At 49.1% G+C, this 141,040-nt stretch overlaps 5 protein-coding genes across 10 annotated transcripts in view; 3 read left to right on the top strand and 2 right to left on the bottom strand.

Annotated features, from left to right (window-relative positions):
- Nucleotides 1-2,785: 2,785 nt before the first annotated feature.
- Nucleotides 2,786-10,209, top strand: TMEM102 (transmembrane protein 102). Of its 6 annotated transcripts, XM_083706844.1 has the most exons (4): nucleotides 2,809-2,813; nucleotides 3,693-3,783; nucleotides 4,760-4,959; nucleotides 6,922-10,209. In XM_083706844.1, exons 2-4 carry the CDS (start codon nucleotides 3,719-3,721, stop codon nucleotides 7,938-7,940), a joined length of 1,284 nt encoding a protein of 427 aa, XP_083562970.1. In that variant the 5' UTR covers nucleotides 2,809-2,813; nucleotides 3,693-3,718; the 3' UTR covers nucleotides 7,941-10,209. The 6 variants fall into 6 exon arrangements, with proteins under 6 accessions (XP_083562971.1, XP_083562974.1, XP_083562970.1 ...); XM_083706845.1 differs by lacking the exon at nucleotides 3,693-3,783 and having other exon boundaries at nucleotides 2,786-2,813; nucleotides 4,692-4,959; XM_083706848.1 differs by lacking the exon at nucleotides 3,693-3,783 and having other exon boundaries at nucleotides 2,801-2,824; nucleotides 4,692-4,959.
- A 20,442-nt stretch (nucleotides 10,210-30,651) lies between these two features.
- Nucleotides 30,652-78,245, top strand: FGF11 (fibroblast growth factor 11). The gene is made up of 5 exons (XM_083707156.1): nucleotides 30,652-31,103; nucleotides 65,729-65,839; nucleotides 67,770-67,873; nucleotides 75,870-76,068; nucleotides 77,338-78,245. The coding sequence occupies exons 1-5, from the start codon at nucleotides 30,911-30,913 to the stop codon at nucleotides 77,457-77,459; spliced, it is 729 nt and encodes a 242-aa protein (XP_083563282.1). The 5' UTR covers nucleotides 30,652-30,910; the 3' UTR covers nucleotides 77,460-78,245.
- Nucleotides 78,246-83,999: 5,754 nt separating this feature from the next.
- CHRNB1 (cholinergic receptor nicotinic beta 1 subunit) lies at nucleotides 84,000-115,317 on the top strand. Its single transcript, XM_083706828.1, has 11 exons — nucleotides 84,000-84,125; nucleotides 86,475-86,614; nucleotides 94,253-94,297; nucleotides 96,076-96,185; nucleotides 97,761-97,869; nucleotides 101,298-101,445; nucleotides 103,156-103,347; nucleotides 105,230-105,453; nucleotides 109,517-109,692; nucleotides 112,448-112,595; nucleotides 114,206-115,317. Exons 1-11 carry the CDS (start codon nucleotides 84,074-84,076, stop codon nucleotides 114,344-114,346), a joined length of 1,485 nt encoding a protein of 494 aa, XP_083562954.1. The 5' UTR covers nucleotides 84,000-84,073; the 3' UTR covers nucleotides 114,347-115,317.
- Nucleotides 115,318-124,065: 8,748 nt separating this feature from the next.
- LOC310829047 (thialysine N-epsilon-acetyltransferase-like) lies at nucleotides 124,066-131,545 on the bottom strand. The gene is made up of 6 exons (XM_083707208.1): nucleotides 131,264-131,545; nucleotides 128,783-128,837; nucleotides 127,045-127,128; nucleotides 126,800-126,901; nucleotides 125,955-125,995; nucleotides 124,066-124,624 (listed from the first exon to the last, which is right to left on the bottom strand). Exons 1-6 carry the CDS (start codon nucleotides 131,324-131,326, stop codon nucleotides 124,448-124,450), a joined length of 522 nt encoding a protein of 173 aa, XP_083563334.1. The 5' UTR covers nucleotides 131,327-131,545; the 3' UTR covers nucleotides 124,066-124,447.
- A 7,494-nt stretch (nucleotides 131,546-139,039) lies between these two features.
- LOC310829048 (thialysine N-epsilon-acetyltransferase-like) overlaps nucleotides 139,040-141,040 on the bottom strand; it is an 8,604-nt gene continuing 6,603 nt past the window's right edge. The window contains exons 5-6 of the mRNA XM_083707209.1: nucleotides 140,687-140,727; nucleotides 139,040-139,267 (exon numbers count right to left, since the gene is read on the bottom strand). Coding sequence (XP_083563335.1) covers nucleotides 139,091-139,267; nucleotides 140,687-140,727 — 218 coding nt within the window. The 3' untranslated portion in view covers nucleotides 139,040-139,090. The remainder of the gene's footprint in view (nucleotides 139,268-140,686; nucleotides 140,728-141,040) is intronic.

The raw sequence follows: 141,040 nt of genomic DNA, 5'->3' as shown, positions 1-141,040 counted from the left end.
CAGAGAATATTGAGAAGCAAAGCAGCTAGTAAGCCTGATCTTTATTAATGCTGTTGCAACAGGGTGCTCCCCTTACACGCAGGAAAGGGGGAGGAACCCAGAACAAAGGTGTGCCTGCCTGTATATAGACATTTTAAATTGCCCACCCTGGAGCTCAAGACCACCCCTCCATACATCACAGAAGGGGTGTAACCCAAGACCAGCCCCACAAACATCATACCTACATCACAGAAAAGACGGTCTACAACAGAAATCCGAGTGCCTTGTTTTTACCCTGTCTGCCAGGTTATCTGATAATGCCTTACCTGACTGCCTTTCCTGCTAGTCTGGCCATTCCTTTGAGATGGTGATTACCCAATTCTTGAGACAATGGGAAGGTTTCCTCACCCCCCTCCCTCCTTGCAGAGAAAACATTTGGTCAGTTTGGGAGTCAAAATGGTTTCAGGGCGCTCTTCCTCTGCTGCTCCAGACATGTGGTCCACATATATATATATATATATAAGACCTTAAATTTTTTATTACAATATATTTATGTATGTGTGTTTTCCTTGTGCAATGATCGACATTTGTTCGATTTTTGAGACCTTAAGATTCCTATAACACGGGAGAGGGTATATATCTCAGTACAGTGGTACCTCGGGTTACATATGCTTCAGGTTACAGACTCCGCTAACCCAGAAATAGTACCTCGAGTTAAGAACTTTGCTTTAGGATGAGAGCAGAAATCGCGTGGCGGCAGCAGCAGGAGGCCCCATTAGCTAAAGTGGTGCTTCAGGTTAAGAACAGTTTCAGGTTAAGAACGGACCTCCGGAATGGATCAAGTACTTAACCCGAGGTACCACTGTATGTGGGTTTTGAGTGGGGAAAGGTTTAAAGTACAGTGATATCGTATTTTTCGCTCTATAACACACACCCAACCATAACACGCACATAGTTTTTAGAGGAGGAAAACAAGAAAAAAATATTCTAAACAAAATAGTGGATGTATGATTTTTGTGGTTCATGCTGCGGCCACAGACATGTGATCTGACAGTGAGTTTGGAGTAGCCCAATGCAAAAATCCTGAGGATCCACGTGGATCCATGCTTTGTAACCACGTTTTTGCACCACTGCAACCCCAGGCAACAGTGGGTGCGTGATTTTTTTGGTGCAAGATGTAGCCATGGACATGCTATGTGATCTGACGGTGAATTTGGGGTGACCCAGTGCAAAATTCCTGAGGATCCATGTGGATCCGTGCTTTGTAACCACGTTTTAAGTGGGGAGGGAAGGAAAAGCACTCAAGGGATAAGGAGCACACGTGGGGTGTGTGGAGAAGGATGCTGCTAATAATGAAGAAGAGGGGTTTAAGGGGAGAAGGCTCCTCTCCTCTCCCACTTTGCTCCTTTAAAGCAAGCAGGCTCTCTGTCCCTCTCTCCTCCCCACTCAGCGGCTCTTCTCCTGCTTTGCTGCTTCTAAGCGAGCCACGGAGGAGGGAAGGAAGGGGATCCATGGATCCTCACGACTGCAGCAGATCCCCCCGCCATCCGTAGGCATTCGCTCCATAACACGCACAGACATTTCCCCTTACTTTCTAGGAGGAAAAAAGTGAGCGTTATGGTGCAAAAAATACGGTACATTGGTTTTTGAAAGTCTTTGTTGACAAACGTTTCGGTTTTCAAACACCGTATACCTGGAAGTAAATATTTCCAGTTTTGAACGTGCCTCGGAAATCGAACGGTTTCCGCTGAGCGTATATGTTATTTTTCTCAATTTTCTCCATTAAATATGCAGACCGCTGTTTACGCCTTGGTTTCTGAACGTTTCGGAACTCAAACGGTCTTCTGGAACAGATTATGTTTGAAAACCAAGGTACTACTGTAGTACTGCTGTAGTTACAAGGCAGTTTTCAGGCTTCAGGCAGCCAAGTAACCTCACCTGGGAATGCAGGTATTTGCATCCATGTTGTTGTTTAGTCGTTTAGTGGTGTCCGCCTCTTCGTGACCCCCTGGACCAGAGCACGCCAGGCCCTCCTGTCTTCCACTGCCTCCCGCAGTTTGGTCAAACTCATGCTGGTAGCTTCGAGAACACTGTCCCACCATCTCATCCTCCGTCGTCCCCTTCTCCTTGTGCCCTCCATCTTTCCCAACATCAGGGTCTTTTCCAGGGAGTCTTCTCTTCTCAGGAGGTGGCCAAAATCTTGGAGCCTCAGCCTCACGATCTGCCCTTCCAGTGAGCACTCAGGGCTGATTTCCTTCAGAATGGAGAGGTTGGATCTTCTTGCAGTCCATGGGACTCTCCAGAATCTCCTCCAGCACCAGAATTCAAAAGCATCCATTCTTTGGCGATCAGCCTTCTTGATGGTCCAGCTCTCACTTCCATACATTACTACTGGGGAAACCTCACCTGGGAAAGTAGGTATTTGCATCCATAGAATCACAGAATTGCAGTGTTGGAAAGGACCTCAAGGGCCAGGCAGGCATTTTGGAAACCCACATTAAAAACTACAACTGCAGCTGGATGGGACCAAGAGACAAAAAATAGACGTCTCAGGGCTGTTAGGACTGCACTGAATTAGCCCTGGATGTAGAAAATAGAGCCAAGACTTCGCTTCTCCCCCAGGAAAAGGTCTCGTTTTAGACAAACCTTCCCAAGGTGCCTTGGAGGACCTTTTGAGAGCTCTTTAAAAAGAAAAAAGGTGGGGAAAAAGACTACGTTTCCCAGCATGCTTTGGGACACGCCTGGAAGCGGGAGCGAGTGGGGAGAAACTACATTTCCCAGGATGCTTAGGAGCTGAGCTTCCCTGCCTGTGGGCGCGCCCTCCGCTTGGGCAGGTAAGTTGCAGGTGAGTTGGATGGGGCTTCCTGGTTTTCCTCGGCGGAGCAGGTAGCAGCCGGAGGGGGAGAGGGAGGGAAGGGGTGGAGAGGAAAAGAAAAGGAGGAAGGGGGAGAGAGGAAGGAGGGAGGGAGGGAGGGACAGGGGTCGTTGCAACTGCCTTTTACCTGTGCGATGGTCTCCATCGCGCGCCCAGGTGCGCCGGCAGAGCCATTCCCCGCCCTTGCGCATCCAGATCCGAGATATTTGCAGCGGAGTCTGGCCCCCGAGGGCGAGCAAACCCACCTGAGCCGGCCCTCGGCTAGCTGCCACCCACCCACCTACCTACCTATTCACCTACCTGCCTGCCTTTTTGCTGGCAATGAGCCCAGGGGTGGCCCCGCCCGCCAGCACCCTCCACCTGCGTCTCACCAGACGCGGAAAAGCAAATTTCCCCTCTCTCTCCTCCATCACTGCCCAAAACGATCCGTTGGAATTGTAGCTTAACCAGGTGCTGCGAATTGTAGTTTTACCCCGGCCACAGTTCCGAGCAGCCTGGATAAAGCGCAGCTCCCGGGGTTCTTTTTCTTGACAAAGTAATCGAAACGTTTTGCGCGATGTCGAAACAGGAGGAAGAGGTTCAGTTCGAAGCCGGGCCAGAAAAGAACAAAGAGGTCTACTAGTCGGTACCAATCAGGTATAAAAAAATCGGGAATTGTGGGTAGGAATATCTAAATTAATGGTTCTTCTTAGTCTGGGTTAAAAACAAAAGAGGAATGTCAATGGGTAAAATTGATGGGAACTGCAGCCAGGCAGGTTATAGCGAGTAATTGGAAAAAATGCAGAGGAGCTAGGGGTGAACCAACGGAGGAAAAAAATGAATAATATTGTAATTTTAGAATATCTAACTGTGAAGATACACAGAATGAAGGGGTTTAAGGTCAGCGAGAAAGAGGAGGATCGATTTGAGAAGATATTGGAATTATTTGGGTAGGTTTGAACAATGTGGGGCAATTAAAATGTTAAAAGTTAAATAAACCTTGTGGAGGGAGGAGTGTTAACGTATATAAAATTGTACATATGGTTGATTTGAATATGTTATTTTTGATTATGTATACCCAATGTATCGACGCAGGTAGCGCTGTGGGTTAAACCACAGAGCCCAGAACTTGCCAATCAGAAGGTCGGCGGTTCGAATCCCCGCAATGGGGTGAGCTCCCATTGTTCGGTCCCAGCTTCTGCCAACCTAGCAGTTTGAAAGCACACCAGTGCAAGTAGATAAATAGGTACCGCTCTGGCGGGAAGGTAAACGGCGTTTCCGTGCGCTGCTCTGGTTCGCCAGAAGCGGCTTAGTCCTGCTGGCCACATGACCTGGAAGCTGTACGCTGGCTCCCTCGGCCAATAAAGCGAGATGAGCGCCGCAATCCCAGAGTCGGTCATGACTGGACCTAATGGTCAGGGGTCCCTTTACCTTTATCCAATGTATCAGCCGCCTGGGAGAGGTTTCAATGTTTGTGTTTGGTTATTGGTTAAAAAATAAAAATTTTAAACATTAAAAAACAACTAGTCTGTACCAATCAAAGTCAAATGTTGGTGGGGTTTTGCCAGCTGTGAATTTATTTCTTAATATTCGTCAGAAACAGCCACCACAGTGAGTCTCCCAGTGAGTCTCCCAGTGAGTAGGGATCAGAACCCGGGTCTCTCTCCCAGGTCCTAGTCCAACGCTCTAACCACTACACAGCACTGCCCACTTTTTGCAGCGTTCGCATGCTTTAAATAAACCTAGAATGAACTGGGGGTCTTTCTGCCTCCCCCCCCTCCGCAATTCTCAATGGGAGCGCTGGCTGCAGAAGCCGGATCCTTCCTCCTTATCAAGTCGTTTTTCTCTTCCAATGAAGGTTGTGAGAAGATCATCCCCCCTTTTCTCTCCCTCCCTCTCCCTCTCTCTGTTCTTCCTGCTGGAAAGTTGGGGGATGGCATCCCTTTTCGGGGACCCCCCCAACCCTAAGCCGGCCCCTGCCAAGCCTCTCACAGACCTGGATTTCCGTTCCGGGGCACGCATCGAAGAGATCAACCAGCTCATCCAAGAATACGAGGCCAGGGACCCAGGCGTCCGGGACGCCCCGGAACTGCACCGTGCAAAGGATAAAGTTTTCTCCCTGCTGGGTGAGTAGACCCTGGAAAGGGGGGGAGGTGTTTGGGAAAGGGGGACAGAGGGAGACGGTCAACCTGGGAAGGGAGCCCATGTAGGAAAACTCTGATCCTAAACTTCCGCTGCCTTGTGGGATATTTTCATGAGAAGAAAGGACTCAGGGGTAAACCCTACACAAATAATAATAATAATAATAATAATAATAATAATAATAATAATAATATATTTATACTCCACCCGTCTGGCTGGGTTTCTCCACCCACTCTGAGCAGCTCCCAACAGAACATTAATACAGTGGTACCTTGGGTTAAGAACTAAATTCGTTCTGGAGGTCCGTTCTTAACCTGAAACTGTTCTTCACCTGAAGCACCACTTTAGCTAATGGGGTCTCCCGCTGCTCATCCTGAAGCAAAGTTCTTAACCCGAGGTACTATTTCTGGGTTAGCGGCGTCTGTAACCTGAAGCGTATGTAACCTGAAGTGTCTGTAACCCGGGGTACCACTGTAATAGTAATAAAAAAGGGATAAAACATAAAACATTAAAAATGTTCTTGATCCATACTGCCTTCAGATGTCTTCTAAAAGTCAGGTAGCTGTTTATTTCCTTGACATCTGGTGGGAGGGCGTTCCACAGGGCGGGCGCCACCACCGAGAAGGCCCTGTGCCCGGTTCCCTGCAACCTCACTTCTCGCAAGGAGGGAACCGCCAGAAGGCCCTCTGAGCTGGACCTCAGTGTCCGGGCAGGACGATGGGGGTGGAGACGCTCCTTCAGGTCTACTGGGCCTTTGAGGCTGTTTAGGGCTTTCAAGGTCAGCACCAACACTTTAAATTGTGCTCGAAAACGTACTGGGAGCCAATGGAGGTCTTTCAGGACTGGTGTTATGTGGTCTCCCAGTCCCCAGTCCAGCTGCTGCATTCTGGATTAGTTGTAGTTTCCGGGTCACCTTCAAAGGCAGCCCCACGTAGAGCACATTGCAGTAGTCCAAGCGGGAGATAACTAGAGCATGCGCCACTCTGGCGAGACAGTCTGCGGGCAGGGAGGGTCTCATCCTGCATACCAGATGGAGCTGATAGTAGACAGTGCCTGGGATGGTTGAATGAGGCCTCGTATGCCTCCTTCCAGCAACTCCTGCAGCCAGGCTGGTGCCAAACATCTTGCTCTGCTTTCCTTTGGACCACATCAGCGAGACCAAGAGGGGGTTCTTGTCGTTTGGGCACCCCTGGACCCCCCCCACTGTCTAGACTTGTGCCCTAGGGAAGTCACTTCGGAACTGCTAACAAAGCAGTTTGACTTCACCCCCAGAGATGCACCCCATTGTCAGTTTGACATCACCCCAAAAGGCACACTCCGTTGTCAGTTTGACTTCACTCCCAGAAACGCACTCCATTGTCAGTTTGACTTCACCCCCAGAAGCGCACTCCATTGTCAGTTTGACTTCACCCCCAGAAGCGCACTCCATTGTCAGTTTGACTCCCCCCCCAGAGGTGCACTCCATTGTTGGTTTGACTCCCCCCCAGAGGTGCACTCCATTGTTGGTTTGACTCCCCCCCAGAGGTGCACTCCATTGTCAGTTGGACTTCACCCCCAGAGGTGCACTCCATTGTTGGTTTGACTCCCCCCCGGAGGTGCACTCTATTGTCAGTTTTACTTCACCCCCAGAGGTGCACTCCATTAACTTCACCCCCAGAGGCGCATTCCATTGTCTGTTTGACTTCACCCCCGGACGCACACTCCATTGTCAGTTTGACTCCCCCCCCAGAGGCGCACTCCATTGCTAGTTTGACTTCACCCCTAGAAGCACTCTCCATTGTCTCTCAGCAACAGCTGACCAGAATTTCCTTGGACACTATCCGTGGGGGTCTTTCCAGGCAGAGGGAGAACCATTTGCTAAGGGAGGGCTGGGTGAACCAGGCCCCCCAAAATGAAGGGGTCAAACAGGGGTCTCAAGTCTCCTATTTCTTTTTTCCTCCCGCCAGGTCAGGTCCAGAAATCCGAGGGGAAACTTCCTCCCATCAACCGCTACTTGATCCTGTCTGGCGGAGCCCAGCGGGGCACTGTCCACACCGATCCTGGCTCCCTCCACCCTCTTTCTGCCGGGGGCGACTATGACGCCGATTTCACCCTCCTGGTGCCCGTTCTGAGCGCCGCCGGGGTCCCCGTCACCTTGGACATGAAGCAGAGCCCCCCGGGCTACGCGCAGATCAGCCTCCAGCCCTTCGGCCCCGAGACACTGACCTGCTGGTCGGACTGCTGCTCGGGCGACGAGGCCCACCTGTCGGCCGAGCTGGTTTGCGAGTGGCTCTCACGCTCCTTCCCCACCGACGAGGACATACGGGTGGAGCGGCGCGGCTCCGTCACCTCCCTAATCGTCCGCGTCGGACTTCGCCGCGTCCTCTACGACGTCCTCCCGGTTGTGGCCTTCAAGGGCTGGCCAGAAGTTGCCCAGTCGTGGCTGGCACAAGCCCATTTCTGGGACGGCAAAATGACGGACGAAGAAGCTGCCGGCAGCTTTTACCTCATACCGTCCGCGTCCTTCGGTGCCTGGCGCCTGGCCTTTTCGGCCAGCGAGCTGCACCTCCGACGGATACTGCCCCCGCCCCTTCTCCGCGCCCTCCGGGCCGCCATGGCCATGCTGGGCTGCGACCTGCGCGGAGGCCTAGGGCCGTACCACCTGTTCACCTTGGCGCTGTGGTCGTGCGAGCGGCTGCCGTCCAGCTACCTCGGCCGGGACGAGAACGCGGCGCACGCCTTGCTGGGTCTCTTGGACGACCTCTCCGCCGGCTTGGCGCACCGGCGACTCCCCAGCTACTTCCTGCCACAGTGGAACCTTCTGGAAGGGCTCGCTCGGCCGGCCCTCGAGGGCCTGGCCCGGGAGGTCGCCTGGGTGAGGGCCGACCCGTGTCGGTTCCTCCGGCGAGCCGTGGAGGGCGCCAAGGAAGCCAAACGGTTGGCCAAGGCCTTCAGGGAGCGGGTTGCGTCCCCCGCGGCGCCGTGACCCCTTCCATGGAACGGGCACTTTGGCTTCAGGTAGAAAAATGGTGCCAACGATGGCCGCCTTCGCCCATTGGTGAAGCAATCATGGCTTCCCCCCAAAGCAGCCTTTCTCAACATGTGGTTCCCCAGAGGTTGTTGGACTACGACTCCCATCATCCCTAGCTAGCAAGACCAGAGCTCAGGGATGATGGGAGTTGTAGTCCATAGGGGACCCACAGGCTGTGAACCGCTGCCCCAAAGGATTCTGGGAGCTGTCCGCTATTAACAGTGTTGAGGATTCAGAGGGGACCCCCATTCCCCTCATAGAGCTACAAATTGCAGAGGTGTTCAACAAACCGTCTCCCTTCTTTGGGAATCGTAGCTCCGGGGTGGGAATACAGGGGTCTCCAAGTAACTCTTGAAAACCCGTAACCAGTGCTTTTTTCTTTAAAAAAAATGTTTAGCGGTCCCCTCCTTTTGACTCCAGAAAACCACCATTTTATCGTTCAAATCGGAGGAAATAAATACAGTAAATGGACAAAAGGCTGCCATCAGAGGACAGCAATGGAACTGTCGGTTCACCGTGCTGGAGAAGAAACTATTTTTTTCTTTAAAAATAGTTTCTTCTCCCATTATATTCACAAAATGTTTAGGGCTATGCTTACCCCCAGAAAAAAGCACTGTCCGTAACAAACTTCAGCTCCCAGAATTCCCAAAACCACAGCAGTTTCAATGTGGCCAAGGAGAGGTTCCTGAATTCTCTTTCCATGGCCTCATTGCACCATACCTTTAATACAGGATCATACCTCTTTAAACAGCCATGGCTCCCCCGCCGAACAATCCCGGGAACTATAGTATGCTAAATTTGCTGAGTGTTGTCTGAAGATTTCTCCCTAATTCCTCTCGGATGTTTAACAATCAATACCTCTTCCAGGGAACTCTGGGACTTATAGCTCTGTGATGGGAATATAGGGGTCTCTTACAACTCTTGGCCCCCTTAACAAACTACAACTCCCAGGATTCTTGTCGGAGGTGGTCGGAGCCAGGACGGTTAAGGCGGTATAAGAGAGCTTGGAAGACAACGGCACAGACGGGGCCCTGAACGAAACTGAGCAGCTGAATTATTGCAACCTCTCTTGTCCACCCTTTCCCCACATCTGTGGGGTCCTGAACTACAACTCCCACACTCTCCCAGCCCTGGCAAGCGTGCCCAGCGGTTGGGGTTGACGGGAGCCGTATGTCTGGTGTGCTAAAGGTCCCACAGATTAAGAGGAAGGGTGCAAACCATTGCAATGGGGGGCAGGAAAGGGGGACGCAAATCTAATGGGGCAGAGCCATAGGATCGGGGAGACGGGACTTTGCACCCCACAACCTTCAATTGTGCCTTAAACCAATGTCAAAAAGTGATGCAATGCGCCTGGGGCACTCCTCTTGCTTTTGGGTATGCAACTTCAGGCTGCTGTTCTACCGGTGTAGCGTCTTGCCAAAGAGAAAGGTCACAGGGTGACTCAGTGGGACTGTTTAAAAAAAATTTAGACAGATTTTTAGACTGATTTCTTATATGGGATGGGAGGGAATGCTGCCATTGGACTGTTAATGCCCCCCCCCCCCGACCGCTACCTAAGCACTTAAAAATTTAACTCCTGTTTCTTTGGGGCTGGGTAAAGCCTTGGGTTGGAGACCCTAACCATTGATGATTTCCATCCAACAGCCTCCCTGCTCCACAACCTGGCAGGTGACCTCTGGGTGTGCTCTGGACTACAATTCCCATCAGCCTCCGCTGGCGCAAGAGGATGGGGCTGGTGGCTTATGGGAACCGTAGTCCAAAACAGATTTATTTGCACCCAGCTGGCGAAGGCTGCCCTATAACTCTCATAATCGCTGACCATTGGGCATGCTGGTCAAGGCGGGTGCGAGTTAGGAGCTCAGGAACAACGTCGCTATCCTTGCGGAAATTGCATTTTTGGAGAAGGGTCGTTTGCAGGTGGTCAATTTATTAGTTATGTTTACTAACTCTAGGGAATCTACTCTTGAGTAAAACAACTGAACAACCCTGTTTAACGGATATGCCAAACACGGGTATTTGTAGGCCAAACCTTTCGGTCAGATTTGGTCCCGACATCTTGAAATCGTAGATCTAAAATCGATATCGAAGGAGGATAATGAGATTTTTCGTAAAAAGTTGAATCCGCTTCGTAGGCCTTGGGAGAAATTGTGTCTTATATTCAGCGGCGATCTTTGTACACGAGGTGAATAATATGCAATAAAGGACGACTAACTTTGCCATTTGAGCAGGGCAGGCTGATCTGTGTCGGGTAGAAATATCATATCACCCCTTAACCTCCTCTTCTCCAGGCTAAACATGCCCAGCTCCCTTAGCCGTTCCTCATAAGGCATCGTTTCCAGGCCTTTGACCATTTTGGTTGCCCTCCTCTGGACACGTTCCAGTTTGTCAGTGTCCTTCTTGAACTGTGGTGCCCAGAACTGGACACAGTACTCCAGGTGAGGTCTGACCAGAGCAGAATACAGTGGCACTATTACTTCCCTTGATCTAGATGCTATACTCCTATGGATGCAGCCCAGAATTGCATTGGCTTTTTTAGCTGCCGCGTCACACTGTTGGCTCATGTCAAGTTTGTGGTCAACCAAGACTCCTAGATCCTTTTCACATGTACTGCTCTCAAGCCAGGTGTCACCCATCTTGTATTTGTGCCTCTCATTTTTTTTTGCCCAAGTGCAATACTTTACATTTCTCCCTGTTAAAATTCATCTTGTTTGTTTTGGCCCAGTTCTCTAATCTGTCAAGGCCGTTTTGAAGTGTGATCCTGTCCTCTGGGGTGTTAGCCACCCCTCCCAGTTTGGTGTCATCTGCAAATTTGATCAGGATGCCCTTGAGTCCATCATCCAAGTCGTTGATAAAGATGTTGAATAAGACCGGGCCCAAGACAGAACCCTGTGGCACCCCACTTAGTCACTCTTCCTGTTATACATTTGCTCAAGAGCTCAAGTTAATGGTTTTTAGCTAATGCACCCTTGGAGAAGGAAAAATGGGATTTTGTGGCCCGTTTCAGACTGACTGCACAGTCAGATTTTGGGGTTCGGGAAACCCATTCCTTCAGACCCAAACAGCTGGAGGACTCCAGGTTGACTTCCTTTTTTATTTTTATTTTGGGACAACCAAGTCTTCAATATACACAGAGGCGTTTGAACTTTCTGCTCTTCGCCCTACCGAATCCTCGATTTACAAAAGACGGGTTGCCAACTGACTATGGCTGTGACTGCTCCTGTGCTTTCGGCAGCAGTCCAATGGGGAGATATGAGCAGCTCATGTTTTCTCTGGATGAGAAAAAGGGCGTGATTGCTGGGCTAACCCGTGCGGATCCCACTGCACAGTAACAGTTGCTAGCTGGAAAATTGGCCGCCCTGAGCCAAAAAACCCCTGCTCCTCTCTCTCCTCCGGATCATTCCACACCAAATCACCTGTCACCGTGTGCTTTTTTTAAATTAAATAATCATTAAACTTAATTTTTAAAATAGATCAGATAACATTGTAACGTAAGAAGGTACAATTTTAACTATTCTCACGAATGTGTGAGTTATTTCAGGCTCAGTGAGACCTTAAACCTGTACAAAAAATAATAAATTGTAAAAAAAATAATACTTCAAAATCAATTTATTTTATAAGCACAAAAAACACCCTCCTTATTTTTAAAAAATAACAAGTACATGGTTAGTGCATTCTACAAAAACAGTGATATATGTGATAGTTGTGGCTTGCGCGCTATGGCTTATCCGAACCTACTGGAAATAAAATGACAAAAATTCGCTTTAAATGGTCAGTGACTCTTTTCTGCGGCACTTAATACTATTTGTATACCTTATTTTGAAAGAGACCACAATTAGCTTTATTTTGATACCCAAATAAGCGAAACGGGTTTGCCCCCTAAACTGATGCAGAAATTGGAGTTAGCCTAAATCGCCCAAAAATCAGAATTAAAAAAAAATTCTCCGGCACCCGATTTTGGACCAAAAAATCTTTAAAAAGTAATTTTAGGTTATCTCATCTGCACATAAATTTTTTTTGAATAAAATCTGAGTTGTGAGAGCATGGCTGAGTATTAAAATCAGCTGATTTGGTGTGGAATGACCCCCTCCACATTTTCAGCTCCAGGTAACTGAAAACAGCTGCATGCACACACTGCAACCCCCTAGGACAGACTTCCCCCAACCTGGCCCCCTCCAAGTGTCCTGGCATGCTGGCAGGCGCTCATGGGAGTTGTAGTCCAGCGCCCAGGTCCTTGTTGCAGAAGGCAGCCCTTAGCATCCAATGAGGGTTAACTGGTTTGCTGGTGTGTTTTCTAGGCTCGCCTGCAGAGGGCGCCAGAGGATTGCTTTTATAAACCCATTTTTTCCAACCAGCCTTGTGAAAAATCAAATTATTGTTGCAAGGAGGGCAGTGGTGGAGTGGAGATAAGAGCTGCCTAATAATAATAATAATAATAATAATAATAATAATAATAATAATAATAATTTTTATTTATACCCCGGCCAGAGCCGGGCTCAGGGAAGCTAACACCAGTAAAATTACAGTAAAAACATGTTGTTGTTGTTGTTGTTGTTGTTGTTTAGTCGTTTAGTCGTGTCCGCCTCTTCGTGACCCCCTGGACCTGAGCACGCCAGGCCCTCCTGTCTTCCACTGCCTCCCGCAGTTTGGTCAAACTCATGCTGGTAGCTTCAAGAACACTGTCCAACCATCTTGTCCTTACCCACCTAGCAGTTCGAAAGCACGTCAAAGTGCAAGTAGATGAATAGGTACCGCTCCAGCGGGAAGGTAAACGACATTTCCGTGCGCTGCTCTGGTTTGCCAGAAGCGGCTTAGTCCTGCTGGCCACATGACCCGGAAGCTGTACGCCGGCTCCCTCGGCCAATAAAGCGAGATGAGCGCCGCAACCCCAGAGTCGGTCACGACTGGACCTAAGGGTCAGGGAGTCCCTTTACCTTTTTATTTATATAGATAAGACCTTAATTTATTTATTTCAGGGTGCAGTTTGTCCCTCCCCAGGGGAGAATCTGCTGCAGGCGAAAATTCCCCCTCCTGCAAAGTCTTCCCTCTGCTCGCCCTCCCCGGCTGCAAAACGTGGGTGAGCGCAAGGGGGAGTTGCCTCCATCTTCCGGGCGACTCTCAAATCCCTCATGTCAGCACTAATCTTTAAAGCCCCCTTTCTGGCACACTTCCCGAAAAGAAGAGAGAGTTTTGACCCTGGGAGGCCGATGGAAATCCGGGCGAGCCGAGATGTCCTGGCTTTCGGAAGAGGGAAAAGTGGGAAATTAAAACACAACAACCAATTGCGGCTTAACGGGGCTGGTTATGAAATTGCCTGGGTCCAGACAGATGGCGGGGGAGGCAAAGGGATTCCTTATTAAGCCAGGAAAAAGAGGACACAAGATTTGCATGTGCTTTAGCTGTTTGTTTCTCGCTAGGATTTAAGAACAGAGCCGGCCGGATCAGGCCAAAGGAGACCCATCGAGTCCTGCATTCTGTTTTCATGCGGGTCAACTGGATTTAACCACCCCCCAAAGGGGAAACCTGCAAGCCCAGGAGCCCTCTCACCTCCTGTGGCTTCGGGCGACTGGTATCCAGTGTTGTTTTTGTATTTGAGGTTGAATCCTGACAAGACAGATGTACTGCTTTTGGGGGAGAGGAGGCGGGCGGGTGTGGGGGACTCCCTGGTCCTGAATGGGGTAACTGTGCCCCTGAAGGACCAGGTGTGCAGCCTGGGAGTCATTCTGGACTCACCGCTGTCCATGGAGGCGCAGGTCAGTTCTGTGCCCAGGGCAGCTGTTTACCAGCTCCATCTGGGACGCAGGATGAGACCCTCCTTGCCTGTGGACTGTCTCACCAGAGTGGCGCATCTCTGGTTATCTCCCGCTTGGACTACTGCAATGCGCTCTACGTGGGGCTACCTTTGAAGGTGACCCGGAAACTGCAATTAATCCAGAATGCGGCAGCCAGACTGGGGACTGGGAGCGGCCCCCGAGACCACATAACACCAGTCTTGAAGGACCTACACTGGCTCCCACTATGTTTCCAAGCACAATTCAAAATGTTGGTGCTGAGCTTGAAAGCCCTAAATGGCCTCAAAGGCCCAGTAGACCTGAAGGAGAATCTCCACCCCCATCATTCTGTCCGGACGCTGAGGTCCAGCTCCGAGGGCCTTCTGGCGGTTCCCTCCCTGCGAGAAGCAAAGCTACAGGGAACAACAGCAACAACTTATTATTTATACCCTGCCCATCTGGCTGGGTTTTACGGATCAATGGCCTCGTTCGATAGTAAAATTCATGTTAAATTGCTGTTTTAAGGGTTGTTTTTAAAAGTCTGGAGCGGATTAATCCATTTTGCATTACTTTCTATGGAAAAGCGTGCCTTGGTTTTGGAATGCTTTGGTTTTGGAACGGATTAAGTTTGAGAACCAAGGTGCCGCTGTATATTATATCACTATATATGCACTCTACAATTCCACACACGCTTGTCTAGTATCTAGGTACACAACTGTTATTATCTAAATACCTTCATGGTTTATTTATAAACTCCTATGCTTTTTATAAATATGTTCCAAATATCGTTCTACTTGTCCATACAAAGTCTATGTCTGTAAGCAATCCATTCACAAATTGCAAGTTTTGTCATGTATTCAGTCCATTGACTAACAGGTGTATCTTTCCAGTGCATCAGTCTTTTGGCATGAAAAATCAATTTACAGTGTCCAAATGTCAAATTCTATATAGAAGGCATGTAATTCAAAAGAATATTTTCCTTTGAAAAATTTAACTTTTTTCTGCACAGTCATGTTTATACAATCCAATACTTTCCCCCAAAACTTAGTAAGCCTAGGACACTGTAAAAAAAACACGTGTTTCAAATAAGCATTATCCTTATTCCTGTCTCCACCCCCTGCAATGCAGCACAGTCTTTTCCTACATAAACGTAAGAGTCCAATAATTCCAAATAACATTTTCTGTTGTATATTCTAGTTTAAGATCCATAGGCACCTTTGCTTCAGAAACTAAAACACCAAACAATTCAAAGGCACACGGCTCGCCGCAAAGCACCCTGGGACTTGTAGTTTTGTTAAGGGCGCCGGGAATTCTAGTTCGGTGCGGTGGGGAACTATAATTCCCAGGATTTTCAGGAGCAAGTTGCTTGCTTTTAAACTGCACGATGGCACGATTGGCGCTTGCAGAGAATTTCCCCTTCCAAGAATTCGCCTAATCTCATTTGCCAACGCTACTTAAGCCGGTGACCGGCCACACAGCTCTCTAATTAATTAATAAGCCAATTAGCGGCGTGATTAAGAGCTTCCTTTTGACCGCCCTGTCCGTCAAGTGCGGCGGGTGATGCCTGAGTTTTAGCGTGACGGAAGAGGAAAGAGCGTCTTTCTCCCCACCCCAACCCCCTAAATCAATCGAGGCGGCAGAAGGATGATCAGAGAGGCTTAAATTCTGAGCAAATTTGGATGTGGTCTAGAATAACAAGGGATTTATTCGGGGCCTGCCCTGGAATAATGAATATTAGGCCTCGCTTCGACATCATCGCCAGCAGGGGGAAGCAGCTTAATAGAGAAACGCGGAGAGGTTAACCTCCACCTGCCCCCCCCCCAAAAAATTAGCTGCATCATAAGGAGGGGGGGGGAACAGAGAGGGAAGCCACAAGATCAAAGACACCGGCCGCTTGAAATTTATTGCATCTCTTTCCCGCGTTTCGCAAGTCCCTGATTCAGCAACTGCTGCAGAAAATAAATATTAAACCTGAGAATCGGAATTAATGAAGGGCAGGCTGGGAAAAGCGATTCCCAAACCTGGCCTCCTGCTAACACACACACCTAGAGATGTGCAAATCTGATTTTCCCTTTTCCCAGTCTCCTCCAAGTTCAGGAAACAGCCACCCAGAGGATCCAAAGGGAGGGGCTTTTTTTAATTTGGAGGAAAGGGGAGGAAGAAGAGGCGATGCGACTGGGGTGACGAAATTACGCCTGGCATTGAAGAAGCGTTCCTCCTTCTCCCGTAGCAACAGAACATGGGGATACGTAAAGGAACCGGACGCCGGAAGGTTCGGAAGCCAGAAAAGGAATTTCTCTGCTGTGCGGCACAGGGTTCAACGGCGGAACTCCCTGCCACAGGAGGCAGCAATGGCCACTCACCTGGATGGCTTTGAAAGAGAGTTGGGCAAATTCAAGGAGGTGAAGCTGAGCAGGAACTCCAGTGGGTGCAGAATGCCGCAGCGAGGCTCCTTACGGGGTCCTTGCCGCGAGATCACATTCACCCAGTGCTATACCAGCTGCACTGGCTCACGGTGGAGTACAGGGTCAGGTTTAAGGTGCTGGTTTTGACCTTTAAAGCCCTATGTGGCCTAGGACCCACGTACCTACAGGACCACCTCTCCTGGTATGCCCCGTGGAGAGGTCCACAAATAACAACACTTTGGAGGATCCTAGCCTCAAGGTGGTTAGATTGGTCTCAAGTAGGGCCAGGGCCTTTTCAGTACTGGCCCCGACTTGGTGGAACGCTCTGTCCCAAGAGACTAGGGCCCTGCGGGACTTGACATCTTTCCGCAGGGCCTGCAAGATGGAACTGTTCCGCCTGGCCTTAGGTTTGGACTCAGTCTGACCCTTATGTTTCCCTCCCCTTATGGTCTTGATCTATGGGCTACTTTAAAATGAGGCTGCATTTTAAATTGCATTTTAACCTGTGTTTTCAATTGTCTCTCCCCCCCCCTTTTTCCCCTATTATGTTTTTACTGTGATTTTATTGGTGTAAGCTGCCCTGAGCCCAGCTCTGGCCGGGGAGGGCGGGGTATAAATAAAATTTATTATTATTATTATCATTATTATTATCGATGACTACTAGCCAGGACGGCTATGCTCCGCCACCACAGCTGGAGGAAGCAATGTTTCTGAATACCAGTTGCTGGAAGCTGAAGGAGAGCAGAGGGCTTGAATCCTGTGTTCGAATCCTGTTCGCTGGTTTTTCCATAATGGACATCTGGTTGGCCACTGTGAGAACTAGAAGCTCTGATCCAGCAGGTCCTTCTTGTGTTCTTACACAGATTGTGTTTTTAAAGAGTCACTGTGAAAATTCATTAGAATTTAAGCGTGGGTTTCTCTGGAATATACACAGTTTTCCTGCACGCCGTTTTGCTGAAAATACACAGTTTTGCCAATGCCAAGCTTTGCCCACCCCGCACATATAATGAATTTTGCACGCTATTTTCACGTTCGTTTCTAAGCTGGGCTGGGCTGTCACCAATATGCTGATGAGCTCTATCTGCTGGTGGACGGCCACACCGACTCGGCCCTGGACACACTGACCAGATGTTTGGAAGCTGTGACTGGATGGTTTCGTGGGAGCCGATTGAAACTAAATCCTTTGAAGACAGAGGTCCTATGGCTGGGTCGGGATGGCATGGGGATGAGGGACCAACTCCCTTCTCTTGCGGGGGCCCAATTAGTGCCATTGCCTTCCGTTAAGAGTTTGGGTGTAATCCTTGACGCCTCCCTTTCCATGGAGGCGCAGGTTACAGCAACAGCCAAGGCGACATTTTTCCACCTTCGCCGCATCAAGCAGTTGGTCCCTTACCTTTCCCGCCCCGACCTGGCCACAGTGATCCACGCGACGGTCACCTCCAGGCTTGACTACTGTAATTCGCTCTATGTGGGGCTGCCCTTGAAGCTGTCCCAGAAACTCCAGCGGGTACAGAATGCTGCAGCGAGGCTCCTCACGGGGTCTCTGCCATGGGAGAATATTCACCCAGAGCTATACCAGCTACACTGGCTCCCGGTGGAGTACAGGGTCAGATTTAAGGTGCTGCTTTTGACCTTTAAAGCCCTTCACGGCCTAGGACCCTCGTACCTACGGGACCGCCTCTCCCGGTATGCCCCACGGAGAGCCTCAAGGTCCATAAATAGCAACACCCTAGTGGTCCCGGGCCCTAAGGAAGTTAGATTAGCTTCAACCAGAGCCAGGGCCTTTTTAACACTGGCCCCGACATGGTGGAACACTCTGCCTCATGAGACCAGGGCCCGGCAGAGATGCAAGTTACTTGCAAAAGGACCCCTGAACCCACCACATTTGGGGATTCCTTGCGAGGTAGGTGGGTTCCCCCCCCCTAAATTATAGCTCTCCCCACAGGCACTGACCCCCCTGGCAGGCTGAGATATCGCCGAGCCAAGCCAGGGAGTTCTGTCTAGGCAATTAGCAAATTGCCTTGGAAGAGGCCAGAGCTGCGAAAAGCTTTTTTTTTTTTTTTTTTTTAAAGAAATCTTTATTATTTATTATCGGAGAGCGGGAGAGGGAGAGAGAAAATGAGGGTTTTATAGCAGGAACGTAAACGCTGAATGTGGTCCATTATTCTGCTAATGGATTTCATTGCCTCGCACGGAGTTCTTTGCATAACAGGTCCAGGGAACCTCTGGAAAGACTTTTGGGGAGGAAGGGGGTGTTTCGGGATAAGGGGGTGCTATCGATCATGAAATTGGCTCTGGCTAGGTGGAGGGTGGAGAGGAGATGGTGTGAGGGGTTTTTTCTTGCAGGGGGTGTTTATAGCCACTGGGTCTGGAACACAGACCCGATGGATCGCAGTAAAGAATGGTGAAACCCAGTATACTGTTTCCAACGGTGGACAGCTCAGGAAGGCCACAAGCGGGGCTCTCCACTGGCTCCCCCAGCATCTGAGACTCAGAGGTAGACTGACTCTGCAAATGGAGGATTTCAGGCCAAGGAGGGGGGGAAGAGAGGCTGGTACGCAGGATGAGACCCTCCCTGCCTGCGGACTGTTTGGCCAGAGTGGTGCATGCTCTGGTTATCTCCCGCTTGGATTACTGCAATGCGCTCTACATGGGGCTACATTTGAAGGTGACCTGGAAACTGCAACAAATCCAGAATGCGGCAGCCAGACTGGGGACTGGGAGCGGCCGCCGGGACCACATAACACCGGTCTGGAAAGACCTTCATTGGCTCCCAGGATGTTTCTGAGCACCGTGCCACCACCGAGAAGGCCCTCTGCCTGCTTCCCTGTAGCTTTGCTTCTCGAAGGGAGGGAACCGTCAGAAGGCCCTCGGCGCTGGACCTCAGTGTCCGGGCAGAACGATGGGGGTGGAGACGCTCCTTCAGGTCTACTGGGCCTTTGAGGCCGTTTAGGGCTTGAAAGGTCAGCACCAACACTTTGAAATGTGCTTGGAAACGTACTGGGAGCCAATGAAGGTCTTTCAAGACCGGTGTTATGTGTTCTCGGCGGCCGCTCCCTGTCACCAGTCTAGGTGCCGCATTCTGGATTAGTTGTAGTTTCCGGTTCACCTTCAAAGGTAGCCCCACGTAGAGCGCATGGCAGTAGTCTAAGCGGGAGATAACCAGAGCATGCACCACTCTGGCGAGACAGTCTGCGGGCAGGGAGGGTCTCATCCTGCATACCAGATGGAGCTGATAAACAGCTGCTCTGGACACAGAATTGACCAGCGCCTCCATGGACAGCTGTGAGTCCAGAATGACTCCCAGGCTGCGCACCTGGTCCTTCAGGGGCACAGCTGCCCCATTTAGGACCAGGGAGTCCTCCACACCCGTCCACCCCCTGTCCCCCCAAAACAGTCCTTCTGTCTTGTCAGGATTCAACCTCAATCTGTTAGCCGCCATCCATCCTCCAACCGCCTCCAGACAGTGATGCTTCTGAATCCCAGTTGCTCGAAACAACAGGAAGGGAGAGCGATCTTGAGTTCGAATCCTGCTTGCTGGTTTCTTTTGGGGCACCTGCCTGGCCACAAAGGCTGCAATCGTTAGCTGGCTTCAAACCTATGGAAACTGCTCCATTTAGCAGGGTTCAGTCTATGACCCGCTCTGCACATCAGGGTTCGGGGTTCAGGTGTCCACCAGAGCCAGAAGTCCTGCCCCACCCAATACACGCAGTTCCCACTTTGGCCATCAGGGGGCAGTAGCCGCCTTCAAGTCTTGCCTGGGACTGAGCCAATAGCCCTTGGCCACCGGACAGGGAGCTGTCAGCGAACAGAAACACTTATGAAAATTTGATAGGCGCACCCATTAATTACAGCTCTCCGGAGAGCTGTCTTCTCCCGCTTTAAGTGCCTCTTCAATCGCTTCTGCTTCTGGAAAGGACTTGGACTCCTGGGTTCTCTGCTCGGCTTTGGGCCTTCTCGGTGGCTTCTAGCCTTGCCAGATCTGAAGTCTCCAGGTTGGCCAGCCAAACCTCCAGGAGGCTTGAATCTTCAGGTCAGCAGATTAAAGGATTAGGGTGAAGGTCTGAAAAAGTCACGGCACAAAAGGAAAAGGAACGAGGAGGGGAGAGGAAAGAGACGAAGAGCAAGAGGCCAAATTCTTGACATTGGAAGGTTTTTCTGATGACCAGGCGGAATCAGAGGAGGACATAGGCATTTCGAATTTCAGTGGCGCCTTGATAACCAGATAATAATATTATTTAATATTTTAATGTTTCAATATTTTAATGTTGTATTTTAATCTTGTTTTTAAGTTGTACTCATTCAACTTGTTTTTATTATTGCTTGTTAGCCGCCCTGAGCCCGGCCTTGGCTGGGGAGGGTGGGGTATAAATAAATATTATTATTATTATTATTATTATTACGCAGATATTCTTTTGCTTCTTGACCCACATGCAACTGTACGCATTCTGCATTCCTACCCTACGGTTTCGCTTTTTGGCTTTTAACTTTCCTCCGTCGCCGTAACACCCCTCTTGTTTGGTGCATGTTAGAAAACGGCGTCGACCAAAAAAAACCTTCGCACACACACCCAGAGAAAAAGCACTCTACGCATGCTCAGAGGCGCTGGTGCTCAAACCGAGCATCCCTTCTCCGGGAGCTGGGAACGTGGCAGTCTGGACTAAGAAGAGTTTGTCATGAATAATAGCAGAGAGACAGGAATTAAAGAACCTTTTAATGAGGGTGAAAGAGGAGAGCGCAAAATATCAACATCAAAAAAACGAAGATCATGGCCACTGGGCCCATCACCTCCTGGCAAATGGAAGGGGAAGAAATGGAGGCAGTGAGAGATTTTACCTTTTTGGGCTCCATGATCACTGCAGATGGTGACAGCAGTCACGAAATTAAAAGACGCCTGCTTCTTGGGAGAAAAGCAATGACAGACCTAGACAGCATCTTAAAAAGCAGAGACACCACCTTGCCAACAAAGGTCCGTATAGTTAAAGCTCTGGTTTTCCCAGTAGTGATGTATGGAAGTGAGAGCTGGACCATAAAGAAGACTGATCGCCAGAGAATGGATGCTTTCGAATTCTGGTGCTGGAGGAGACTCTGGAGAGTCCCATGGACTGCAAGAAGATCCAACCTCTCCATTCTGAAGGAAATCAGCCCTGAGTGCTCACTGGGAGGACAGATCCTGAAGCTGAGGCTCCAAGACTTTGGCCACCTCCTGAGAAGAGAAGACTCCCTGGAAAAGACCCTGATGTTGGGAAAGATGGAGGGCGCAAGGAGAAGGGGACAACAGAGGACGCGATGGTGGGACAGTGTTCTCGAAGGGACCAGCATGAGTTTGACCCAACTGCAGGAGGCAGTGGAAGACAGGAGGGCCTGGTGTGCTCTGGTCCAGGGGGTCACGAAGAGGCGGACACGACTAAACGACTCAATAACAAGAAGAAAACGGCGTCGACCAAAAAACCCTTCGCACACCCACCCAGAGAAAAAGCACTCTGTGCATGCTCAGAGGCCCTGGTGCTCAAACCCAGTATCCTTTCTCCAGGAGCTGGGAACGTGGCACTAAGAACGTGAACTGGGAACGTGAAACTAAGAAGAGTTCGTCATGAATAATAGCAGAGAGACAGGATCCGAAAGAGACTTTCCGCGGCGTCTCCCGGGATGTGGGGCGGCCATGTGCTTTTCTGCTATCCACCAAATGTCACCACAGGCCCTGGGCAAAGCGGTTTGGGGGTGAACCAGCTGCCTGCACCAGCCCTGTCCCCTCCCCGTGCGAGAGGCGCATCCGTGTGAGAGAATTTAATGAGCCTCCGCTGTGGGGCTGAGGCCTTAGAGAGAGAGAGGCAGAAAGATGGAGAGGGCATTTCGGAGTGGAGAAGACCTGGTTTGTCACCCAAGCGGACGAGCAGAGAGGGAGAGCTTTTCCCGGCGCCCTCTGCATAATTCACCGCCACGCCTGCCTGCCTGCCATCACATGGACTAAGGTTTCTTGAAAAACAAGGTGTCCCAAAATACAGATGTTGAACGGATTTGCATGGAAATTCAACCAAGGGGAAGCGTGGAAGTCACTTAACAATGTTAATATTTTTTAATAAGATTATGATTGCTGTCTGTCTTGTTTGTTTATGATTTTGTGAAAATTAATTAAAAAATTGAAAAAAAAAACCACAAAAATACAAGTGTGCAAAGGCGCTGTTTCTAACCTGCGGTATTTATAAAGGCTCAAACCTGGTGCTTTTTTCCCTGGGGGACACGGTTTGGGGACGCGTAACCCTGAACATTTTGTGACTCTAAGTTCGGCCTCATGGAGGGGCAGTATTTCAATATGAGTAGGGGAATGGATGCGCTGCAGCCCAGACTGATGAAAAAGGAAGAGAATGATAATAGTTCAAATTGAAGTTCAGAGAGAGAATATACATATTGGGTAGGAATCTATGGCCCAAACAATAATAAAGCAAAATTTTATTTTAAAAATTAGAAAAATGAGAGTACCCCTAAACATTTTTTAAAGGAAAAAAACACTGCTCCTGCCTGTTTTAATCTCTTTAATTGTGGAACTGTAGACGTTTTTCGGTTGATATTTTATTGAGTTTCACTTACAAGAGGGGAGGGGAAAGGGTGTGAGAAAGAAAAATACAAAAGATGGAGTATATACAATAAGAGCAATCAATTACACTTCCACAGATTACCGTAAAGAAATAAATGTCGTCCCAGTAGGGTTATTAATGGCCTATGACGTAGCGTGGAAACTGGTTCCAAATGTCTATGCGTTTGTCCAGAGAAAGTCTACGTCAAGCCGCTCCAAAGTTGTGAGTGTTGTCGTATTGTCAATCCGTTGCAAGGGACCCCGGGGGGTCATCTAGTCCAACCCCCTCGCTATGAAAATAATAATAATAATAGAGTTGTAGATTGGGGGCGGGGGCCCTGAGGGTCATCTTGTCCAACCCTCTAAAATGCAAGAATCTCGTCTGTGACAGGTGTGGAGCAAGTGGACAGCAGAAAAAAAGAATTTCCCCTTCTCTCATAACACCATTGAAGCTGAATGTTGGGAGACTGAGGACAGGGAAAATAAAGTCCTTCCTCACGCGGCGCAGAGTTGAACTGCGGAACTCCCTGCCACAAGGCAGCGATGGCTGCCAGCTTGGATGGTTTTAAAAGGGGATTAGTGTCTTGGTGGACCACTTTGTAAGGCTATCGATGGCTGCGAGAAAGGATTTAAGTTTGTTGAGGCCCTGAGAAGGTAATGGCGCCCTTTCTGTGTCCAGCTGTCCTTCGTCAACAACAAATTGTCGGTTTATTCGTGTCAAATATATGCTATATGGTCATTTATGGACCTAATAGGTATCTCAAGCCATTTGTGCATGTTGCCCTGCAACCAGTCCATGCAGAATGTCGGCACCCTATATATAGAAAGGAACAAACCAGTGATATTTTAGGGAGCAGGCTAGCAGGCGGGGCCCAGGACTTACATCATAGGAGCCTACACAACACAAAACACTGCTGATATAGGTAGGTTTATATTTTATTTGTTTTTTATCTCATATTTTGGAAATGTACATCCAGGTTTTTTTCCTTTACATTTTTTGGGCCCCCAAGAGAGTAAGGGACGCGATGGCGCTGTGGGTTAAACCACAGAGCCTAGGACTTGCCGATCAGAAGGTCAGCGGTTCGAATCCCCGTGACGGGGTGAGCTCCCGTTGCTCGGTCCCTGCTCCTGCCAACCTAGCAGTTCGAAAGCACGTCAAAGTGCAAGTAGATAAATAGGTACCGCTCCAGCGGGAAGGTAAATGGCGTTTCCGTGCGCTGCTCTGGTTCGCCAGAAGCGGCTTAGTCCTGCTGGCCACATGACCCGGAAGCTGTACGCCAGCTCCCTCGGCCAATAAAGCGAGATGAGCGCCGCAACCCCAGAGTCGGCCATGACTGGACCTAACGGTCAGGGGTCCCTTTACCAAGAGAGTGGGGCCCTAGGCTATAGCTTGTTTAGCTTATATGTGAATCCAGTACTGGCCATGATCCAGGATGGCTGTGTTCTCCCACCAGCAGGAAAAAGCAGGACAGGAGAGAGTGGCTCTTGTGTTCGAATTCTGCTTGTGGGTTTTCCCTGGGGGGGGGGGAAGTTTGGCCACTGGGGGAACAGGAGGTGGCAGTCGGCCCAGCTGTAGGGCTCAATGGGTGCTCTGTTGCGTTGGGGCTTCAAACCTGTTAACGGAGAAATCTGAGGGCTCCCTTGGACAAAAAGCAAGGATCCCAGCCAGGAATACCAGAGCAAAACAGCAGCCAGGAGGCTTGGTCTTGATTGAAGACTGTCGCGCCAGGACTCCCACCTGCCACCAGGTGGAACAAGATGGAAGCCCCTACAAAAGAGAACCCAAACTTTTATTAGCTGCTAATCCCCATGTTACACCCCCCCAAACTACATCACAGTTACATCATGAAAGGGGAGGTCTGGTGGCCGTAATCTGAGCATCCTGGACCCTGCCCCATGGTTCTCCTTGCCCTCCACCAAACACCCATCAAGTGTAACAAAAAATATATTTACATTTCCCTGTTTCCCAGCCAAGTTAATCACACCCTTTTGTCTTCATCTGGGTTTGTTATTTCTGGCATGGCTACCTGTCTGGCACTCAGGTATCAGGAGGCCAGGGATTATCACTCAGGCAGAGGGGCTGCTGAGGAGCTGAGCTCACCTGTCTATATGAATTTCTGAAGTTTTCCCAGTGAGCCAGTACAGAGATAACATTGATCAGTGAATTTTTACATTTGGTATCGTGCAGCAAAGGCCCTTTGAATAGATAGGAAGAAACTGCGACGAAGTGTTTTGTGGGGACAAATCACCAAAGTCACAAAAGCGATTGTGCTGGTTTTGGTAGTGGGCTGCATGTGCGTGATATCTGCTGGAGGGGCAAACACCCCCCCCCATCTGATACATAAATTCCTGCAACAAATCTCAGGTTAGTTCTGAGTGTCTCTCTGACCCGGGTGAGCATGGCTAACCCCAGATGCACCCAAATTGTGGGAGAGATGGAGAGGTCAGGAATCCTTGTGTTGACAGATGAAGAGGCCTCTGAGCTCGCCTCAGGTTCCGGGCTGTTTCGTAATGCGCTTCCATGCTGCGCACACACCCCCCCCCCACGCGATTCTCCTCTCTCTGGAGGCGATGGGTGCCCCCACTCACACATATACGGTTCACCCCACGGAGAACACATCAAACACACACACACATGCACGGATTCAGGCGTACACAGGGACCCATCCGGCTTTATTTGAGCAGCATTACATAATAACCCCGTTGCTCTGCTCCTTCTGTTTGTTTTTTCGAAACCTGTATGAAATTTTAATGCCGTGTGTGTAAGGGAGGCTAGAAAAACCACGAGGCACAGTGCGCACACCAGAGAGGCCCCACGGCGCACGGCACACCCACCGCTTTCCGAGAGAGGGAGGAACCCGTCAGGGTGTTTTTTTCTTCTCCTCGTATTCAGGGTGAACCTCGTACAGTTTCAGAGCTGGGCTCCCCAAAGGTCATGTAGTCCAACCCGCCCCCTGCAATGCAGGAATCACAGCTTAGAGGAGCCCCGGGACAGGTTAACCTCTGCTTGGAAACCTCCCTCCATCGAGGGAGTTTCTTACGACATCGAACGCCTCTTAACGTCAGAAAGTTCTTCTTGGTGTTTCGTCCGAATCTCCTTCCTTGTCATTTGAATCCATCAGTTCGGATAATAATAATAATATTTTATTTCTACCCCGCCCTTCCCGGTTCAAAAACCGGGCTCAGGGTGGCTAACAACCAATTTAAAACACTTCATTATAAAAGCAGCATAAAATACAGTATAAAAACATGAATAACAATCAAATTCAAAATTCAAAAATCAGGTTAGGGGAAATAAGCATTAGATAATTCCCAGGGCTAGCTGGCTGAATTGGTCCTACTTGGGCCAGCGAGGAGACCAGGGGAGATTTAGCTGTGGGGTCTCAGAGCAGGTGAGGGAAGGGAAATAAAAGATCAGGCTGAATTCAAATTAAAGGCCAGGTGGAATAGCTCTGTCTTACAGGCCCTGCGGAAGGAGGTTAAATCCTGCAGGGCCCTAGTCTCCTGGGACAGAGCATTCCACCAGGTGGGAGCCATCACTTAGAAGGCCCTGGCCCTGGTGGAGGATAGCCTGACTTCCTTAGGGCCCGGGACCTCTAAACTATGATCATTCATGGACCTTAAGGTCCTCTGCAGGGCAGACCAGGAGAGGAGGTCCCGGTTACCCTCCAGAGCAGCAGAAAACCAGCGTGCTCGATTTCCCAAGTGGCAGCAGCTCTTCAGATATTTGAAGATGGCTGTCACATTTTCTCCATGCTAAACATGCCCTCCTCCTTCGACTGTTCCTCATCAGGCATGGTTTCCAGGCCCTTGGTTATCCTGGTTGCCCTCTCTGCCCACCTTCCAGTTTGTCCATCTCCTTCTGAAACTGAGGTGCCCAGAACTTTGGGAAATATTATATTTGCAGCGGATGAAAGGAAATCTCTCGTTTATGATAGGCAGGAAACCCTCACTGCAAACTGTAACAACAACAACGATGATGATGATGATGATGATAATAATAATAATAATAATAATTTATTTATACCCCGCCCTCCCCAGCCAACTGATTGAAATACAACTTAAAAACAAGATTAAAATACAACATTAAACATTAAAATACAGCCTAATATGATGTCTGGCAATCGCCCTTCAGTGATTCGCGGAGCTCCTCTGATGTCACGGAATGTTCGCAGGCGGTTCTGGTACCGTCGACCGAATGCTCAAAAGCAGCTTTCTGTGAGGGAAGGGGAAAGGTCAGTTTGGCTGGAGGGAAACTCTGAACCAGCCCCGTGGAGAAGAGAAGCAACTGAGGGTTGGCACGAAGGCTGAGAAGGCAACAGAGTTTTGGAGGCTCAGAGGCCAACAAAGCAGTTTGGTGCGTCCGCGTTTCAGGTATTGATTTGAACCAACCAGCCAAATCACTGGCGGCCAGCGTCTAGCAGAGGAAGGTTTGCAAAAGGGCATTGTCAATCTAAGTTGCTTGCAGTGTCCTGTCCAGCACCTAGCACACCGGTGGTAAACAGGACATGATCTGGAAAACAGCAACACCTCTTTCTTGGTGGGTTTGGGGCAGGTCTAATGTTGGCATAACATTAGAGCTCAGGGTGTCTTTCTCCAGTAAAAGAACAGTGTTTTGTGTTGTGTGGGCTCCTGTGATGTAAGTCATGGACGCCGCCTGCTCACCTGCTCCCTAAAACATCACGGGTTTGCTCCTTTCTATATATAGGGTGCCTACATTCTGCATGGGACGCAGGTGGCGCTGTGGGTTAAACCACAGAGCCTAGGACTTGCTGATCAGAAGGTCGGTGGTTCGAATCCCCGCAATGACGGGGTGAGCTCCCGCTGCTCGGTCCCTGCTCCTGCCCACCTAGCAGTTCAAAAGCACGTCAAAGTTCAAGTATATCAATAGGTACCACTCCAGTGGGAAGGTAAACGGCATTTCCGTGCACTGCTCTGGTTCGCCAGAAGCGGCTTAGTCCTGCTGGCCACATGACCCGGAAGCTGGACGCCGGCTCCCTCGGCCAGTAAAGCGAGATGAGCGCCGCAACCCCAGAGTCGGCCACGACTGGACCTAATGGTCGGGGGTCCCTTTACCTTTATATATAGGGTGCCTACATTCTGCATGGACTGGCATGGGCTTGAGATACCTATGAGGTCCATAAATGACCATAGAGCATATATTCAACACAAAAAAACTGGGACAATTTGTTGTTGACAAAGGACAGCTGGACATATAAAGGGCCCCATTACCTTCAGTGGCTTAGGCCTCATCAAACCTAAATCCGGCCCTGGGCTAGATCACCCTGGGGGTGGGGGGGGTGCAACTCTACAATTCCACCATTTTATCCAGGGCAGGGGGCAGGGGGGCAGCCAGGTGAAAGGGGGGCAACAGAGACAGGGGTGCCCCCTATCCAGTTTTTCTCACCTCTTGCTGCCCCAGAGTTTTGTTCCTTCCCTCCCCTATTCTAAACATGGTGGTGGGTGGGCAGTGGCGTAGCGTGGGGGGTGTAGGGGGGGCCGGGCGCACCGGGCGCAACATCTGGGGGTTAGGGTTAGGGGGCGCAAATCCACGGGTTAGGGGGCGCAAATCCATGGGTTAGGGGGCACAAATTACTTGCCTTGCCCCGGGTGCTGACAACCCACGCTACGCCACTGTCGGTGGGAGATGGATTCAGAAACAGAGGGGGCTTTTTTGGCTCTGCAGGGGAACAGGAGACCCCCCTCGCCCCTCCCTCTCCCCCCTTTTGAAGACTTATAGCTCCCCGATGAGAGATTCCCTAATTTCCATGTCTATTGACTGCTCCCCGGGTGGGAATATGCAGCCATTAGTCCTTGTCCCAGTTCCATCGATCTGCAAGGCTCTCTCTCCTCGCCTCTGGCAAACGCAGCCGGGAGGCCTGTGATTTAAGGGGCGTGCGGTGCGGTTAATTTGTACACACACAAATCCTAAAGTGTTGCTGAGATCAAATCCGCTCCAGAAACCACACCTTTCCGCTCCCTCTCTTCTCTGGAAGCGATGGCGAGAGAAATATGGGGAACAGGCTCGGTGGTGATGGGAATTGAACTCTGCACATGGTCAGGGGCTCCTTGTTTAGACCTTCATTAAAAATATATACGGTGGGAATGTTGTTTTTGTTTGTTACCGTTAGAGGTAGCAATTGTGGTATCCTTGTGATAGGTATCCTTGTGTTAATATAAGTATTCCTTGTGATGGGTAGCAATTGTTCCCATTTATCAGAAGGCAAACTGAGGCCGAGAAAGGAGAGGTTCAAGGGAAGTCCTGTTCTCCGTGGCCAGCTGAGACAAAGCCACTCTGCACATGCTCAGATTCCCCTTTGTTGTTTGAGATGGTTTACCTGTCTGAAAGGTGTACTGACCCCACCTAGGCGCTGTCTCGCACGATCATCCCCCCAAACAACCCTAAGGTCACCCTAGGAGTCAGGATTTGGACCCTGGTTTCTCCCTGGTTCTAGTAACCCGACACTCTAAGCACCAACCCCCGTTGCCCGCATCTAACACGCATTTAAAGCTTACCTTGTGGAACCCTGGGAATTATAGTTTCCAAAGGGGGTGCTGGGAATTATAGCTCCATGAAAGGTTAACTACAGCTTCCAGGATTCTGGGGAGGAGAGAAGCCAAGCGCGCTCTACACGTGTTCCAAACGCGCTTTCGATGCGCGGTGCGGATACGACCCTCCGCTAGGGGCGCGCCCGCTCCTCTCCTATAGGGGAATGGGAGACGCGTCGCATCGCCTGCAGGGGGCGCTGCTGGCAATCGCGCGCTGACCCACATGCGATGCGCCGCCAGGCAGTGCAATGGGGGTTTAGGGGGGGGGGGTTGGGAGGGGGGCGCGCACGTGTCGCTTGTGCTGAGTCCTTGCACGACCCCCTCCCACCCCAAGACCCCTTACTGAGCCAGGGAAACCCCCCCCCCCGCCTCCAGGGACCCTTCCCAAAGTCAGCGCGACCCTTGCGGAGATTTTCTTCCCATGACTCATTACATTCCCATCCGGAGCTTCACCCCACGGCGGGGGGGGGGCGAGGGAAACCCTTTTGGGGTGTCCCCCCGTGTCTCCCCCCCATTAAGCCCACCCACACCCGTAACGATGCGCGTCCAAACCCCAGACCCTCCACCCCCCCGTCTCCAATCGCTACGGATTAATTTCAATTAATTCTTCTGGGGGGGGGGGACTCTCCCGGCTTCCTTCCGCAGACAGAAAGGGGCGTTTCCCCCCCCCATCAATGCCCCAGGAGAGGAAGACGGACCCCCCAAAATATATATCAAAAGACACCTTTATATGGGGAGGGGGTGCCTGCCCCTCCTCCCTGGACGATAAAGACTTTCTCTTGTTCCACGCCCCCCCCCCGCACGTCCAAGGGTGCCTAACAGACTGGGGCACTATCTCGCCCCCCCCCCCGAGCTTTGTCACGGGTGTGTGACAGAATCCCTCTCTCCCTCCCTCCCCCACCCCTCCCTTTCCTTTTCTGCTCTCTTCTCCTCCGTCTATCCCTTAACACACCCAGATCAACTCCCCAACCCCCCCCCCCACCTCGATCCAGGAGATCTCTCGCTTTCTTTCTCTCTCTGCCCACCCCCTGGGCTTCTCCCTCCGTCCCTCCCTCCCTCTCCACACATAATTAACCTCTGAAGCTCTGAAGGACACCGGGGTCTCCTCCCCGCCCCCCCTCCATCCATCCATTCCTCCCTCCCTCCCTCCAAGCGCAGCGGAAGCCGGGATGGAGACGGCACTCCGGCGAAGGCGGCGGCGGCGAGGGATCCGTCATGGGATCCACTCCTAGCACGAGAGGGAGAGCCAGCCGTCGGCAGAGACCCCCCTCTCTTTCGGAGGGGGGCGCCCTTTTCCCGGGGCTGCCCCGGAGGAGGGAAGCGATCTCCACCTTGGAGTCACCCTAAACAGAAGAGGAGGAGGAGATACCCAGTTTTTTAAAAAATTGTTTTCCCTTTTTTTGGAACCGCTGGCGGGGCTCGAACCCGCCGCCGCCGCTCCGTCGGATTGCCAGCCGCGCCGTCCGGCCGGAGAGCGGCGGGATCCGCAGCGCATCTTCGCCGGGACGCCTTGACCTGGGAGGGCGTGGAAGGAGAGGAGGGAGAGAGAGAGAGAGGAGGGGGCGCCCCCCTCGCCCCCCCAAAAACCCCTCGCCCCCTTAGTCCTGCTCGCCTCCGGATGGGGCAGGCATGGCCGCCTTAGCCAGCTCCTTGATCCGGCAGAAACGGGAGATCCGCGACCCGGTGGCCAGCCGGCCCGTCTCCACGCAGAGGAAGGTTTGCCCTCGAGGGACCAAGTCTTTATGCCAGAAGCAACTGCTCATTTTAATCTCCAAAGTCAGACTGTGCGGGGGGAGAAAGGGGCGGCTGGAGAAAACGCCCGGTAAGTCGCCCCTCCCCACTTTACACGACCCCCCCCCTCCATCCCCTTGCGGAGAGGGGGTCCCGGATCCTGGATCTCTCCGGAGGAGGGGTGGGCAGGCACGAGGTGGGTCTTGGGTTGTTGTGGCTCAGCCAGGGAGCGACTGCTCCGAGTGCAGACGGATGCTGCCTGCCCGGGTCTGGAAATCCTGGAGAGCTTCTGCCAGCCAGTCCTGAGCTATCTTGCCTGGGTCTTAAGGGGGAGCCATGAGGTCTAGACTCTTGGTTTGTAAATGAATGTAGCTGGGCGGCGGAGCAGCTGCTTGGAGTGTAGAAGGTGGCAGGGTTCGGTCAGATCCTGGCTTCAAATCCTGGAGAGATGCTGCCGGCCAGTGATGGCAATGTTGAACTGGCTGGGCCAAGGTTCTGGATAGGTGTGTGATGCAAATGCCTTCGAAACACGCCAACCACGGCCTGCTGTGTTTGGAGTGTGTTCTTCTGCCCCAAAGCCCTGCAGTGACAGGACCCTCGCTCCCCAAAATTTGTTGGGGTGTGAGTTATCTGCACACTGCAGTGCCTGGAGGTCAACAGCAGGGGGCGCCGTCCCATTGTGGTTAATGCAGACCGCTTGTGGCGGCGCGAGGGGAGGGATTCCGTTTCCAGGGGGTCCACAGGACTGGGCGGTACCCCAAATATATATATATATATATATTCCGGGGTCAACGGCTTCGCACGTTTATTGTAAATATGGATAGTCCATTGCGAGTTGCAGGGCTCTGGGTTCAACAGCAGGAGGCGCTGTTTGCAACCTTGCGCTTCCATGGGTCTCCTGCAGGGGGCATTGGTTATGCAGCTTGACGGAAGCGTTGTCTCCTCTGAGTCAGCAGTAGGGGGCGCCGTTCTGCAATCTTCTGTTTCTGCGATCTCTTGGATAACTGTGGGACTCATTCCTGCAGGAAAAAAACCTGTTCATTCTCTTGAGAACTAGAAACTTAGGTTAAAAAGGCACATATCGAATGCATAAACCTACAAATTTCACACGCACCCTGGAGGGGCTTCTATGGAGTGGGGTGCCCGGTGCCCCCTGTTGGCTGAAAATGTTATTAAAGTACAAATTTATTTTACTTTTAACTGGTCCGTCTGAACCTGGAAACAAATAGCGGGCAAGTTTATACCATACCGACGTCCGGGACAGTAGAATGTGTGAAGGAGTCCCTGCAAAGTTGGGCGGGTAATTTTGAAGAAATAAATAATTTCGGCGCTGCTTTTTGCAGCTTAAACTTCGTCAAACTATTTCCTACTGGGAAATGTTTCGGCTTCTGTTGTCGAGTCTTTGGAAGGATCGATCTTTTAGTTCGCCTTCCCTGCCTGAGGAAAGTTAGCAAGCTTTTGAATCCGTAGTAACAATTATTTGCAGCTGTTTCTGAGGCTGTGGCGAGGCCTGTCACCAAGTCCGGGCCTTTAAACCTCAGCAGTGGGGGGAATCGCCGTATTCCAGTCCCCACCCACTCTAACCAGCATGACCAATGGTCAGGGCTGTGATCCAAAAATCTCTCCCTGAAACCATCTGTCTGAAATAAGATGGGCCAATGTCCAGACTTAGAGCTGAGAATTCCTGGGTTTGCAGCACTCTGCACATGGTCAGAGGCCCTGTCCGGCTTTTTGATCAAGGCGCCTGGTTTGAGGGCTGAACGGCAGGACCCGGTGTGTGGAAATCCGAATAAACGAGCCGCGATGCTCTGTAGAATACGGAACGACGCCCTGTTTGGGTTTTTACGGCTTTTGGAAAAAGATAGCCCATTAATTTTAAAGGTCTCTAAATGAAACCGCAGCTGGCGAGTCCTGGAATCCGAGGGTTTATCACACCCAAATGTGAAATCCTATATTTGCTTATTCTCAAAACGCTACCTAATTGTGCCGGGATGGGGAATTATAACGAAGGCTTATTATTAGCCGAAGTGGTCGTGTCTGTATAGACCTCTTGCTCCTGGCCTGTTCAGGAAAGGATGCTGCACCCCCAGGCAGGGGGCAAGGGGAGGCGGGCTGTCTTCCCTAGTGGCTACAGCGGGCGGCTGCAGTCCTTAATTTCTATTTCAAAAGCTCAAGAAGAGGAATGAAGCCACCGGGCTGGATGTGGAAAGGGTCTGTAAGGGGCTCCGTGCCAGAGCCCGAATTCCACACTCGGAAGGTGCTGGGTTCAAATCCTGACAGCAGCTTCAGGTTGGGCTGCCTATAGAGGAACCCTCCCCAGTGGTCTTAATTTAGGACCAGGTCGCTTCTTAGGCCAGCCAGTGGCAAAGCGAAAGATTTGGGCGGCAAGCTCGCATTGCAGAGGGCCAGACTGAATGATCTCAGGGGCCAGGGGCCTGATCCGTCTCCTTGCCTCGCCCCCTATTTTCAGGTTGTACTAAACGTTATTGATCCGGGTTCCTGGGCCTGATGGGAAGGGTGGCCCCTCACTCGACACGCAAGCTCTGCATGGATTCTGCTTTTTCCGCTAAAGCGAATTATTCTGCGTTTTAGACGTTGTAGGGAGGAAGGAGAAAAACGCCCGAAAGTTTGAGAATCACAAAACAGCCTCGGAAGTGAGTTGAATGGGACTTCCTTCCAGGCAAATAGTTGAGCAGGAATTTGACGCTTGAGATGGTTTAAGGCTGTGTTGTTTAGCAGTTCCCCCAAAACCTTGTTCCCTCGAGGGAGTTTCTCAGTCATGGTGGCCTCTGAAGAAAAGCCTCGAGGATCCTTGTCCACATTAATGGACGTGCCACCAAGAGCGCTCCATCCTTCAAAATCTGCGTGCCCTGGTAACCCCTAGTTTGCGGTGTTTCCTGGGTGCCTTAGGGGCAGCTGAGTGGGGGCCGGTGGGGTGTTTGCACCCCTTCTCCCCGGCTCAGGGTGCAAAAATCTCCCCTGGAAAAGGATATTAGAAATCACAAAACGGAACCGCAGAGCTAAGCGAAGAGATCTGACCCCGCAGAGGACTCTCTCTTCCATCCTTCCGCTCTGTTTCGCAGAGCTGTGCCCCTGTTTCGATGCCCATGGGGCTGTGCCAGCGGCGAGGGTCCGCCTGGCTGGGACACCCCACGGATACTTTGGGCCGCAACCTGCCGTTTCCCCTAAAGAATATAGACTTTTCTGTATGGAAAGGGCCGGGTTCCTGTGGCCGTTTTCCACACACGCCCCACCCAGCCGTACACATTTGACAAGTCACTGCGTTCCTCTTTGGAAACGGGTGGATTTCAAAAGACAACACAGAGACAGAAAGAGAAAGAGAGAAAGAAAGAAAGAGAGAGGGGTATTTTATGGGGAATTGCAACAGCCGAATAGGAAAGAGAATCGCTGTCTCCCCTCCGCCACCCTGAAGCCCCCTCCCCTCTCGCCAATTTTGTCCTTCAAATGTCTTGGCGAATGACAGAGTGACAGGCGATGCAGGCCTCCACATCCAGGAACCGCGGATCTCTCCGTGGAACTTTGTGGGAGACGAGCGTCTTGTTTTTCTCATTATCTTCCTTCCTTTAAAAGGTGTTTCCTCCTCTGTTCTTCGTTTCATCGCACGCCTTGTATCTTAAAACCTTTGCACCCATCTTTGAGACCCGTAAGGAGCCTTCGCGTAACTCGTAATTAAAACAAGAGTTAAAACCACAAAGAGGGATTAATTTTTCAAAAGGACAGCCAGCCGCGCAGCAGACATTTTGCAAAAAAATGGGAAAGGGTTATTATTACTAATTGCTTGCCCTTGACCCCCAAGGTCCCAGGGTATTAACGCTCAATATTAGACACCGTTTAATATTGGGTCTTAAAAACGTGCACCTCGGGTGTCAAAAGCCGGCGTATCCTAGCAGGAATCAGAGAATTGTGGGATTGTAGAATAGAAACCAGGGGTTGTCTATTCTAACCCTCTGCATTGCAGAAATCAAAGCTAGATCATACATGACAGGCGGGCCATCTAATCTCTGCTTAAAAACCTCCGACGAAGGAGAGACCATCATCTCCCGAGGGAGACCGTTCCACTGTTGAGTTGTTCTTACCGTCAGAAAGTTATTCCTGATATTTAGCTGGAATCTCCTTCTTGTGACTTGAATCCACTGGTTCGGGTCCTAGCCTCCATGTGACAGCCCGTGAGATATTTGAAGATGCTAACCAGTTTCTACTTTAGCAGGCTAAAGGTAAAGGGACCCCTGACCATTAAGTCCAGTTGTGGCCGACTCTGGGGTTGTGGCGCTCATCTCACTTTACTGGCTAAGGGAGCCGGCGTACAGCTTCCGGGTCATGTGGCCAGCAGGCCTAAGCCGCTTCTGGCGAACCAGAACAGCGCACGGAAACGCCGTTTACCTTCCCACCAGAGTGGTACCTATTAATCTACTTGCACTTTGATGTTCTTTCGAACTGCTAGGTGGGCAGGAGCAGGGACCGAGCAACAGGAGCTCATCCCGCCGACCTTCGAACCGCCGACCTTCTGATCGGCAAGTCCTAGGCTCTGTGGTTTAACCCACAGCGCCATCTAATTCCTTCAACCGTTCTTCATATGGCTTGGTTTCCAGACCTTTCATTATCTTGGTCGCCCTCCTCTCTGTGTTCCATCTTGTTGACACCTTTCTTAAATTGGGGTGCCCAGAACTGGACACTGTATTCCAAGTGTGATCTGACCAAGGCAGAAGAAGGGGGACATTTCCGAGCGCAATTCAAAGTGTTGGGGCTGACCTTGAAAGCGCTAAATGGCCTCAAAGGCCCAGTAGACCTGAAGGAGTGTCTCCACCCCCATCGTTCTGCCCGGACACTGAGGTCCAGCTCCGAGGGCCTTCTGGCGGTTCCCTCATTGAGAGAAGTGAGGTTACAGGGAACCAGGCACAGGGCCTTCTCGGTGGTGGCGCCTGCCCTGTGGAACGCCCTCCCACCAGATGTCAAAGAGAACAACAACTACCAGACTTTTAGAAGACATCTGAAGGCAGCCCTCTTTAGGGAAGCTTTTAATGTTTGATGCATTGCTATTTTAATATTTTGTTGAAAGCGGCCCAGAGTGGCTGGGGAAACCCAGCCAGATGGGTGGGGTATAAATAATAAATAATTATTATTATTATTATTATTATTATTATTATTATTATTTCTCTTGATCTAGACATCAGACTTCTCATCATGCTGCCTAGAATAGCCCTTTTTGCTGCCGCGTCACACTGTGGACTCATGTTCAGCTTGTGGTCCACCAAGACCCCTAGATCCTTTTCACATGTACTGCTAGTAAGGCAGGTGTCCCCAATCCTATATTTGTGCATATTTGTTATCAGTGTAAACAGGACTCTGTTTTTGCACAGCCGCACACCACTTTTAGCTGTTCTCTGAGAGGTGGAGGAGGCGAGGACATTTTGGGATCAAGTCCGAAACCAGGATGGCGCCTGTAATTCCGGAACTGTCCCAGGAAAATTGGGACACTTAGAGCATGGGGAGGCAAACTAAGGCCCGGGGGCCGGATCCGGCCCAATCGCCTTCTAAATCCGGCCCGCGGACGGTCCGGGAATCAGTGTGTTTTTACATGAGCAGAATGTGTCCTTTTATTTAAAATGCATCTCTGGGTTATTTGTGGGGCCTGCCTGGTGTTTTCACAGGAGTAGAATGTGCGCTTTTATTTAAAATGCATCTCTGGGTTATTTGTGGGGCATAGGAATTCGTTCATCCCCCCCCCCCCCAAAAAAAATATAGTCTGGCCCTCCACAAGGTCTGTGGGACAGTGGACCAGCCCCCTGCTGAAAAAGTTTGCTGAGCCCTGACTTGGAGGGCGTGCAAGTCACTAGTCCTCATTGGTTGCAAAGATGTGCTTGATAAGACGTAGGCAATAGCTTGCCAAAACCCAACCACAGGTTGCTGGAATCAGATTCCCAGTGGGAAGGGACACCTCCTGGCCTTTATACCCATCTAAGAACATGAAAAGAGCCTGCCTATTATTTTATTATCTCGTATTTTTGTGTGGCTAACTGGCCTGAGATCTGCGGGCGAGGGCGGTGTAAGAATTTAATAAAAATTCATACTGAGCTCAGGAGCATGTGGGGTTTTGCAGAAACGAAAAATTAAAACGAGGGGGCGGTCTCTGCCCCATCAGGCTTACAGTCTGAAAAGCAGCAGAAGGGAGACCTTAGAGGCAAAGGGAGGTGGAGGTCAGTGATGGAGCCGAGAGAGGAAAAGTGGTTATTTCAACTACCAAGATGACCAAGGGTTCTGGAAACTAAGCCTGATGAGGAACAGTTGAGGCGCTGGGGACGTTTAGCCAGGAAAAGAGGAGACCGAGAGGAGATCTGAGAGCCACCTTCAAATATCTCCAGGGCTTTCGCACGGAAGAGGCAGCAAGCTTGTTTTCTCCTGCTCAGGAGGGTAGGACTCGAACCCGTGGCTTGAAGTTACAAGGAAGGAGATTGCGACTCAACGTCAGGAAGAACTTTCTGACAGTAAGAGCTCTTCGGCTGTGGAACGAGATTATGGTCTCTCCTTCCCTGAAGGTTTTTTAAGCTGTCTGTCATGGATGCTTCGGCTGAGATTCCTGCATTGCTTGGCATTGGACTGGATGACCGCTGGGGGTCCCTTGCAACTCTCAAGATTCTATGATACATGTGTATTTTTGGGTGGGTGTGTTATATGATTCTGCCTCTGCCAGTTGTGGGGAGGGCTCAGAGGCCGTGCAGGCACCCACATCCAGCCCCTTGGGACTTCTCTGCCCCTTCCTGAACCTGCGGAAGAGGCTGGGCTTCAGAATTCGCACTCAGCACCCGATTCAGAGTGGTATGGGCGAACCGAGGTGGCGCAGAATTGAGACGGTCCAGTCTTGGCCTCAGACAGGGTGCCAGACAGTGGTACCTCGGGTTAAGAACTTAATTCGTTCCGGAGGTCTGTTCTTAACCTGAAGCACCACTTTAGCTAATGGGGCCTCCCGCTGCCACCGCCACACAATTTCTGTTCTCATCCTGAAGCAACCCAGTCATACCTTGGGTTACAGACGCTTCAGGTTGCGCACTGCGCCAAACCCAGAAGTGCCGGAACTGGTTACTTCCAGGTTTTGCGCATGCGCAGAAGCGCTAAATTGTGCTTTGCGCATGTGCAGAAGCGCCGAATCGCAAGCCACGCATGCATAGATGCGGTGCTGCGAGTTGCGAACGTGCTTCCCGCATGGATCACGTTCGCAACCCGAGCGTCCACTGTGCTATTTCTGGGTCTGTAAGCTGAAGCGTCTGTAAGCTGAAGCGTCTGTAACCCGAGGTACCACTGTCTTACAAAAAGTCCCATCGCCTCCCCACATTTCAACATTTCTCCACTGAGAATAGGGACATCTCATCCTCCATCAAAAAGCTTCTCCCACATCAAATACACATCAACATCCGTCACCTTGAGGCAATGAAGATTTCTCTGGCTCACCTGCCTCGCAGGATTGTTGTATTATTTTTTTCCTTCAAAAATTTTATTGATTTTTACAATATTAACGACAAACAAAAACACAAAACAACAAACATAACAAACATAAATCATAACCTTATTGAAAAGAACAGTTATTAACTTTGTAAAGCGACTTCCTTGTTTCCCCTTAGTTGAATTTCATTGCAAATCCTTATAACGGTTTTCCAAAACCCAATTTTTATACACTTTAAATTGAACATTAACATCTTTAAATCTTCTCCTTATAGTATTAAGCACATTATTTTAGCAGTTAACATAAATACAATCCTAAGCCCATTAAATATCTGGAAGCTATTTCCGATTAGTTTAGCTTAACACATTTAACTAAATAATCATTAAATTTCTTCCATTCTTTGTGGTATTTCTCCTCCTTCTGGTCGCGGACTCTTCCGGTCAGGTCGGCTAGTTCCAAAAAGTCCATCATCTTCATCTGCCATTCTTCTACAGTTGGTATTTCTTGGGTTTTCCACTTTTTAGCTAACAAAATACGAGCCGCAGTTGTGGCATACAAAAATAGTTTAACATCTTTCTTGGGCATTTCCAAACCTGTTATTCCAAGAAGAAAGGCCTGTGGTTTCTTTATAAATGTATATTTCAACATTTTTTTCAATTCATTATAAATCTTTTCCCAGAAGTCTTCTCGCAGGATTGTTGTAAGGGGGAAAATGTGCAAGGGAAGGAATTGTGTCCAACGCCTTCCGCAGATAAGTGGAAAGAAATCGAAGTTTGGCTGGAAGCTGACTTGAGTCCCTTTCAGGGAGAAGTCAAGGGAATAATAATAATAATAATAATAATAATAATAATAATAGAAACTTTGAGAGTGATCAGGGACATACCGGAGAGTAAATCCTATTGAACTCAGTGGGACTTAAACGCTTAGGATTGCAGTGTAAGGCTGTTCAGTCTTTACCCAGTTACCTGGGAGTAAACGCCATTGCATACAGTGGTGCTTACTTCTGAGTAGACAGCGTGAGGCTCCATTTACAAGAAAGCAATACTAAACGTTCCACGGTGTTTCCTATTTAAAAAGGCTGGCTGTGGAAGCATTGCAATTAAAGAATTTGAAGCAGATTGCTGGCCTTTTCCTTCAAAAGGACTTTATATGTCAACTTCGTTTGGTGCAGGGATTTTATTTTCGGAATAAACAGGAGTCTGCTTTTGCATCTACAGAGAGAGCGAGAGCGCAAAGGCTTCTGTTTCCATAAAGGACAGGAGAATTTGTGTGTTTGCATTTTTAATCGAGACGTGGAAGGGAAGGAACAGGAGAAGCGGGGGAAATTGTGGGATCAGATCGGAAAACGGACACGGCTTCTGCAATCCCAGGACCGTCCCTGGAAAATCGGGACATTTGGACTGCAATCAGTTCGCCCCTGTCGCTGCAAACACCCAAGTCTGTGTTGTGCTACAGGGGAAAGATGACTTCTTTTCTGCCCTATGGCAGAAAGAGAAACACAACAAAACCGCCTCTATTTGTTGTTGTTGTTGTTTAGTCGTTTAGTCATGTCCGACTCTTCGTGGCCCCCTGGACCAGAGCACGTCAGGCACTCCTGTCTTCCACTGCCTCCCGCAGTTTGGTCAAACTCATGCTGGTAGCTTCGAGAACACTGTCCCACCATCTCGTCCTCTGTCGTCCCCTTCTCCTTGTGCCCTCCATCTTTCCCAACATCAGGGTCTTTTCCAGGGAGTCTTCTCTTCTCATGAGGTGGCCAAAGTCTTGGAGCCTCAGCTTCAGGATCTGTCCTTCCAGTGAGCACTCAGGGCTGATTTCCTTCAGAATGAAGAAGTTGGATCTTCTTGCAGTCCATGGGACTCTCCAGAGTCTCCTCCAGCACCAGAATTCAAAAGCGTCAATTCTTTGGCGATCAGCCTTCTTTATGGTCCAGCTCTCACTTCCATACATCACTACTGGGAAAACCAGAGCTTTAAGTATACGGACCTTTGTTGGCAAGGTGATGTCTCTGCTTTTTAAGATGCTGTCTAGGTTTGTCATCGCTTTTCTCCCAAGGAGCAGGCGTCTTTTAATTTCATGGCTGCTGTCACCATCCGCAGTGATCATGGAGCCCAAGAAAGTAAAATCTCTTAGCTGGCTGCTAACCTGTGTCTCTGTTTTGACCTCAGTCTTTTTGCCTTGGGGGTGTTGCATTGAACTTCCTCAGGAATCTCCAGAGGTGGGTCAAGGCAGGCATCTTCTCTGCAGGGGGAGGGCTGAAGCTCGGAGCCACTGCTTTGCATGCACAGAAGGTCCAGGGTTCAAATCCCACCGCTCAAATTCCAGGCAAGGCTGGAGAGACCTAAAATCCTGCAGTGCTGACTTAGCAGAGGGCCAATGGCCTGATTCTCGACATGAGGCCCTTTCGAAAGCAGCTGTTGATAAAAAACCATGAGATCTAGTATCTTGGGCTGTCGCTCATCCGCTCAGCATGCAGAAAGCCCTCAGGACGAAGCAGCGTAGTTTGCTCTGTAGCGCATGTGGGTGCCGGATTCGAATTGCGGGAAAAGAGATTGCGGCTAAACTTTAGAAGTAATAATAATAATAATAATTTATTATTTATACCCCGCCCATCTGGCTGGGTTTCCCCAGCCACTCTGGGCGGCTTCCAACAGAACACTAAAATACAATAACCTATTAAACAGGGCTGCCTTCAGATGTCTTCTAAAAGTTTGGTAGTTCTTTTTCTCTTTGACATCTGATGGGAGGGCGTTCCACAGGGCGGGCGCCACCACCAAGAAGGCCCTCTGTCTGGTTCCCTGTAACTTGGCTTCTCGCAGGGAGGGAACCGCCAGAAGGCCCTCAGCACTGGACCTCAGTGTCCAGGCAGAACGATGGAGGTGGAGACGCTCCTTCAGGTCTACTGGGCCTTTGAGGCCGTTTAGGGCTTTCAAGGTCAGCACCAACATTTTGAATTTTGCTCGGAAACATCCTAGGAGCCAATGCAGGTCTTTCAGGACTGGTGTTATGTGGTGTCGGCAGCCGCTCCCAGTCACCAGTCTGGCTGCTGCGTTCAGGATTAGTTGTAGTTTCCGGGTCACCTTCAAAGGTAGCCCCACGTAGAGCGCATTGCAGTAGTCCAAGCGGGAGATAACCAGAGCATGAACCACTCTGGCAAGACAGTCTGTGGACAGGAAGGGTCTCATCCTGTGTACCAGATGGAGCTGGCAGACAGCTGCCCTGGACACAGATTTGACCTGTGCCTCCATGGAGATCTGTGAGTCCAAAATGACTCCCAGGCTGCACACCTGGTCCTTCAGGGGCACAGTTACCCCATTCAGGACCAGGGACTCCCCCACACCCACCCGCCTCCTGTCCCCCCAAAACAGTCCTTCTGTCTTGTCAGGATTCAACCTCAATCTTTTAGCCGCCATCCATCCTCCAACCGCCTCCAGACACACAGGACCTTCACCGCCTTCACTGGTTCTGATTTGAAAGAGAGGTAGAGCTGGGTAGATTTCAGAGCATCAGAGTTGTGGAACAGACTCCTGAGAAGGTGGTGGTCTTTGGGTGGCCACCTGTCAGCGATTCCTGCGATAACTGCATTGCTGGGGGCGGGTCAGACTAGATGACCCTCGGGTCCCCTTCCGACCCGTAGGGTTCTGTGATTGTGTGAAAGCAAAGGTACTTTGCAGTGCACTGTCTCCTGCAATTCCCCGCTTTACGGGAATCTAAAATATTCTGCCGGACCCTTGTGTGTTTTCCGGTGCGCCTTTAAGCAGCCAAACGGCTCAGGGACTGGCTGCCGGCGTGTAAATGGGAACGGATGTGGAGTAAGACCCTCCGCCGATGAGTAATATGTCTCGGAGTGGGAGGAGATCAGGCAGCAGTTCTGGAGTGTGACAATCGGGATGTTACAAGCCTTTCCTTCTTTTAATTTGCTAAATCTTGCAAGCGTGTGGGGACGAAGAAGGCTGCGGAGAGAGAGAGAGAGAGGAGTCTGTTCTGCAGCAGCGCCAACCAGGAAAGAGGGTTCTGGGTTCGAATCACTTTCAATCGAGGCTGTGTGTTTATTTTTATTTTTTTAATGTTTATGAGGTGGTTTATTTATTTTTTTCCAAAAAAATTATTAGTTTTCACAATATTATAAACAAACAAACACACACACAAGACAAACAAACACAAATCATAGCCTCATTGAAAATTACAGTTCTTAACTTTCTTAAGTGAATTCCTCGCTTCCCTTTGGTTGAATTTCATTGCGTGTCCTTTTAACGCTTTTCCAAATCCCAATTTTTATAAAATTTAACAGAAGCATTAACATCCTTAGATCGTCACCTTATGGAATTAAACATATTAACTCATCACTTAACATAAATAAAATCCTTAGCCCATTAAGTATCTGCAAGCTGTTTTCAGCTAGTTTAACTTAGCAAATTTAACTAAATAATCATTAAATTTATTCCATTCTTCCTGATACTCCTCCTCCTTCTGAATCATAGAATCCTAGAGTTGGAGGAGACCCCAAGGGCCATCGAGTCCAACCCCCTGCCAAGCAGGAAACCCCATCAGAGCACTCCTGACATATGGTTGTCAAGCCTCTGCTTAAAGACCTCCAAAGAAGGAGACTCCACCACACTCCTGGGCAGCAAATTCCACTGTCAAACAGCTCTTACTGTCAGGAAGTTCTTCCTAATGTTTAGGTGGAATCTTCTTTCTTGTAGTTTGGATCCATTGCTCCGTGTCCGCTTCTCTGGAGCAGCAGAAAAAACCCTTCTCCCTCCCTCCTCTATGTGACATCCTTTTATATATTTGAACATGGCTATCATATCACCCCTTAACCTCCTCTTCTCCAGGCTAAACATGCCCAGCTCCCTTAGCCGTTCCTCATAAGGCATCGTTTCCAGGCCTTTGGCCATTTTGGTTGCCCTCCTCTGGACACGTTCCACTTTGTCAGTATCCTTCTTGAACTTCTGGTCGCGGACTATTCCGGTCCGTTTAGCTGGGAGGTCGGGAACCTGTAATGCTCTCATTTTGCATTTATATCCTGCCTTTTTCTCATCCGAGGAGCTCAAGGTAGCGCAACTGGCTCTTGCCTTCTTCCCTTCATCCCAGAAACAACCTTGCGAGGTAGGATAGGCTGAGAGAAGCCATGGCTGGCCCCCAAGCTTCGTGGCTGAGTGTGGATCTGAACCCTGGTCTCTCTCCCAGGTCTTAGGCCGACGCTCTAACCACTACACCACCGCTGCCTCTCATACTAGGAACCTTTTATTCCTTCAGTTCATCTTAGGGTACGGGCCACAGCACCCAATGCAGATTTAAAGCACATGAGCTATCCCAGTTTTCCCCCCCTTCCCCATTTGACCCTCACAACGACCCTGTGAGGTCGGTTTGGCTAAGAGACTGTGATCTTCATGGCTGAGGATTCGAACCCTGGTCTCTCCCAGGGTTCCTGGCTACCCAACTCTGGCTCTCTGTGTCGACCTGCCCCCATTGGGCACTGAATGAAGCTCACGATCTTTCTCCGAGCAGGGTTCGAATTCGGGACCCGGCCTCCGTTCAGGGCGCAGAACCTCCTCCTTAACCTAGACTTCCCTCTTGAGTTGTTTCTCGCCCACTCAAAGGGAAAACGGGGGCATCAGAAGATCGGAAGATCCTTTCGCTAGATCAGGCCGGCAGCCCATCTGGCCCTCATCCTGTTATCGCAGCAGCCGACCAGCTGCCTCAGTAGGAAGCCAGAGACCAGGACACGGACGCAACAGAGTGCTCTGCCCACCTGTGATGTTCAGCAACCGGTATTTAGAGGTACAATCATAGCCTCTAAATAGGGAGAAGCGCAGGAGCCGGGATCCATGACACCTGGGTCCCCTTCTTCGCTCAGCCTGGGCCGAATTTGCAATGTTATCTGATCTGGCAGCGCCGGGAACAGAGGGGGGTGTTTGGGCCTCTCTCCTTAAAGAACTTAGAAGCCCAACTTTACTGGGCTGCTTTTGAAACTGGGGGGAGCATAGTTGAGCCGTGGAACTCCCCGACTCATGAAGCGGTTGGGGCTGCTAACTTGGACGGCTTTAAAAGAGGGTCAGACAAACTCTCAGAGGGGAAGAGGGCTATGGTTGGGCGACTACGCTCTGCCTCCGCAATCGGAGGCAGCGATGCTGGAAACCGCAGGAAGGGAGAGTGTTGGTTGCGGGTTTGAATCCTGGCTGCGGGTTTTCCACTGGGTTGGGCGCTGTGAGAACAGGATGCTGGGCTAGATGGGCCGTTGGCCTGATGCAGCAGGACTCTTCTTTGTTCGGATGAACAGACAGCCCTTCCTTCCTTCCTTCCTTCCTTCCTTCCTTCCTTCCTTCCTTCCTTCCTTCCTTCCTTCCCTCCTTCCTTCCTTCCCTCCCTCCCTCCCTCCTTCCTTCCTTCCTTCCTTCCTTCCCTCCCTCCCTCCTTCCTTCCTTCCTTCCTTCCCTCCCTCCCTCCCTCCTTCCTTCCTTCCTTCCTTCCTTCCTTCCTTCCTTCCTTCCTTCCCTCCCTCCTTCCTTCCTTCCTTCCTTCCTTCCTTCCTTCCTTCCTTCCTTCCCCCTTCCTTCCTTCCTTCCCTCCCTCCTCTTCCTTCCTTCCTTCCTTCCTTCCCCCTTCCTTCCTTCCCTCTTCCTTCCTTCCTTCCTTCCTTCCTTCCTTCCCTCTTCCTTCCTTCCTTCCTTCCCTCTTCCTTCCTTCCTTCCCCCTTCCTTCCTTCCTTCCTTCCTTCCTTCCTTCCTTCCCCCTTCCTTCCTTCCTTCCTTCCTTCCTTCCTTCCCCCTTCCTTCCTTCCTTCCTTCCCTCCCTTCCTTCCTTCCCCCTTCCTTCCTTCCTTCCTTCCTTCCTTCCTTCCTTCCTTCCTTCCTTCCCTCTTCCTTCCTTCCTTCCCTCTTCCTTCCTTCCCTCTTCCTTCCTTCCTTCCCCCTTCCTTCCTTCCTTCCTTCCTTCCTTCCTTCCTTCCCCCTTCCTTCCTTCCTTCCCCTCCCTTCCTCCCTCCCTTCCTTCCTTCCTTCCTTCCTTCCTTCCTTCCTCCCTTCCTCCTTCCTTCCTTCCTTCCTTCCTTCCTTCCTTCCTCCTTCCTTCCTTCCTTCCTCCTTCTTCCTTCCTTCCTTCCTTCCTTCCTTCCTTCCTTCCTTCCTCCTTCCTCCTTCCTCCTTCCTTCCTTCCTTCCTTCCTTCCTTCCTTGAGAGCAGTCACAATTTCCCGATTTCTCTTCTGAAAAACCTTTCCTCACATTTGCAAATTCCTGGCTCCAACTCACATCCGATGCATATTTTCTCTGCATGTGTGAAAAGGTCATTTCTGTTCCGTATTGAGCGCGCCTGGACAAAATGTACTCTGGCTTGAGACTTTAGAAAAATTATACATTTCAATTGTAGAATCGTAGGCCAAGGGGTTGTCTAGCCTCAGCCCCAGCAATGCAGGAATCGTATTTAAGTCGATTAAAGCCATCATTTGAACATCCTTTTAGTGGACAGTTATCTGCGACCCTCCTTTCAAAACTATTTGCATCTGGAAAAACCTTTTGCGTGGACACACTGATACATCCCTGCAATGCCTTTTCAAACTGCCCACCTTCCGGGTCATTTTGTCATTTTGTGTTGTGTTTTTTTTTTGCTGCGGTGCAAGAATGCCGATAGCGTCGGGCGGCACATCGCAGGGCGATTGCTAAAGCGGAACGATGAACAGCGCAGCGTAAATGCGGTATAAACCCGGCACTAATGCGCTCTTATTGCATCAGTGACATGTTGCAGAATAGAGCCAGGTGTCAGCAAACTTCTTCAGCAGGGGGCCGGTCCACTGTCCCTCAGACCTTGTGGGGGGCCGGACTATATTTTTGGGGGGAGAAATGAACGAATTCCTATGTCCCACAAATAACCCAGCGATGCATTTTAAATAAAAGCACACATTCTACTCATGTAAAAACACGCTGATTCCCGGACCGTCCGCGGGCCAGATTGAGAAGGCGATTGGACCAGACCTTAGTTTGCCTACCCATGGAATAGACCCCTAGAGGCATAGGTGTAGGGGGGGAAAACCCAAATGGTCCCATCTTCAATCGGCCACAGACTATAGTAGGAGAGAAACCCCCCCTCCGAAATTTTGGAGAGCTGCTGTAAGTCAGTGTGGGCAATATTGACTTATTAACATTATGTCCGTATTCGTCTATGTTCCTGCGTCTTAAGCAAAAGGCCGTTGGCTCAGGGCCGGCTCATCTGCATTGCCTGAATCCCAGGTAGGGCTGGATGCTGCCAGCCCGTGCAGACAACACACAGCTAGCTCTGGAGGGTAGGACTCGAACCAACAGCTTCAAGCTACGAGAAAGGAGATTACGACTCAACATACGGGGAAAACTTTCTGGCAGTGAGCGCTGTTGGGGCCTCCCTCCTTAGAGGTTTCTAAGCTGAGGTCTGTCGTGGATGCATTAGCAGGGGTTGGGCTGGATGACCTCCCGGGGTCCCTTCTGACTCTAGATGGCTCTGGAACCGGCTCTCAAGAGACTGCAGCCGCTGCAGCTTGGGCCTGCGGGGTTTAGGCAAACACCCGGAGGAGAGCGCTCGATTGCACACCCATGTCAAGAGGCAGTCTACCTGCGGGTCTCCTCGGCTGCAAGGCGGAGTTGGCAGGGGTTGCGTGGGCTGCCCACTGTCGGAGATAATAATAATAGTAATAATTTATTATTTGTACCCCGCCCATCTGGCTGGGTTTCCCCAGCCACTCTGGGTGGCTTCCACAGAGACCAAAATACACTAAAATATCACACATTAAAAACTTCCCTAAGATGTCTTCTGAATGTCAGGAGGTTGTTTATCGCTTTGACATCTGATGGGAGGGCGTTCCACAGGGCGGGTGCCACCACCGAGAAGGCCCTCTGCCTGGTTCCCTATAGCTTTCTTCTTGCAATGAGGGAACCGCCAGAAGGCCCTCAGCGCTGGACCTCAGCATCCGGGCAGAACGATGGGGGTGGAGACGCTCCTTCAGGTCTACTGGGCCTTTGAGGCCGTTTAGGGTTTCAAAGGTCAACACCAACACTTTGAATTGTGCTCGAAAACGTACTGGGAGCCAATGTAGGTCTTTTAAGACCATTGTTATATGGTCTCCCAGTCCCCAGTCTAGCTGCCGCATTCTGGATTAGTTGCAGTTTCCGGGTCACCTTCAAAGGTAGCCCCACGTACTCTACATTGCATTGCAGTAGTCCAAGCAGGAGATAACCAGAGCATGCGCCACTCTGGTGAGGCAGTCTGCGGGCAGGAAGGGTCTCATCCTGTGTACCAGGTGGAGCTGGCAGACAGCTGCCCTGGACACAGAACTGACCTGCGCCTCCATGGACAGCGGTGAGTCCAAAATGACTCCCAGGCTGCGCACCTGGTCCTTCGGGGGCACAGTTGCCCCATTCAGGACCAGGGAGTCCTCCACTCCTTCCTGCCTCCTGTACTTCTGTTTTATCCGGATTCAACCCCAATCCATTAGCCGCCATCCGTCCTGCAACCGCCTCCAGACACTCACACAGGACCTTCACCGCCTTCACTGGTTCTGATTTGAAAGAGATGTAGAGCTGGGTATCATATTGATGGACACCGTGTCCAAACCCCCTGATGATCTCTCCCAGCGGCTGCATGTAGATGTTGAAAAGCATGGAGGAGAGGATGGAACCCTGAGGCACCCCACAAGTGAGAGCCCAGGGGTCTGAACACTCACCCCCCACCACCACGTTCTGGACACGGCCCAGGAGGAAGGAGTGGAACCACCGTAGGACAGTGCCCCCAGCTCCCAGCCCCTCTAGACGGTCCAGAAGGAGACAGGATGCTGGGTTTCCCTGTCCCTTGCTGCGGTGATCACAATAATAAACTCCCTGCCCTCTCTATCTGCAACTCCCTGCCCCCCCCCACAGCACCGAGTCTCTTGTGCCCCCCTTGAGTACTTGGCCTGCAGCACGTGCCAGCTTCAAGCTGGCATCCAGAACATCTCTCTGCTTGCCTCGCCTCCTCTCCCTTCCTGATTTCTTGGCGCCCGGCCTGCACCTCATTACCCTGTGGTGTCCTTGCAGCTGGCAGAACAACGTTGGCCGTGGGAGCCGGCCAAAAACTCAGCCCCACAGACTCTCTCTCTGCCACCCTCGGCCCACAACACCCAGATTTTCCCTCTGCATATTACACCCGCAAAACCCAACCCTATAGCAACCTAAAACCGAGCCCCGCAAAACCGGATTTCCTGGCAAATGGAGAGCCACTGTTTTGAAGCGCCTTCCTCATTCCTGCGCATTGTAAGCTCCCTGGGGCAGAGACTTTGGCGTTCTCGCGTGGGTACAGCCGCGACTGGGTCAGATCCGGGTTCATTCAGCACGCGGGTATCCGATTTTGTTTCCATTCTCTGGGGTTGTCGGGGTCATCCACCAAAGTGATCGTCTGTGGCTCATTGGGGTGGGGTGGGGACAGCTGCTTGGAGTGTAGAAGGCGCCCGGTTCAGTTCCCTGTGGGATCAGGCCGGTGACCCTTCTAGGCCAGGAAAACCTGCACGCAGGATTCGAACACAAGAGCCAACTCCTGCGGTTTCCAGCAACTGGGATTTGAATGAGGCCGCAGCGTGGCCATCATGCCTAGTGGTCATCTCTCCAGCAGCGTGAAACCCGGTAGAGCCTTTGCTGCCGGCCAGTGTGAACAACACTGAGCTAAGCAGGCAAAAGGGTTCGACAGAAACTGGATGGTTTGTCCTGCCTGGGATTCGTTTGCTGGATGACCCTCAGGAGCCCCTACCCACTGTACAATTCTAGAATTCCACAAGCATTCGCCAACCACCAGTGGCCTTCTGCATATATGGTGTTCAGCTGGGTTGGAAAGGAGAATCTCCAAGCTGTCTCCATGCAGGCAAAACCCACATTCTCCCTTCTTCTACTCTTCCTAGGGGGGCCCAATTTCTTGGTTCTGCCCTTCTCAAGCAACCCACAGCCCCTGTCTCCTTTTCAAAGAATTTTAGAGCTGAAAGGGGCCTCCAGAGGTCATCCAGTCCAGCCCCCTCCAGTACAGGAGCCACAGCCCGAGAAGCCCCTGACAGATGGCCACCCAATCTCTGCTTAAAGGAGAGCAGGAGGGTGGCTCTCGCAGCCCCCGTAGGGACGCAGGTGGCGCTGTGGGTTAAACCACAGAGCCTAGGACTTGCCAATCGGAAGGTCGGCAGTTCGAATCCCCGCGACGGGGTGAGCTCCCGCTGCTCGGTCCCTGCTCCTGCCAAACCTAGCAGTTCGAAAGTACACCAGTGCAAGTAGATAAATAGGTACTGCTCCGGCGGGAAGGTAAACGGCGTTTCCGTGCGCTGCTCTGGTTCGCCAGAAGCGGCTTAGTCCTGCTGGCCACATGACCTGAAAGCTGTACGCCGGCTCCCTCGGCCAGTAAAGCGAGATGAGCGCCGCAACCCCAGAGTCGGCCACGACTGGACCTAATGGTCAGGGGTCCCTTTACCTTTACAGTGGTACCTCAGGTTACAGACGCTTCAGGTTACAGATTCCGCTATCCCAGAAATAGTGCTTCAGGTGTCAAGTCGAAAGGATACGTTCAGACATAATATTTGGAACATTGTGACAACTATACAGTGGTACCTCGGGTTACATACACTTCAGGTTACATATGCTTCAGGTTACAGACTCTACTAACACAGAAATAGTATCTCGGGTTAAGAACTTTGCTTTAGGATGAGAACAGAAATCGTGCTCCGGCGGCACGGCAGCAGCAGGAGGCCCCATTAGCTAAAGTGGTGCTTCAGGTTAAGAACAGTTTCAGGTTAAGTACGGACCTCCGGAACGAATTAAGTAGTTAACCCGAGGTACAACTGTACCTCGCAACCGAGCGAGGGACAAATGTCCCCCGTTTTTCATTGCCCAACAAGTGAGCCGGCCCCTTGTCGGGCGAGGGCGGCTTCTGAAAGTGCTCGAGGAAACGCCACAAAAGTACGTCCAAAGACCAGGGCAGGTCTCGTCTGGGGTGGGGGTGGGAAAGAGGAAACCCCCCCCCCCTTAGCTGCGGTTCCTTCCCAGCTCTGCGGTCAGGCTGGGGGAACCACCCTCCAGGCCCGAGGCCTCCCGAGAGGGTATCCTTTTCCACCTCGCGGGCACTTTCCCGGCTTCCTCACCGGGGAAAGCGATCCGTTTGGAGGCGTCTAAAAAAAGGGACGCGGTTTTTATTGCCAGGAATAAATATATTTATGGAGGCTTGGAGGGAACCGCCGCCGCGTTCCCTCGCCGGGTTTTTATTTGGGAACTTATTCGGAGATTGGGATATAAACATGATGGATGCCTCTCTCGGCGGCGGGTGCCAAATTTCCCGGACGGTGTGGCTTAGGTGTGGCTGCCCTACCCCATTGCAAAAGGCTTCCCTCTTTATCTTTCCATTGGGGGCACACACACCCCACTGCCCTCCCCACAAGGTCAGCCCAGACGCCCTCCTGCCCCCCTCTCGCCTTAGCAACAAACTCACCCCCCCATCCCTGAAACAGGCCATGGGAACCAGATCTCAACCTCTTATTTCTTCATCCTCCCATCTCTCTCCCCTTGCATGCTCCAGGCTAGCTGCAAAGGCAGCCAGGGATATTATAATAAATTAAATCCATTTAAATATATCTGCATACATTATGGGAGGAAGGGAGCTTTGCAAAGCTGTTGGAAGAAGCGGGGGGGGGGGGTGGAGAGACGACCCCGCGTCTGTGTATTTAAGAACCGTCTGTTTCTAGGAAGAGCGGAAGGGAATAATTATCCGGATAAATTTATTCCCCTGGTTTCTTACTTCCTTTCTACTGCACGCTATATATTTCCGTACTCAGTCCTGATTGGAAAAGATCTCTGCCCCCCAATGCAACGTCCTGGATGTGGGGCCCAGGCTCCGTCCCAAATCTCTATAGTAACACCCCATCTCTTCTCTTAATGTCCTGAATGTGATAGCCGTGCTCCCAGATCGCCCAATATTCTAGTCCTCATGGGCCTCTCTGATCCCACCTTGCTCCCTGGATCTGTGCCACCCCCCAACAAAACCCACAAACCCTTCTGAACCCCTTGATTTTACATCCTAACATCACAGAACCTGCCACTGTGCCCCACGATATCTCCAGCATCTCATCTGTTTTCAGATCCCTAAATTCTCAGCTTTGAACAACACGACATGCTCCCCCAAACCACAGCCTGTTTGATGCGTCCGTCCACAATGCCCCCCCTCCCGGTTCCGCCTTGCTGGCCCCCCAAGAAACCAATCTCCTGGGGGCCAATCGCGCCTCCCCACCCAAACCCCGCTAGCTCCCTTTTCCATGGCATTTCCCTGCATCGGCCAAATGACCTTTGAGGGTCCCTACAATTCTAGGATTCTGTGATCGAGGGTCCCCACAGCCCCTTTTTTATGTAGGAGCTGGACAGCCGTCCGCCGGGGATTCTATGGCTGTACTTCCTGCATTGCAGCGGGTTGGGCTGGATGACCTTTGGGGGGCCCTACAATTCTAGGATTCTGTGATCGAGGGTCCCCACAGACCCTTTTTTATGCAGGAGCTGGATAGCTGTCCACTGGGGAATTTCCGTCTGTACTTAGTGCCATTGCCTTCCGTTAAGAGTTTGGGTGTAATCCTTGACGCCTCCCTTTCCATGGAGGCGCAGGTTACAGCAACAGCCAAGGCGACATTTTTCCACCTTCGCCGCATCAAGCAGTTGGTCCCTTACCTTTCCCGCCCCGACCTGGCCACAGTGATCCATGCCACGGTCATCTCCAGGCTTGACTACTGTAATTCGCTCTATGCGGGGCTGCCCTTGAAGCTGTCCCAGAAACTCCAGCGGGTGCAGAATGCTGCAGCGAGGCTCCTCACGGGGTCTCTGCCATGGGAGCATATTCACCCAGTGCTTTTCAAGCTGCACTGGCTCCCGGTGGAGTACAGGGTCAGATTTAAGGTGCTGCTTTTGACTTTTAAAGCCCTTCAGGGCCTAGGACCCTCGTACCTACGGGACCGCCTCTCCCAGTATGCCCCACGGAGAGCCTCAAGGTCCATAAATAACAACACCCTAGTGGTCCCAGGCCCTAAAGAAGTTAGATTGGCTTCAACCAGAGCAGGGCCTTTTCAACACTGGCTCCGGCCTGGTGGAACGCTCTGCCTCATGAGACCAGGGCCCGGCAGGATCGATTTCTTTCCACAGGCCCTGTAAGACAGAGTTGTTCCGCCTGGCCTTTGGCTTGGAGCCAATTTGATTCCCTCCCTCTCTCTCTCTTTCCCCCCCCCTTTCTTTTCCTTCTCCTCCTGCGATGAGGCTACATTTTAATATTTTAATGTTCCATTATTTTAATGTTGTATTTTATTTTTGTTTTTAAGTTGTAACCATTCATCTTGTTTTTATTATTGCTTGTAAGCCGCTCTGAGCCCGGCCTTGGCTGGGGAGGGCGGGGTATAAATAAAAAATTATTATTATTATTATTATTATTATATTATTACTTCCTGCATTGCAGCGGGTTGGACTGGATGACCTTTGGGGGGCCCACTACCAACCCCAAAACCATATGACACACACACACACACACACACACACACACCGGGCTGCAAAGCTTTCCCCCGCACCCTGAATTTGCAGCCCGTCGCAATACCAGCCCCCTATCCCAGGCTAAATCTCAGACCCCCGTCCTTTTGCTTCCCCCGGAAAATACCCTTCCTCCCTTTTCTGCCTCCCCCCAAATCGCCCAGGGATTTCTCCCTCCCGCCGCCTGTGATCAGGAGCACCTCTGCATCTGCGTAACCTTGTAGATTCCTCCTCTCTCTCCCTCTCCCTCTCTCTGCAGATGCGGAGGGAGAGCGAGGGAGTGTGACAAGGGAGAGGAAGGAAGGAAAGAAGAGGTGAAACAGGCAGGCAGGAACCGCCTGGGTGTGTGGGGGCCCAATATTCTGCACCTACAATGTCGGTGGCAATGGAAAAGGCTTGCCAAACGGACATCCCAGGGATGGGGGTTTCACCTGCCCCCCTCCAAGGCTGAGGGGCTCGATTCTCCAGAAGGGGCCACGAGATTATCTTTAATTTTTTGACCACTATCGTTCTCCCACGCAGCACCAATCTCTGAGCGAATCCCACTTTCTTGGGGTTCGGTTTCCCTCGGGACGAAGGTCAACGGAGACCGTAGTGTCTTTAGGCTATACGGTTTGTGCATCGGCACATATATACACAACCCGAGCCTAAGGTGCAGGGGTTCGCGGCGTTTGCACCCCCAAAAAAAGATCTCGCCTCTCTGTCATTCGCAGTTTTAGGTCCAGCACAGAGCAAGCAGGTCTCTGTGTCTCCAGCTCCCAGCCTGGTTTCTGGTTCAATTCGCACTCAGAACTCAGGCTGTTGCTCTGGGAGAGGGTGGGACCCCTCACCTATTTGCAGCTCTGGCAAGTTGGATCGTTCTTTTTGGGTGCTGAGGAGATTACCTGAGTGTCGTCTTACAAAGAAACTACCGTGTTTTTTGCTCTATAAGACTCACTTTGTCCCTCCTGAAAAGTAAGGGGAAATGTGTGTGCGTCTTATGGAGCGAATGCAGGCTGCGCAGCTATCCCAGAAGCCAGAACAGCAAGAGGGATCGTTGCTTTCACTGCGCAGCGATCCCTCTTGCTGTTCTGGCTTCTGAGATTCAGAATATTTTTTTTCTTGTTTTCCTCCTCCAAAAACTAGGTGCGTCTTGTGGTCTGGTGCGTCTTATAGAGCGAAAAATACGGTAGATCAGCGATAGAACCCTCTCTTGGATTCTAACCTTTGCTGGGTACAGAAAAGGGACTCTGGGCATCATCCAGACTGACCCCACATCAAACCAACAACAGTTCAGCAGACTGGGGGTGCATCTTGTAAACTTCAGCCCAGGTTGGAAATGATAGCATCTCTGGGGTCTCCTCCCATATTCCCAATTAACCTCCGTCTCCAAAGCTCCATAGTGGGAAGGTATTGAATGGCACACTTTCAGCGATGGGGGTAAATGGTCAACACGTCGCGCTGAATGACGTCGCTGCGACATCACCAGGGGGTAGAAATCCCCCAGGCGCATCTTGCGGCTGGCGTGGTTCCCGTGGCAACCATGTGGAGATCTCTGGTTGCCAGGCGACGGGCCTCACCATCGGGTAGCCAAACCCTGTGAGGTGGCTGGAGGGGCTGTGCCTGGCCTCAGATCACCCAGTGAACTTCCTGACTGAGTGGGGATTTGAACCCAGATCTCCCAGGTCCAACACTCCAGCCACCACACCACCCTGGTTTCCTAGAGCCCTTCTGCTATGGGGCAGCCTTATAAATTAAGTAGGCAAATCAATTTGGGGAGAAGTTTCTGAAATTCGGAGAGAAGGATCTGAAATATTTTCCTTGAAGCTATAATTTGTTTTAGTTGATGTTTTAATGTGTTGTAAACCACTCTGAGGTGTTTTCCTGGAAATATAAAACAGTAAAGAAATGGAACAAACAAACAACAATGATAATAAATTTCATTGTAAAGGGGGGGAAAGCACCTAGAATTAAGGCGCCGTTTGGCGGCCATATATCTGAGTTTCAAACATTGCAGCTAACAATATTGTCTGGCTAGTTCAGCAGTAGAATGCCCTCTGGGATTCCAACCTTTGCTGGGTACGGGACCCTGGGGCATCATCCAGACTGACCCCCCAAAATCCCACAACGTTATTATTCAGCAGACTGGGGGTTGCATCTTGCAAGCTTCAGCCGAGGTTGGAAATGATTGCATTGGGGTGTCCTCCCCTTTAACCTCCGTCTCCAGGGCTCAATGGTAGGAAGGAATTGAATGCCACACTCTCGGCAACGGAGGTTAATGCTCAGCGCATTGCGCTGGTTGACATCGCCAGGGCCTGCCCCGGGACATCACCAGAGGTCGTCGCTGGGTTCTCACGTTGCGGCCCTGAACGCGTCAGTCGTTGGGGGACCCAAGTGGAAAGAGTTCTGCTTGCGGACGTCCCCGAGTCCTGCGTGGCAGCGGGTTGGACTAGATGACCTTTGGAGGTCCCTGCCAACGCCACAATTCTGCGGTGCATCTGGTTGGCCTGATCTAGCAGCTGGGCTCTTCTAAAGTTCCGAGTTCTAGTCCTACCACAGCTCAGGGCTTATCACAAGCTCCTTTTCAAAAAACAATCAGGAAGAGAAAAAGAAAATATCACGCTGGCTTTTTTTTTTTTTGCAAATTTACAGTGCGACTGTACTTGGAGTACAGTTCTGGCGCCAAAAAGATATTGCAGAGCTGGAAAAGATTTGGAAAAGGTGGAGAGGAGGAAAGGTGACGGCGTTTGGAACTCTTTCCTTTAGCTAAAAAAATGCATTTATTCGCCTATAAAATTATACCCGGCGAGGAGAAAGCAGAGAGGAAAAGTTTTTATTCCTCTCTCTCTCGTTGTGCTGGAACTCAGGGCCGCCTAATGAAGCAGAAGGATGGGAGATTTCAGGGCAGATGAGAGGAAGTCCTCCTTCACGCAGTTATACTGCGGAACTCCCTGCCACAAGAGTCAGCAATGTTCCACCAGCTTGAAGCTTTAAAAGAGGATTGGACAAATTGATGGAGGGGGAGAAAGCTATGGATGGCCATTGTTATTGGGTCCTGAATATGGGCTTCTTTTGGCAGGGGGCATGTGGATCTGGTTTCCCACTTTGAGAACAGGATGCTCAGCTAGATGGAAGCTGGTGGACTCCATTTTTCAACAGAGGTTGGCCACCTGATAGAGATTATTTCTTTGTGATTGCTGCATGGCCGTGGGGGTCAGACTGGATGACCCCCAGGGGTCCCTTCGAACTCCACCGCTCTGTTATTCTTTCTCGGCCTCGGTTGTCCCCGTGTGTGAAATGGGCACGTCACACCGGTCAGGAGACCTGGAGGTGAAGGCTGCAGAAGATGATGAATAAGGAGCTGTCTGTTTGAGTTGCTTTGCTAATTATCTTTTTTTTTTTTTGGTGGGGGTGTTGGAAGGAGAATCTCCAGCCCCTCCAAAGGCACTATCAGCCGCAGGCGAGAAAAAACCCAGAGTCATGGATAGAGAAGGGAGAGGGAAGGAGATGTTTTGCTGGAAATCTGCAGTTCATCCTTTGCTGGGCCAACTGCCTCTGAGAAGTGTGGACACCTCACCACTTAAAAAGATTACATTCATATACAACTAGACTGATTCATCACTGCGATGGGACGTTTGCCTGCAGGAAATAGAGCGAGGGGGGGAACTAAATGACCGCGGGAGGCAAAACCCAATTGTCTGCCCCCACTAAAAAAAATATTTTGCACTTCCCTCCAGGGAACCCAGGCGTCCTGCACCCCTGGCCCTAACTCCAAATAAATTGTGATTTATTTATTTTGGAACAAGCCTGATTTTGCACCCACCCAAAAAAATGCATGAACCAACCCCCCTAAAACTCAACCCCGGACCCTTCCCCTTTCCATCTTGATCTGGGGAAATCTGAGCCGGTTCCCAGATTTCTTGCCCTCCTCCTTTTCCTTAAGGGAAACAGCAGAATTAAAATGCTCAAATCTCCCCCGACGTTGATGGAACGGGAAATCTCTCGCTGCGTCTCGTTAAAAGGGACCCATTTTTCTTCCCTAAGTATAATTTGCTTAAGAGTCTTTTCCCGGCGTTGTCATATCCCAGATGCTGGCGCCCAGAATATACCCCTTTCGCTCTGTAATGGCTCGTGAATTATTTCCAAGGCCTGTCAAAAGGCAGAGAGGGAGGGAGGGAGCGACGGAGGAACAAAAAGAGTGATTTTCTGAGCTTGAAGCAGGCCAAGAATTGGGGGGGGGGGGGAGAGATCTGTTTGGAATAGAGATGTCCTAAGATGCGTGTCTAAAAATGTGTGTTTTGTTTTGTGCAAAAGTCACGCCTCGGGTCTGTAGCTTTTTGGGTGTGTGGTTTTTTTTTTGGTGTGTGTGTTAAACCTCAACATTAAATTAGCCAGAGGATGAAGGGAACCTCTCCTAAAGGGGAATTTCTCGCAGCCCAATTCTCCTCGGAAGATTCAGGGCAGATAAAAGGAAGCCAGCGCAGAGTTAAACCGTGGAACTCTCCGCCACAAGAGGCCACCGCCTTTAAAAGAGGGTTAGACAAATTCTAACGGCTCGGCTCTGCCACAATGGTCAGAGAGACAACGATGCTTTTGGATCCCAGTTGCTGGAAAACACTGGAGGGGAACAGTGTTGGTCTTGTGTTCGAATCCTGCTTGTGGGTTTCCTATAATGCGCGTCGGGTTGTCCACTGTGAGAACAGGGTGCTGAGATCAGCAGAGGGGGCCCTTTTGGCAGTTCCTCCACCCTCAGAGACATTTGAGGGGATGTTTCGAGCAGTTGTTTTTATGGCTCTAAGGGACGCGGGTGGCGCTATGGGTTAAACCACAGAGCCTAGGACTTGCCGATCAGAAGGTCGGCGGTTCGAATCCCCACGATGGGGTGAGCTCCCGTTGCTCGGTCCCTGCTCCTGCCAACCTGGCAGTTCGAGAGCACGTCAAAGTGCAAGTAGATAAATAGGTACCGCTCTGGCGGGAAGGTAAACGGCGTTTCCGTGCGCTGCTCTGGTTCGCCAGAAGCGGCTCAGTCCTGCTGGCCACATGACCTGGAAGCTGTACGCCGGCTCCCTCAGCCAGTAAAGCAAGATGAGCACCACAACACCAGAGTCGTCCGTGACTGGACCTAATGGTCAGGGGTCCCTTTACCTTTACCTTTTATGGCTCTAAATGGTTTTGAACTTTTTTTTGTATCGCACACTATTGTGTTTCAATAGGGACCTCAGGGCTGGGGGCTGATGAGAGTTGCAGTTCCCAGAAAAGTCCCGCTGGGTGTTGTAGCCCAACACATTCCTGCTGTCTGATTGGAATTATATTAGTCATACCTCGGGTTACAGATACTCCAGGTTGTGTTTTTTTGGGTTACAGACCTGCCGAAACCTGGAAGTACCGGAATGGGTTACTTCTGGGTTTCAGGGGTCGTGCATGAGCAGAAATGCCAAATCGCACTTTGCGCATGCGCAGAAGCACCGAATTGCAATCCGCGCGTGCGCTGACGTGCCGCTGCAGGTTGTGAACACTGCGGGTTGCGAACGTGCATCCTGTGCAGATCATGTTCGCAACCTGAGCGTCCTCTATATTATTAAAGTTGTTATGGAAATGACATGGAGGGGCGCACATCTTTACAGTGGTACCTCGGGTTAAGTACTTAATTCGTTCCGGAGGTCCGTTCTTAACCTGAAACTGTTCTTAACCTTGATACGGAAAGGGGGGGCATGTCTTCTTCACCTTCTTCCTTGCTACAATATATCCATTTATTTCCAATTGTCAATGTCAAAAGGGACTAAAATCTATAAAATTCATGGAAACTCAACGTGCCAATTTGCTCAATTTCTCTAGGACTCCATGACACCTCCCCTGTCCTCCATAATCCCTCAAACAAGGTGTCAAGACCCTAATCCTGTCAAATCACTCTGCCATGCCTTTCCTCTGGGCAATGCCAGTACATGGACCATTGTCTTCACATCACCTGTACTCAGGATGTGCTTATCTGCGCATATCTCCAACTCTGCATATTCCCCCTCCCTCCTCCATATGTTAATCCTGTGTAACCCAACCTCTTCTTAATGTCTTCATGATGTAACTGGGATGTATTTTGCACTGTATTCTGGGGCATGGAGGGAAGTTTCAAAAGTTCATGTCACCCCTTTCTCGCTGTTCAATCTCGTCTTGAACCTGTTGCGCAATAAACCTTGGATCTCCGCATTTTGCTCCTGTCTCCGGCTGAGCTCATTTTCCTCCACAGGGACCCGCGGACTTAGTCCGACGAGCTGGGTGGCAGAGCAGCCTCGCACCCAGATTTTACCGTAGCAACCTGAAGCACCACTTTAGCTAATGGGGCCTCCTGCTGCTGCCGTGTGGCCAGACCACGATTTCTGTTCTCATCCTGAAGCAAAGTTCTTAAGCCGAGGTACTATTTCTGGGTTAGCGGAGTCTGTAACCTGAAGCGTATGTAACCTGAATAGTCTGTAACCCGAGGTATCACTGTATAGTTGTCACAATGTTCCAAATATTATGCCTGAATGTATCCTTTAGACTTGACAGTGCAGGGAAGAAATCTAGCTTTATAGATTCATAGAAAATCCATACTTAAACCGACTCTCCTCATTCCAAGACCATTTTAACCCTGAAAGAAAGGTGAATTTGGGCTCCATCTCCCTCCATGAACCAAGAGACAGGAACAGGGCATCCCGCCATAATTCCCCAAGCGTGAGAGGGCATTCACGGCCCCCTACCCCAGAAGTGACCAAGGGGGCAACATTAGTCATCCCCAGAGGCAGTTGAGCAAGTCAGGTGTTCTGAAAGCCCATCTCCAGACAAGTCCTGAAGGCAAGGAGATGTCAAGAGTTTGATTGTTCTTTTGGTGATGGGTACTTAAGAGGTGTTGGGAAAGGTGTCTGATAAAGTGACCTAATGTTGAACTTCCTCAACCATTGTATTTGTTGTTGTTTAGTCGTGTCCGCCTCTTAGTGACCCCCTGGACCAGAGCACGCCAGGCACTCCTGTCTTCCACTGGCTCCCGCAGTTTGGTCAAACTCATGCTGGTAGCTTCAAGAACACTGCCCCACCATCTCGTCCTCCGTCGTCCCCTTCTCCTTGCGCCCTCCATCTTTCCCAACACCAGGGTCTTTTCCAGGGAGTCTTCTCTTCTCAGGAGGTGGCCAAAGTCTTGGAGCCTCAGCTTCAGGATCTGTCCTTCCAGTGAGCACTCAGGGCTGATTTCCTTCCGAATGGAGAGGTTTGATCATTTTGCAGTCCATGGGACTCTCCAGAGTCTCCTCCAGCACCAGAATTCAAAAGCATCCATTCTTCGGCGATCAGCCTTCTTGATGGTCCAGCTCTCACTTCCATACATCACTACTGGGAAAACTATATGGACCTTTGTTGGCAAGGTGATGTCTCTGCTTTTTAAGATGCTGTCTAGGTTTGCCATCGCCTTTCTCCCAAGAAGCAGGCGTCTTGTAATTTCGCGACTGCTGTCACCATCTGCAGTGATCATGGAGCCCCAGAAAGTAAAACCTCTCACTGCCTCCATTTCTTCCCCTTCTATTTGCCAGGAGGTGATGGGCCCAGTGGCCATGATCTTCGGGGTTTTTTGATGTTGAGCTTCAGACCATATTTTGCGCTCTCCTCTTTCACCCTCATTAAAAGGTTCTTTAATTCCTCCTCACTTTTTGTGACATGCTAGTGATGTAGTGATGATGTATCAATGATGCCTCTCAAAGGGTATTCTGGGGGGAAGAGGGAAGTTTTAAAACAGGATGTCTTTAAAATAATATTTATTGAGGTTTTAAAGGTTATAAATAAAACAGAAAAACACCAAAATAAACAAAAAACAAAACAATGTATCACATTAAAAAAAGAATACCATACAAATAAATAAATAAAAACCCCCAGAAAAATACAAACAATTTAAAAAAAAAGGAAAGGGGAAAAAATCAAACCTTCCCATAACTTATTTTCCATTTGCTTATTTCCTTGACTTCCTTACACCTTTTTTGTATTCTAGTTCAATTTAGATATTTCAGCAAATCCTTTCCATCTTTGTTTTTATCCCAATAATTTATCTTAACATACTGTGATTTTACACTCTCTTCTTTCACCAATTAAATTAAATATTTCAGCAAATTCTTCATCTATGTTTTTATCCTAATAATTTATCTTAATATACTGTAATTTTACATTCTCTTCTTTCACCAATTAACAAGTTTTAAAACAGGATGTCACCCCATGCTCAGGTTTTTTACTCCTGTGGGGACCTGTTGTGCAACAATAAAGATCATGGTCTACTGACCACTAGCACCTTAGAGACCAGCTAACTTTGTTCTTGGTATATGTTTTTGTGTGCATGGTATCTGAAGAAGTGTGCATGCACACGAAAGCTTATACCAAGAACAAACTTAGAAGAAGAAGAAGAAGAAGAAGAAGAGTTTGGATTTGATATCCCGCCTTTCACTCCCTTTAAGGAGTCTCAAAGCGGCTCACATTCTCCTTTCCCTTCCTCCCCCACAACAAACACTCTGTGAGGTGAATGGGGCTGAGAGACTTCAGAGAAGTGTGACTGGCCCAAGGTCACCCAGCAGCTGCATGTGGAGGAACGGAGACGCGAACCCGGTTCCCCAGATTACGAGTCTATCGCTCTTAACCACTACACCACACTGGCTCTCTAGTTAGTTAGTCTCTAAGGTGGTACTGGACAATTTTTTTTTATTTTTATATATATTTTGACTGCGTCAGACCTACCTGAATCTACTAACCACTGTTTTGCTCCAAATTACTTGGCTGAAACTTCTTTCTTTTACTGACCACATGGACCCGCAGGGGACTTCCACCCCAATGAGCTGGACTGTGGAATAGGATCTCACTCTGAAATTTCTCCCCTCAAAAGGTAAAGGACCCCTGATAGTTAAGTCCAGTTGTGAACAACTCTGGGGTTGCAGCGTTCATCTCGCTTTACTGGCCAAGGGAGCCGGTGTTTGTCCGCAGACAGTTTTTCTGGGTCATGTGTCCAGCATGACTAAGCCGCTTCTGGCGAACCAGAGCAGCGCACGGAAACGCTGTTTACCTTCCTGCCGGAGCGGTACCTATTCAGCTACTTGCACTGGCATGCTTTCGAACTGCTAGGTTGGCAGGAGCAGGGACCAAGCAACGGGAACTCTCCCTGTTGCAGGGATTCGAACCGCCAACCTTCCGATCAGCAAGCCCTAGGCTCTGTGGTTTAACCCACAGTGCCACCCGCGTCCCTTAACATAGTATCATTGTTATTAACTAGATTTATATACCAGCCTTCATCGTAAGATCTCTGTGCTGTTCACAGAATAAAACACAGTTGTAGTCATAGAATCATAGAATCCTAGAAGAGTTGGAAGAGACCCCAAGGGCCATCGAGTCCAACCCCCTGCCAAGCAGGAAACCCCATCAGAGCACTCCTGGCATATGGTTGTCCAGCCTCTGCTTAAAGACCTCCAAAGAAGGAGACTCCACCACACTCCTGGGCAGCAAATTCCACTGTCAAACAGCTCTTACTGTCAGGAAGTTCCTCCTAATGTTTAGGTGGAATCTTCTTTCTTGTAGTTTGGATCCATTGCTCCGTGTCCGCTTCTCTGGTGCAGCAGAAAACAACCTTTCTCCCTCCTCTATGTGACATCCTTTTATATATTTGAACATGGCTATCATATCACCCCTTAACCTCCTCTTCTCCAGGCTAAACATGCCCAGCTCCCTTAGGCGTTCCTCATCAGGCATCGTTTCCAGGCCTTTGACCATTTGGGTTGCCCTCCTCTGGACACGTTCCAACACATTCCTGCTGCCTGATGAGAGTTGTAGTCCAAAACATTCCTACTGGATAGTGGGGGGAAATGTCACTGACAGGAACTATTAGTCCCAACACATTTGCGCTCACTGGAAGCTGATGGGAGTTGTAGTACAAAACTGGAAGGCATAACGGTTGGGGAAGTCTGGCTGAATGGTCAGAGCACATGAGCCAGGACTCCTGGGTCCTTTCGCAGGACTCCTGGGGTCTAGGGAGGTCTGCTCCCTAGAGAGGGGGGGGCATGTGCAGGAAGGCAGGAGACAACTAATCCTTCAAGGGCAGCCCCGCGTAGAGCGAATTACAGTAGTCAAGCCTGGAGGTGACCATCGCCTGGATCACAGTGGCAAAATCAGGGCGAGAAAGGTAAGGGACCAACTGCTTAGCATGGTGGAGATGGGAAAATGCCATCTCCCGCTCGCTCTGGGAGTCCCCCCACAAAAAAAAAACGCACAGGTAGGAACCGCTCCAACAGCCTCAAGCGGCCCCACACACTCTGTGACGCTTCTGTCTTTTTTCGCCAAGCCCCCAGTGGGGCTCAAGAGGGGTGTCAGAGCTCAAGGGCTGGGGCGGCCGACCGAGAGAGAGCTTGATGGGCCCAGGCAAGTGGCGAGGGGGTCAGATGTGAGGTTGCAATGTGCCTGTTTTTATTACGCGGCAGCCAGACTGGTGACTGGGAGCAGCCGCCGAGACCACATAACACCGGTCTTGAAAGACCTACATTGGCTCCCAGTACGCTTCCGAGCATAATTCAAAGTGTTGGTGCTGACCTTTCAAGCCCTAAACGGCCTCAAAGGCCCAGTAGACCTGAAGGAGCATCTCCACCCCCATCGTTCTGCCCGGACACAGAGGTCCAGCTCCGAGGGCCTTCTGGCGGTTCCCTCCCTGCAAGAAGCCAAGTCACAGGGAACCAGGCAGAGGGCCTTCTCAGTGGTGGCGCCCGCCCTGTGGAACGCCCTCCCACCAGATGTCAAAGAGAACAACAACTACCAGACTTTTAGAAGACATCTGAAGGCAGGCCTGTTTAGGGAAGCTTTTAATGTTTGATGTATTACAGTATTTTAATATTTTTTGGGAAGCCGCCCAGAGTGGCCGGGGAAGCCCAGCCAGATGGGCGGGGTATAAATAATGAATAAATAAATAAAATACCGTGTTTTCCGCTCCATAAGACACACTTTTTTCCTCCTAAAAAGTAAGGGGAAATGTCTGTGTGTCTTAGGGAGCAAGTGTGTGGTCGATCGCTCCCTTTCCGGCCCCTTGCCCAGGCCTCCATTGCTGAATGTTCTGCAGATGGAGGCTGCTTTTTTCCCCAGCGATGTGGGACTGGCTGATTAGATTATCTGTCTGGAAACTGTAAAAAGGGCTCCCTTTCCTTTCCTAAAGAAGCTGCAGAACTGTGAGTGGAACCCCGTTAAAACAGGATTTTTCCCCTTTGCAAAAGAATCTGCACAACTTTGAGCTGATCCTCAAAAAACCGGGCTTTCCCCCTTTCCTCCTCTAAAAGCTAGGTGTGTCTTATGGTCAGGTGCGTCTTATGGAGTGAAAAATACGGTGTTTGTTTGTTTGGTTGGTTGGTTTTTCAGATTAAAACTTTACAGTCACATATCGAACGTGCAACAGAGAAACAAGATTCTAAAGAATCTCCTGGACCTCCCTTTGTGGGTCATGATGTTAATCGTTTCCTCCTGCGTCTTTTACGATAATCCAAACCTTTTACATCTCCATTATGTCCGGAATTCACCAGTAAACTACGACTTGTAGTGCAATTTTTAGGATTCTAAGCTTGAGCCACCGGCGTGATGCAGCAGCCAAAAAGCCTAACACAATTCCAGGCCACGTTAATGAAATCCCAGTTTCTCCACACTTTAACGGGAACCGGGCTGACCGTCTGGAGTTGGCCGTGTCCGGTTCTGGATGCCTCGTGTTGGCATATTGAAGTGGGTTTCGGAGGAGCACAGTGGTAGGGGGAATGAGACTAAAGGAAGGGGGACGGACGTGCAGCTTGAAAAATGAAAAACTGACATGATTGCACCATTGCAAAACGTTTAGGGCTGCTAAGGACATTAGACAAGATTTGGCCTGCATCAGGCAGTAGCCTTAATCGTTTGTCCGAATGCGCATGGCAGGAATTGCAATGCGCCGTGCTAGGCGCTGTACAGTTTTTCGTTGTGTTTTCACAAATGCCCCCCACCTCTGCAGTTTTCTGAGTGGGGGCGGGGAGGCTTCTGCAATGCAATGCTTCGTGTTTCAGGCTGCAAAGTCCTGGGTTCAAATCTCAGCGGGGCTGAAGCGTAAGCCTGGCGGAAAAGAAACGTTTTTGAGCGGTGCCAAAAGATATGTTTTTGTGTTTTGTGTTTGGTTTGTTTTGTTTTTGATGTATTTTTAATCTTTGTTGGAAGCCGCCCAGAGTGGCTGGGGAAACCCAGCCAAATGGGCGGGGTACAAATAATAAATTGTTGTTGTTGTTGTTGTTGTTTAATTGCTTTTATTTTTTCATTTATGTCATTTTAAATTGCGGTTGATACTAATGCTATATTCTTCGTTTTAGATTTTATGATTTATGTGGAAATTGTTTTCCATTTGGTTGTGTATTCTTTTTAATGTGTTTTATTTATTGTTTATGATTTTGGTTGTGTTGCTGATTGTGTAAATCTTGTCCTGTTGGAAGCCGCCTTGAGCATTGTTTTAACTAGGGAAATAAAAGAATGAATGAATGAATATGTGAGGATGGTGGCCGACGAGCCTCTCTGGGGAAAACATCCCGCAAATAGGGAGCCACTACGGAAAAGGCCCCGCTCTCTTGCCGCCCCCCTCCAGGCTTCCCTGTGGAGATTGGGGGCACGCAGAGAAAGGGCTTAGACGGCGATTGGAGGGTCTGCGTCGGTTCACATGGGGAGAGGGAAGTGATGTTTCTTACCATGTCTCGCTTGCTTTCCCACCCCCGTTCCGGTGCAGAGCCGCAGCTGAAAGGCATCGTCACCAAACTCTTCTGCAGGCACGGCTATTATCTCCAGGTCCACCCCGACGGCAGTATTGACGGCACCAGAGAGGACACCAACAGCTTCAGTAAGTGCAGCTGGCGGGTCCAGGGGCCGGGGGAACCCCTCGCCTGACCCACGTCCGTCGCCCAAAGCCCCGGCAGGAGATCTGGAGAAAGCTCTGACCCTCCACCTGCGCATCCCAGAACAGATCGGGGCAGGAGGCTTCCGCTTAGTCCCTTTCCAGCAGGGGTAGGGCGGTCGGCAGGGAGCCAGACAGCAGGTGGCGCCGAAGAGCCAACGCCTTATTTATTTTATTTATTAGAATCATATACCTTTTTCATCGCAAGATCTCAGGGTGCTTCCTTGCCGAGGTCGCAGAGTCAGAGAAGGAGGAGGCCGCCTCAGAACCGTACCGCCGGAAGGGAACCCCAAAGGTCATCCATCCCAACCCGTGTAACGCAACCGCGCAGGGGGTCAGCCAACGACTCAGAAATATTTGGGCCCTCCATCTGCCGGTTGGGTCCTTTTTTGGGCAGGGGGTATCATGGCCTGTCCTAGCCCCAGTTTGGGACAAGACGTGGGATATATTCCCGGGCCATTTGCCAATTAAAGCCTGGCTGTTCTTTCCCCTAGGGGGCTGGATCTGGGGCCCTCTCGCCTGACCACATGGCCCCCCATCTGCAGCCGCGGCCTCCCTGGCTCAGTCCCTCGCTGGCTTGCGCCTTCTCTTCCCGTCCATTCCTGGCTCTCTATCTGAGCATAATTGAGCCGGCCCGTCCTCAGAGGACACATGATTGATGATCCCTGCTCCTTGCATTTAATCCCGTCCTGGGCTGCTTCCAGCTAACGCTCCCCTCCACCCTGCGCTAGACCCGAATACAAAACCGTGGGGAGGCTAGCGGCAGCCACGGCCGCAGCAAATCTCGCCACCCCCCTCGCCCCCTCATGCTCTCGCATTTAAAGGAAACCGAGGCTCTCAGAAGGTCCGCCTGCCCCCCACCTCGAACTCGCTCCCCGTAGTCTGAGTCCCTTTCCAAAGGAACCCTTCTTCTCGTTCCTCCTCCTGCTCCTGCCGCTGCCAGCAGAATTCACAAGTTCTGCCCATGGGGGTCCTTCTCAGCCCCCCAATATTTCCTCTCTCCTTCCTCGGAGGTTTTTCAGCAGATGTTGGCCACCTGCCGTTCTAGGGTTCCTAAGCCGTGGTTCCTGCGTTGCGGCGGGTTGGGCTGGATGACCTCAGGGGGTCCCCTTCCAGCTGCACGGTTCTGTGGTTCTAGAATTCTCTCTAAAGGGCACACGGGTCCAGGCTCCCAACTAGGATAGCAGGGAGGAATTCGGTTCCGCTGAGAAACGACCCAGATCTTCGCTTCTCGAACCAAAACCGTGTTTTGAATTTGGCACTCCTGCAACGTCTGCAACAAACCTCTCCAAACTAAGGAGGTGTTTGGAAAGGCGTATACCTGTGAAAATAAACGAGGAAAGGATCATTAAGTTGCGGGGAAAGCCTTGCAAAAATAGCGAATATTAGGCAAGGTTTTAACCTGTTTTTATTTTAACTCTTTTGAGAGCTTTCGTATATTGTTTCATTTTTTTTACCAACGATTGTATTATTTTATATTTTTGGGGAAACCGCTGCAAAGTTTTCAGCTCGATTCCTTGCAATCGAGCAACGTGTAGATTTTTTTAGGAAGCAAACAATGAAGCGATTTTTTGAAAATTGCATTCGAAAGGTTGCATTCGCACTCGGGTGCCGCAAATTTTCATGAGGGCTAGTAGCTCCTTTCAAAGTTCACGTGCGAAGATCGGATCTTGAGAAGGGGAAGCGTTAGAAATGGAAATGGACAATTTTGGGGGGGGAAACGCCCTTCCCCAGTTAAAAAAGCCTTCTGACAACTAGGGGGCAGGGGTGGAGTAAATCTGTTAGCTGACCCCCTATTCTAGACCCCCAAAAAACCCCTCTTCCTGTTCTTCATTTGGTGTTGACAGCGACCTCCTTTCTGCCTCTCTCCCTGCAGCCCTCTTCAACCTGATCCCGGTGGGACTTCGCGTGGTCGCTATCCAGAGCACCAAATCGGGCCAGTACGTCGCCATGAACGCTGAGGGCTACCTCTATACCTCTGTGAGTATCTGGGGGGGGGGTTGATTCCTCGTGCCGACGGGCGCTGGAAAATTCGGGCCGGGGGGGAAGAAAGTACCTTTTTGTGCAGCTGAACCTGCGGAACTCACCGCAACAGGAGAAGGCGGCAGGCCACTTTAAAAGAGGATGGGGCAAATTTGCAGAGGAGGAGGAGAGGGCTGTCGACGGCCTCTACGGTCGAAAGAAAGCAATGCTTCCGGATGCCAGTTGCTAGAACGTGCAGAAGGGGAGAGTGCCAGTCCTGCGTTCGAATCCTGGTTGCAGGTTTTATTCATTGGCCACTGGTTTGCTGGCCTAGAGGGGCCACTGGTTTGATCCAGCAAGCTCTTCTCACGTCCCGAAAAGTGCTTTAGATGCATGAGTTTGCGCCAATACGTTAGGTAAAGGTAAAGGGACCCCTGACCGTTAGGTCCGGTCGCGGCCGACCCTGGGGTTGTGGCGCTCATCTCACTTTATTGTCCGAGGGAGCCGGCATACAGCTTCCGGGTCATGTGGCCAGCATGACTAAGCCGCTTCTGGCGAACCACAGCAGTGCATGGAAACACCGTTTACCTTCCCGCCGGAGGGGTACCTATTGATCTACTTTGCCGTGCTTTCAAACTGCTAGGTTGGCAGGAGCAGGGACCGAGCAATGGGAGCTCACCCCGTCGCGGGGATTCGAACTGCCGACCTTCTGATCAGCAAGCCCTAGGCTCTGTGGTTTAACCCACAGCGCCACCCACGTCCCTCCCCACTAGACCTCAGGACGAATTTCCTGGCCGTAAGAGCCAGTATGGTCTCCCTCGGGAGGTGGTGGACTCCCCTTCCTTGGAGGTTTTTAAGCAGAGGTTGGATGGCCATCTGTCAGGAATGCTTTAGCTGAGATTCCCGCATTGCCCGGGGTTGGAATGGATGACCGCTGGGGGTCCCTTCAGACTCAACACTTCTGGGATTCCAGCAGGAGCTACGGATGTCTGCAGATGGAGTCTGTAGGGTAGGCCCCGCTCAGTCTAGGAGTTCCCCCACAAAGAAACCCCACAGGTAGGAACCGCTGCAGCAGCCTCAAGCGGCCCCACACAATCTGACGTTTTTCGCCATGCGCTCAGTGGGGGTCAAGAGGGGTGTCAGAGCTCAAGGGCTGGGGCGGCCGACCGAGAGGGAGCTTGATGGGCCCAGGCAGGTGGCGAGGGGGTCGGATGTGGGCTTGGGGAAGCGATGCGCTCCCTTCCAATTGGGGTCAGGGAATTCTCTCTCCAGAGGCCTCGTTAAAGAGGGCAGCTGCTAATTGCAGTTCAGAGAGAGAGAGGGGGAAAGTATTCCCCTCCCTGGGAAATAATTACTGTACATGATTCGTTTCACGGGTGCCTGTGCAAAAAAAAAACCCTCCCTACCTTAAAACCCGAAGACCCGTCTGCAAATCGACCCATGATCGCAGAACGGCAGCGTCAGAAGGGACCCCGAGGCTCATCTAGTCCAACCCGCTGCAATGCAGGAATATTTTGCCCAATGTGGAACTCGAACCCAGAACCCTGCGTCGAAGACTATCGTGCTCTTCCGACTGAGCACCCAAGAGGGCTGCTGGGAACGGGAACAGGAAGAAGAAGACAACGCAGCCCCCGTCCGTCATCCGTACCAACCGTGATGGAACAAGATATTCACACCTGGCAGGGGGGGCAGCACAACATCCTGTGGCAGGGAGTTCTGCAGTTTAACAACGTGCCAGAGCTTCCTTCCATCTGCCACCAATCTCGGCTGCAAAGCAAAGGGCATTCCTACAAAAAAAACAATCCCAGGAGGAGCCTCCGTTAGCCAAGGGCGCCGGGAAACTATAGTTCCCAGGAAACTACAGTTCCCAGAGTTCACTGGAGAGAGTAAATCAAGCGCTTGGAAGGTAGATGTGCTTCAAATAATAATAATAAATTTGTATTTATATCCCGCCCTCCCCAGCCGAAGCCGTGCTCAGAGCCGCTAACAACAATAGAATGATACACATTCTAAAATCATTTCATTATAAAATTAATTCAAATCAAATTGATGGCAACCATTGGGCTAGAGTTATGTGGAGATTGCCAAAGGAGGGGGTCAGGCTGTGCCCTGGCCAAAGGAATGGCGGAACAGCTCTGTCTTGCAGGCCCTGCGGAAAGATGTCAAGTCCCGCAGGGCCCTAGTCTCTTGTGACAGAGCGTTCCACCAGATCGGGGCCATGGCTGAAAAGGCCCTGGCTCTGCTTGAGGCCAGCCTAACCTCTCTGTGGCCTGGGACCTTCAGGATGTTTTGGTTTGAAGTTCCTCCACGGGGCGTACCAGGAGAGGCGGTCCCGTAGGTACGAGGGTCCTGGGCCATATAGGGCTTTAAAGGTCAAAACCAGCACCTTAAACCTGATCCTGTACTCCACCGGGAGCCAGTGCAGCTGGCAGAGCACCGGGTGAATGTGATCCCGCAGCGAGGACCCCGTAAGGAGGCCTGTGCGCTTACCGTCTGAAATAAAACAGTGTCTTTCCTAAAAGTCGGCCAGCTGCCAGGATCAGCCGACCTTCCGTTGGGCACCCCTTTCTCGTCCCCTGGCCCGGCAGATGTTGAGGCGCCCTGACCCCCCTCTCGCCGGGAAGTGCCCTGCTTGCAGCAGTGTGGCCCGTGGCCGAGCGACGCATCTGTGGGCAAAGTCCTGGCAGCGACCGCCTCGGAGGGGTGGCGTTTTTTTGGGGGGGGGTCCCCGTTCTGAAAATGGAGAGGGAGGTTGGCTTGGGAGGTGCTGGGTGCAGGCTGGGGGCCGGGGGAGGTGGCGAGGGTTGGGGGGGGCGCGATGAATCATTTATCGGCCGCCTGGAGAGGTGACCCCAATCCGGCGGGGAGGGTGGAACAGCTGACAGGGAGGGAGTTTTCCCTGGGAAGATGGTGTCTGTCAGAAAGGATGAGCGTGGCAGAAAGTGATGCCTGGCTGCTTGGGTTTGTGAGAGCGAGGGAGAGAGGCGGAGGGAGGGACGGAGGGCAGGCAGGAGAGGGGGCAGGAGAAGGGGGCGGCACAGCCGGTGAGAGGGAGAAAGAGGCTCTCAGGGCACCCCCAAAAGGAAGAGGAAAACCAGCGCATAAGGAGAGGAGAGGGAAGGCAATGCACAAAGGCGTGGAGGCAAATATCCTCCATTCTTCTGTATGCACTGTGTATTTCGAGGCCAGAATTTAAGGGGTTTTAGATCCTTTTGAATTCTGGTGCTGGAGGAGACTCTTGAGAGTCCCATGGACTGCAAGAAGATCCAACCTCTCCATTCTGAAGGAAATCAGCCCTGAGGGCTCCCTGGAAGGACAGATCCTGAAGCTGAGGCTCCAATCCTTTGGCCACCTCAGGAGAAGAGAAGACTCCCTGGAAAAGACCCTGATGTTGGGAAAGATGGAGGGCGCAAGGAGAAGGGGACGACAGAGGACGAGATGGTGGGACAGTGTTCTGGAAGCGACCAGCATGAGTCTGACCAAACTGCGGGAGGCAGTGGAAGACAGGAGGGCCTGGCGTGCTCTGGTCCAGGGGGCCACGAAGAGGCCTTCCTTCCTTCCTTCCTTCCTTCCTTCCTTCCTTCCTTCCTTCCTTTTTTATAATATTTTTATTGCTTTTCCATTTCTTCTGTTTCAACATACAGTCTTACCTCGGGTTACAGACCCTTCAGGCTGCGTTTTATCAGGTTACGGACCCGCCGAAACTCGGAAGTACGGGAATGGGTTACTTCTAGGTTTTGGCGGTCGCGCACGCGCAGAAGCCCTAAATAGCACTTTGCGCATGCGCAGAAACGCCGAATCGCAACCCGCGCATGCATAGACGTGTCGCTGAGGGTTGCGAACGTGCATTCCGCCTGGATCACGTTCGCAACCCGAGTGCCCACTGTACTCTTGAAATTCACTTTATATATTGCTCCTCCAAGTGTCAACTTCCCTCCCTCCCGCTTCCTGGTTTCCCGGTTTGTATCTTTGCATCCTAGCATTTCTTAATCTCCCCTTTTACGTTATTCCTTCTTGCCCTGTCCTTTCTTAAAGCCGCCCAGACTGGTGGCTGTCACTGCTTCCAGTGGCAGTGAGTTCCACCGTTTAACTGTGCACCAAATAGGCCCAACCAATCCAGTGTCCGATTTTCACAGGTTCCCCCAAACGGGACATGAGCGCAGCAGCAGCTCTCTCGACGCCTCGGGGACCTTTCAGCCAGAGAGCCACATTCCCTTCCCGGAAGGGGTCGCGAGGGCCATTTGCCTGTGGTGGGCGGAGCCAAAGACAAAAGTGGGTGGAGCCATGAATATGAATTCTCTCTTGACACACCCCTCTCTGTCCTGGGATCAGAGATTAAGCACAGCTGGGGGGGGTCTTTAGAGAGGTGCCAATCAGGAGCAGAGAGGGGTGTGGCTTGGGGCAGGGGGCGTGGTCAGGGGAGGCTCCCCGGGGCCAGAAAGCAATGCTTGAAGGGCCACACTCTGCACCCAGGACTGAGGTTCCCTATGCTACAATAAGGCTGCCTGGGAGGGAATAGGATTATTCAAGAGCTACCGGAAAAGGGATGTTTTAAAATTGATTAATGATTATTATAGATGCATAAAGGAAGATTTAATCTGCTTGACTGTTTTGAGGGCAGGTGATAATAATAACAACAACAACAACAACAACAACAGTAATAATAATAAATTTTATTTATACCCCGCCCTCCCCAACCAAGGCCGGGCTCAGGGCGGCTAACAAGCAATAATAAAGACAAGTTGAATGAATACAACTTAAAAACAAGATTAAAATACAACATTAATATGCAGCCTCATCACATGTATAATGTATAAAAGCCTCAGCCAAAGTTGATAGTCAAACAGGTGACGTGTAGGGAGAGGGGTTAAAGGTTGGAAATCTTATACGATACGACAATCTTTATTGTCGTTGTCCCATACGGAACAACGAAATTGAAAAAAATCCACGTCAGGCATTCAAAACTGGGAACAGCACAAGGGGAAGGAAACTAGAGGGGCAAAAGGGGGTGGGATGTCAGCTTTTTAATTTGTATTAAATTGTTTAAATTATTTAATTTGTGGGGGAGAGAAAAATGCTAGAAAAGGCTGCAAAAATTGAACTTTCACGCCTGCTAAAGGAGATAGGCCAGGGATCTGTGGGGTGAAATAACCTCCCCATCTCTTTATCCCTGCGGAAATCTCTTGGGAGGGATTTTTTCTCCCCCCCCAGATCTCTTGGTGAGTCTTAAGCCGCCCTTTTAATGCCAATTAAACAGCTTTGAAGAAATTTGGCAGTGAAAATGATGGCGGCTGGCCGCTTGGGGGGGGGGGAAATAAAAGTAGCTAGGGTGCTTTATCGGCCGGGACACTTTGCTCTCATTAACGTTATGGATCTGTTGGCGCCTTTGGCCTCACGATTCTGGGATGGGGACCCAGGTATCCTGGAGAGACCCACAGTTCCTGTGGGTGAGCTAATAAGGGTGTCCATCTGGTGTTGGGCAGCGCCACCTAGTGGCAGGCAGCTGTCAAAACAAGCCAGTGTTTGCATAAATGGGTTTTTTCCTCCTCTTTTCATGGTAGTATTTTATCACATCTACAGCTTTTCCTCCAAGAGAGCCAGAAGGTTTTATAATGGTTTCAAAATAGTTGATTTTATATATATACATTTTAATGGTTGATCTGTGGTATACATTGTGTTTTGTTTGATTGTTCGCAGCGATGAAATAAAACATTTTCTTACGCAGCGCCATCAATATGCATAGAGCTGTAGAACTGAAAGGCGTCCTCTAGTCCAATGCAGGAATCACAGCAAAAAACCAAGCCTTTAGTGTCATCAGCCTGTGGAACTCCCTGCCAATAGAAATTCAGCAGCCAATGTCAGGGCCAACATTTAAAGGCCCATTGAAAACTTTTCTGTTCTGCCAGGCCTGTGCAAGCGGTTAAGAATAAATACAGCGGTACCTTGGTTCTCAAACTTCATCCGTTCCAGAAGCCGGTTCCAAAACCAAAGCGTTCCAAAACCAAGGCACGCTTTCCCATAGAAAGCAATGCAAAATGGATTAATCTGTTCCACACTTTGGAAAACAACCCCTAAAACAGTAATTTAACATGAATTTTACTCTCTAACGAGAACATGGATCCATAAAATGAAAGCAATAAACCATGTACTGCAGTCACGCAATCAATCAATCAGTAGCTGAACTGGGTTCCACACAGTCACAAAAACAAAACAAAAAAGCCACAAAAACGCAAAATAAATAGCAAAAACAGGTAGACTTCAGCATTACACTCAAAACAGAAGCGTAACACTCAAAACAGAGCACGTTCGGCTTCCAAAAAAGGTTTGCAAACTGGAACGCTTACTTCGAGGTTTGCAGCTTTTGGGTTCCAAGTTGTTTGAGAACCAAGGCGTTTGAGAACCAAGGGACCACTGTATTGGCACAATGGCTAGCTGATTTCTGGTTTTAACATTTGATATGGTTTTTTATCATATGGTTTTCTGTACAATTGTTGTAAGCAGCTGTGATTTCCTTCATTTATTCATAGCAATGGTCAGCCACCTTTGTCTCCAAGGAGTTCCCTCCTCCTATTATTATTATTATTATTATTATTATTATTATTATTATTATTTGTACCCCGCTGTCAGGGGTTCAGGAGCAGAGACACAGGAGATGGAGCAAATGGAGAGTGAGGAGGAATCCGAGGGGGGTGTAGGCAGTGACAGTGGTCAGAGAGATTCCACGAGTCTCTCCAGCGAATCGGAAGATTCACAGAAAGGAGCGCCGATGGCCAGGGCAAGGGGGGTGCCAAGGGGGAAACCCCAGAAGGAAGGGGCCAGCGGGGACTCCCTGAGCAGCAGTTGGAAATCAGGACCAGCTTCCCCACCAGAGCGCAGTGGGGGGGAGGAGTCCCAGGCATCGGGACCAGTGTTCTCACCACCAGAGAGAGGAGATGAGTCAGGATTGACCACGCCTCCATCGGAGAGCGGGGAAACGGTCAAGAGGAAAGTCACAGGCTGGGCGCTCGCGCCAAGTTCAAATGTACAGGCGAGCGGCACAGCAGGGAGCCCGGATAGGGAGCCAGGTCCTAAAGCCCGCCGGAAGGAAGGGCAAGACTCAGGGGGGTCAGCGTCAGAAGAGTCCAGGAAGGAGGAAACCCCAGGGGTCAGAAGGACCCAGAGGAGGAAGGAACAGCGCAGGAGGTGGAGCCGGGCTAGGATCTTGAACTGGTGCGGAAGGGATAGTGACTCAGAGGGGACTTCGCCGATCTAGAGTCAAGACGTAGGGCTGCACGCTCTGGGGTTTGAAATGGAAACTAAACTTCAATAAAGACTTTTGTACATTACATCAACCGGGCGTTGGTCCTCTGTGAGCTGGGACCTAGAGGCAGCTCTGACACCCGCCCTTCCATCTGCTTTGCCCCAGCCACAACAACCCCGTGATATATCTCAGGCTGGCCCAGGGTCATTCAGCGAGCTTCGTAGCGAGATTCGAACCCTGGTCTCTCTCTTAACCCCTGCGCATATTTATACAGTAAAGGTAAAGGGACCCCTGACCATTAGGCCCAGTCATGGCTGACTCTGGGGTTGCGGCGCTCATCTCACTTTACTGGCCGCGGGAGCCGGCGTACAGCTTCCGGGTCATGTGGCCAGCATGACTAAGCCGCTTCTGGCGAACCAGAGCAGCGCACGGAAACGCCGTTTACCTTCCCCCCAGAGCGGTACCTATTTATCTACTTGCACTTTGAGGTCCTTTCGAACTGCTAGGTTGGCAGGAGCAGGGACCGAGCAACGGGAGCTCACCCCGTCATTGCGGGGATTCGAACCGCCGACCTTCTGATCGGCAAGTCCTAGGCCCTGTGGTTTAACCCACGGCGCCACCCGCGTCCCTAAAACACTGTTGCATTGGCCAGGAATCAAACCCAGGCCTCCCGCGTGGCAGGCGAGAATTCTACCAGTGAACCACCAATGCAGGCACATTTATAGAGAGTATTTTTTAAAATCAATGAATATAATAAACCTCTCCCCCCTCCAGACACACTTCACCGCCGAGTGCCGTTTCAAGGAGTGCGTCTTTGAGAACTATTACGTCATGTATTCCTCCACGCTCTACCGCCAGAGGGAGTCTGGGCGGTCGTGGTACCTGGGCATCAACAAAGACGGGCAGGTGATGAAGGGAAACAGAGTCAAGAAGACCAAAGCCGCCGCCCACTTCCTGCCCAAACTGCTGGAAGGTGAGCAGAGGCGGGGGGGGCGTTTGGGAGAGAAAGCCCCGGGTCCCGATGCCGTGCGAGTGATCTCTGGCGTCGCCTCTGCTCCTGGCGCACGTGATCTCTTGCACAGCCAAGAAGGAAAGCTCCGATCCGCTCCCAGCCTTCCTCTGAGCTGGTCTGTTTTTGCATCTTCCTCCTAGTTGCTTCAGATTGGGGGGGAAAAGGCTAATTTAGATGCCTAGCTGAGAGAGTCCTGAGAAACTCTGAATTTTATTTGTCAGGAAGAGACGATGGACAGGGCAGAGAGCCAGTGCCGTATTTATGTCCAGTGGTACCTCGGTTTAAGTACTTAATTCGTTCTGGAGGTCCGTTGAAAGTGTTCTTAACCTGAAGCACCACTTTAGCCTATGGGGCCTCCTGCTGCTGCCGGAGCACAATTTCTGTTCTCGTCCTGAAGCAAAGTTCTTAACCCGAGGTACTATTTCTGGGTTAGCGGAGTCTGTAACCTGAAGCATATGTAACCTGAGGTACCACTGTATAAGCTAAGCAAGCCATAGCTTAGGGACCCACTCTCTCGGGGCCCCCAAGAAATTTTAAGGGGGGAAAACTGGATGTACGTTTCCAAAATATAAGATAAAAAGGTAAAGGGACCCCTGACCGTTAGGTCCAGTCGCGGACGACTCTGGGGTTGCGGCGCTCATCTCGCTTTATTGATCGAGGGAGCCGGCGTACAGCTTCCGGGTCATGTGGCCAGCAGGACTAAGCCGCTTCTGGCGAACCAGAGCAGCGCACGGAAACGCCGTTTACCTTCCCGCCGGAGCGGTACCTATTTATCTACTTGCACTTTGAGGTGCTTTTGAACTGCTAGGTTGGCAGGAGCAGGGACCGAGCAAAGGGAGCTCACCCCGTCATTGCGGGGATTCGAACCGCTGACCTTCTGATCGGCAAGTCCTAGGCTCTGTGGTTTAACCCCCAGCGCCACCCACGTCCCAAAATATAAGCCTGGAAATATAAGCCTGTTTAGCCTGGAAAAGAGCAGACCGGAGGAGTGCCATCTTCAAATATCTAAATGGAATTTGCCAATTTTGGTGGCGGCCGCCACCTCCTGTGGCAGGGAGTTCCGCCGTTTAACTGTGCGCCGCACAGCTCTGCCAACTCAGAGAACTAGCGGGAGCCCGGATGAGGTCTTCCTTCACCGGGGGGGGTGCGTTCTGGTTCCCCGCGACTGGGGGCCAATGGGAATTGTAGTCCGACGCCGTTTTAACCCCTTCCCCCTTTCTTCCTCCGCAGTGGCCTTGTATCGCGAGCCTTCCTTACACAATGTGGTGGAGCCGGTCCTGGCGAAGAAGTCAGAGGAGGCCGGTGCCGCCGCCGCGCCCGTCAAAGAGATCTCCAAGGCGGAAGCCACGTAGCCCCGAGGAATGGGGGGGTGCCCCTTCTCCTCCGCCCCCCACTTCGCCCGTGCAAGCCGCCTGCACACACAAACCCCCCCACACACCTCTGAGATGGCCGCCGGCCGAGAAACACCTTCCTAAACACACCTTCACAGATCTTCCATCTTCTCTCAGGATGTGTCTCCCCTTCTCTCTCGCTGTCTTCCGCCTCTGCGGGACTTTGGACCCGGACAGGATCCGGCCGGGAAAGGAGGAGGTCCGTCGTCGGCCGCCAACCTGGACGAGGGGGAAAAAATAAGTCTTCCGTTTTGCGCTTACAGGTGCAATACGGCCTCTGGCCACACGGGGGCGACATTGCAACGCCGGGATTTTTCTTCTTCCAAACTGTGACAAATCCACTGTGTATGGGGCTTCCGGCTTTCCTGTTGCAGAAGTTGTTGCATCTTGTCAGGGATAAAAGCAGCGTTTTTTGCAACCCAACCGATCCACAGCAGTCTTCCAAAACGGCGAGACGTCTTCGCCGGAGCCGACGGCACAACTTCAGGGAGAAGGATTGCGGGAAGTGTTTTTAAAAGAAGCATGTCAACGTTCTTCTAACAGCCAAAGGAAAACGACACAGTTTCCTACTCTGGGGGGTGGGGTTTGGAGGGGGGGGAAGTTTTTCGATTTCGTGACAACTGTGCTATCCCCTTTTCCGCCACCGGAGGGCGACATTCTCCAATCGGCAATCGTTGCAGGATGTATATAATTTCACCGCTGGTCTTTTAGAATTTGTGAATAACAGCGGCAGGTGGTTATATGGGGGGGGGGGGAGTTGACTCTTGGTTTAACCAGCTTGGGTAGCTGAGACTGTCTTCTGCCTCCAGAAGGTCCCAGGATGTAAAAACTGGGGAGGAACCTTCAAAGCGAAACCATCTAAACACTGTTCTCTTGGAGCAATTGAAAAAAATATATATAAGTGGAATCTTTTTCTCCGTTTGTGGGCACTTTTTTAAAATGAAAAACATAATGACTGTCCGTCCCCCACAAAAACAAAACAAAAATTGCAATGCCAGTTCCAGACACTCGTGATGCAAAGGACTACCTTTCGTTTGCCGGGCTCCTGTGTTCTGCAGCGAGAAGACTGTATTTCTGATTTCAGCCACTGGGGGCCGACATTGCGCTATCAGGAACCAAGAACATTTTGCAGCCTGCGAAACTAACAAGTGTTATACACCGGGTGGCAGCATTGCGTTCACGCCAAGGGGCGTTTTCCCAGCTTCCACTGCAAAAGAAGAAAATGCAATAACCATATTTGGCCACTGAGTGGCGACACTGTCATACTGGCCTGCGGGGGTGGAGGTCGCAATCTGGACACCCCCCAAAAAAACATAATTTGCAACATCTCGATGATCTTCCTGGCGCATGGACCTTGTTGGGGAACGAATAGCCAATAACTCGGGGGAGGGTGCATGCCATAAAACTCTGCGCCCGCCCCCCCAAAAAAACCCACCACCATTTTGACACCCCAACCCTGTCTCTTCTTCCTGCATCCCAGAGCCCAGATTCGCCATACTCCAATCCGATTTCAGGATTTCATCAGGCCATAAATGAATGAGACTGAGCGGGGTTTGGGGGGAATAAGCCAATTCGAACCTGTGTTCTGCAAGGGGGCTGGGGATAGGGTTTATTGTGGGGTTCAGAGGGGTCTCTAGGGTGGGGAGTGGATGAATGCGGAATCGTTTTTTAAAATGCATCTCGCATTGCCCTGTGTTTGTCTCCCAGAAAACGAACCCGGGACCGTTGCCTGGGGTTGGGCTGGATGACCTTTGGGGTGTCCCAACTCCGATCCCTGCTAGAGAACGGGGGGGGGGTGTTTCCTGTTCCCCATTCCCACATCCTTCCTGCCCATCCATGGACGCATGTTCTAATTCCACACAGCCACTGAGCTAAGCTGCCCCCCACACCACAAAAAAGCCCTGGGGTCCTGGGTTCAAATCTCAGAAACCACTAGACCGTCCTCCTCCAACCTGGCGCCCCCCAGGGAATAGTCCGAAAACACCTGGGGCGCCAGGCTGCTTTAGACCCTCTTCCAAAAAGCCGGGCCAGGGTTCCGCAATGCCTTCCCCACCCGCCACCCCTTGGCCCCGGGTTCCAAATTCGCCTCGCCCTGCTCCATCCTTACCGAGCCATGTTTGAAAGAGAGATCCGATCTCTGTGCAGCCCACAGAGAGCAGGAAGGGACCAACAAACGGGATATCCAGGGGATTCTTTTCACGCGGACCTGCCCCGCGGCGGGTTGGGCTAGATGCCCTTCGGGGTGTCCCGACCCTACGATTCCACGATCAGGCCCGACGCTTTAATGAGCCATAGTGACTACCTATCTCGTCTTCCTCCTGGCGGTGACTGCGCCCAGCCAGAGCCATAGGTGTCCCTGGCACCCGCTGCCGCCCTCGAGTCTGAAACCAGGCCGACCCCCTCTCCTTATCCCCTCCTGCCCAATGGCTACAGGGTTCACGAGAACTCAGGAATTTCTCTGCTGAGGATCCAGCAGGGGCGCAACGGTGTCTTTGCAAGGTGCGGCCACAAGGGAGCGATAGCTGCCCAGAAAAAGGAAAAGGCCCATAGGGGAGCAATTCTCCACCCGGCCACCAGTGGGCGGTGTGTAGGGCTAGTGGGAAGCGCATGGATCGATCGACTGGTGCAATGTTTTGAGTGAGCTGCTTGGTTTTCTCTTTCAGGGGGTTGTGCGCAAATGATCTCTTCCATGCGCAAACACACACACACAACACATCGCAGCATCTTTTTTCTCCTCCTGAGCAAATGGAGTTGTGTAGATTCAGACATGTGGCAGCCGTCATCAAATACAGTGGTACCTCGGGTTAAGTACTTAATTCGTTCCGGAGGTCCGTTCTTAACCTGAAACTGTTCTTAACCTGAAGCACCACTTTAGCTAATGGGTCCTCCCGCTGCCGGAGCACGATTTCTGTTCTCATCCCGAAGCAAAGTTCTTAACCTGAAGCACTATTTCTGGGTTAGTGGAGTCTGTAACCTGAAGCATATGTACCCTGAAGCATATGTAACCTGAGGTACCACTGTATCTGAAAGGCTGTCCCATCACGGGAGAGGGAAGAGCTTGCTTTCTGATAATCCGGAGAGAAAGGACCCAAACCAAGTGATTCGAATGACAAGAAAAGAAATCCCAATGATGGTTGTAATTATGATTACATTTCTTTAGTTGCGATTCCGGAATTGCAGGAACTCTTATATCTATGATTCATGCAAGGTTTTTAAGCAGAGGTTGGAGGTCCACCTATTTGGGATTCTTCAGCCTGCAACGCAGGGGGGGGGGTTGGACCCGGGGGGGGTCTCCTTTCCAACTTTATGGGCCCTACAACGCCCCCTTTTTATTTTAACCATTTCACTGCCGGGGGATTAATTTCTCTAGAGCCTTCTCGTCCTCACCTTGAACACCTGTGTGTGTGTGTGTTTGCATGTATGGACGTCGCGATTGCACCAGTACCAAGCAAGCGGTTTAGAGCGACTGGCTGGCGTGAAAGGCTGCGGGTTCGAAATCTAACCTCTTTCCCCCCCACCTTTTTTTTTTTATGCGTGCAAACTTTATATCTGAAGGCTGTACTGTGTATATAATTCTGTATAATCTCCTTCCTCCCAGCCACCTTAATGCCTCAGCCGAAGGACAGGGCCGTGGGAGAGGGAGAGTTCGGAGTCCAATTCTGCCTGGTCTCCTTTGGCATTAAACCCCCCTCTCCTGCCTGTGGGGTTCCCTGGGTCTTCCCCACTCCCTTCTCTCCGCTCAGCCTCCTTCCTCCCTCCCTCCCTCCCTCCGCCTCTCCTCTCCTCCGTTCTACAACTTCTCCAGAGGTTGCCAGGCCCAAACGTGGTTCCGTGGTTACGAGTTCGATTCCTGCCTTGCAAGGGGTTGGTCTGGATGACCCTTGGGTCCCTTCCACGTTTTGGACTGTGAAGGGATTCCAGAATTAAAAATCGTTCCAAACCCCACTCTGATTTCTGAGCCGGATTTGAAATCTGCAACATGTATATCCCCCCCTTTTTTTTCTTGTTGTGTAGGGGGGGACAAAACCATTCTGAAATCTGGGAATGTGATTTTCCAGAACATCCTAATTCCTCGGCCCAGTACAAAAATCAAATTTGGGGGAGAAGTTATAAACCTAAAAACAGCCCAAAGAACCCCACTAATTTTTAATTGGGCTAAGGAACTGGGATGTTCTGAAAAGCGGTGCCTTTTTTCTTTAAAAAATGTTCAGGGCTGCTCAATCTCTCTCTCTTTTTAATTGATACAGCAAAAAAATAAAAATAAAAACCACAGATACAGGATTACACGCAGGAATAACAATAAACACAAAATTTTCTTAGCAAAGCATAAAACATAAGTTGCTCTTAACATTACAGACCCGGCCTCCTGTCTATTCCTGATTTCAATTTCATATTAATTATTGCCAATACACACTTTTATCATCATTTAACTTTTTCTCAATATATCTTCACTCTTGTGGCTAACTTTCAACGATTACTGAAGTTCCTCTTGTTTTGACTCAAGAAAACCACCGTTTTATAGTTCAAATTGGGGGAAATAAAAAGACTGTATACGGACAAAAGTATGACGATTCGCAAAAACGTTTAGGGGTTTGCGTAACCCTGTGTCGTCCCCCCCCCCAAAAAGCACTGCTGAAAAGCAAACTCCCCGATTCCCAGATTTCAAAATCCTTTTCATTTTGCTTCCAGATCTGAAATGGAAAAGTGGGATTTCAAATCTCTTTGCAGAAGAACCAGCCTTTCGGAAATAAATTCCCCTCCAACAAATTTCAGATCTCCCTGTTTGGGAGTTTGAGTTTCACCTTCTTGATCGGAAGTCAGAAAAAATGCATTTGGGGGAATGTTTAATTTTGGGATCAGAAAGTCCCCACCTTTTCGCTCCCAGATGTGTGCCACTGTTCTGCTACAAACCATGGACGCTTGACAACCGCTGGAGGAGGCGGGGCTTGGCCTCCTTGGCTCCGCCCCCACTCCCGCCTTCTCCTCCCCCCTCCCCTTTAACCAGCACAGAAAAGCAATAATTGCAGGAATCCTCTCTGCCTATGGCCCTGACTCCCCGCATGAGAAACCGGCTCCCTCTCAGCAATAACTTAAAAACCTCCCCTTTCCATAAACCTGGTGCGATGGGCCGAGAGTCTCCTTGCCCCCCACCCCTTTTGTCCTGCACTCTGGAAAATAATAAAAAAAGAAAGTTTCTATTATTCTACCTGGCTTGTCTCTGTGAGTATCTGGAGGCCGGGTTGGGATGGATGATCTTTGGGGGGATCCCACTACAACTGTACGACTCTGTGACGTCTCTCCTCCATCGGAGGTTTGGGTGACCGCCTGTTGGGAATTCGTCAGCCGTCATTTCAGATTGCAGGGGGGTTCGGCTGGATGACCCCTGGGTGCCCCTCCAAACTCGACCATTCTACAATCCAGACACGCTGGGCATTTCCTCCCCGGCCACCTTTTTAAGGTTCCTTCCTTGGCTCGGACTCATGGGCGTCCCATGCAGCTGAATGCTGGAAGATTCGAGACTTCTTTGCGCATTGTTAAACTGCGGAACTCCCTGCCACTTGAGGCAGCAACGGCTACCAAACTAACTGCGTTAAAAGAGGACTGGAGAAACCCAGGGAGGATAAAGGCTATGGGGCGGCTACTAGCCATGATGGCTCTGTTGTTAGGCCAGTTGTTAGGGGCCACGGGAGGGGAGAGCCGGACGTGGGTTCGAATCCTGGTTTCACATAATGGGCGTCTGCTTGGCCACTCTGAGGGCGAGATGCTGGGGAGAGACTAGCTCAGTTGGTAGAGCGTGAGACTTTTAACCTCAGGGTTGTGGGTGCAAATCCCACATCGGGCAAAAAATTCCTGCATTGCAGCGGGGTTCGGGTGGATGACCTTTGGGGATCCCTACGATTATGTGATTAGGCGAACTATTGGTCTGATCCAGTAGGGCTCTCCTGAGCTGCTTATATCTGCCCCTAGCGATTGGACCGGAGTCCTTTTCCGACGCAAAGCTGGGCTGGAACCTATCGCCTCTTCCATGTATATGGTATATATATATAGTTTTGGCTCCAGTCCAGTGTGACTCCATCTCTGGCCTTCCCTCCCCATTCCAAACTCCAGAACAGGATCCGGCTCGCGGTTTCCCCAATCCCTGCTCCTCTCTTCTTCCGGCTCCAGTTTCTCCAACGATCCACTCCCACGTTTTGGAACCGGGTTCATAAATGCTGCCTGCCAGAGTCTGGCACTTTGGTCTCAAAGTTCGGCCGAGCCGGTGAGCTGGATATGGTCTGGTTTGCGATTCCTGCAGCCGGAGAGGCTTTTAAATAAATACATGAAATAAAGGCCTTTTCTGGAGGGCCTTTTTGGGAACAGGTGGCCCTGCCGGAAATCCCACGACAGCTGTGAGATGCCAACCAGTAACACAATCTTCGCTCGCCGGACAAACCCTGCTGTCCGTTCCAGTTCCCCGTTGACTGGCAGGTGCCAACACCAATAAGATGCTCTTGTATGGCTTTGGGGGAAGGGGCTGGGGGGTGGCTAGGTGGGGGTCACATCTTCTGGGACCTTGCCGATAAACAAGGAATATCATGGCAGGCCGAGCCATCCTTTGGTGTCTCCTGTGGTCTCTTTGTTCCCTGGGTGAGTGTTTGGCTTTTTCCTCCTAATAAAGTTCAGCCTGAGATGTGGGAGAGGGGTTTGGGGCAGCTGGTGCAGTGGTTAGGGTGTCGGGGCCCGGATTCGAATCCCCCACCCGAGCCCATAATTAATAATAATAATAATTTCTTTATTTATACCCTGCCCTTCCCGGTTCAGAAAACCGGGCTCAGGGCGGCTAACAACAAATTTATTTATTTTTTAGTAAGTTTTTATTGTTAAAATAATTCAGCATTAATACACATATATTGTGAATATACAAGCATACATTTCACACAACCCTTAAATATATACATACCTACATTCAGTCCCACAGATAACTCACCACAAATTTAAAACAATGGATGCCACAAAAAACACGGCGTAAAATGCAGCATAAAACGTGAACGGCAATAAATTCAAAATTGCCTCTCACCACAGGGTGGTTGTTGTGAGGAGAAAATGGGGAGGAGAAGAATGGAAAGAAATATATAAGTGTGGGAAGGGAGCGAAAGAACCTCCGTTCGGATCATTGTGGAACCCCCCCCCCTTGCTCAATATATATATATTTTTGCAGCCTGGAGAATTGAGAGCAGGCTTGTTTATTGATTCGGGGTTTCCAGAGGCCCTGGAAAGATCTCTGCGCCTTCCTTAACATGTCATAAAAAGAATATAAAGATGAGAAATTCGGGGAATGAAATGAAAGGGATTCGTTGCAGTGCACCCGATCTGATTTCCTGACATGATGGATGAGTAATAAAAGGAGAACGAAATATCTCAGGGAAGCGTGGCGGGGAGAATAATGAAGTCCTGCAAAGTTTCTACAACTGCATCAGTCTTTTTCTTGAACTACCAAATGTCAAATTGTTATTATTTTATTTGGAAAACCTTGGTTTTTTTCTGTGCTTTGCCAGTGGCCTAACCCTGTTCTCTGGCTGGCTGCTGGGTAATTCGGCACCTATGAGTGTCGTTTTAAATGGCGGCCAACAATATTATTATAACGATTATATTATTGTTGTTGTTGTTGTTGTTGTTGTTGTTGTTAATTGTATTATTATTATATTATATTTCATCAAAAATAATAATATAACGATTCTGCGTCTTCTTTCAAACAAACCTACGAGTGGTTTGCAGCATCCCTAAAGAGAGTCAGTGCGGTGCAGTGGTTAGAGTGCCGTACCGTGACCCACAAGAGACCTGGGTTCGAATTCCCACTCACTGGCCTACCTCACAGGGCTTGTTGTGAGGATTAAATGAGGAGGGGGAGAACTGTAAACACCAGCTTCTCGGAAGAACCAGATGGGGTATGAATTTAGCAAGCAAATAAATAAAGCACGGATAGGCTCAGGTGCAAATAATACAATGCAAATTCCACATTTTAGGCCAGCAGTAAGGTAAGTTAGCTGTTTAGACACCAGGATAAATGTAAAAAAAACCTAGAATACGGGGATCCTAATAACTGTTAGCAGATCCAGGATGCAGAAATGGCGGAGAGACAAGACAACGCCGTCGGCGCTAAATAGAAGTGATTTCTGTTCACACAGGTTAAGGGACGCCGTGGGAAGGAGGGGAGGGTTAGGTTAAATTTGGGAAATAAAATAATATATGGGACAGCAAAGGATATAATAGATCCTTATAGAATAGTAATATATTGTAACCAGAATAGAAGTTTAAAAGCAAAAGTAAATGCACTTTTAGTATTTTCATTATTGGAATAGTTATTATTATTTCTTATCAGTAGAAGGCAATGTTGATTTAGCCTTCTTTGTTTTGCTGTCTGTATAATTTTTTTTAAAGTCAATTAAAAAAAGAAGTGATATCTGCATTGCAGGGGGTTCAGCTGCATGATCCTTGGAGATCCCTTCTGTTTGAAAACGCCGGCAGCGTTAGGAAAAATTCAACAGTGCAAATAAGTTTGGACGGATGGAATACGGAATGGTTCAGTTTATGTAAAATACGCAAGGATTTCTGTTGTGCAAAATGAACCACGGAAAGGGAAGCAGTTGATATTTTAAGGTGGTTCAAGTGAATATTCTAAAATTGAAATTTAATTTTAAAATAACCTTTTTTAAAAAAATAAATCCCTTCCAATGCCACAATTCTGAGCTTCGTCGGAGACTTTTAAAGAGAGGTCGGCTGGACGTCCGTTGGGTATTCTTCAGATGCAATCCCTGCGTTGCGGGGGGTTTGGCTAGATGGCCTTTGGGGGTCCCTTTCAACTCCTCGGTTCTGTTTAAATGTTGGCCTTTCCCAATGGCCTGCGATCTGCCCTGTTGCAGAAGACAAACTTAGACTCTTTCTTTCTTTCTTTCTTTCTTTCTTTCTTTCTTTCTTTCTTTCTTTCTCTCTCTCTAGTTGTGAGCTGCTCAGAAGTTGAGGGCCGCCTGTTGGATAAACTCACCCAGAACTACTCCACGACGGTCCTGCCCGTCCGCAGCATCGACGACAGAGTTCCCGTCCACATCGGGATGTCGCTCTCACAGCTGATCAGCCTGGTGAGCGAAGGGTCTTTTGGACCCCGCGGCTTGGAGAGGGTGCAGGACTTGGAGCCGCCAGCAGGGGGAAGCGTGGCGGCACGGCAGCCAATCGGAACCCTGCTTCTGCTGCTGCCTGCAGAGGGCAGACTAGCTTCCTTTTCCTGTCGGCGCAATACCGCAGGGGAACAGCAGGGGGAGACAGTGCAGAAGGGACGCCGTGCAAATTGGGTCGATGCCACAGCGACACAGAGAGTCGGTCTCTTTAGATTCAGCCCGGGTTTTCCTCTAAACGGAACCTGTCCGGATGTTCAAAATGTGGGGCTGATTCCTGCATTGCAGGCGGTTCGTAGAATCTGGAATTGTAGAGTTGGGGCCCCCAAAGGTCATCCAGTCCAACCAGGAATCGCTGGTAAAGAATCCCTGGCAGGTGGCCATCAAATCGCTGCTTCGAAACCTGCAAGCCTCCCTCTTAGGGAATCCATTCCGCAGTGAAATGGCTCTTGTCTTGCCTAACTGGATTCTGAGCTCCATTTGAAGTTTAAAAATATTAAGTTTGGGGATTTCTTCAAGTGTCAGTTTTGCGGAACTAGTCATAAATACATGCAGAGCTTCTCCACAAACCAGTAATAGTGAGCTTAGCTAAAACCGAGCAGCCATCTGGCTCAGTAACAGATTAAACTGCACAACTATAACCAGACATCCTGTGTGTTTGTGTGTGTGGACCATGTTCCCAGCAGCTAATCTTCATTGCTGAAATGAGGCACTGATAATCCACTCCGAAGCTATAATTCATTATACAAATTCTTTTTAAAAATATTTTCCACACAACAACAACACGAAAAATATCGAAAAATAACAATACACAACACACAAAAACCAACGTTCGAAAACCAAAGAAAGCAACAACAACAACTAAAAAACAAAACAAAACCATATCTTGCAAGTTAATACTATAAACACTAAAACCACAACAACAAGACATTGACTTCCACCAGTCCCACAGCACCTCCTTAACCTCTCATTGTGTCTTCCTGTTTTCCTGTTTTCCTTATCATCTCTATCCTAACATCTAGATATAAATCCTTCTTTCATATCCTTTCACTTCACAAGGTTATTCCAGACTCAGCCGGATTTCTGCCCTTGAACCTTGACTTTTGAGGTATTCATTTGTTGTTGTTGAGTTGTTTAGTCGTGTCCGCCTCTTCGTGACCCCCTGGACCAGAGCACGCCAGGCCCTCCTGTCTTCCACTGCCTCCCGCAGTTTGGTCAAACTCATGCTGGTCCCTTCGAGAACACTGTCCCACCATCTCGTCCTCCTTCGTCCCCTTCTCCTTGCACCCTCCATCTTTCCCAACATCAGGGTCTTTCCCAGGGAGTCTTCTCTTCTCAGGAGGTGGCCAAAGTCTTGGAGCCTCAGCTTCAGGATCTGTCCTTCCAGTGAGCACTCAGGGCTGATTTCCTTCAGAATGGAGAGGTTTGATCTTCTTGCAGTCCATGGGACTCTCCAGAGTCTCCTCCAGCACCAGAATTTAAAAGCATCCATTCTTCGGCGATCAGCCTTCTTGATGGTCCAGCTCTCACTTCCGTACATCACTACTGGGGAAACCAGAGCTTGAACTATACGGACCTTTCTCAGCAAGGTGATGTCTCTGCTTTTCAAGATGCTGTTTAGGTTTGCCGTCGCTTTTCTCCCAAGAAGCAGGCGTCTCTTAATTTCGTGGCTTCTGTCACCATCTGCAGTGATCATGGAGCCCAAAAAAGTAAAATCTCTCACTGCCTCCATTTCTTCCCCTTCTATTTGCCAGGAGGTGATGGGCCCAGTGGCCACAATCTTCGGAGTTTTTTATGTTGAGTTTCAAACCATATTTTGCGCTCTCCTCTTTCACCCTCATTAAAAGGTTCTTTAATCCCTCCTCACTTTCTGCCATCAAGGTTGTGTCATCTGCATATCTGAGGTTGTTGATATTTCTTCCAGCAATCTTAATTCCGGCTTGGGATTCATCCAGCCCAGCCTTTCGCATGATGAATTCTGCATGTAAGTTAAATAAGCAGGGAGACAATATACAGCCTTGTCGTACTCCTTTCCCAATTTTGAATTCCCATTCTTTTTTTACTTCACTTTTTGGTTTTTGTCTTACTATGTCTGTCAATTTGGCTAATTCTGAGTATTCTGAAAGCTTACAGGACCACTCTCCCCTAGTGGGTAACTGATTCCCTTTCCAATACTTCTCATTTGCACAACCCTGGTTTCTCTCGCTGACTATTACCATTTTTGATTAATAACAGTAAAATGCTCAAATTTTAGTTTATGTGACGGCTGCCAATACTGACTTCCCAGTGATAATGAAAACAGCTACATTGTAATGGAACTTCTATCCTTTTTCCATTCTCTTCATTATAGACCGTGGCTCGCTTTAAATAGTTTAGTACAAAATTTGATTCAGATTTTTTTTTCTTGTTTTCCTGCTCTAAAAACTAGGTGCGTCTTATAGTCAGGTGCGTCTTATTGAGCGAAAACTAGGTATATGAAAATGATATATTGCTGGTATCTAACACCGAGTAACAATGGCAAAAATCTAAATCAAACAAGTGTTGCAAATGTAAAAAGAAAGGAGGTTTTCTTTTTATCATATGCGGTGGTCTTGTAGCAAGGTTAAAGCTTACCGGGAAATGATATACAATGAATTGAAAAGGATGTTCAAAATGTTTGTAAAACAAAAACCAGAAGCTTTTCTTTTGGGACAGAACTACCTAAATTGTACAGTGGTGCCCCGCAAGACAAATACCTCGCAAGACGGAAAACTCGCTAGACGAAAGAGTTTTCCGTTTTGGAGGTGCTTCGCAAAACGAATTTCCTATGGGCTTGCTTCGCAAGACGAAAATGTCTTGCGAGTTCCTGCGGGTTCCCCCCCCTTTTTCTAAGCCGCTTATCAGCTGATCCGCTAAGCCGCTTATCCGCTAAAAGCCGCTAAACCGCTAATAGTGCTAATACGCTAATCCGTCAATGGGCTTGCTTCGCAAGACGAAAAAACCGCTAGACGAAGAGACTCGCGGAACGCATTCTTTTCGTCTTGCGAGGCACCACTGTATAGAAATCTATTTATGTATGCTACTACAGCAGTAAGAATGCTATTTGCCCAAAATGGAAAGAAGCAGAAGTTCCAGCAAAGGAAGAACGGATACAAAAACTTAAGAAATATGCAGAAATGGCAAAACTTACCCGAAGAATAAGAAATCGAGATAACAAACTTTTTGTAAAAGAATGGAAATTAGCCAATCACGCAGGGCCCATTGTGTAAATAATGTATATAAAGCAGACATTCTGGGGGAACTTCCATTCCTCCTCATCACTATGAGCTGAATAAAGAGCATGAAATCCACCCTCGACTCTGAGTATATTTCAGGAGCCCTTCAGATTTTTGAAGATGGCTCTTATATCCACTCTTCTCCGGGCTAAATATCACCCAATTCCCTCAATCGCTCCTCCTAAGATTCAGTTTCCAGACCCTTCATCATCTTGGTCACCGTCTTCTGCGCACCTTCCAGCTTGTCGACACCCGTCTAAAATTAAGGCGCCCAGAACTGGACGCAGCAGGACTCCAGGCGGGGTCTGACCAGGGCATTTGGGCTGGATGACCACTGGGTCCCCTCCAATTCTACAATCCTGTGATTCGATGTCTCCTCTGGGCTTGGCCCAGGAAAGAGTTAATGGCGGCAGCTCGACAGCTGAAGATCCTGGCTATTAATAGCCGAATCCTGCAGCCACCCAGGACAAAGGCAGGCAGGTCTTCCTGTCTCTCTAAACTCATCCTCCTTCTAGGAATGGTCCCAATTTCCTTCCCAAGAAACAGTGAGATAGAATAAAAGCACATCTCCAAGCGCATTTTCTCCTGCCCTTCCAGACTGTCGTTATTTCGTTATTTTTAGTTGGGTCACTGTCCCTCAGACCTTGTGGGGAGCCGGACTACATTTTGAAAAATAATAATGAACGAATTCCTATGCCCCACAAATAACCCAGAGATGCATTTTAAATTAAAGCACAAATTCTACTCATGTAAAAACACCAGGCAGGCCCCACAATTAAGCCAGAGATGCATTTTAAATTAAAGCACAAATTCTACTCATGTAAGAACACGCTGATTCCCGAACTGTCCGTGGGCCGGATTGAGAAGGCAATTGGGCCAGATCTGGCCCCCGGTCCTTAGTTTGCCTACCCATGGGATAGAGTCACCAGCAAATTCAATTTATAATTTACCGTGTTTTTCCGTGGATAAGACGCCCCCATGTTTTGGAGGACTCCAAATTAAGAAAACATCCCTCAGTATACAGTGGTACCTCGGGTTAAGTACTTAATTCATTCCGGAGGTCCGTTCTTAACCTGAAACTGTTCTTAACCTGAAGCACCACTTTAGCTAATGGGGCCTCCTGCTGTTGCCGCGCCGCCAGAGCACGATTTCTGTTCTCATCCTGAATCAAAGTTCTTAACCTGAAGCATTCTTTCTGGGTTAGCGGAGTCTGTAACCTGAAGCGTATGTAACCTGAGGTACCACTGTATAAGACGAGCCCCTATTTTAAACCTAATTGTTTGGTAAAAAAAACTCCTAGTCTTAAGAAAAAACCTAGTCTTAGGTTAAAAAAAACAAAAACAAACTTAGTCTTGTTATAAGGGGGAAAAACCTGCTCCTTTTCCCTTATGGGGTCTCCAAGAGCCCGTATAGACTCCTTAAGTGGGTTCCCTATTGGTAGGAGAAAATGTTGTTGTTGTTGTTTAGTCGTTTAGTCGTGTCCAACTCTTCGTGACCCCCTGGACCAGAGCACGCCAGGCCCTCCTGTCTTCCACCGCCTCCCGCAGTTTGGTCAAACTCATGCTGGTCCCTTCGAGAACACTGTCCCACCATCTCCTCCTCCGTCGTCCCCTTCTCCTTGCGCCCTCCATCTTTCCCAACATCAGGGTCTTTTCCAGGGAGTCTTCTCTTCTCATGAGGAGGCCAAAGTCTTGGAGCCTCAGCTTCAGGATCTGTCCTTCCAGTGAGCACTCAGGGCTGATTTCCTTCAAAATGGAAAGGTTTGATCTTCTTGCAGTCCATGGGACTCTCCAGAGTCTCCTCCAGCACCAGAATTCAAAAGCATCCATTCTTCGGCAATCAGCCTTCTTGATGGTCCAGCTCTCACTTCCATACATCACTACTGGGAAAACCAGAGCTTTAACTATACGAACCTCTGTTGGCAAGGTGATGTCTCTGCTTTTTAAGATGCTGTCTAGGTTTGCCATCGCCTTTCTCCCAAGGAGCAGGCGTCTTTTAATTTCGTGACTGCTGTCACCACCTGCAGTGATCATAGAGCCCAAGAAAGTAAAATCTCTCACTGCCTCCATTTCTTCCCCTTCTATTTGCCAGGAGGTGATGGGACCAGTGGCCATGATCTTCGTTTTTTTGATGTTGAGCGTCAGACCATATTTTGCGCTCTCCTCTTTCACCCTCATTAAAAGGTTCTTTAATTCCTCCTCACTTTCTGCCATCAAGGTTGTGTCATCTGCATATCTGAGGTTGTTGATATTTCTTCCGGCAATCTTAATTCCGGCTAGGGATTCATCCAGTCCAGCCTTTCGCATGATAGGAGAAAATAACAGATTTCTGTTCTTATCCTGAATCAAAGTTCTTAACCTGAAGCATTATTTCTGGGTTAGCGGAGTCTGTAACCTGAAGCGTATGTAACCTGAATCGTATGTAACCTGAGTGGGGGACCCTGTTGCAACAGTTTAATAAAGATCAGGCTTACTAGCTGCTTTGCTTCTCAATTTTCTCAGGAGAAAATAACAGAGAATATTGAGAAGCAAAGCAGCTAGTAAGCCCGATCTTTATTAAACTGTTGCAACAGGGTCCCCCACTCACACGCAGGAGGGAGGAGGAACCCAGAACCATGGTGCGCAGGGCCTTATATAGACCCTGAAATTGCCCACCCTTTGGCCCCAAACATCATGCATACATCACAGAAGGAGGCATCTACAGCAGAAATCCTGTCTGCCAGGGTACCTAATAATGGTCACTGATTGCTTTACCTGGGCAGTCTGGCCATTCTTTTGTGATGATAAATACCGTATTTTTTGCTCTATAAGACTCACTTTTTCCCTCCTAAAAAGTAAGGGGAAATGTGTGTGCGTCTTATGGAGCGAATGCAGGCTGCACAGCTATCCCAGAAGCCAGAACAGCAAGAGGGATCACTGCTTTCACTGCGCAGCGATCCCTCTTGCTGTTGTGGCTTCTGAGATTCAGAATATTTCTTTTCTTGTTTTCCTCCTCCAAAAACTAGGTGCGTCTTGTGGTCTGGTGCGTCTTATAGAGCGAAAAATACGGTACTTAATTCCTTAGTCCAGGTCACAGGCTCACCCTATTCAGACACAAATGTGCAGGATTTGCAAGCGAAAAGACAACAGGAAGGTTTTCCCCATTTCATCCCTCCTTGCAGAGGATTATTTGAGGTCAATTTATGAGAGTCAAAGTGACTTCAGGATTGTTCTCCGGTACTATTTCAGACACGTGGTTTATATACTTATGTATGTGTTTACATTTATGAACATTTACTTTATATATTTGAGACCTTAAATTCTTATAACACCTTCCAACTCCAGATGGGCAAGAATTAATTTATTCTGGTGCTTCCCTCGCTGCAAGAAGCCAAGTTACAGGGAACCAATTCAAAGTGTTGGTGCTGACCTTGAAAGCCCTAAACGGCCTCAAAGGCCCAGTAGACCTGAAGGAGCGTCTCCACCCCCATCGTTCTGCCCGGACGCTGAGGTCCAGCTCCGAGGGCCTTCTGGCGGTTCCCTCATTGCGAGAAGTGAGGTTACAGGGAACCAGGCAGAGGGCCTTCTCGGTGGTGGCGCCCGCCCTATGGAACGCCCTCCCACCAGATGTCAAGGAAATAAACAACTATCTGACTTTCAGAAGACATTTGAAGGCAGCCCTGTTTAGGGAAGCTTTTAATGTTTGATGTATTACTGTATTTTAATATTTTGCTGGAAGCCACCCTGAGTTGCTGGGAAACCCAGCCAGATGGGCGGGGTATAAATAATAAATTATTATTATTATTATTATTATTATTATTATTATTATTATTATCATTATTATTATTGAGTATGCATGAAGCTTGCAAGCATCAGTCCAGTGGGATCTGGCTGCAAATTACTGCATAAATATTCAGGGTGGGTGGGTTTCATTTATATGATTACATAACGTTTATATGCCGCACGATGCGGAATCAGCGTGTTTTTACATGAGTACAATGTGTCCTTTTATTTAAAATGCATCTCTGGGTTATTTGTGGGGCATAGGAATTTCTTTCATATTTCCCCCCCCAAAAAAAAATATCGTCCAGCCCCCCACAAGGTCAGTGGACTGGCCCCTTGCTGGAAAAGCTTGCTCACCTCTGGTTTAAAATGTGCACAAAGTTAACAGGTTAAATCTTGCCTGAATGAGAATATTTTTAACAGGTGCTGAATAGAGTACTGTGACGGGCTCAAGTGGCAGGGAGTTCCGAGTGTAGCTGCTGCCATACTAAAAGATTGGTTTTTTGCAAGCATGGCACCTCTGACTGTGCCAACCCTTAGCGCTCTGAAAAAATCGGACAATCCTTTTCTTTTCTTCTTTCTTTCTTCAGGCAGAGAAAGATGAGGAACTGACGACCAAAGTCTATTTGGATCTGGTAGGTGAAAATGAAATCTCTTTCTCTTTGCCTCCCTGACAAACGAACGCTTCTCCCCTTTTGGGGTAAGTGCCAGAAAGGAATCCAGATTCAGTTTTGTTCCAAGGGGTTTCTCCTCCGACTCCATTTCCAAAGGCACAGAATTCCCCCAGGGGTGCCCAAACTATTTTCAAAGAGGGCCAGATTTGATGAAGTGAACATGCGTGAGGGCCGACCAAAGTTGATGAGCTTTTTCTACAGTTTTACCCTAATGTTGAGCTTTTTTTAGGATTGATGTTTTGCCCACAGTTGCTGAGCTTTTTTTTTTTTTTTTACAATTTCACCCTGAGTTGAATAGGATCCAAAAGGCAGCAGTGTCATTGGTCCTAAAACAATAGGATCCAGAATGCAGCAGTCTGATTGGTCCTAGAACAATAGGATTCAGAATGCAGCAGTCTGGTTGGTCCTAGAACAATAGGATTCAGAATGCAGCAGTCTGATTGGTCCTAGAACAATAGGATTCAGAATGCAGCAGTCTGATTGGTCCTAGAACAATAGGATTCAGAATGCAGCAGTCTGGTTGGTCCTAGAACAATAGGATTCAGAATGCAGCAGTCTGATTGGTCCTAGAACAATAGGATTCAGAATGCAGCAGTCTGGTTGGTCCTAGAACAATAGGATTCAGAATGCAGCAGTCTGATTGGTCCTAGAACAATAGGATTCAGAATGCAGCAGTCTGGTTGGTCCTAGAACAATAGGATCCAGAATGCAGCAGTCTGATTTGTCCACAGGAGCCACCCAATCCAACTCCAGGTGGAAGTGAATCCGCAACCTGATTGGCCTACAGGAGAATCCCGGAACTAGCCAATCACGTGGGGCCCATTGTGTAAATAATGTATATAAAGCAGATATTCTGGGGGAACTTCCATTCCTCCTCACCACTATAAGCTGAATAAAGAGCATGAAATCCACTCTCGACTCTGAGTATATTTCAACCCTGATGTTGTTGAGCTTTTTTACAGTTTTACCCCAGGACATATACTGCTACGGGGGTCAGATTTAATCGAACGGCGGGCCGGATTAGGCCCCCGAAACAGATTTGCCTGCTTGAGGGGATGTTCAGAAACCATCAGGCAGCGGTTTGTCTACTGGACCTTTTCCAGGAGTGTTAATAATAATAATAATTTATTATTTATACCCCGCCCATCTGGCTGGGTTTCCCCAGCCGCTCTGGGCAGCTTCCAACAGAATATTAAAATACAAGAACCTATTAAACATTAAAAGCTTCCCTAAACAGGGCTGCCTTCAGATGCCTTCTAAAAGTCAGATAGCCGTTTATTTCCTTGACATCTGAAGGGAGGGCGTTCCTCAGGGCGGGCGCCAACACTGAGAAGGCCCTCTGCCTGGTTCCCTGTAACTTGGCTTCTCGCAATAAGGGAACCGGCATAAGGCCCTCGGAGCTGGACCTCAGTGTCCAGGCTGGGCGATGGGGGTGGAGATGCTCCTTTGGGTATACTGGGTCTTTGAGGCCGTTTAGGGCTTTCAAGGTTAGCACCAACGATAACCTTCCTTTTACCTGTTACAGATAGGTAGCCGTGTTGGTCTGCCATAGTCAAAACAAAAAAAAAATCCTTCCAGTAGCACCTTAAAGACCAACTAAGTCAGTTCTTGGTATGAGCTTTCGTGTGCATGCACACTTCTTCAGATACACACACTTCTTCCTTTTACCTGTCCTCTTATGACTCTCTCATCTCCCTCTCGAGATAAAATACATCTTTTTCTCTCTCTGTGGGTACCAGACCTGGACCGACTACCGCCTCGTCTGGGACCCCGACGACTATGACGGCATCACCTCCATCAGGCTTTTCTCGGAAGAGGTCTGGCTCCCGGATATCGTCCTAATGAACAAGTGAGTGGCGATGAGGACTAGGAACTTTGGCTCTGTCCAAAGGACGCGACCTGCGGGGAAGGGAGGGCTGTTCCCAGCAGGGATCCCTCGCCTTCCCTTATAACACGATAATTCAGACCCAGCCAGACGGGCAGGGTATAAATAATAAATTATTATTAAATTATTATTATGGGGCACTGGCCTGACTCAGCAGCCTTTTCTTCGGCTCTCAAGTCATTGACAAACCTTCTCCTCCATGAACTGGTCCAATCGTTTTCTAAAGCCATTCTCGACGGTGGCCATCTCCTCCTCCTGTGGCAGGGAGTTCCTCAGATTAAAAGTGTCCTGAATCTCCCATCGTTCAGCTTCGTTGGACATCCGCAAATTTGAGCGTTATGGGAGGAGAGGGAGGAGAGGGAGAAAAACATGTCTCTGCCTTCTTTCGGAAGGCAGCCCTGTTTAGGGAAGCTTTTAATGTTTAATAGGTTATTGTATTTTAGTGTTCTGTTGGAAGCGGCCCAGATGGGCGGGGTATAAATAATAAATTATTATTATCGTTATCCTGCAGGCTCTTCTCAGGTCAGGAAGGAGTTAGCTATTCATGGAGGAGAGGGCTTGCGATGGCAACTAGCCAGGATGGCTGTGCTCTGTCCGCCACAGTTGTAATAATAATAATAATAATAATAATAATAATAATAATAATAATAATTTATTTATATCCCGCCCTCCCCAGCCAAAGCCAGGTTCAGAGCAGCTAACAACAATAAAAGTAACACAGCATTCTAAAACCAATTCATTTTGTTGCTGAATTTCAGTTGCTGGAAACCGCAGGTGTGGCGAATGGGTACCTGTTTAGGGAAGCTTTTAATGTTTAATAGGTTATTGTATTTTAGTGTTCTGTTGGAAGCGGCCCAGATGGGCGGGGTATAAATAATAAATTATTATTATTATTATTATTATTATTATTATTATTATTATTATTATTATTTCTCCATTCCAAGCACTTTTGTATAGACTTCTATAAGAATAATTTATTATTTATACCCCGGCCATCTGGCTGGGCTTCCCCAGCCGTTCTGGGCAGCTCCGAACAGAATATTAAAAACACGATAAAACATCAAACATTAAAAGCTTCCCTAAACAGGGCTGCCTTCAGATGTCTTCTAAGTCAGTTAGTTGTTTATCTCCTTGACATCTGACGGGAGGGTGTTCCACAGGGCGGGCGCCACCACCGAGAAGGCCCTGTGCCTGGTTCCCTGCAACCTCACTTCTCGCAGGGAGGGAACCGCCAGAAGGCCCTCGGAGATGGACCCAGGTGTCCGGGGTGGAGATGCTCCTTCAGGTCTACTGGGCCTTTGAGGCCGTTTAGGGCTTTCAAGGTCAGCACCAACACTTGGAATTGTGCTTGGAGACGTACCTCCTCGTCGTCTCTCCCTGAAACCAAAATGTTCTCTAAACCACAATAGGGGGGAGAGCTCTCGCACTCGGAACCAGCTCGTGGGTTTCCCATACAGGCGTGTGGCTGTGGGAACAGGAGGCCAGACTAGAAGGGCTATTGGCTTAACCCTGTTTTTGTCCCTTATTCACCCTATCCAGCAACGATGGCAACTTTGACATTGCGCTGTCAATCAACGTCCTGGTGAACCACAAGGGAGTCGTCCGGTGGCAGCCGCCAGCCATTTACAAGAGCAGTTGCAGTATCCAGGTGAGTGAGATTTTCTTTATAAAAAAAAAAATTAAATGAGATGTGGTTACAAATGGACCATTTGGGTCAGGGCCGTCTTTTGCATATGTGCCACCGGGGTGCAAAGATCTGCCCAGCACCCCCAAATTTAGTTTTGTTGTTGTTGCTTAGTCGTTTAGTCATGTCCGACTCTTCCTGACCCCCTGTGAAGGATATTCTTTATGACCCCCTTATCTGATAAGATCCTCGGAGCAATAGAGACCCTTGAAAAGAGTCAGAATGACAGCAGGAAAAATACCTTTACAGTGGTGCTTCGCAAGACGAAATTAATCCGTTCCGTGAGGCTCTTTGTATAGCGGTTTTTCGTCTTGCGAAGCAAGCCCATTGACAGCTTAGCGGATTAGCACTATTAGCGGTTTAGCGGCTTTTAGCGGCTTAGCGGATAAGCTGATAAATGGCTTAGAAAAAGGGAAGGGGAGGGGAAAAATCCGCAGGAACTCGCAAGACATTTTCGTCTTGCGAAGCAAGCCCATAGGAAATTTGTTTTGCGAAGCACCTCCCAAACGGAAAACTCTTTCGTCTAGCGAGTTTTCCGTCTTGCGAGGCATTCATCTTGCGGGGCACCACTGTATTTTGTCATGACAAAAAGATGGTACAGGCACGCGTTGCCCGATGTCTGCTCCCGAATTCTGAGCGAGCCAGCTTTTTATACATTTGCAGAATAATACCACCTAATTTCTGGGAAATCATAAATTATAGCTTGCTTGCCCCCTTCGTCCTGCAATGGCCTCTCCACGCCACGGCAATATGCGTTCCTGAGTCTGCTTATCTCTTTACAAACATGAATAATAAACATTTGAGTCTCTTCCATCAATGCCAGCCTTGTTCTCCTGATGGACCTCGACACGTGTTCACATGTAAAAAAATGTGATTTGCACTAATAGCAATAAGATGGGGCTTTGTTTCTTCTGGGGCAGTGGCATAGCGTGGGGGGTGCAGGGGGGGCCGGCCGCACCGGGCGCAACATCTGGGGGGGCGCGCTCGCCGCCTCCGGAGTCGCCGAAGAGCCTCGGGCGCAGGCTGTAGCAGAGCCCCGTGTCTCGCGGAACCGACGAGCTGTGCGCGCGTCCGGGCTGAAGGTGTCCGGCAGGCAGCGGCTCTCAGCGCTCGCCGCGGTCCCCACGCGTCAGGGCCGCAGAGGGCGCGCCAGGCAGCCCCTCCTCACAGCCCTGCCGCTGCTGCTGCTGCAGCGGCTGGGCCATGTTGCATTTTCCTTGCCTCTCTGCCCTCCTCCTCCTCCGGGCAAGCGGTGTCGTTTGGGTGGCAGCGCCAGCGGCAACTCGCCTCAGATCACCTGACACGGACCCGCCGCCGCCACCGTGGCTACCTTACCGTAAATACCCCAGCCCAGGCAGCAGCAAGAAGAAGCTGGCAGCGGCGGCAGGTTAGGGGTTAGGGGCGCAAATTACTTGCCTTGCCCCGGGTGCTGACAACCCACGCTACACCGCTGTTCTGGGGTACAATAAAATCCATTCAACTTTGCTCTTATCTTTTTACCCGCCTAAGCCAGTCATTCTGAGAGAGGAGAAAATGGCTAAAACAGTTTTTGGGATCATATAGAGAACAATATTCTAATATTCACCTGGACCAGAGCACGCCAGGCACTCCTGTCTTCCACTGCCACCCACAGTAAAAGTAAGGGCTCAAAAAGTCCATCTACACTGACCCACTGTCAATCAAACTCCATCTAGTTGGTACATGATTTAAATGCCATTATACAAATATGTGTTTGGAACGCAGTTTCCCAGTTCTGGTTGCCTCGCCTCGAAAAGGATATTGGAAAAGGTTCAGAAAAGGAACCGCCAAACGATCAATACCTTCTATTGATTAAATCTCATTCAGCACCCTGTTCTACCAGCGTCCAAGCAGATGACCATTGTGGGAAACTTGCAAGCAGGATTCGAACAGGTTTCTAGCAACTGAGATTAAGAAGCATTGCTGATTGATGGATGGATGGATGGATGGATGGATGGATGGATGGATTGATGCATTGATGGATTGATGATGGATGGATTGATTGATGGATTGATGGATTGATTGATTGAGTTTCCTTACATGCCGTTTTTTCCACACTGAGCATCTCGCAGCAAACCTTCAAAACGTCAGAACACAAAGCGTTGAAAATGCAAATATAAATTTAAGTGTGATGGAGAAGAAACAGGAAAGGAGGGCCAAAAGTATAAGAGGTGGTAGCAATGTGAAATTATTTTTTTAAAGGCTTGGGAAAAGACATATAAAGATTTGAAGAGAATGTTGAAAATGATTGTTGTTAAAAAAAATTGAAGTTATGATATTGAGATGTACAAGACTTGATGGAATTATAAAGCGAAAGACTTTGTCCTTGTATCTGAGAGTGGATGCTAAACCAAGAACAGAAGGAAGATAAAAAAGATTGGCAAAATAAATTACTGAACTGTGCAAGACAAATTAGATCATTTGAAACCCAAGAAAGAAAAAAAGACTTTGAGTTTTTGTTTTCTGTTTTTGTTTTAAACGGGGCAAATGTTTAATGCATTTTTTTTAAAGCTTTGTGTATAGATTTCTACATTAGCATAACTTTTAGAAGTCGCTTGTAATAAGATGAAGAAGGTTTTAAAAGTGGACCGTTAAGAATATATAAGGTTTTCTGGATGTGCGTGAACAAGTATATTTTAACGGAACCAAGAGGGGGAGTGGAGGGAAGTCAAGACAAAAATTGTGGTTAAAAATGTGTTTATGATGTTTTTTTTCCCTTTTCTTTGTTATTATAAAATAAATAAATTGCTGGGGGGAAAGGAGAAAAAAAGGAAATACCAATATACAGAGCATAGAATCATAGAATCATAGGGTTGGAAGAGACCCCAAGGGCCATCGAGTCCAACCCCCTGCCAAGCAGGAAACCCCATCAGAGCACTCCTGACATATGGTTGTCAAGCCTCTGCTTAAAGACCTCCAAAGAAGGAGACTCCACCACACTCCTGGGCAGCAAATTCCACTGTCGAACAGCTCTTACTGTCAGGAAGTTCTTCCTAATGTTTAGGTGGAATCTTCTTTCTTGTAGTTTGGAACCATTGCTCCGTGTCCGCTTCTCTGGAGCAGCAGAAAACAACCTTTCTCCCTCCCTCCTCTCTGTGACATCCTTTTATATATTTGAACATGGCTATCATATCACCCCTTAACCTCCTCTTCTCCAGGCTAAACATGCCCAGCTCCCTTAGCCGTTCCTCATAAGGCATCGTTTCCAGGCCTTTGACCATTTGGGTTGCCCTCCTCTGGACATGTTCCAGTTTGTCAGTGTCCTTCTTGAACTGTGGTGCCCAGAACTGGACACAGTAAATGTAATTTTTAAAAATGACATCCTGGATATTTTTCTCTCTCTTTTTTGGGGGGGGGGGGTATTTGTGTGGCAGGTTACGTACTTCCCCTTCGACTGGCAAAACTGCACGATGGTTTTCCGCTCATACACTTACGACACCTCGGAAATCACCCTTCTCCACCCGGTCGGTGAGGACGGGCTGGAGGTGAAGGAGATTATCATCTACGAAAACACGTTTATCGGTGAGGAATGGTGGGTTCTGGGAAAATGCGTGTGGCGGGAGCTGGCTAGACGAGGAAGGGTAACACCAGCCCTAGACACCCCCCCCCCCAAGGGATGACCCAAAAGACAACTTAGATCAGGGGTCAGCAAACTTTTTCAGCAGGGGGCCGGTCCACTGTCCCTCAGACCGTGTGGGGAGCCGGACTATATTTGGGGGGGGGGGAATAAAAATGAACGAATTCCTATGCCCCACAAATAACCCAGAGATGCATTTTAAATAAAAGGACACATTCTACTTATGTAAAAACACGCTGATTCCCGGACCGTCCGTGGGCCGGACTGAGAAGGCGATTGGGCCGGATCCAGCAGAGAATGCCCAGTAGCAGAGTTTAGATTTGCAAAAGTCAAGCAGCAGTATAGTGTCAGGAATATAGGTTGTTAGGATCCTTTTGTCCTGTTTAGTTCCATGCTGCACTCCCGTCTTTCTAGCCCTCCTGCAACGAAGAGACAACAAGCTGTTAAGTAAGTTTAAAATGCTTTACTTACAAAAGTTCCAAAGGTCAGATTCATGCGTTTATCCAAGCAGCAGCAAAGGAGAACATAGGCAGAATACTCTCGGAATTGAAATTGAAAAAAACTGAAATACTTTATTGTCACTTGTACAACTTGTCTACACCGAGATTACACAAGCACCCCCCACTCAGCTCTCTTAGTCTTAATTCCCCTCGTTTACTGACGAACCCGAAAGTCAGTTGTCCTGTTGTTATCTTTTCATTCAGCAGCCCATGGATAGAAGCTGTTCTTTACCCTGTTGGTGCGACTAATCGTGCTTCTATATCTTCTGCCCGAGGGCAGGAGATCAAGAAAATGCTGGCCAGGGTGTGAATCATCCCTGAGAATTTTCCTCACTCTCCTGAAGCAAAGTTCTTCTGCTATTTCATCCAGCGGATTCACAGGACAGCCCATAATATCTTGGGCTGTATTCACCACCCTCTGTCGGCACTTCCTATCAGTTGATGTCAAACCAGCGTACCACTCCGTGATGCAGTATGAAAGGACACTTTCTATTGCGGACCGATAGAAGGAGATCATCAGATGTTGGTGGACATCAGAGATGGAGTCTCTGTTGGGCTTTCTTAACCACCTGGGTTGTGTTTATTTTCCCAGTAAGGTCTTCACTGAGATAAACTCCTAGGAATATAAAGGAAGAGACTCTCTCCACACAATGGGGCTAGTTCTCCTCTCTTCCTCCGAACGTCCAACACCATCTCCTTTGTCTTGCTGATATTAAGGTGCAAGTTGTTCCCTAGGCACCATGGAGATATTTTTTGGACCTCCCCTCTATACGCTGATTCGTCTCCACCTGTTATTAAAGCCATGATGGTGGTGTCATCTGCAAACTTAATAATTGCAGTAGATGGGTCAGATGATACACTGAGAATAGTATTTGTATTAATTGTACAAATTGTATTAATTGCAGAGAATACAGAAAGCTTGCTTAGGCACGTCTTCCTTGGCTAGTTACATGGTGTGGAGAGAGTGAGAGAGGAACAGGAAGAGGAGACTTCACTTCCTGCCTCGCCAGGCGGAAGAGTGGGTGTGTCCTAGCTGAGTCTAGGAACACAGCTCTATTGTCTTAACCCCTTCATGCACTAACTAGGAATCACGCATGGTTGTGTTTGACTGCAATTTCCTCCAAGTTCATTCCCTTCTGCCTTTTCCTTTGGCAGACAACGGGCAGTGGGAGATCCGGCACAAACCGTCCCGCAAGAACACCCTCCCGGGAGACCCCCTGTACGAGGACATCACCTTCTACCTCATCATTCGGAGGAAGCCCCTCTTCTACCTCATCAACGTCATCATCCCTTGCATCCTGATTACCATCCTGGCCATCTTTGTCTTCTATCTCCCGCCGGATGCTGGTGGGTAGCCAGGAAAAAAGAGAGCCACTCTTGAGCGACACCTTCAGGCTGTTTAGTGTTATTACACCCTCGGGATGGGCTTAGCTGAGCCTGACGCCCTCCTCCAAGAGGGATATTGCAAAGCTGGGGAAAGCATTCAGAAAAAGGCAAGAAAAATTGAGTGATTTCCCCTAGGAGGAAAGGTTTGGGTAGGGCGTGCCATTTTAGGAGGTGAAACTAATTTTTTGCAAATTTCTTCAGGGGGCGGGGTCCTTAAAAGTATGTGTTTGGGTGTGAGGAATTCAAATCTGCTATTATTTTTGTGACTGGGCAACACTGAGCTTGGGAAGTCTGTGTTTGAGGAAGAAGCACATAAACTGCTTTCAGAAAACCGACGAGTTTTAATCTTGCCTTCTGAAAATGTCAGGTAATGCTAAATAATAATGATGAATAATATTAATTTTAAATGCTATTAATAACTGCAAGAGCTTGCCGGTCATTTTTAATGATTTCTATGCAGCCTTGCAGACATTTTACTTCCCAAGCAAAACTAAACGATATCAAATTAACTGAAATATGTGTCGACTTCCCATGTCACGCTGCAACTTTTGAGCAGCCCTCACTTTCGGAATTTGAAAGCTGTACAATTCGACACACCTTTGCATGGGGGACTCTTTAGAGAAAAGGTGAGGGAGAGGGAGGTTTGGTATGGATAAAACGGATGAATTTTTTAACGTAGTGTGTGGTTAACCTGGGGAACTCCCTGCCACAGGAGGCGGCAATGCTGACCAACCCAACTGGCTTCAACAGAGGATGAGATGAATTAATGGAGGTTTCAGGCTATCCAGCGGCTTTGAGCCACAATGGCTATGACCTGCCTCCGCGACTGGGGGCAGAAAACCAGAGGAAGGGAGAGGATTGTGTTCGAATCCTGCTTGTGGGTTTCCCAAAAGAAGCATATGTCGGCTTGGTGTAATAGGGAGGAGGAGCAGGAGGAGGAGGAGGAGGAGGAGGAGGAGAAGAAGAAGAAGAAGAAGAAGAAGAAGAAGAAGAAGAAGAAGAAGAAGAAGAAGAATTTATTATTTATACCCCTCCCATCTGGCTGGGTTTCTCCAGGCACTCTGGGCGGCATCCAGAAAAATATTAAAATACAATAATTCACCAAATTTTAAAAGCTTCCCTAAACAGGGCTGCCTTCAGATGTCTTCTAAAAGTCAGATAGTTGTTTATTTACTTGAAATCTGGTGGGAGGGTGTTCCACAGGGCAGGTGCCACTACCGAGAAGGCCCTCTGCCTGGTTCCCTGTAACTTGGCTTCTTGCAGGGAGGGAACAGCCAGAAGGCCCTCGGCGCTGGATTTCAGTGTCCGGGATGGACGATGGAGGTGGAGACGCTCCTTCAGGTCTACTGGACCAAGGCCGTTTAGGGCTTTCAAGGTCAACACCAACACTTTGAATTGTGCTCGGAAACGTCCTGGGAGCCAATGTAGGTCTTTCAAAACGGTGTTATGTGGTCTCAGCGGCCGCTCCCAGTCACCAGTCTGGCTGCCGCATTCTGGATTAGTTGCAGTTTCCGGGTCACCTTCAAAGGTAGCCCCACATAAAGTGCATGGCAGTAGTCCAAGGGGGAGATAACCAGAGCATGCACCACTCTGGCGAGACAGTCTGTGGGCAGGGAGGGCCTCATCCTGCGTACCAGATGGAGCTGGCAGACAGCTGCCCTGGACACAGAACTGACCTGAGCCTCCATGGACAGTTGTGAGTCCAGAATGACTCCCAGGCTGCGCACCTGGTCCTTCAGGGGCACAGCTGCCCCATTCAGGACCAGGGAGTCCTCCAGACCTGCCCGCCCCCTGACCCCCAAGAACAGTACTGCTCATGTTCTCCTCCGCCTCCCTTCCTCAGGCGAGAAGATGACCCTCTCCATCTTTGCTCTTCTCACCCTCACCGTCTTCCTCCTGCTGCTGGCCGACAAGGTCCCAGAGACATCTTTGGCGGTGCCCATCATCGTGAAATACCTCATGTTCACCATGAGTCTTGTGACTTTGTCCGTCATCCTCAGCGTGGTCGTTCTCAACCTGCACCATCGCTCACCCAACACCCATGATATGCCCTTCTGGGTGCGACAGGTATGTGGGGGAGAGAGACACTAAAAATTCTTCTTCCTTGGCGATCCCTCGTAGCCGAGTAAGATTGTCTTCCATAAACACTGTCTTAACAATGAGTCCGTAAGTGACTATGGAGGCCGATTCTGGATCCACACGTCCTTCCACAGTGGGGACATTGGTTCCTGGATAGGAGTTGATCACAGTGTGGATTTGTTAGGAGCTCATCCTACACTCGAGTAGGACCCTGGTAGAGGCACATGCCCGACTGGCATGTTCTCTCCCTCCTGGCCAATCGTTCGGGAGCTTCAAAAGCTTTCTTCAGCCCGAACATCACAGCGACAGATGCCAACAGACACCGGCACAGTTAGGGATCCGCAGAGTCTTCGCAGTTGCGTGACAGACCTCAGCAACTCAGCGTTTTGGCTAATCTACTTTATTTACATCTAAACACACACAGAGCACTGCAACATGGCTCCCTCTCTCTCTAGCATCAGACAGCAAAGAGAAAAAGAACAAAGGACAATAGTCCCACTTCAGGGAACACAGGAACACAAACATCCTGTCTCCGTCACTTCCCACTCTGTGGAGTCAAAACATATGTGAAAGACAACAATCCCATGACTGCAATCACGGAGCAGGAATACGAACAGCCTTCCTCTTAGCACGTTTCTCCCTTGAGTCCTGAGTTCGAGTGTCTTCAAAGCCCACGACACCTTTGGTAAAGGCTGTTCTCCAACTGGAGCGCTCGCAGGCCAGTGTTTCCCAATTGTTGGTGTTTATACTACATTTTTTAAGATTTTCCTTGAGAGAGTCTTTAAACTTCTTTTGTTGACCACCAGCATTACGCTTTCCATTTTAAAGTTGGGAATAGAGTACAGTGGTACCTCAGGTTACATACACTTCAGGTTACATACGCTTCAGGTTACAGACTCCGCTAACCCAGAAATAGTGCTTCAGGTTAAGAACTTTGCTTCAGGTTGAGAACAGAAATCGTGCTCCGGCGGCGCGGCAGCAGCAGAAGACCCCATTAGCTAAAGTGGTACCTCAGGTTAAGAACAGTTTCAGGTTAAGTACGGACCTCCGGAACGAATTAAGTACTTAACCCGAGGTACCACTGTAGTTGCTTTGGAAGGCACTCATCAGGCATCAGCACAACATGACCTGTCCAACGAAGCTGATGTTGAAGAATCATTGCTTCGACACCTGTGGTCTAAAATTTAAACCTCCTATCTCACGTGGGGGAGAAATACAAAAACAGGCTGCGAAGCCTTTCTAGCAGAGTAAAGACACTTATACGTTTTGCCGTGTAATGAAGTTTAGGAATAAGGCAACTACAGTGGTGCCTCGCAAGACGAAATTAATCCGTTCCGTGAGGCTCTTCGTATAGCGGTTTCTTCGTCTTGCGAAGCAAGCCCATTGACAGCTGAGCGGATTAGCGCTATTAGCGGTTTAGCGGCTTTTAGCGGATCAGCTGATAAGCGGCTTAGCGGCTTAGGAAAAGGGGGAAAGGGGGGAAAACCCGCAGGAACTCGCAAGACATTTTCGTCTTGCGAAGCAAGCCCATAGGGAAATTCGTTTTGCGAAGCGCCTTCCGTCTAGCGGGTTTTCCATCTTGCGAGGCGTTCGTCTTGCGGGGCACCACTGTATATATTTTCGTCCACTTTTATTTGTGGTCTGCTCCGCCTCGCCAACCCCGTTGCAGCAAATGAATTGAAAAGGATGTTCAAAATAACTTTTGTAAAACACACACACACACACATACACAACCAGAAGCTTTACTTTTGGGACAGAACTACCTAAATTGTATAGAAATCTATTTATGTATGCTATACTACAGCAGTAAGAATGCTACTTGCCCAAAATGGAAAGAAGCAGAAGTCCCAGCAAAGGAAGAATGGATACAAAAACTTATGGAATATGCAGAAATGGCAAAACTTACCAGAAGAATAAGAAATCAAGACAACAAACTTTTTATAAAAGAATGGAAAAGGCTTACTGAATATTTACAGATAAATTGCAAACAGATGAAAACATTGGCAGGATTCTTGTAACAACCTGCAGTTTCATAAGAGTATATATTTAAAGTAGATAATTAAATGAATTTGGATATGCAGAAAATATTTAAAAATAAATTTAAGGAACTGCAGAAAGAGGGGGAAGGAAGTCAAACGTTGAAATGTTAAATGGATTGTAAAACTAATGAAATGTATAAGCTTGAAAAGTATAAACGCAAAGAGAGAGAATGAAACAAACGTTTTTAGTAAGAAAAAACGTTTACTTACATTTCAGTGCAGGCAGCAAATATAGCAATGTAGTATATAGAAGACGACTTCAAACTTAGAGCAAAATAAGAGTTGGTGGTCTCAAAAGAGGGTGCGTGAGTCCTCAGACACATTTCTGCTTAGCGTGTTAGAGCATGGTAGAAAAAGAGAGGCAGAAGGAGACCTGCACTGGTGTAGCAAAACATGCATTTGTGGTTGGGCAGCAAATCCCACAGGAATAGCGCCATCGCTTGAAGGGGCAGTGGGAGAACAGCTGCGTCTTAAAAGGAAAGTTGTGGTGCAGGCAGGTGAGGAGGACGAAGCTGGCCGGTAGAACCGTGCTTGGGACCAGCTGTGAACTGTGGAACTCCCTGCCACAGGAGGGAGTGGCGGTTCCCAACCTGGGTGGCTTTAAAAGAGAACTGGGCACGTTCATGGAGGAAGAGGGTGCTTGTGCTGGTCCAGGGGGGGAGGTTACCGTGGGGCGAGGTCCAGGACCTGAGTTGAGGGTCGGCAGACAGTCCTCCTCGGGCGAAGCGGGGTCCACAGCGGGAAGCCGGGCAAGGACAGGAACTCTGGGGGAAACAGGACTGGATGCTGGCCGAAAGAGCTCTTCAACGACGTTGCTCCCGCAACCTGGGACCGGGCTGACTGGCCTTTATCTTCTCTGAGGCCAGGGGCGGTCCCGGCCCCCAGGAGACTCGCCTCCCCTGGCCTTAAGGCGAGCACTCCTCCTGGGAGAAACCAGTTCGTTTCGCCTCTCTGCCCTAAGCCTCTGCAGCTCAGGAGAGGCTGAGGGGTTACTGGGCCCAGGGGGAGACTCACCTGTAGGCACTGAGTCCTCAACCCCCTCCGGAGCCAGAGTGGATTCACCTGGTGTCTGCTCCTGAGGATCCGGCACGGGTGCAGGCGCTTCAGATTCAAGGCCCTGCCCCAGTTTAGCCGGCCCTGGAGGTGGGGACTCCTGTGCAGGCTGGGATTCCCCCGGGGTCAGCCTCTGAATCGGATTCCCAGGCCATCACAGTGCTACTGATGGCTACTAGCCGGAATGGCTGCGTTCTGCCTCCACGGTCAGAGGCAGCGATGCCTCTGAAGAACAGTTGCTGGAAATTGCAGGAGTGCCTTTCGAACTCGGATCCTGCTCACAGGCTTCCCAGAGGCATCTGGTCATACTCTGTGATGGCAGCATGCTGGACTAGATGAGCTATTGGCCGGATCCAGCAAGCTTCATATTGCATTATTATGCCTTTCAGACTGCAATGAGCGTGAGATGCCAAAAGGCTGGGGAGAGATTCACAGCCATTAACGGCCATAGGGACTACCATCAGCTGTCAGATTAATAATAATAATAATAATAATAATAATAATTTATTATTTATACCCCACCCACCTGGCTGGGTTTCCCCAGCCACGATTATATAAAAGCATCTATATAGTTCTGTTTTTGGCCTCTGGCCTTTGGTTTGGACTCAGTCTGACCCTTATGTTTCCCTCCCCTTATGGTTTTGATCTACGGGCTACTTTTAAAACGAGGCTGCATTTTAAATTGCATTTTAACCTGTATTTTAAATAGGTTTCCCCCCCCCCCCCATTATGTTCTTACTGTAATTTTTACTGGTGTTATCCGCCCTGAGCCCAGCTCTGGCCAGAGAGGACGGGGTATAAATTATTATTATTATTATTATTATTATTATTATTATTATTATTATTAAGACAAGCATCCTTTTACCAATACCTTCTGCCTCGCTGGCACCCCTTAAGCAGAAATGTGGGGGGAAATGCGAGGAAATGTACTCTCTCTTCCTCTCTCCCTCCTTCTCTAGACCTTCATCCACACGCTCCCCCGGTATTTGGGCTTGCGGCGCCCCAAGCAAGAGACGCTCTTGAAACCTGCACCCCCACACCCCAAACAAGAGACCGTGGTGAAAAGCAACCGTCGGACGGACGAATATTTTATCCGCACCCCTGCCTACGATTTCCTGTTCCCCAAACCCAACAGGTGAAGAGGCCAGGCAATTTGACACTGGTGGGGTGAACGAGAGAGAGGTTGTTGCTAGGTACAGTGGTACCTCGGGTTACATACGCTTCAGGTTACAGATGCTTCAGGTTACAGACTCTGCTAACCCAGAAATAGTGCTTCAGGTTAAGAACTTTGCTTCAGGATGAGAACAGGAATTGTGCTCCGGGAGGCCCCATTAGCTAAAGTGGTGCTTCAGGTTAAGAACAGTTTCAGGTTAAGTACAGACCTCCGGAACGAATTAATTACTTAACCTGAGGTACCACTGTAGTTCTGAAATTGTGGCGGTGGGAATTGGGGGGGGGGGGATTCCCCTTATGGGTTCGAGTACGGAGATTCGCCCCAGACTCTCAGTCGGTGAGACTTTATTCAGGATTGCGTCGCCAGGTAGAGTCCAAAGATCATTCCCAATTTCCTCACAAATTGCAAATCCGATTTGGTCATGTTGACAGTAAAGCCAGTTAAGAGGTTTTCAAAGCCCGTTGAGAGCGAGGGCCAGTGTTGCCGTCACTCCAAATGGGGAAATATCTTCGCCCTGGCACTTTTCATGACTAATTGGGTTTTTTTGCAAAAGGAGGGCCCTCCCCATTTGAGAAATATTTGCTACTCTTGAATAATGGTAAAAGGTAAAGGGACCCCTGACCATTAGGTCCAGTCGTGGCCGACTCCGGGGTTGCGGTGCTCATCTCGCTTTACTGGCTGAGGCAGCCGGCGTCCAGCTTCCGGGTCATGTGGCCAGCAGGACTGAGCCGCTTCTGGCGAACCAGAGCAGCACACGGAAATGCCTTTTACCTGCCCGCCGGAGCGGTACCTATTTATCTACTTGCACTTTGACGTGCTTTCGAACTGCTAGGTTGGCAGGAGCTGGGACCGAGCAACGGGAGCTCACCCCGTCACGGGGATTCGAACTGCTGACCTTCTGATCAGCAAGTCCTAGGGTCTGTAGTTTAACCCACAGCGCGACCCACGTCCCTTACTCTTGAATAGCTCCCTTAAATAGTAGGCCTGAGCGAGGGGAAGATGGCGGTCTCAGCTTGTTCTATCAATGGTGGACTCCTTTTTCCATTGTCAAAACAAAAAAAATTCCTTCCAGTAGCACCTTAAAGACCAACTAAGTCAGTTCTTGGTATGAGCTTTCGTGTGCATGCACACTTCTTCAGATACACTGAAATAGAAGTTTCCAGACCCTTCTATATAGTGAGAAGGTGGGGAGGGGTATTACTCAGAAGGGTGGTGGGAATGGGTGATTGGCAGATAGCTGTGATGAGCCTGTTGACGACTCTTAACGACTGCAATAGGTCTTACAGGAAGAAGCAAGGGGTGAGAAGGTGAAAAATGGCTTTGTCATGTATAATGAGATAAGAATCCAAGGTCTTTGTTCAGACCAGGTCTCTCCATGGTTTTAAGTTTGGTGATAAGTTGTAATTCAGCAGCTTCTCTTTCCAGTCTATTTCTGAAATTCCTTTGTAGTAAAACAGCTACTTTGAGATCTTGTATAGAATGTCCTGGGAGATTGAAGTGTTCTCCTACTGGTTTCTCTGTCTTGTGATTCCTTTTTCCATTCTCACTCTTTCAAGGTTTTCATAGGAGGGTCATCCGCAGTGCGGGGGTCTTTTGCCCAACGTGGGGCTCAAACCCTGGACCCTGAAATTCAGAGTCTCATGCTCTGCTAACTGATTGATTTACGTGGGAGAGGATATATTAATTACAAATATCCTTCCAGACTCTCACATGTGTGGGATCAGCTTGAATAATCAGCTTGATGTTTGCATTTGGAAGGTGAGCTAAGCAAAGCTTTAGATGACCGCCCTTTGGCAGGAAAATAGAAGCATGGGAAAGGCTGAAAGCTGGTACTTTTGGAGTTACCATGCTTAGTAAAAGAATGACCGTAAAGTAAGTTTAAATTGGAGTTTACTTACTTAAAGTCTTGCGCTCATTTTCAGCACCCAACAGCAGCAAACACAATGCAGGTAAAAAAAAAAAATACTTCTAGGTTACAAAATACATAGTTGAATAGTAAAATTGTGTCTGTGCTCAGGGAGAGTTGAGACAGACATTCATCCCAATCAAAAATATGGTGCAAAAGGACAAAGAGAGAGAGAGAGAGAGAGAGAGAGAGAGAGAGAGAGAGAGAGAGGATAAAGGTTTGTCTCTCGTTTCTTCCAGCCACTGGAAACAGGGGAAATGACATCACACAGAGTTCTCTCTCTGTCTCCATCAATCGCATTCCTATGGTCTGAGTCTGCCTATCTAGGAATTTACTTCTCTGTGGTTGTTAGCCCCGAGACCAGGGGTGAGCAAACTTTTTCAGCAGGGGGCCAGTCCACTGTCCCTCAGACCTTGTGGGGGGCCAGAATATTTTTTGAAGGGGGGAAATTCCTATGCCCCTCAAATAACCCAGAGATGCATTTTAAATAAAAGCACACATTCTTCTCATGTAAAAAACACGCTGATTCCAGGACCGTCCGCAGGCCGGATTTAGAAGGCGATTGGGCCGGATCCAGCCCCTGGGCCTTCGTTTGCCTACCCATGCCCTAGACCAATGGTTCTCACCCTGCGGGTCCCCAGATGTTGTTGGACTACAACTCCCATCATTCCTAGCCAGCATGAGCCGTGGTCATGGATGATGGGAGTTGTAGTCCAACAACATCTGGGGACCCACAGGTGGAGAACCACTGCTAGATTTTCTAATTAACGAGAATATGCATTATTATGTTTGACGGCAAATCTCCCGCAGGTTCCAGCCGGAGGCATTCCCCACTGATATGAAGAAGTACATTGATGGCCCCAGTCACTTCATCGCGCTCCCGCCAGACTTGAAGGCCGCCATGGAAGCCATCACCTACATAGCAGAGCAGCTACAGGAGCAGGATGACTACGACGAGGTGAGTTCTTCCAGAAGAAACCAAGCATTCTGGGGAAGGGTGGAAGGATCTGGGCATGTTTTGCCTGGATAAAGGGAGACCCAGATGAGATGCAATTTGTTGTTGTTGTTGAGTCGTTTAGTTGTGTCCGCCTCTTCGTGACCCCCTGGACCAGAGCACGCCAGGCACTCCTGTCTTCCACAGCCTCCCGCAGTTTGGTAAACTCATGTTTGTAGCTTCGAGAACACGGTCCAACCATCTCGTCCTCCGTCGTCCCCTTCTCCTTGCGCCCTCCATCTTTCCCAACATCAGGGACTTTTCTCATGAGAAAGTCTTGGAGCCTCAGCTTCAGGATCTGTCCTTCCAGTGAGCACTCAGGGCTGATTTCCTTCAGAATGGAGAGGTTGGATCTTCTTGCAGTCCATGGGACTCTCTACTGCATCATGAGATGCAATAGCCGCCTTCAAATATCTGGTGGGCTTCCACATGGAAGAGGGAACAAAGGCGTTTCCGGAGGGCAGGACCCCCAAAACCAACAGATTCAAGGAGGCGGTTGGAGGATGGATGTCAGCTAATGGATTGAGGTTGAATCCTGACAAGACAGAAGTACAGGAGGCGGGCAGGTGTGGAGGACTCCCTGGTCCTGAATGAGGTAACTGTGCCCCTGAAGGACCAGGTGCGCAGCCTGGGAGTCATTTTGGACTCACCGCTGTCCCTGGAGGCGCAGGTCAGTTCTGTGTCCAGGGCAGCTGTCTACCAGCTCCCTCTGAGACACAGGATGAGACCTTCCCTGCCCGCAGACTGTCTTGCCAGAGTAGTGCATGCTCTGGTTATCTCCCGCTTGGACTACTGCCATGCGCTCTACGTGGGGCTACCTTTGAAGGTGACCCAGAAACTGCAATTAATCCAGAATGCGGCAGCCAGACTGGTGACTGGGAGACCATATAACACTGGTCGTGAAAGACCTCCATTGGCTCCCAGTACGTTTCCGGGCACAATTCAAAGCGTTGGTGCTGACCTTGAAAGCCCAAACGGCCTCAAAGGCCCAGTAGACCTGAAGGAGCGTCTCCACCCCCATCGTCCAGCCCCGACACGGAGGTCCAGCTCCGAGGGCCTTCTGGGGGTTCCCTCATTGCGAGAAGTGAAGTTACAGGGAACCAGGCAGAGGGCCTTCTCGGTGGTGGCTCCCTCCCTGTGGAACGCCCTCCCACCAGATGTCAAAGAGAAAAACAACTACCAGACATTCAGAAGACATCTGAAGGCAGCCCTGTTTAGGGAAGTTTTTAATGTGTGACCTTTTAATGTATTTTTGGTCTTTGTTGGAAGCCGCCCAGAGTGGCTGGGGAACACCAGCCAGATGGATGGGGTACAAATAAATTATTATTATTATTATTATTATTATTATTATTATTATTATTATTAAACACTAGGAGGGTCCGAGCTGTTTGGCTGTGGAACAGATGCCCTCCGAAGGTGATGGGTTCTCCTTCATTGGAAGTTTTTATGCAGAGGTTGGATAGACACCTGTCAAGCAGCTCCGATTCCTGTCTCTCAGGGGGTTCAGCTGGATGACGTTTGGGGGTCGCTCCCAATTCAACTGTTCTTTGACCTGCTTCCTCCTTCCCTTGCAGCTGAAGAAGGACTGGGAGTACGTGGCCATCGTGGTGGACCGCCTTTTCTTCTGGACCTTCATCATCTTCACGACACTGGGCACCTTCAGCATCTTCCTGGACGCCAGCTTCCACCTGCCCCCCGACCAGCCCTTCCCCTGAGCCCACGGCCTCCTTCGCCCAACCGGAATAATGGGTCGGGTGGTCCTTCCACGGGGAAGGCCTGTGAACCATTGACTCCCGCCGACACGGCGACAGGATGTGAAAAACATGCTCGTGCCCACATCCCTATGGGGTGGGTCTGGGGAACCTCAGGGTTAAATACAGCCCCCTAAGCCTCTCTATTCAGACCCTAGGCCACACCCTCTCCTCAAGCCACACCCACTGGGACTCTACAAGGCCACACCCTCTCCTCAAGACACACCCACTGGGATTCCAAAAGGCCACGCCCACTCTTCAAGCCACGCCCACTGAGACACGCTTCAAGGCCATGCCCTCTCCTCAAGCCACACCCACTGGGATTCCACAAGGCCACACCCTCTCCCCAAGCCACACCCCTACATGGACTGGCCAAGGCCACACCCTCTCTGCAAACCACACCCACTGGGACTCTACAGGGCCACGCCCCCTCCTCAAACCGCACCCACTGGGATTCCAAAAGGCCATGCCCTCTCCTCAAGCCACACCCACAGGTGCTCTACAAGGCCCCACCTTCTCCTCAAGCCACTCCCACTGGTTCTCTACAAGGCCACACCCTCTCCTTAAGCCACACCCCTATACAGAGTGCACAAGGCCACACCCTCCCAAGCCACACCCCTACTTGTACTGTACAAGGCCACACCCTCTCCTCAAGCCACACCCACTGGGACTCTACGAGGCCACGCCTCTCCTCAAGCCACTCCCTGACTTGGATTCCACAAAGCCACACCCTCTCCTCAAGCCACGCCCACTGGGCTCCACAAGGCCCCGCCCTCTCCTCAAGCCACGCCCCCACTGGGACTCTCACTGGGTGACATTTGTTTCAGCCTAGCCTACCTCACAGGATTGTTGTGGGGATTAAAGGAGGAGGGGAGGGTGAACCTTGAGCTCCTTGGGGGATATAAATGCAACAAATAAAGAAATGAATAATAAAACTCTGTCCTGAGACTCAAGATGAATTTGAGAGACTGGCGGACGGGGCCTGCCCATTACCCCCTGCCCCCCTTCCGGCTTGAAGGACACCTGGGCTCGGCCTTTGGGTGAGCATCGCAAGGAGAAATCTAAGCCTGGAGTTTAGATGCCAAAGGGACAGATCCAGGTTATAATAATAATAATAATTTATTATTTATACCCTGCCCACCTGGCTGGGCTTCCCCAGCCACTCTGGGCGACTTCCCCCCAAAAAATATTAAAATACTGTAATACATCAAACATTAAAAGTTTCCCTGAACAGGGCTGCCTTCAGATGTCTTCTAAAAGTCTGGTAGTTGTTGTCAAAGAGACATCTGAAGGCAGCCCTGTTCAGGGAAACTTTTAATGTTTGATGTATTACAGTATTACAGTATCTGGTGGGAGGGCGTTCCACAGGGCGGGTGCCACCACGGAGAAGGCCCTCTGCCTGGTTCCCTGTAGCTTCTCGCAGGGAGGGAACCACCAGAAGGCCCTCGGCGCTGGACCTCAGTGTCCGGGCTGGACGATGGGGGTGGAGACGCTCCTTCAGGTCTGCTGGGCCTTTGAGGCCCTTTAGGGCTTTCAAGGTCAGCACCAACACTTTGAATTGTGCCCTGAAACGTCCTGGGAGCCAGTGTAGGTCTTTCAGGACCGGTGTTATGTGGTCTCGACAGCCGCTCCCAGTCACCAGTCTGGCTGTCGCATTCTGGATTAGTTGTAGTTTCCGGGTCACCTTCAAAGGTAGCCCCACATAGAACGCATTGCAGTAGTCCAAGCGGGAGATAACCAGAGATGCGCCACTCTGGTGAGACAGTCCACAGGCAGGCAGGGTCTCATCCTGCGTACCAGATGGAGCTGGTAGACAGCTGCCCTGGACACAGAACTGACCTGCGCCTCCATGGACAGCTGTGAGTCCAAAATGACTCCCAGGCTGCGCACCTGGTCCTTCAGGGGCACAGTTGCCCCATTCAGGACCAGGGAGTCCCCCACACCCACCCGCCTCCTGTCCCCCCAAAATAGTACTTCTGTCTTGTCAGGATTCAACCTCAATCTGTTAGCTGCCGTCCATCCTCCAACCACCTCCAGGTTAAAGATTAGTGGGGGTTTTCAGGGTTGCCATCACCATCTAGTTAAAAAGTAAACTGCGCTGGCAGCTGCTAACAGGAGCTTTTCCCTTTGAGGGCTAGGTTGGCCAGGAGTCCTGAGGAAAGGTTAATTAACTGAGCACTTAATTATTCCCTTTCCGCCCGACGGTCCTGGTTACTCAGTGGAAGGAACCCCCCCCCCAAAGGTCCCACCCGCCACAATGCAGGAACCACAGCTAAGGACAGATGTCCACCTATTACCTCTGAGGTGGAGAAAAGCACTCTGCACATGCTCCGCTCTCCTTTTGTCTTTGCCCCCAATCCGCCTACACAGGAATGATGTTCTGGCCAGAGGGGCAGCTCTTCCTCTCCCCCCATGCTTTTTAATATCTATATGCAGCCGCTGGGAGAGATCATCAGGGGGTTTGGGCTGGGTGTCCATCAATATGCGAATGATACCCAGCTCTACCTCTCTTTTAAATCAGAACCAGTGAAGGCGGTGAGCATTTCAAAAAAACCTACCACGTAGGACAACGTTAGATCAGAGAAATCCTTTTAAGTACTTGGAGCACGCATGCATGTTCTCAGGCTAAAGAAAACAGGAAACAAGGAGGAATGCTTTTAGCAAACCCCGGGTGTCATAAGCAGGCAGGAAAGGAAGGATGGCAAGGAAAGAGTATTTACCATCTCCTTGTGAACTCTCTTCCTGGCCCTTAAAGGTAAAGGGTAAAGGGACCCCTGACCATTAGGTCAAGTCATGGCCGACTCTGGGGTTGCGGCGCTCATCTCGCTTTATTGGCCGAGGGAGCCGATGTCCAGCTTCTGGGTCATATGGCCAGCATGACTAAGCCGCTTCTGGCGAATCAGAGCAGCGCACGGAGACGCCGTTTACCTTCCCGCCGGAGTGGTACCTATTGATCTACTTGCTCTTTGATGTGCTTTCGAACTGCTAGGTTGGCAGGAGCAGGGACCGAGCAACAGGAGCTCACCGCGTCACGGGGCTTCGAACCGCCAACCTTCTGATCGGCAAGTCCTAGGCTCTGTGGTTTAACCCACGGCGCCACCCACGTCCCTTAAGATCTACCTAAAGATTAACAAACTACTGTACATCAAAGTTACCTCCTATCTTTATGGCTCAGGATGCCTGGCGAAGCAACCAGTCTGTGTTTCAGAACGCTTATACGTGCCTGTCAGGCGTAGAGAAAGCAAATGGCAGAGGTGGAGAGGCTTCTGGGATTTGATCAGAAATTATTGTCAATGAATCAAACCCAGTCAATGCCATGCTTTCATTGCTGACACAATGGCTTGCTTCGTTTTTCATAATTCCTCATAGCAATCCCACCTGGCCCCCACGCGTTCCAGGCAAACCTGGAGATTTCAGGGCTGGCAACCCTATTCCCCAAGCCAAAATATAGCCCTGGGGTGTAAAGCATTCTAACACAGACCAGTTGCTTACCAGGCATCCTGGGTACATAAAAATAAGGAGGTAGCTTTGATGTAGCTTTTGTTAATCTTTAAGTCTATGGTTTTCCCAGTAGAGATGTATGGAAGTGAGAGCTGGACCATAAAGAAGGCTGATCGCTGAAGAATGGATGCTTTTGAATTGTGGTGCTGGAGGAGACTCTTGAGAGTCCCATGGACTGCAAGAAGATCCAACCTCTCCATTCTGAAGGAAATCAGCCCTGGGTGCTCACTGGAAGGACAGATCCTGAAGCTGAGGCTCCAAGACTTTGGCCACCTCATGAGAAGAGAAGACTCCCTGGAAAAGACCCTGATGTTGGGAAAGATGGAGGGCAGAAGGAGAAGGGGACGACGGAGGACGAGATGGTGGGACAGTGTTCTTGAAGCTACCAGCATAAGTTTGACAAACTGCGGGAGGCAGTGGAAGACAGGAGGGCCTGGCGTGCTCTGGTCCAGGGGGTCACGAAGAGGCGGACACGACTCAACAACAATGAAATCAGTAGCCTTCCTAACTTGCAGGGCTCAGCATCAAGCCCTGAATGTGAGACACTGAACCCCCGGGGACCCTACCTCCGCAAAACAGGTTGCTGCCTGTAGCCGCCCCTCGTGCTTCAGGTGAGAAGGGGGTCTCACCTGCCCCCTGCACCTGCCTTGAGTCTCCCCTTCCCCCCTCTCTGCTGAGACGCTTGGTAATTTGCCGGTGCAGCAAATTATGCATTGTAAGCAAACACACATCTGTGTATTTAGCCTGCGCGATGTAGACGGCTCTGGATCAGTTAAGCAAATAGACTCAGCACGATCATCGGAGCAGAATTTGAATTCGGGAGTCGCGCCCGACCTATTAACTTTTCATTTGATGGCCCACCCCCAATGTCTCTCTCTCTTCCTCTCCGATGGCAAGGAACACAATTCGGGGGAAACGTACGAAGGGCTTGCCAGATGAGGCCAACGGCCTATTATCACAGTGGCCAAACAGGCACCCGTTATGGAGAAAACCTGCAAGCACGATTCGAACGCAGTACCCATTCGCCACACCTGCGGTTTCCAGCAACTGAGATTCAGCAACAAAATGAATTGGTTTTAGAATGCTGTGTTACTTTTATTGTTGTTAGCTGCTCTGAACCAGGCTTTGGCTGGGGAGGGCGGGATATAAATAAATTATTATTATTATTATTATTATTATTATTATTATTATTATTATTATTCCAACTGTGGCGGGCAGAGCACAGCCATCCTGGCTAGTTGCCATCGCAAGCCCTCTCCTCCATGAATAGCTAACTCCTTCCTGACCTGAGAAGAGCCTGCAGGATAACGATAATAATAATAATTTATTATTTATACCCTGCCCATCTGGCTGGGTTTCCCCAGCCACTCTGGGCGGCTTCCAACAGAACACTAAAATACAATAACCTATTAAACATTAAAAGCTTCCCTAAACAGGACTGCCTTCAGATGTCTTCTAAAAGTCAGATAGTTCTTTATTTCCTTGACATCTGGTGGGAGGGCATTCCACAGGGCAGGCGCCACCACCAAGAAGGCCCTCTGCCTGGTTCCCTGTAACTTGGCTTCTTGCAGGGAGGGAACCGCCAGAAGGCCCTCGGCACTGGACCTCAGTGTCCCAGCAGAACGATGGGGGTGGAGATGCTCCTTCAGGTATACTGGACCGAGGATCCGGCCATGGGGCCCATCTGGCAGCCGCCGATAGCCCTCTGTTTGTTAATTTGCACAGTCTTCTGTTAAAGCCACCCAGGTCGCTGCTTCCAGTGGCAGGTAGTTCCATAGTTTAACTGAACGCTGCCTGAAGAAGGACTTCCTTTTCTCCATGCCAAGCCATGTTTTTATTGACGTCCATCGTGTTCTTAAGCCTTAACCATCAGAGCAGCTGGGTACGGCTGCTTAAAATCATATTTGAAGCCCACACTTGAGAACGGTAAGTGATAAACTACAGTTCCCTGAATTCTCTCTTTCTCTGTGTGCTTTGAATGTCTTTCAAGGAATAGTGTGTGTCCACAGCTAACAGTCCCCAGCTGTGTTGATCTGAAATAGCTTTTTCCTCCCCAGTGATTTGGAAAACGAATATCCAGCCTTGCCCGTTGAAATAAAAAGATTCGGCTAAAGAGGCGGAACATCTGAAGGGGAAAGATAATTTAGATTCTTTCCACCCCAGCATGCACCGGTCGGCTTCTCCTGGCTGTACATTTTTGATGACTCTGAGACTTCGTTTTTCCGATCCTTCGCCCGAGTCTTCAAAATGAAAGGAGCGTTTTGCAGATACTTCCCCCCACCGGCACTTCAAACAGCAAAAAGGGGGAAATTTCAAAGGGCTTTTGAGGCTTGCAGAGTTCAGGCGCGAGTCAGGCAGCAAGAAGGTAAAAGGTTTCGATACCATCCTCTTTTGGCTGCAGAAAGTCCTTCGCGCAGCGTGTTGTTGACCTGTGGAACTCCCTCCCACAAGGGGCAGCCATGGCTACTAACTTGGATGATTGGAGGAGAGAGCTAACCATGGCTAGGCTCTGCCTCCATGGCTGCTCTCCATGGTTGCTGTTGCTCTCAGTTATTGGGGCATCTGGTTCTGCTGGACTGATCCTGTAGAATAGTCTTATATTCTCCAGGAAGTGATATAGGAAAAAATAGGGGTGGTTGGCTTTTGCTGCCCATCTCCCCAAGGGGTCGAGTCCCCTAAGTCCACGATCCATCGGTCAGAGATAATAATAATAATAATAATAATAATAATAATAATAATAACAACAACAACAACAACAACAACTTATTCTTTATACCCCACCCATCTGGCTGGGTCTCCCCAGCCACCCTGGGCGGCTTCCAACAAAGTATTAAAATACATTGGTCTGCTAAACATTAAAAGCTTCCCTAAACAGGGCTGCCTTCAGATGTCTTCTAAAAGTCTGGTAGTTGTTCTTCTCTTTGACATCTGGAGGGAGGGCGTTCCACAGGGCGGGTGCCACTACCGAGAAGGCCCTCTGCCTGGTTCCCTTGGCCTCTCGCAGGGAGGGAACTGCCAGAAGGCCCTCGGAGCTGGACCTCAGTGTCCGGGTAGAACGATGGGGGTGGAGACACTCCTTCAGGTATCCTGGGCCTTTGGGGCCGTTTAGGGCTTTAAAGGACAGAACCAACACTTTGAATTGTGCTCGGAAACATCCTGGGAGCCAATGTGGGTCTTTCTAACCGGTGTTATGTGGTCTCGGCCACATGAATGGATGGAGACGGGAGGCAGGGAAAGCAAGGCAGGTCTTTGTTTTTCTCTTGCAACAGAATTCCCTCCCCTCCTTGCAAGGAGGCGAGAGAGACCCCAAACCAAGAAGAAACATCTCTTTTAAGGGTTTGCATTTTGGCACAGGGAAGGACACTCCCTTCTTCACAAACAATCAGAAATTACATCACACAGAAAGCAGGGTTGCTGTGGCTCAGGCAGGCCAAGGTGTGATATTCCTGAATATTTAGCAGGTTTTACATAAAAGTAAAGGTATAGGGACCCCTGACCATTAGGTCCAGTCGTGGCCGACTCTGTGGTTGCACGCTCATCTCGCTTTATTGGCCGAGGGAGCCGGTGTACAGCTTCCAGGTCTGGCGAACCAGAGCAGCGCATGGAAACGCCTTTAACCTTCCCGCCAGAGTGGTACCTATTGATCTACTTGCACTTTGATGTGCTTTCGAACTGCTAGGTTGTCAGGAGCAGGGACCGAGCAGCGGGAGCTCACCCCGAGGCAGGTATTCGAATCGCCAACGTTCCGATCGGCAAGCCCTAGGCTCAGTAGTTTAGACCACAGCGCCACCCGCGTCCCTTAGGTTTTACATAAAGGGTTTTACATAGTTCTAGTCTAAACCACAGAGCCTAGGGCTTGCCGATCGGAAGGTCAGCGGTTCGAATCCCCGCAATCACCCCGTTGCTCAGTCCCTGCTCCTGCCCACCTAGCAGTTCGAAATCACGTCAAAGTGCAAGTAGATAAATAGGTACCGCTCTGGCGAGAAGGTAAACGGCATTTCCGTGCGCTGCTCTGGTTTCGCCAGAAGCGGCTTAGTCATGCTGGCCACATGACCCGGAAAGACTGTCTGCGGACAAACGCCGGCTCCCTCGGCCAGTAAAGCGAGATGAGCACAGCATCCCCAGAGTTGTTCACGACTGGACCTAATGGTCAGGGGTCCTCTTACCTTTACATATTTCCAGATACAGTTTACACTAAATGTTAGCATTTAATAAGACCATTGGGATGCCTGTCAGATATCCCTCAGTGCAGAGCATCTGGGCAAATAATGACAATTATTACAAAGGAGGTTTATAGATATAGGAGCGAAATTCCTTCAGGAACTGCCCCTGATTGCTATCTGCCTACCTGTTCTCAGGCAAGGGGGGGGGGGGTTAAGGAAATATTTATAATCTTTAGGAGAGCAAAGATGATTTTCAGATGGCTCTCCTGTGCTGTTTTAGACATGTGGGTCACATACTTACATAGGTGTGTTTACCTTGTGCAATTATCAACATTTACTCTATATTTGAGACTTCAGAATTCCTATAACAGTAGAAAATACTGGGTTGTGCTAGATGACCACTGGGTACTTTTCCAATTCTATGGTTCCTTGATTCTTTGTTTCCACCCACTGCAGGCTGGTTGGCATAAGAGCAATCAGGAGGTTCCGCATGGCGCTTCAATGCCCAAGGGCGCCCGGTTCGGGTTAAATATTAGTTCACCATTTTCTCCTGTACCGTTTCGGTTCAATAACAAACCGGCCTGGAAGCTTCAAAGCTCATCTTCTTTCCCTTTGGCCTGGAGACTTGAAGGCCCCCCAAAAAACTGGCTCCCTCCTGAAACAGGTGGTCACTTCTTTCTTTCCATCCCAGAATTGTACGGCCTGGTTCTGGCGGCTCGGTGACCGAGAGGGAAAACCACTCTGCACATGCTCTGGAGACAACCGCTCTTTATTTTTATATATATTATTTTTATTAATTTCAACATACCAATTATTATACATTCCACAGAAGACCTCAATTTATACAGTATTTTTGGACTTCCATCAGCACCTCTGATGATCCACCATTTTTATCATTTCTTCTGCATTTCTTAAATTCCTATTGCCTTTAATTATCTTAACTCACAATCCACCTCTTTAACCATTTTTGCAATAATTCAAATAATTTACCTCACAAAACTTCTTGCAAACCTACAAACGTAATCTGGTCATCACAATTACTTTTCAAATAGACCGTAAATTTACACCAGTCTTCTTTGAATCTCTGGTCCCGCAGGTTTCGAATTCTTCCGGTTAGTTTATCCAATTCTGGATAAGGTAAAAAAAGTGAATATAGGAATGTGAAGAAATTGGTAAAGTGATATGGAAGTCTGTGAGAGGGAGGGAAGGAGGTCGATGCTTTATTTAAACAATGCTTTAAGTTATGAATTTTGTGGTTTTTTAATACTGAAATGTAATGAAATATGGAAAACTTAATAAAAATTATATTTTTAAAAAAGGAATATTTTGCCCTGGTTAACTCCCTCCCTCCTGTAGTGGATTTTTCTCCAAATCGTCGGCTGTGGCACAGCTTTTTAACTTTATCGGCCCACAAAAGCAGAGTCCCGCAGGTCTATAAACTTACACAGGTTTACACAGAGGCATTCCCTGCCCTTGAATTCACACATGCATGGAAATTAAATCCCGTAACAACCAGCGAGCTAGACCTGAATAGAAGAGACCAGAGATGGGAAGAAAATTAAGTCCTGACCAGAATGGCAGAGTAAGTCGGCGGATTATGCAGAGATGGCAAAAACGACCGGAAGAATCCGAAATCCAGAAAGCTAAAATTTTTAATAAGGAATGGGGGGAAATTACAATTTATCTGGGGGGAAAAATCATTGTAAACAGTTAAAATCATTAGTGGGAGTGGAATAACACTTGGTGAATTTTGGATTATAATAGAGATGTAAAAGATTTGGATTATTATTATTATTCATAATAATAAATTTTATTTATACCCCGCCCTCCCTGGCCAAAGAAAAGGGGGGGAAACCAATTCAAAATACAAATTAAAATGCAATTTAAAATGCAGCCTCTTCTTAAAGTAGCTAATAAATCAAGACCATAAGGGGTCTTATAAAAATTGCAGGAGGAAATGGCCAACAAAGGGGAAGAGGGAAGTCTAGGATATTCTTTCGAATCTTGTTTTTATGACGTATGTTGGATATGCGATTGTAAAATCTTAATTTGGAGAACCAAAAAAATATTATTTTTTTAAAGAAAGAAGAAGGGCAAAAGCATCACCAAAGACAAAAACAAGGCCACAGATTCATCAGAAAATTCCTTCAGGCTTCTTCGCAGATTTTTTTTTTTTTTTTTTTTTTTGCAGCAACCCTGCATTGCAAGGGGTTGGTCTAGATGGCCACAGGAGGTCCCCCCTGTGATTCTGTGACTCTTCTCCTCTTGCCCAAACTCCTCCTCCGCACTCACTTTTGCTGCCCCTGCATCATGGGCTATCCATCCCCCCCCTCTCCAACCACAAAAGATGCCCCCCGCCAGGAGCCTAGGGGTGGAGGGTAGGATTCGAACCCAGAGCCCGCTAGAATCTCTTCTCAGCTGCCAGCCTCTTCAGGGCCTCGTTGGGGAAACGTAGGAGGTGCCAGCCGTCCTTGTCGGTCAGGTTTTCGCCTCCCCTCCTCTCGAGGAAGCTCAGGACGTCCGCCTTCTGGCAGGAAACATGCATTCGGAGTTGGCTGACGCCTTGGCGCCAGGCAACCTGAGGTGGCAGGGAGAAGGGGAGGGAATTAATAATAATAATAATAATAATAATAATAATAATAATAGTAATAATTTATTTATACTCCACCCTTCCCGGTTCAAAAACTGGGCTCAGGGCGGCTAACAACGCATGTAAAACACTTAATTATAAAAGCAGCATTAAATACAGTATAAAAACATGAATAACAATAAAATTCAAAAATCAATTTAGGTGAAATAAGCATAAAGGCTAGCTGGCTGAATTGGTCCTACTTGGGCCAGCGAGGAGGCCAGGGGAGAATTAGCTGTGGGGTCTCAGAGCGGGTTATCTTCATAAAAGGGGAGGGAAGGGAAGGGAAGGGGAATAAAAGATCAGGCTGGATTCGAATTAAAGGCCAGGCAGAATAGCCTGTCAGCCCAGCCTACCTCAAAGGGGCGTTGTGCGGATTAATTCTGGGGCAGGTGGCAGAACCACATAGGCTGCCTTGAGCTGCTTGCAGAGAGAAAATGTGGGCTATTAAGGCAACAAGAGTAATCATGAATCCTCTAGCTTGTTCCCAGGTAATGTGTGAACAAGGGAACCCACGTGGGGCAAAGCCAGTGGGCGTCCGTTCCCCAAAAGAAAGGGAGGGGATGGTGTTTTAGGCCCCCCGCCCACATCCCGTCACGTCTCAGGGGGACACCTGAGCAGAGGAGCTCTTGTGACCCGGGTTTGCCACAGGTGGGACAGGTGTTTGTCTGAACGGGGGCTAAGGGGTGCAACAATTTGTGGGATGTGAAACACAAGAGCAGTCAAGTACAACATTCCTAGAGTTTACACATGGGTAGGGATGTTTGTCCAGCCAGCAGGTAAACTTCCTTTTCCTTCTGGGCTGGGACATGTGACTAGAAGGGGGCGTGGCCTCACCTGTGCAGGTAACGACAAAAGCACAGGGCAGGGCAGCCATCTCTCTCTCTTTTGACTACATGCATCGAAGAAGCAACATCTGCTTAGCCAAAGATGCTCAAAGGGACTGTCTCCTTATGAGATAGTTTCTAGGTATATGTTACTTTTCTAAGCTAAGTCTGACTTCTGGGATCCGATTGTGAACAGAATGATGTGTGAGTAAACCTTTTTATATGTTTATAGACGACTGCGTCGTGTCTTATCTTTTAGGAGGGAATAAGGGGGAAATACTAGAACAGTTATTCTAGAGGCTTTAGCGAGCCTGAGCAAACGCATCCGCTGCGAGTTTAAAAAGGGGGATGTTACTCTGCTAAATTGTGAAACTTGTTAACACAAGTTGGGAAAGGATATAATCAGACACTATATCCTCTCCCGCATCCCTGACCATTCCTGCACAACTCACCTCAGCCGCCTGTTCCGTCAGTGCCTTCCCGATCCGCCTCCCTGTGAGGAAGGACAACCAGAGGAAGCCTATTAGGATAGGGTGCTCTGGGTGCGATTCCTACGTGGCAAAAGAGGGTTGGGATGGATGACCTCTGAGGGCCCCCCGACTCTACAATTCCACAACTCTGTGACCTCGGAAGGAGGCAGATTCCCCCTCGCTGGAGGTTTCTGAACGGGGAGGGCATCCACCAGGGATTCTTAGGCTGCGATTTCGACATGGCGAAGCGGGTTGGGCTGGATGACCTCTGGGGGTCCCACTGCAACTCGACATCTCTAGGATTCCATGCTAAGCTGAGCAGGGGAAAGGTGGGTTCTCCCCGTCCTGAGGTGACTGCATTGATACCAGTTATACCCGCTGCTTCTCTCTGAAGAAAACTCCATGGACAAAACACTTCCTTGGGCTCCATGACCACTGCAGATGGTGACAGCAGCCACAAAATTAAAAGACGCCTGCTTCTTGGGAGAAAGGCGATGGCAAACCTGGTTTTCCAGAAGCAGATTGTGTGCTCCTTCGTCAAACACAGAGATCAATGTTGCCCGATCCAAAAGAGAATTGAAGGGTTAAATTCCGCACACTCGAAAACATATTTTTACGACCGCCCCCTATCACTGCTAAAATTGGCCAAATAAAAGGTTTTGTCCCACTAAAATAACACGTGGCTATTCATAATGCTTCTGAATGCAAATTTCTGGAAACCACAGGACGAGAGAACGCTGGTCTTGCGTTCGAATCCTGCTTGTGCATTTCCCAAAGAGGTTGGCCACCGTGAGGACAGGATTCAACCGCTACCTCCCCATCTGTACCTCTAAATTCCGGCATGACGTACAGATTATCCATGTAGATGTTCTTCCCCCTCCAGGTGTTATAGGTGTACGAGAAGAGGGTGTACCCGATAAGGGTGTAGCCTGCGTGTGGAGCAAAAAAACACACGTTACGCAGGGGTTCAGCCTTGCTGGCATTTCCATCCCACTCATTTGAATTAACAGCAGCTTCTCCCTGCAGGCCGGATCATGTCCCTCACAAGATGGGAGCCTCTTCTCCTCATTACCTTCCTTGCTTTTCTCTTCGGCGGGGACTTCGGCCACAAGGCACTCGTATCGGGCCTGCTCCCCAAACCCGGCTTTCTTCAGCTCTGGAGAGGAAGCAGGGAAAGGGAGGGGCAGTAATAATAATAATAAATAATAATAAATTTTTATTTATACCCCACCCTTCCCGGTTCAGAAAACCGGGCTCAGGGCGGCTAACGACATATTTGAAATACTTAATTGATGCAACAAAAAGCAGCATAAAATACAGTATAAAACGTGAATAACGATAAATTCAGAATTCAAAAATCAATTCAGGGGGAAATCCATCCAGTAAACATTAGATGATCACCAGGGCTGGCTGGCTAAATTAGTTCTATTTGGGCCGGCGAGGAGACCAGGGAAGAATTAGCTGTGGGATCCCAGAGGGGGTTATCTTCATAAAAAGGGAAGGAAAGGGAATAAAGGATCAGGCAGAATTCAAATTAAAGGCCAGGCGGAATAGCTCTGTCTTACAGGCCCTGCGGAAGGAGGTTAAATCCTGCAGGGCCCTGGTCTCCTGGGACAGAGCATTCCACCATGTCGGAGCCACCACTGAGAAGGCCCTGGTCCTGGTGGAGGATAGTCTGACTTCCTTAGGGCCCTCTAAACTATGATTATTCATGGACCCTAACGTCCTCTGTGGGGCAGACCAGGAGAGGCAGCCTTTCAACAATAAAACTGCCTCTTAGCACCCCCTGTAGGTAATCCCATGACCACCCCCGGGGGCACAACCACCCCTGTAAAAGGTAGAAGGTAAAGGACCCCCCAGACGGTTAGGTCCAGTCAAAGGCGACTCTGGGGTTGCGGTGCTCATCTCGCATTCAGGCCAAGGGAGCTATAATAATATTTTTTTTTTAATTTATATCCTGCCCTCCCCAGCCAAAGCTGGGCTCAGAGCTGGCGTTTGTCCGCAGACAGCTTTCTGGGTCATGTGGCCAGCAGGACTAAACTGCTTCCGGCGCAAGGGGACACTATGACAGAACGCAGAGAGCATGGAAACGTCGTTTACCTTCCCGCCGGAGCGGTACCTATTTATCTACTTGCACTTTTTGGAGTGCTTTCGAACTGCTAGGTTGGCAGGAGCAAGGACCGAGCAACAGGAACTCACCCCGTCGTGGGGATTCGAACCGCCGATCTTCCGATCGGCAAGCCCTAGACTCTGTGGTTTAACCCACAGCGCCACCTGTGTCCCAAACCACCCCTGTAAAGGTAAAGGGACCCCTGAACCATTAGGTCCAGTCGTGGCTGACTCTGGGATTGCGGCGCTCATCTGGCTTTACTGGCCAAGGGAGCCGGCGTACAGCTTCTGGGTCATGTGGCCAGCATGACGAATCCGCTTCTGGCGAACCAGAGCAGCGCACGGAAATGCCGTTTACCTTCCCTATTTATCTACTTGAACTTTGATGTGCTTCTGAGCTGCTAGGTGGGCAGGAGCTGGGACAGAGCAACGGGAGCTCATTCCGTCTCGGGGATTCGAACCGCCCACCTTCCGATCAGCAAGCCCAAAAGGCTCCGTGGTTTTGACCACAGTGCCACCCGCGTCCCAAACCACCTCTGTAGGGAGCCACTAATCTAAGGTTACCAGACGTCCCCGTTTCCCGGGGACAGTCCCCAGATTTACAAATCAGTCCCCATACAAAATCCATTGAAGTCCCCGGATTCACTGGGAAAAAGCTGGTAACCTAATAATCTATTTGCACACCGGAGCCCCTTCTTTACCTTCGACGTTGGTCTTGAGCGAGCCCAGAGGGAAGTTGTAAATGCCCGCAATCTCCTGTTTAGAGGGAGAGAGAGAATTGGGAGCAAAAGCTCTGGTTTGCAGCTGCCTTGAGACTCTTTGTTCCCCCTTTAACCCAGGGATCCTTATGATGAATCATGTACGTAAGAATAGTCAGGATCAGGCCCAGGGCCGGATTTAGGTTGGACGAGGCCCTAAGCTACTAAAGGTAAAGGGGCCCTTTATATGTCCAGCTGTCCTTTGTCAACAACTGTTTTTTGTGTTGAGTATATGCTATATGGTCATTTATGGACCTAAAGCCATTTGCACATAACAAAATGTGTATTTTATCAAAGTCATTGTTGAACTGAAATACAATTAAGAAGTATATTAATAGTGAAATACAGTTAAGAAGTATATTAATAGTGAAATACAATTAAGAAGTATATTAATAGTGAAATACAATTAAGAAGTATATTAATAGTGAAATAATTATTAAGCTCTAACTTAAAATGATTTTTTTACCCGTAACAAACTTAATAATGCAAAAACATTGGCATTTGGCAATAAGAAAAGTTGCTTTAGAACAGTGGCGTAGCGTGGGTTGTCAGCACCCAGGGCAAGGCAAGTAATTTGCGCCCCCTAACCCATGGATTTGCGCCCCCTAACCCTAACCCCCAGATGTTGCGCCCGGTGCGGCCGGCCCCCCCTGCACCCCCCACGCTACGCCACTGCTTTAGAAACACAGTTTACAAAGACTCACAATTTTGGGGTGGCCCCAAGAGAGTGGGGCCCTAAGGCATGGGTTGGCAAACTAAGGCCCGGGGGCCGGATCCGGCCCAATTGCCTTTCAGTCTGGCCCACAGATGGTCTGGGAATCAGCATGTTTTTACATGAGTAGAATGTGTGCTTTTATTTATGGTAAAATGCATCTCTGGGTTATTTGTGGGGCATAGGAATCCGTTCATTCCCCCCCCCCCCCCAAAAAAATATAGTCTTGCCCTCCACAAGGTCTGAGGGACAGTGGACCGGCCCCCTGCTGAAAAAGTTTGCTGACCCCTGAACTAAGCTATAACTTGTTTAAAGTAAAGGTAAAGGGACCCCTGACCGTTAGGTCCAGTCGTGGCCGACTCTGGGGTTGCGGCGCTCATCTCACTTTAGACCACAGTGCCACCCGCGTCCCTTTATAGCTTGTTTAGCTTATACGTAAATCCAGCACTGACACTCTAATGGCCCATCTAGTCCAGCAGCCGGAACAGAAATTTTGGCACCCGCGGCGAACCACAATATGGTATCTCCTTCCTCTCCAGGAAAGAAGATATTAAATGAAGATACAGATCAGGAGTTCCGAGACCAGGGAGAAGAGTTGGTGGAAGAAGATTGGAAGAAATTTAAAGACTATTTACAGAAACATTGTAAAATTATTGAATGTTAAAATGATGTTGGAATGAAATGAAGTGGTTTTAGCAATAAGGCAAAATAGGAATATGTAAAATTGGATTGATATTAGATGAAAATTCAAAGTTATAATATGTGAAGATAAAGAACTAAGAATAAACAAAGAGGGTATGGATTTGCTGAACTAATTATGAAATGGAATACAAAAAAGGGAGGTGTGAGGAAGTCATGAAAATAAGTAAATGAGTGGTAAGATAATAGAAAGAGGGATTTATTTTTAACTGCTTTTATTTTTCTCTTTTTTTCTTTTCTGGTTTTTGTATTTTTTGTATTTTCTTTTTACTATCTTTGTAACTTTTTTCTCGTTGAAAAACTAATAAATATTATTTATTTAAAAAAAAAGAAGATACAGATCAGGAGCAAAGGGGAAATAAAGATCTGTCGCAGAAGCATTGATTCGTACAGTTGGAAGAGACCCCGAGGGTCATGTATTCCAACTCTAGGAAGGTGGCGGAGCAAGACGTTGGCTAGTCTGGGGTTCTTCAGCTGCGATCGATTCGGTCATTGTGCGGGGTTGGCCTAGATGGCCTTTGGGGGACCCTTCCAACTCTGACCGTTCCCTGCTTCTCTTTTTTATATATATAATTACTTTTTATTAATTTTCATCAAGAAAAAATACATATCACATCACATTACAACTTTAACAATTTTTTTCGTTTTTGGACTTCCTTCAGCCTCTCTGATAATCATCCAAATTAAACTTTTTGGTTACACATTTCCTAAATTTACTATTGCCTTTTAGTATACCTGTTTTCCTTTCTTACAATATTTCTTAGGCTCTTACAGAGCTTCTTTAAATGCCACCAACGTTATTTCATTGTCACTTATACCTTCCCAATACTCTACTAACTTTCCCCAGTCCTCGATAAACTTTTGATCTCGTAGATATCTGATCTTTCCTGTCAATTTATCAAGTTCTGCATAGTCCATCAGCTTCATTCTCCACTCCTCTAATGTTGGGACTTGTTCCTGTTTCCAATTCTGGGCCAGTAAGACCTTTCCGTGCTTGTCATCGCGTTCCTCACCTTCACAAGTCGCATGATGTCCTTTAGGTCCTTGGGGGTGCAAGGGCGGATGGTAAAACTCATGGCTCCAGATTCTCCCGGGCTACTTACTCTGTCGAAAGGACTGCTGTGTGCATCTGGGCTGCGTTTGAAAGCTGGGAGGGTGGCTGGTCGGAAATCTACTTGATTCCTGAGTGATGACTCCGGTGGGGGTGGGAGGGGCTTCTGGGTGCTTTGCAGGGGGTGAAGTCCCAAGGTCAATCCGTCAGGCTTCCTAGATCTCAGCGAGGAGAAGATGGGAACTTGAACTCTCTCCAGGGTCCTGCGGCCGGCCATAGCTTTCGAGAAGTCATAGCCAAAGGCAACACAATGACCAAGTACAACAATGCGATGTCAATATTGTTGCAGGAATTTATGTATAGGTTGGGGGGGGTTGCCCCTCCAGCAGATATCATGCACATGCAGCCCACTACCAAAACCAGCACAATTGCTTTTGTGACTTTTGTGATTTGTCCTCACAAAACAGTTCATCACAGTTTCTTCCTGCCTATTCAAAGGGCCTTTGATGCATGACAACAAATGTAAGAATTCACTGATCAATGGATCTCTGTACTGGCTCACTGGAAAACTTCAGAAATTCATATAGACAGGTGAGCTCAGCTCCTCAGCAGCCCCTCTGCCTGAGTGATAATCCCTGGCATCCTGCTACCTGAGTGCCAGACAGGTAGCCATTCTAGAAATAACAAACCCAGATGAAGACAAAAAGGGTGTAATTAACTTGGCTGGGAAACAGGGAAATGTGAATATCTCTTTTGTTACACTTGATGGGTGTTTGGTGGAGGGCAAGGGGAACCATGGGGCAGGGTCCAGGATGCTCAGATTACGGCCACCAGACCTCCACTTTCATGATGTATTACTGATGTAGTTTGGGGGGGTGTAACATGGGGATTAGCAGCTAATAAAAGTTTGGGGGCTCTTTAGTTCGGGGCTTCCATCTTGTTCCACCTTGTGGCAGGTGGGAGTCCTGTCACAACAGTCTTCAATAAAGACCAAGCCGACTGGCTGCTGTTTTGCTCTGGTATTCCTGGCTGGTGTCCTTGTTTTTTGTCCAAGGGAGCCCTCAGATTTCTCCGTTAAGAATATAAACTCTTTATATAATCTATACAGAACATAGAACAATATGAACAATATGAAATATGCACTCTCTGCAAAACCAAATAAACAGAAATCTTCTAAATCTCCGAAAGTCACAAATTATGGATTCTCTTTCCAACACAGGGGTTTAATTGTTTGGTTACTTATAGTTTTCAAGAAGGCAGGGCTGGGTTAGCCTCATCGCTTCAATAGCCCTCCTTCGCACCAGGTCTTTGTCTATTTTTAAAGCCATCACTGTGGCAGGGAGTTCCACAGTTTAACCATGCACAGAGAAGGCCTTTTCCATCCCAAACCTTCCAACAACTAACTTTGTGCGATGTCCACGAATGCTAGTGTTGAGAGAGGGGGAGAAAACTTTTCTATATCCATTTTCTCCATGGTTTTATAAGATCCTATAATGCAGGTTCATGGCCACTGGGCCCATCACCTCCTGGCAAATGGAAGGGGAAGAAATGGAGGCAGTGAGAGATTTTACTTTCTTGGGCTCCATGATCACTGCAGATGGTGACAGCAGCCACAAAATTAAGAGACGCCTGCTTCTTGGGAGAAAAGCGACGGCAAACCTAAACAGCATCTTGAAAAGCAGAGACATCACCTTGCTGACAAAGGTCCGTATAGTTCAAGCTCTGGTTTCCCCAGTAGTGATGTATGGAAGTGAGAGCTGGACCATCAAGAAGGCTGATCGCTGAAGAATGGATGCTTTTGAATTCTGGTGCTGGAGGAGACTCTTGAGAGTCCCATGGACTGCAAGAAGATCCAACCTCTCCATTCGGAAGGAAATCAGCCCTGAGTGCTCACTGGAAGGACAGATCCTGAAGCTGAGGCTCCAAGACTTTGGCCACCTCACGAGATGAGAAGACTCCCTGGAAAAGACCCTGATGTTGGGAAAGATGGAGGGCACAAGGAGAAGGGGACGACAGAGGATGAGATGGTGGGACAGCGTTCTCGAAGAGACCAGCATGAGTTTGACCAAACTGCGGGAGGCGGTGGAAGACAGGAGTGCCTGGCATGCTCTGGTCCAGGGGGCCACGGAGAGGCGGACACGACTAAACGACTAAAAAACAACAAATCATGCAGGTTCCTGCCTCCGGCTGAATCGGGGCCCCTCTTGCAGGCTGGCCATTTCCTCCCTCTCTGCGTAGGCACCCGAGACACTTGGGAACCCAGGTCCCGAAGTTGTGTGAATCATGCGCCGTGAGCAAACAGACGCCTTCCGATTCAGCTGGTGCACTGTACACAAACTCTGGATTAGTTGAGCAAATATGCTCATCATCGCAGAAGTGGGTGAATTTGGATTCAGGAAACGCCTGGCCCTGATTTTACTCACGTCGGCTGCGTGACAAGCTGCCAATCATCCACTTTCGGAGCAACACAACAGGAGAATTGACAATGCAGGCCAGTATTTTTGCGTGTGGCTGCGGAGAATTATTGCCATCTGGTCACCCTAACCGACCGCCTGTGAGGGAGATCGAGCCCCTGGGAGTTATAGTTTGTTCAGGGCGCTGGGAATTGTAGGTCAGGTGGGGGAAGAATGGCAATTCTTGGGGTTCTTTGGGGAGAAGTACTGTGCTTTAAACAACAACAACAACTGTGGTTTAAATGTCCATTTGATGTGTTTTAAATGTCTGCAGGTAGATATACCCATCGCATTTCCTTCAATCTCATTTTCTGCTCTTTGAAGCCATCGGATCGGGTCCCACCCTCTGGAGCAGGAACAAACAAGCTTGCTCCATCTTCCGTGAGCAGATGTAAATTATAAATATAAATTTAGATATAGATATAAATATAAATTTAGATATTTATATTTATATATCATTTTAATGCATCACACACAAAAAAGAAATATAGAAGTAAACAAATATCCATCACCTCCTAGAAACTAAAAAGGAAAAAAGAAATGAAAAACAACAACAAGAAAAACAACAACAATAATACATTAAATACCGTATTTTTCATTCCATAAGATGCACCGTTTTCTCCCTAAAAAGTAAGGAGAAATGTCTATGCATCTTATGGAGCAAATGTGTGGTCCCTGGAGCCGAATTGCCCAGGGGCAAAAAGCAGATCATGCTCTCTTTTTTTTTGAAAGAGGGAAGGGGGAGTTGAAACAAAGCCGCTGATCGGCAAGCGATCGGAATTGAGATAAGGGATGCTAGCAATAATGGAAGCTGCCTGGGAGCGGGGAGGTAAAAGCCCTTGGATCCTCAGGATTTTTGCATTGGGTCACCCCAAATTCACCATCAGATCACATAGCATGTCCATGGCTACCAAAAATCCCACGCACCCACTGTTTTGTGGGGCTGCAATGGCGCAAAAACGTGGTTTCAAAGCACGGATCCACATGGATTCTAAGGATTTTTGCATTGGGATACCCCAAACGCACCGTCAAATCACATGTGTGTGGCCATAGAATGAACCACAAAAATCATACATCCACTGTTTCGTTCAGACTATTTTTTTTCTTGTTTTCCTCCTCTAAAAAACTAGGTGTGTCTTATGGTCAGGTGCGTCTTGTGGAGCGAAAAATACGGCAGTTCTCACAATACATTAACATAAAAATGACTTTATATATATATACTGTAACTGACTTCCTGTCTACTCCTTACTTCTATTTCTCATCAATTAAGGAAAACCTAGGATAGAATAAACAATATCAAAACATGTTATAATATTGCAGTAAATAACCCTTTAGATATTTTCCAAGGTGGCTATCCTATCTTATCTCAGGGTGGATCTACATACAGGGGAAAAATCACTATAAATAAGTAAGAAATTAAACCGTAATAATAATAATAATAATAATAATAATAATAATAATAATAATAGCTATGGAAAATCGTAAATAAATTTTCTTTGCTCCCCAGCGCCATCTGGTGTCGCATGTGTATAATGCATCCAAAATGATGTGTGGGGTTTTTTAAACTAATGTAGTTGAGTCTCCTTTTCCCCAGGCTAAACATCCCTAACCCCATCCATTATTTTTCACAAGGCTTTCACAGCAAAGGGAGCTGGGTTTGAGTTAAAGATTAGGGAAGGGGAAAGAATGCCATCTTCATTTAGTTAAAGAATAAACTGCACCGGGAGCTTCTGAGAGTGACTTGGAGGGCAAAGTTTGCGCCAGGGGCTCGAGGAAACGGGTTCGAGAAATGGGAGGCAAAGTTGAAGCTACAATGGCTGAGGCTTAAGCCATGGAAATTTCCTCTTCCTACTAAAATCCCAGACTTGGGAGGGCCTGATTCTGGCTACTCGGTGAAGAATCATAGGGTCCGTTCCTATAAATCTCTGGCCTCAGAAGATGGTGGGCTGTCCACCAATTTTTTTAAAACAGAGGTTGGTTGGACAGCCGCCTGCCAGGGATTTTCCATGGAGGCGCAGATTGCAGCTATAACAAAGGCGGCATTTTTCCATCTCCGCCAAGCTAAGCAGTTGGCCCCTTATCTCTCTCGCCCTGACCTGGCCACTGTGATCCATGTGACGGTCACCTCCAGGCTTGACTACTGTAACTCGCTCTACGTGGGGCTGCCCTTGAGACTGACCCAGAAACTCCAGCGGGTGCAGAATGCCGCGGCGAGACTCCTTACGGGGTCCTCGCCGCGGGATCACATTCACCCGATACTATACCAGCTGCACTGACGCCCGGTGGAGTACAGGATCAGGTTTAAGGTGCTGGTTTTGACCTTTAAAGCCCTATACGACCTAGGACCCTCCTACCTACGGGACCGCCTCTCCTGGTATGTCCCACGGAGGACCCTTACGGTCTTCAAATAAAAACATCTTGGAGGTCCCGGGCCACAGGGAGGTTAGGTTGGCCTCAACCAGAGCCAGGGCTTTTTCGGCTGTGGCCCCGATCTGGTGGAACGCTCTGTCCTAAGAGACTAGGGCCCTGCGGGACTTGACATCTTTCCGCAGGGCCTGCAAGACAGAGCTGTTCCACCAGGCCTTTGGCCAGGGCACATCCTGACCCCCTCCTTTGGTAATCCTGACAGAACTCTAGCCCAATGGTTGCCATTAATCTGATTTGAACTGATTTTATAATGAATTGATTTTAGAATGTTGTATCATTTTACTGTTGTTAGCCGCTCTGAGCCTGGCTTCGGCTGGGGTGGGCGGGATATAAATAAAATTTTATTTTATTATTATTCTTGAGTCGTGATTCCTCACATTGCAAGGGGTTGGGCTGGATGATCCCTGGGGGCCCCTTCTAGCTCTGCAGATACACACACACACACACACACACACACATTTTTATTGTGTGTTTTTTAGCTTATCATTTCCAGCGATCATTTAACATAACTTCTTATCTTATACAATATTTTAGACTTCCATCAACAACCTCTGAAGATTTTCCATTCTTTGTCACTTGTTCTGCATTTCTTAATTTCTCTACTACTTTTAATTATCGTTAACTAATAATTCTCCTCATGGTCTTTCTCGCAGTATTTCAAATAGTCTTCCTTACAAAACTTCTTGCAGTCCTACCAGCGTAATCTGTTTTCATTACAATTGCCTTTCAAATACAGTGGTGCCTCGCAAGACGAAATTAATTCGTTCCACGAGTTTTTTCGTCTTGCGATTTTTTCGTCTTGCGAAGCACAGACTTTGGAAAAGCTTTTGGACTTTTGGAAAAATCACCAAAGTCTTCAAAAACCTCAAAAAAGGCTACCACACCGCATGCTATGAGTTGCTCCTCAAAGTGAATGCACGGTTTTAAGAAAAAGGAAACAAACTCGCAAGACGTTTTCGTCTCGCGAAGCAAGCCCATAGGGAATTCCGTCTTGCGAAGCAACTCAAAAAACGAAAAACTCTTTCGTTTTGCGAGTTTATCGTCTTATGAGGCATTCGTCTTACGAGGTACCACTGTAGTTCAACTATTTCCTCCAGTCTTCTAAGAATCTCTAGCTCTGCAGTTCTACGATTCTGTGATCTAGGGACATTATACAGAAACGTTTTAAATGTTTGCTGTTTTATTATTGTGTTGTTAATATTGTGTTGGGACCTGCCTGGAGTGGCTGGGGCTACACAGTCAGATGGGCAGCATAGAATTAATTTATTATTAATTTATTATTATTATTATTATTAGCGCTTTTTTCTGGGGGTACACAGGGGTATACATACCCCTAAACATTTTGTGAATCTAAGTTTGGCCACATTGCCATTAATTTGATTTAAACTGATTTTATAATGAATGAATTTTAGAATGCTGTATTATTTTTACTGTTGTTAGCTGCTCTGAGCCCGGCTTCGGCTGGGGAGGGCGGGATATAAATAAAATTTTATTATTATTTATTATTATTATTATTGAGAAGTATTCCAATATGAGTAGTATATTGTGAGTACCCCTAAACATTTTTTAAGAAAAAGCACTGATATTACAGTGGTGCCCCACAAGACGAATGCCTCGCAAGACGAAAAACCCGCTAGACGAAAGGGTTTTCCGTTTTGCGAGGCACTTCGCAAGATGAATTTCCCTATGGGCTTGCTTCGCAAGACGAAAACGTCTTGCGAGTCTTGTGAGTTTTTTCGCTCCCCCCCCTTTTTCTAAGCCGCTAAGCCGCTGATAGCCGCTTAGCCACTAAGCCTTTAATAGCCGCTAATCCGCTAAACCGCTAATAGCGCTAATCCGCTAATAGGGGTGCTTCGCAAGACGAAAAAACCACAAAACGAAGAGACTCGCGAAACGAATTAATTTTGTCTTGCGAGGCACCACTGTATGTTGCTGTTGTTGTTGTTGTTGTTGTTTTATGCTGTGAGCCAATCTGGGCACAAGCATGTGGGAAAGCGGCGTCCACATGAACAGGTGGTGATGGCGGAAGAGAAAGTCACTCTGCACATGCTCCGAAGACACCTCTCCTTTATTTATTTTTTTGACACAGATATCATGTGTGTGGAGTCCTGGCTTTGTCAGCAGGTTTTCCAGCCACACCCGGGAGGAACCTGTTACGGTAAAATCTGGGTGCGAGGCTGCTCTGCCACCCAGTTCGTCGGACTAAGTCCGCGGGTCCCTGCGGAGTAAAATGAGCTCAGCCGGAGACAGGAGCAAGCTGCAGAAGACCCAAGTTTATTGCGCAACAGGTTCAAGGCGAGATTGAACCCCGAGGAAAGGGTGACATGAACTTTTAAAACCTCCCTCCATGTCCCAGAATACAGTGCAAAATACATCACGGTTACATCATGAATACATTAGGAATAGGTTGGGCTACACAGGATTAACATGTGGAGGAGGGAGGGGGGAATATGCAGAGCTGGAGATATGCGCAGATAAGCACATCCTGAGTACCGGTGATGAGAAGACAATGGTCCATGTACTGGCATTGCCCGGAGGAAAGGCTTGGCAGAGTGATTTGACGGGATTAGGGTCTTCCTGAGAGTACGTGACACCTCACTTGAGGGATTATGGAGGACAGGGGAGGTGTCATGGAGTCCTAGAGAAATTGAGCCGATTGGCACCAAAAGCAAGAAAATTGGTGTTACGGTTGATTTTCTATGAATTTTATAGATTTTAGTCCCTTTTGACATTGACAATTGGACTCGGAAATAAATGGATATACTGTATTGTAGCGAAGAAGAAGGTGAAGAAGACATGCCCCCCCTTTCCGTTTCAAACCTTAAAGCGCCTTGATGTGCTTCCCTTTCGCAAGCGATCCTTCCCTTTCCTCCAGAGTCGCAAATCTCGCCCCCAGGAGCGCCGGCAGCCTAGAATTTGCTCCGAGACGCCATCCCTCGCAGGTCGTGGCTATGAATGCGCAAGAGATCCCAGCCCTCCTTGGAAGTGAGGTCTTCGCCTCCGCGGCGAAAAAGGAACCCAAAATCATCCTCTTTCGAAGCGGAAACGTGCATTTGCAACTGGGTGCACCCCTGGCTCCAAGCTTCCTGCGGAAATAAGAGGCAGAAATTCAGCCTTGAAAAAACTGGGAGTTCTTGAACATTGGGCTGGAGGAAAGGGTTTTCTTTTCTAGCTGGGAATACAAACCAGCCTCAGCCTTGCATCTAACTTGCAATGTTAATTTGTGGACTACACAGCAAGGTTTGTTTGTTTGAATTTATATACCACTGTGATAAGAATTTTAAAGTCTTAGATATATAATAAATGTTCATCAGTGTACCAGCCAAGCACGTACATAGATCAGCACAGGAAAACCGACCTGGAACCATTTTTGATTCCCAAACTGAGCAAATGTTTTCTCTGCAAGGTCAAAGGAAACTGGGAAAAGCCTCCCCATTGTCTTTTCCTTCACAAATCATGTCCTAAGGGCACATTTAAGATATGAATAGGGTGTGAGGCTGTGACCTGGCTCAGGAACTAAGTATTTATCATAACAAAAGACTGGCCAGGCTCCCCAGGGTATCCAATCAAGTGACCATTAAACAGGTAAACAAGGCACTCAGATTTCGGCTGTAGACCGCCCTTTCTGTGATGTAGGTATGATGTTTCTGGGGGTGGTCTTGGACTCCAGGTAGGGAATTTAAAATGTCTATATAAGGGCAGGCACACTTTTGTTCTGGGTTCCTCCTCCCTCCTGCGTGTGGTGAGCAAGGCCCTGTTGCAACAGATTAATAAAGATCAGGCTTACTAGCTGCTTTGCTTCTCAATATTCTCTGGTTGGCCTTTGTTATCTTCTTCACAGATCCTGAAGCTGAGGCTCCAAGACTTTGGCCACCTCATGAGAAGAGAAGACTCCCTGGAAAAGACCCTGATGTTGGGAAAGATGGAGGGCACAAGGAGAAGGGGACGACAGAGGACGAGATGGTGGGACAGTGTTCTCGAAGCGACCAGCATGAGTCTGACCAAACTGCGGGAGGCAGTGGAAGACAGGAGTGCCTGGCATGCTCTGGTCCAGGGGGTCAAGAAGATTCGGACACGACTAAACAACTAAACAACATCTTCTCCTACCAATAGGGAACCTACGTAAGGACTTTCCCCATAAGGGGAAAAGGGCAGGTTTTTGTTTACAACAGAGTCCACTCTAAGCAACAGGAAATCTAACCCATAAATAGTGCTTCAGGCTAAGAACTTTGCTTCAGGATGAGAACAGAAATCGTGCTCCGGTGGCGCTGCGGCAGTGGGAGGCCCCATTAGCTAAAGTGGTGCTTCAGGTTAAGAGCAGTTTCAGGTTAAGAACAGACCTCCGGAATGAATTAAGTACTTAACCCAAGGTATCACTGTATTTGACTTCTTCAGTGATGATAACACCCCACCACCCAGTTGGGAGCTCAGGGCTTTTTAAACCAGAAAGGTTGCTTGTCTGAGCGAAGGTGAGGTTGCACGCCAAAAACCAGGGCTGGACTCACCTCGGCCATTTGCTTCATAAGAGCGCCGCCAATTCCTCTCCCTGCAGGGGAAAAAGCACCCGCGTTGAACATAGGAACATCAAGATAATCTGAGTGAGCGACCCAAAAATAACTACAATGGACAATTCCCATTCTGAGGAGAGGGGGGTGATGTTGTAAAGGACATTCGCAAATATATTACAGTGGTACCTCAGATTAAGTACTTAATTCGTTCTGGAGGTCCGTACTTAACCTGAAACTGTTCTGAACCTGAAGCACCACTTTAGCTAACGGGGCCTCCTGCTGCCGCCGCGCCGCCAGAGCACGATTTCTGTTCTTATCCTGGGACTTCCGGGTTGGCGCCTCCAGGCAATG

Source organism: Podarcis gaigeae (genome assembly GCF_964106915.1).
Source record: "Podarcis gaigeae genome assembly, chromosome: 13".
Classification (NCBI taxonomy): domain Eukaryota; kingdom Metazoa; phylum Chordata; class Lepidosauria; order Squamata; family Lacertidae; genus Podarcis; species Podarcis gaigeae.
Note: the sequence above shows the minus strand (reverse complement) of the source record. Positions and strands in the feature narration are given on the sequence as shown.

Bases quoted from the DNA above. Each gene is read 5' to 3' on its own strand.
- TMEM102 (XM_083706843.1), top strand. From the start codon at position 4,581: ATGAACTGGGGGTCTTTCTGCCTCCCCCCCCTCCGCAATTCTCAATGG. The intron at 4,960-6,921 runs GTGAGTAGACCC...TCCTCCCGCCAG, and splicing joins TAAAGTTTTCTCCCTGCTGG to GTCAGGTCCAGAAATCCGAG.
- FGF11 (XM_083707156.1), top strand. From the start codon at position 30,911: ATGGCCGCCTTAGCCAGCTCCTTGATCCGGCAGAAACGGGAGATCCGC. The intron at 31,104-65,728 runs GTAAGTCGCCCC...GTTCCGGTGCAG, and splicing joins GCGGCTGGAGAAAACGCCCG to AGCCGCAGCTGAAAGGCATC. The intron at 76,069-77,337 runs GTGAGCAGAGGC...CTTCCTCCGCAG, and splicing joins CCTGCCCAAACTGCTGGAAG to TGGCCTTGTATCGCGAGCCT.
- CHRNB1 (XM_083706828.1), top strand. From the start codon at position 84,074: ATGGCAGGCCGAGCCATCCTTTGGTGTCTCCTGTGGTCTCTTTGTTCC. The intron at 96,186-97,760 runs GTGAGTGGCGAT...CACCCTATCCAG, and splicing joins GATATCGTCCTAATGAACAA to CAACGATGGCAACTTTGACA. The intron at 103,348-105,229 runs GTGGGTAGCCAG...TCCCTTCCTCAG, and splicing joins CTATCTCCCGCCGGATGCTG to GCGAGAAGATGACCCTCTCC.
- LOC310829047 (XM_083707208.1), bottom strand. From the start codon at position 131,326: ATGAGTTTTACCATCCGCCCTTGCACCCCCAAGGACCTAAAGGACATC. The intron at 128,838-131,263 runs GTGAGGAACGCG...CCCTCTAAACAG, and splicing joins ACATCATGCGACTTGTGAAG to GAGATTGCGGGCATTTACAA. The intron at 126,902-127,044 runs GTAATGAGGAGA...CTCCACACGCAG, and splicing joins CGAAGAGAAAAGCAAGGAAG to GCTACACCCTTATCGGGTAC.